General features: G+C 40.0%; 1 protein-coding gene across 1 annotated transcript; it reads left to right on the top strand.

Moving 5' to 3' along the window:
- Positions 1-15089: 15089 nt before the first annotated feature.
- On the top strand, positions 15090-99069 carry LOC138366193 (cytochrome P450 9e2-like). The gene is made up of 7 exons (XM_069326919.1): positions 15090-15244; positions 50780-50960; positions 51153-52032; positions 68767-68985; positions 83517-83577; positions 96656-96846; positions 97664-99069. The coding sequence occupies exons 2-7, from the start codon at positions 50781-50783 to the stop codon at positions 97843-97845; spliced, it is 1713 nt and encodes a 570-aa protein (XP_069183020.1). The 5' UTR covers positions 15090-15244; position 50780; the 3' UTR covers positions 97846-99069.
- The last annotated feature ends 14848 nt before the right edge of the window (positions 99070-113917 follow it).

The following is a 113917-nucleotide window of genomic DNA, read 5'->3' as shown; positions in this document are numbered from 1 at the left end:
ATGTTTTCAACGCTTGACTGCTGTAGAGGTTGCTTGACTGCTTATCAAAAAGAGCCCGAAGCCGACGGAGAACCCTCTACAGCAGTCAAGCGTTGTATACATGTACACTTGCCCCCACGAAGGATGTAACCTTCAATGTAAGTACATAGGTATGACGTCGACCAAGCTGACGAGGCGTTTGACATGCCATCTTCAATCTGGTGCCCCTAGGAATCACATGAGACAAGCCCATGACATTACTCTAACAAGAGAAATGTTGAACAAGAATACTTGCATAATAGACAAAACCCAAGATTCAAGAAGATTACAAATTCTTGAGGCAATTCACATAAGAATAGAGCGACCTACCATGAACACCCAAATCACGGAACTATTTACTCTACCCACCATGAGAGTAAGGACAAGACAAGAACATATCGATGCCAACACAGAAGACAATGTCCAACATAACAGGCCAATTACACTGGATTAATCTTTGTGTTTAGATAGGAGATGCCTCGTATGGGCCAATAAGCCTTCTGCAGCCTCTATGTTTCACCTCACATTTATCCCTTATGTATCCCCCCATGTTTTCACCTTCATTGTATTATCACCTGACCTAATGCGGGTATAAAATCAACTAGTATTGTAAGATATGTTCACTTGAGAATGAACCATGGAGGTTCGAAACGTTGTGCAAATTATACAAATAAGTGTAATACACTCTCTAGTAAATCACTTCTTTTCTTCACCTTAAAAGTACGAAAATGAGTTTTGGAGAACTCCTATTTCAATTAAGCCCTGATGCTAAGAAAATAGTTAGAGGGATATATATATATATATATGTATGTATATATATATATATATATATATATATATATATATATATATATATATATATATATATATATATATATATATATATATATATGTCGTACCTAGTAGCCAGAACGCACTTCTCGGCCTACTATGCAAGGCCCGATTTGCCTAATAAGCCAAGTTTTCCTGAATTAATATATTTTGTCAATTTTTTTTCTCATGAAATGATAAAGCTACCCATTTCATTATGTATGAGGTCAATATTTTTTTATTGGAGTTAAAATTAACGTAGATATATGACCGAACCTAACCAACCCTACCTAACCTAACCTAACCTATCTTTATAGATTAGGTTAGGTTAGGTAGCCGAAAAGGTTAGGTTAGGTTAGGTTAGGTAGGTTAGGTAGTCGAAAAACAATTAATTCATGAAAACTTGGCTTATTAGGCAAATCGGGCCTTGTATAGTAGGCAGAGAAGTATGTTCTGGCTACTAGGTACGACATATATATATATATATATATATATATATATATATATATAATATATATACTAGCAGTACCCGGCCATGCGTTGCTGTGGCTCAGCAACGCATGTGCATTGCTGAGCCACAGCAACCTTCCCTGGCTCCCAGTCCTCCCCACCATTCTCTCCTCATCCGTCTCCTCGTCCTCCCCACCATTCCCCACTCCACCATCCCCCTCTTCCTTCCTACCATGCCCCACTCCCCTGTCCCTTTGTCCTCCCCACCATTACCATTTCCCCATCCCCTCGTATCCACCGTCCAAAACTCCCCCGTCCCCTCATCCTTCCCCACTATTACCCCCTCCCGTGTCCCCTCGTCCTCTCCACCATCTCTCACTTCCGTCCCCTCGTCATCCCCACCATTCCCCACTCCCTCGTCCGATGCCTTCAGAAATGGTCTGATGTTCCCATCAGAAAATTGGCAACATCAAGTGATCTGATATTCTAACTTCACGAAGGTCACTCTAAGAGAGTGCTCTTCTCCCTATTCTCACTGAGGCCCACCCTACCTTCTCCTGAGCGTGTATTCAATACAAACTTGCGGAAGCCGTCATCAACCTGAAACACCGGGATCGTTTGTCTTTTCCTGAAGAGAGACGCCAAATCCGCCGTCTCCCCCCTTTCACTGGCGTATCTTATGCTTGCGTGTTGCGTTCTACCTCTCCTCATCCTTCCCACCATAATTATACATAGTCTCACAACCGTTTCCGGGCCTTAGACCCAGACACGCCCACCGCCTCTTTCCCTGTTCCTTTACGTTCTGTTCCAACGGGTTCCCCTCCTGGTTCTCCATCTGGTGTTTCCCCCCTTCCTACCCATTCTGCCATGTCCCCCATGTCTACTTTCCCATCTTCCCCCGATCCTCCATCCCAACCCCTCCCCCCAGTCTCTTGGCTCTCCACGCCACCTGTCTGTCCAGGCTGTTGTCCATCATCCTCCCAGCAATCTTCTTGTTCGCTCCCGTTCTTCTTCACCTGCTGAGACAATTGAGTCTGTCGCCCAGTACGTTGTTGCTGGAACGCCTGTCTCTTTGAGTCAGAAACGTAAGCCTGGCTCCGCCCTTTCCTCCTCCTCCCCGGCGGGTAAGAAGGCATCGCTTTCTTCCTCACCCCTCACCTCTGACTATCGGTTCGTCCCCTCCCGTTTCGGTGGTCGAGCCCCACCTGTCCCAGTTATGGAGGTTTCTTTCCCCCACAATTCCCTCTCGGTTGCTACCCTTTCTGATGCGCTCCCTGGATTTCTGCCCTCCCCCCCCCCTCCCTCCTCCTGCTTTCCTTGACTGCCCCTCTCGGTTGTCTCCTCCTCCTTCTCCAGACCCCGTCCATCTGCCTCTGGTCATCTGCCTCCATCACCATCTTCCTCTCACTCCCTTCACTCCATCCTTACTCAGTTTACCCATGCCCTCTAATCCTAATTTCGCTGACCCTGATCCTGAGCTTATTTAATATGCTGTGTTCTTCTTTACCTTTGTTTCTTCATTATTCTCTGTTGCTGTCCTTTCTCTTTTTGACAAAGTCTATTCTTCAGTGGAATATTCGTGGATTTTATGCCAACTTCCATGAACTCCTACTTCTGATTACATATTTTTCACACTTTGTGTATGGCTTCAGGAGCCATTGCTTGGTGCTCGTCCTGGTCGCTTTCGTGGTTATTCCTTTCTCTTTCCCCCCCCCCCCAGCTTTTGTTGGGGTCTATAACTTTGCTGCTTTCTTGATTCGTGCTGATATTCCCTTCGTACCCCTACTTTTTCAATCGCCTGTCCACTGTTTTGCAGCCCGTGTCTTTGCGAGTAAATGGTATATGGTCTGTTCCATTTCTCTCCTACCACATCCTGTCCGAAATTCGTTCTTTTGGCCTTTGTGGTAATCTCCCTCTCTTCCTCCAAAGCTTCCTCTCTCGTCGTTCGTTTAGAGGGAGGCTTGGTGCCACTCTCTCTCTGCCCCTTCTTGGCAATACGAAGGTGTACCCCAAGGCAGTGTTCTGAGCACCACTCTTTTTCTGGTTGCCCTCAATGGCCTTCTTTCCTCCCTTCTTTCTGGCATCTTCTCCGCTCTCTATGTCGAAGATCTTACCCTTTGCTGTCGAGGTAATGATTCGCCTCTCCTTCAACGGCGGCTTCAACTTCCGACTGATGCCGTGTCGTCTTGGGCCACTAATCATGGCTTCAAGTTTTGTGCTATGACTTTTACTAGGAAGCAAGTCGTTCTTCGTCCCTCTTTGTCGCTTTATGGTCATCCCCTTGTGTACAAAGATTCCGCTAAGCTTTCGGGGTTAATCTTTGACACTCGTTTGTCTTGGTCACCCCATATCTCTTACCTCCGCGTTGAATGCATCTAAGGCCCTTAACCTACTTATGGTCTTGTCCACCACTTCTTGGGGAGCGGATAGGTGCACTCTCCTCGCTTTACATTCCTGGGTTTTAGACTGGGTTTTATTAGATTCCAATATAGAATTCGTCCCCATGTGAGGTGTGGCAGCTGACGCAACAGCAACCATGAATAGTAGGAAACTTTGGCGTTCCCGCAGTAGGGATTTATAGTGTTGATAAATTTCATTTCATAATACAATACTTCTATTTTGCTGTGCTAGGGATTAGTATATGGGGTGTCGGAAATTTCCGACACCACCAAGCATATCTCCATCACACAGCAACACCAGCATAATATCTCCAACAGAAAGCAACACCACCTCATATATTTCTCTATTCCACACCATCACCACCAGCAATATATCTCCATTCCACAGCAACACCATCTGCTAATTATACCCATCCAACAGTAGAAACACCAACCATCACACAGCACACCGCCAGCCATATATATATATATATATATATATATATATATATATATATATATATATATATATATATATATATATATATATATGTATATATATATATATATATATATATATATATATATATATATATATATATATATATATACATATATATATATATATATATATATATATATATATATATATATATATATATATATATATATATATATATATATATATATATTTTGGGTACCACCTCTGGTGCAATTGCAGGAACCCACATCCTCGAAGAATAAAAACAAAGAACATTTAGAGAAGATCTTGTGGATTCTCACTGAATACTTTATTCTTTTCTTCTCCTACCACCCCTTTTATTTTTTTGTATGTTTTGTTTTATTTTGTTTTATTTTATTGCAATGCTACAGTTTACAGAGAACACACGCACACACACAAATATGTAACAATTAAACAATCAGCGTTCGAAGACCTCGTCCAGCTTCTCGGAGGTTGGGTGCGTACCCAGGATACAGCACGCATTTACCCTCTGAACTGCGACACTAAGGCACTGGAACAGAAAACTGGCTGCTCGTGGGTCTCTAGTTTTCCTAATGAGTTCCTCACCAATCTCCTTTAAAAACTTGAGTGCACATTTACCCCAGGCGCCCAGAGTCTCAGAGCTTATCGGCACGAACCTGTAACAACGTTCTAGGTCTCTGTACTTGTTGATTTTCTGGGTCTCCCTGAAGGTGGCTGCCCCACTTCTCTCCGCTGAGCTGTAACGTAAATAGGTATCAGCCAATGTAGATTCACAGGTGTAATCCCATACGACCTGTTTACCTTCCATCCATGGCTGCAGGGTGACTCCATCTGGGCGTTTTTGGCTGTTTTCAGGTCTGCACAACTGGGTTTCCCTTTGTGCTGGACACCCTGCTGTAGCCAAACTACTGTTGATGATGTCATTGACTGCTTCATGTCTGGCAATCTTTCCCTGTGTCTTACGACAGATGAGACCATGGCTGCCGTATTGGTCTGCCCGTGCATGGCCGCAAATACACCGGTGTTCGGTGGAGATAGGGGCGGCAAGTCGCAGAGCAACACCAATACGTAGGGCCCGATGATCCAGCCGGGTGCCCAAGGCGGAATTAGGGACTGCCAACAGGAAGTTCCCAGCATGGGGGGCTTGCACAGCTAGGAGACGCGCTCTGTCCTTCTGAGAAACTGCGTCCAGCAATACTTTGGCGATGTTCTCCACTATGGGGCTATCCCATTTGGCCTGTTTACCATCGTTTGGAAAAGTTGGTCGGGTGTGTGAATCGGCAAGAGTGTCCCACTGACCAGCTCCTTCCACAAATTTGAGATCACGAATCCCAATGGAGTTACTTAGGTATTCTGGTAGTATTTCATTCACTAATTCACTTAGTCGAGTATAAGAATGCCGGCAATGCTAACTGTGTCGCCTTGCAATTACCTATACCCCCGAGTCCAACTGGGAGCGTTGCTTGGTCCCACTGGTCATCTTGCAGGGAGAGGTTTAACACTTTCATAATTATTGTCGTTAGGAGTGAGTCGTATTCCGTTAATTTTGGGCTGTCAAAGAAAGGAGCACACCTGAGGAAATAGGTAAGTCTGGGCAAGGCCAGGCACCTCGTAAGAAGGTACAAAGCATCGTAAGCATCCTAAGCCCCTATTCTCGCCTCCATCCTCCTCAGGCCTTTAAGATTTTCTTCGAGGACTACATCAATGGCGTTCGAGCCCAGAGGTGCACCTAGCAGCACACTGTCGGTGGGAGCGATCACTTGGGCTCCTGGCAATAAGATTCGTGCTGCATCTATAATTGGTTGGCTGGATGAGATGATTTCATACTTTGATGGATTTAGTGTAAGGCCTAACTCCTCTCCCTTAGATTTCACTAGCTGAAGATCTCCTAGCAGGGATTCCTGTGTCCCTGCCAGGGTGCCATCGTCCAGGAACCAGATGTTGAATTCGCTGGACAACCTGCTTGTGACCTCCTTAGCTGCCATGCAGAAAAGAAAAGGGGCAAGTGGGTCTCCCTGCTGGACACCTTCTGCGGAAACAACTTCATGTTCCCCAAACAACAGCGTCGATTCCCTACTGTACCCTGCTGAAACGAAGGGAAGTGGACAAGGAAAGCTGGTTTGAACTGCTTCCAGTACCACATCCCTTTTTACATGGTTGAAGGCATTTTTAAAGTCTAATTTAATTAATGCCTTATTTTCTTGGAGGTCCTTGATATAGGCTCGTGCTGCATGAGCTGCTGCTTCACAGCCATGGGGGACACCAAAACGTAGTTGATAGGGTCGAAGCATCGTCGCAGCGTCTATGCTAATTTTTCTGACAGCTGCCCTAGCAACAAGGCGCCGAAGTGTGTTACCCGCGGCAATGGGTCTGACTCCACCATCCATCTTCTTAAGGGCACAAAGGGATGCTCTGAAGAAGAAGGGTTTAATTGTATCTGGGATCAACCCGGAGAGACAGTCGTTGACAAACTTCGTGATCTCTGACAGTAGTGTCTCGGCAACTTCGCCGAGAACTGGGTTTGTCATCTCCTTGAGGTGCTGAGGTCTTACTCCAGTGTATCCCCCTGCTGAGCCTGGTGGAAATGATATGATGGCTTTGTATACCTCTGACGCTTGGAGGAATAGAGGTCCCATGTCTGGGGCATTTGTGTCCCAAGTAGTGGGATCCCATGGTACTCTGGGAGGGTTCTTCTCTCTCAGTGAGTCGGCAATTGCAGTATTTCTAGGGGCGATTGTTTCTTCACTGGTAGGTAGCCTAATTACCCCTACTGTGTTGCCCTCTTCAATTTTCTTGGTCACTTGTGTTCCAAGCTCAAAATTGTCATTGGAACTCTTGGGTCTGCCACGACGGTTTTTGCGTTGAGGAGGGATGGGAATCAAGTTGTCAGCTCTGGGGAAATTATTTATTGCCCTAGTGACTGATGAGGCTAGTGACTTGCCTCCTCTTGCAGGCACGCCTAAGCAAATATTGCCAAACAGGAGCAAATTAAGCCATGCTTTGATGGTGGCCGCGGAATTAAGATTTTCAGTTCATTCACTTTCCTTAGAAGGTCTGTATATTTCCCTGCTGCAAATGGGCCCGCTGCTTTAGGAATGTGGGGAAGAGTTCTGGTGGTGGATGCTTTGATGGCCCCCAGGAGGTCATCTGATGACATTGTGAAATTCGGCTGATGAAGGCTGTGAGATTCGTCACAAACCCGACACGTTCCTCTGGGTCTGGGTCCCCCTGTGGGTGCGGCTCTAGGTGCATTGTTCCCTGGACCGTGTTCTTGGCTGAAGGGTTCCTGGTTAGTTGGGGGAGTCCCCTCCGTCCCCCTGGCGGGCTGTGACATCGGCGTGGCGTGGGAGGGTGGACACGAGTGGTGGCAGCAGGGGTGGTTAGCTGTCCCTTGCACTCACCACTCATGTGGGTACTTATGACTCCCTCCCTTTTGGGAGGAACCTGAATGCTTGCTGTGACCAGTGCCATATCTGGGTGCATGGAGGGTAACACATCTCTGCAACAAGCACTGTGTGGGCGGTGAATAGGTGGGTGGGGGACGCCCAGACGCAAGGTGGGTGGGGGACGCCCAGACGCAAGGTGGGTGGGGTGGGATGGTAGGAGGTACAGTGGTGCGGTGAGGCCGGCGGGCGTACACCGCTCGCCTTGAGGGGAGAGGGCGGGGGGGGGGGGGTTTGGGCGTCACTTAAGCACTGGTACAATATCCTTGTATATCACTGCACAATAGTGAATGAACCATACACTTGTAGTCTGACACACGGTGAGCTCCATTAACACTAAACAAGATTGCTAATTTCTGTTTTTCTTTTCCAAATATATTTCTATAATCACTGGGTGGCACATGGGTGACCCCCACTCGCCTGACCGCACAACAACACCCCCTTCCCCCACATCTTCACTATGGGAGGCCTACAGAGCGCCTGCGTGGCCCTCACTGCCCTTATGTTCCACATTGTAAATTCACCTGTTTGATCTGTTTTTGTTGAGATGGTCCACTTTGGTTACTTCCCGTCCACTCCTGCACCTTCCCAGGATATTCACACAGCATCTTGTGCAGGCTAGGCTCGGTGGCGCCAGGATGTCACTAGGTATGGCTCAGTAAGCAACAGAGCCTCCCTCCACGCGTCCGCCCGCCCCGACACCTCCACGATATATATATATGTATATATATATATATATACATATATATATATATATATATATATATATATATATATATATATATATATATATATATATATATATATATATATATATATTAGTATATTTTGGTAGCAGTCTTTCCTGTAGACATATATTATTAAATATGACCGAAAAAGTAAGATTAATAATTTTAACACGAATTTTCTCGATCTTTCGTACATTTCTTTTCACTGTTGGTGGTAATTCAAAATTCAATTCTCCAAAATTCATTTTTATTTCTAGTCTGACGCGACACTTGAGCTCGTTTCGTAAAACTTATTACATTTTCAAAGACTTTAGTTTACACATACACAACTGAATAGAACTTACACATCTCCGATTTGTTTATATCTACATTTGAGTGAGGTGGATGGGGTGAGGTGGTATTAATAGGGTATTAAATTCATCAACACAAGACAGAACACGAAACAATGGGTATTGAATAGAAGTGTTTGTAGAAAGCCTATTGGTCCATATTTCTTGATGCTTCTATATTGGAGCGGAGTCTTGAGGTGGGTAGAATATAGTTGTGCAATAATTGGCTGTTGATTGCTGGTGTTGACTTCTTGATGTGTAGTGCCTCGCAAACGTCAAGCTGCCTGCTATCGCTGTATCTATCGATGATTTCTGTGTTGTTTACTAGGATTTCTCTGGCGATGGTTTGGTTGTGGGAAGAGATTATATGTTCCTTAATGGAGCCCTGTTGCTTATGCATTGTTAAACGCCTAGAAAGAGATGTTGTTGTCTTGCCTATATACTGGGTTTTTTGGAGCTTACAGTCTCCAAGAGGGCATTTGAAGGCATAGACGACGTTAGTCTCTTTTAAAGCGATCTGTTTTGTGTCTGGAGAGTTTCTCATGAGTAGGCAGGCCGTTTTTCTGGTTTTATAGTAAATCGTCAGTTGTATCCTCTGATTTTTGTCTGTAGGGATAACGTTTCTATTAACAATATCTTTCAGGACCTTTTCCTCCGTTTTATGAGCTGTGGAAAAGAAGTTCCTGTAAAATAGTCTAATTGGGGGTATAGGTGTTGTGTTAGTTGTCTCTTCAGAGGTTGCATGGCTTTTCACTTTCCTTCTTATGATGTCTTCGACGAAACCATTGGAGAAGCCGTTATTGACTAGGACCTGCCTTACCCTACAGAGTTCTTCGTCGACTTGCTTCCATTCTGAGCTGTGGCTGAGAGCACGGTCGACATATGCGTTAACAACACTCCTCTTGTACCTGTCTGGGCTGTCGCTGTTGGCATTTAGGCACATTCCTATGTTTGTTTCCTTAGTGTAGACTGCAGTGTGGAAACCTCCGCCCTTTTCCATGACTGTTACATCTAGAAAGGGCAGCTTCCCATCCTTTTCCATCTCGTAAGTGAAACGCAGCACGGAACTCTGCTCAAATGCCTCCTTCAGCTCCTGCAGATGTCTGACATCAGGTACCTGTGTAAAAATGTCGTCAACATACCTGCAGTATATGGCCGGTTTCAAGTTCATGTCGACTAAGACTTTTTGCTCGATGGTATCCATGTAGAAGTTTGCAAACAGGACACCTAGGGGAGAACCCATGGCGACCCCATCTACTTGCTTATACATGTGCCCATCCGGGCTCAAGAAGGGTGCCTCTTTAGTACAAGCTTGGAGTAGTTTCCTCAGAATATTTTCTGGTATGTCAAGAGGAGTACAGGCTGGATCACGATACACTCTGTCGGCTATCATTCCGATTGTCTCGTCCACAGGTACGTTGGTAAACAGCGATTCTACGTCCAACGAGGCTCTTATCCCTGTGGCCCGTGTGCCTCGCAGTAAGTCAACAAATTCCTTTGGAGACTTCAGGCTGAAGGCGCAAGGAACATAAGGAGTCAGCACCTTGTTCCTTGCGCCTTCAGCCTGAAGTCTCCAAAGGAATTTGTTGACTTACTGCGGGGCACACGGGCCACAGGGATAAGAGCCTCGTTGGACGTAGAATCGCTGTTTACCAACGTACCTGTGGACGAGACAATCGGAATGATAGCCGACAGAGTGTATCGTGATCCAGCCTGTACTCCTCTTGACATACCAGAAAATATTCTGAGGAAACTACTCCAAGCTTGTACTAAAGAGGCACCCTTCTTGAGCCCGGATGGGCACATGTATAAGCAAGTAGATGGGGTCGCCATGGGTTCTCCCCTAGGTGTCCTGTTTGCAAACTTCTACATGGGTATCATCGAGCAAAAAGTCTTAGTCGACATGAACTTGAAACCGGCCATATACTGCAGGTATGTTGACGACATTTTTACACAGGTACCTGATGTCAGACATCTGCAGGAGCTGAAGGAGGCATTTGAGCAGAGTTCCGTGCTGCGTTTCACTTACGAGATGGAAAAGGATGGGAAGCTGCCCTTTCTAGATGTAACAGTCATGGAAAAGGGCGGAGGTTTCCACACTGCAGTCTACACTAAGGAAACAAACATAGGAATGTGCCTAAATGCCAACAGCGACAGCCCAGACAGGTACAAGAGGAGTGTTGTTAACGCATATGTCGACCGTGCTCTCAGCCACAGCTCAGAATGGAAGCAAGTCGACGAAGAACTCTGTAGGGTAAGGCAGGTCCTAGTCAATAACGGCTTCTCCAATGGTTTCGTCGAAGACATCATAAGAAGGAAAGTGAAAAGCCATGCAACCTCTGAAGAGACAACTAACACAACACCTATACCCCCTATTAGACTATTTTACAGGAACTTCTTTTCCACAGCTCATAAAACGGAGGAAAGGGTCCTGAAAGATATTGTTAATAGAAACGTTATCCCTACAGACAAAAATCAGAGGATACAACTGACGATTTACTATAAAACCAGAAAAACGGCCAGCCTACTCATGAGAAACTCTCCAGACACAAAACAGAACGCTTTAAAAGAAACTAACGTCGTCTATGCCTTCAAATGCCCTCTTGGAGACTGTAAGCTCCAAAAAACCCAGTATATAGGCAAGACAACAACATCTCTTTCTAGGCGTTTAACGATGCATAAGCAACAGGGCTCCATTAAGGAACATATAATCTCTTCCCACAACCAAACCATCGCCAGAGAAATCCTAGTAAACAACACAGAAATCATAGATAGATACAGCGATAGCAGGCGGCTTGACGTTTGCGAGGCACTACACATCAAGAAGTCAACACCAGCAATCAACAGCCAATTATTGCACAACTATATTCTACCCACCTCAAGACTCCGCTCCAATATAGAAGCATCAAGAAATATGGACCAATAGGCTTTCCACAAACACTTCTATTCAATATCCATTGTTTCGTGTTCTGTCTTGTGTTGATGAAATTAATACCCTATTAATACTCTTGTTCTGTCTTGTGTTGATGAAATTAATACCCTATTAATGCCACATCTTGTTCTGTCTTGTGTTAATGCCACATCACCCCTTCCACCTCACTCAAATGTAGATATAAAATCGGAGATGCGTAAGTTCTATTCAGTTGTGTATTTGTGAACTAAAGTCTTTGAAAATGTAATAAATTTTACGAAACGCGCTCGTGTCGCGTCAGACTAGAAATAAAAATGAATTTTGGAGAATTGATTTTTGATTTACCTCCAACAGTGAAAAGAAATGTACGAAAGATTGAGAAAATTCGTGTTAGAATTATTAATCTTACTTTTTCGGTCATATTTAATAATATATATATATATATATATATATATATATATATATATATATATATATATATATATATATATATATATATATATATATATATATATATATCCATCCCACAGCAACACCACCAGCCATATATCTCCATCCCCCAACCATATATTTCCATCCTACACCAACGCCACGGGCCATATATCTCCATCCCACAGCAACACACGACTAGCAACATCACTATCCTACAGCAACATTTTCAGATAAATATTTTCATCTCTCAGAAACACCACCAGCCATATTTCTAAATCCCACATCAACAATACCCGCCATGTTTATCCATCCCACAGCAAAAGCACCACCTGTATATCTCCATCTCACAGCAATTTTGTTCCCACTGCAACACCACCAGCCATATTTCTCCATCTCACAGCAACACTTTGAGCCTTCGTCTAATGGAACGGATAATAACATATTATTACACAGATAAAGATGCAGAACGGGTAAAAATTTGAATGTGGGGAGCAGTGGGTGAGTGTGCGTGAGATTAGGGCGAGGGGGCTGGGGGGGGGGGGGGTTGAGAGAGAGTAGATAAGGGTTTGAGGACTGGGGGTAAGATATGAGATGAGAGAGCAGACGGATGAGGGGGATATGAATGAGGGGGGGAGGCAGGTGTGGTGGGGGTTAGAGGGAAATGCAGGGAGAGGGAGAGAAATCATTATTAAATTGGCGAGTGATGACAATTATTTCAATGATTAGCTTGTTATGGTCAGTTATTCCCTACCTGTGTTTGTATTTACATATATAATAAACACGAGTGTTGAATGAAAGGTTATCAGTCATGTTTACCTAAAATGATATGTATGAACATTTAATCTGGAATGAATGTTTACTTTGATAAATATGAAGGTTGATCTAACTTACTTGTTCCGAAATAATTGTGTTGAACATTGAACTGATATGGGTCCATGAGCTAGAGCTTGGTAACCACTTCATTTGTTCTTAATATGTCCGAAATATCTAACTTTTAATACTTAAGGAAACTTAAACTGCTAATAGTGAAAACACGAGTGAACAAAGGCAGTGTTGAGGTGTTTCAGGAGCTGAAACTTGGTAGCACTGTTTTCTTATTTTTACTAAGTTTGAAATTCACTTGTTTTAAATTTCAGAGTTTGAACTATTAACAAAAAGTTAGAGAGCAAACTAAGACGGAGGACAGGAGTCAGAGCTCGTTACCTACCTTGATCTTATTTGTGACAGTTGAAATATGACTGTATATGATATACGAAATATGATTGATATAAAATTTTGGGGGAATTGGGTAGATAATAACGAAATTACATGAGTAAACTATTGCGGAAGACAGGAGCAGGACCTCGGTAACTAACTTTATCTTATTCTGCGTCCGAAATAATTTTGTTTTAAATCTCGAGAAAATTGATCTGTTAAAACCGAAACTTTTAGAGTAAATTAAGTCGAAGGACAGAGCTGGAGTTTGGTAACTGAATTGTTTCATTTAACTGCATTGTGGATAAATATATTAAACATCCCGAGGAAATTGAACTATTAATTGCGAAATTACATGAGTGAACTAAGGTGGTGGACAAAAGTTGGAGCATGGTAACTGCTTGTTCTATTTTACTAAGACATAGGTAACTATGTTTTAAATCTGGAGGAAATTGATTTTGTAAACAAAGGCAGGGGACAAGAGCCAGACCTCGGTAACTATTATTTAATTTCATACCACGTCTGGATTTTTTTTTTTAAATTTCAGGGAAATTGGGCTAATAATAGTATTCGGTGGACAAAAGGTGGAACTCAGTAGCTCTACTCCTTTCTTACTACATCTTAAATAGGATTATATAAAAATTACCAAAAACTGGACTATCATTAGCGAAGATATAAGAAACAATGTATAGAGCCAGGTCTAAGAACTAACATTCGACACCGTGAATTACTTAACACACTCCAAATGAATATATTCTCAGAAAATGGACTTCCTCCAACCTCTACTTTACTCTTGAACAGGTATATAATAGACTGTATATTTTTTATATAACAATTCAACAACCAGCCATATATCTCCATCCCACAGCAACACAACCAGCCATATATCTCCATCCCACAGCAACACAACCAGCCATATATCTCCATCCCACAGCAACACAACCAGCCATATATCTCCATCCCACAGCAACACAACCAGCCATATATCTCCATCCCACAGCAACACAACCAGCCATATATCTCCATCACACATCAACACAACCAGCCATATATCTCCATCACACAGCAACACAACCAGCCATATATCTCCATCACACAGCAACACCACCAACCATATATCTCCATCACACAGCAACACCACCAACCATATATCTCCATCCCACAGCAACACCACCAGCATATATTTCCATCCCACCACGACACCACCAGCAGATATTTCTATCCCACAGCAACACCACTAGACATATCTCCATCCCACAGAAACAACACCTGACATATATCTCCATCCCACAGAAACACCACCATCCAGATTTCATCTTCCAACAGCACCACCACCAGTAATATATCTCCATCCGATAGCAACACCAAGAGGCATATATCTCCATCCCACAGCAACACCACCAGCAACATCTCTCTCCCTCTACAACCCTACCAACTACACCCCAGTCCAACAACAACACCAGTTGCCACGTCAAACACTTTCACAAATACTCCACCAGGCTGTATCTCCTCTCCAGCAACACCACCGGACACATCCCTCGTCCCAAAACTATACCGGCAGCCACATACCGACAACAACAAGATCACGAGCCTCGTCACTTACTCTCACAGCAACAACCCTCCCTGCCAACCCCCCCCCCCCCACCCACCCCACAGTGGGCCGCACCCTAATATGAGCAATACTGCTGCAACATCGTGACTGGCACTCTAGCCGCCAGTTCTTCCTCAACGTCCTTGATATTTCCCAAGACTGTTAGCTGTCACGTGCCAAGATTTACATTGACACATGAATTATGTCCTTAGCATGCATATTTGTATATCTGTGTGTGTCAGAATGTGTTCCAGACGCCTCTCTTTTATACGGCATACAACATACTTATACATCGACAGACGACATACTTTTTAGAGTATATAGAGACTAATATGCGCCGTGCAGAAGTGCACACGGAGACACGTACAGTAAATGTGGTGCATGAGGAAGGAATGCATTAATTATCAGTTGGTGAAGAGCCCTGGCTGAGAGTGGACGCACGCGCAGTTGTCGAACTTGTGGTTGCACTTTACAAGGTAAAATTGACTTAGTAGGGATTACTGGAGTGCGTGAAAGACTTGTGATGCTGTCTACGAGACTAGCTTTAATCTCAAAGGGAAATTGGTGTGACTATTGGCGATCAACAGGCAATATAAAACATAGTTTTGAGTTTCATGAGAACCTTGGTTCTCTAGAGTCGGATTCGCTAGACTCACAGTCGTGAATTTCGGGTTCGTATCTCGTGCGGGAGAGACACGGTTATCTTGAGGTTAACTTGAGATGATTTCGGGGCTTTAGTGTCCCCGCGGCCCGGTCCTCGACCAGGCCTCCACCCCCAGGAAGCAGCCCGTGACAGCTGACTAACACCCAGGTACCTATTTTACTGCTAGGTAACAGGGGCATAGGGTGAAAGAAACTCTGCTCAATGTTTCTCGCCGGCGCCTGGGATCGATCCCAGGACCACAGGATCACAAGTCCAGCGTGCTGTCCGCTCGGCCGACCGGCTCCCGGTCCGGAGCCGGTCGGCCGGTTGGGCACATTTCCTATCACTTAATGATCCTGTTGACATAACAGTAAATATGTACCTAAGAGTTTGGCAGGTTGTTGCGGGGGTTGCATACTATGATGGGTCAGTCATTTGACCTTGGGTGGGATCTAGAAATGTTTGACATGTTTATATACCCTGGCTACCTCTCCCCGACACAATGAATTATTAGTTTTATGGACTAACGGCTAAAAGTCAAGGAATAATGGTTTATTTGTCCTCTTTCAAATTACGTCTGAATTTGGCCGTTTGCCCGTATGACCGAAAATGGACATAATATGAAAATGAAAAACAATTGAAAATAATTGTTGGATTTTTTTTCCATAACAGCATGGTAAGGGTCCTGTGGTAGGTTAGGAGGGCAGGAAGTTCTCTTAAGGTTTCGAAACGTCATGAAAACCGCTAATTGAATGTTTCCTCTCCTAACCTAACCAAGTAAACCGGAGAACTCAAAACAGAAAACGGGACAGTACATCACTTTCATGAGCCGATTTCATTTCAAATTACGTCAATTTTTGGCAAAGCGTGCATACGAGGGAAAGGCGACTTAATTTTAAGAGGACGGGTTGGATAATCAATACTAAATGATGAGACCAATAACTGAGGGAAGGAGTGATTTAGTGAGAGTGGGTGCTTGGTGTGTGGCAGAGAAGGGCTTACTGGGTGAAAGTCAAATATTAAATTGTTGTATATGAACGTGAGGTGTATATGAGGTGACATTCAAGGACGAAGTAGGTTAAATAAAGGATGAAGGACGTCAGTTATACGTGAGTCCCTATCCTCTTGCCCAGTCCCTTACCCTAGCCTATTCTTCAATTACTTCCCAATCCCTACACCGCCCCCCTTCCCCTGCCCCTTCAGCAACCTCTTCCCCAACACCTTACACCACACCTTCCCCCCACCCCTTGAAAATTCCCATTTCTCCTTTCACCAAGGGTGAAAGGAGAAATTTCTCATTTCTTCCCATTGCCACTGTCACCCCACCCCCCGCCCATTCCCCTAGCTCTTCCCCCCCCCTTCCCTCCGCCCTTTCCCTCTGCACCTTTCCCCTACCCTCACCATAGCCCTTAACCCCCAACTCTACCACAACGATTCCCTCTCCCCTTCCACAACCCCTTTCTTTAGCCCCTTTCCCCGTCCCTTTCCCTTGCCATTCACCCCACGACTTTTCCGCAGCCCCTTTCCCCGCAGTTTCAGTAGCCTATTCCCCAGACTCTTCTCAGTGCCCCTTCCACCCTCGCTCCTTTCCCGTCACATTCCCCCCCCCCTACCCCTGTGTGCATGATGTTGTTGGTATTGGTGGTGGGTGGAGGAGATGGTAGTGGTGGCGATGGTGAAGATGGTGGGTGGAGGCAGAAATGGTGGTGATTTGGGGCAGAAATGTTATATAGAGGTGGTGGTGGTTTGAGGTAGAGATTGTAGGGAGGGATATGAGGGAGGTCATGATGGGGGAGTATAACACAGCTGTATATGGACCACCTTAACACAGCTGTATATGACCACCATAACACAGCTGTATATGACCACCTTGACACAGCTGTATATGACCACTTTAACACAGCTGTATATGACCACTTTAACACAGCTGAATATGACCACCATAACACAGCTGTATATGACCAACATAACACAGCTGTATATGGCCACCTTAACACAGCTGTATATGACCACTTTAACACAGCTGTATATGACCACCTTAACACAGCTGTATATGACCACCTTAACACAGCTGAATATGACCACCTTAACACAGCTGAATATGACCACCTTAACACAGCTGTATATGACCACCTTAACACAGCTGAATATGACCACCTTAACACAGCTGAATATGACCACTTTAACACAGCTGTATATGACCACCATAACACAGCTGTATATGACCATCATAGCACAGCTGAATATGACCACCTTAACACAGCTGAATATGACCACCTTAACACAGCTGTATATGACCACCTTAACACAGCTGTATATGACCACCTTAACACAGCTGTATATGACCACCTTAACACAGCTGTATATGACCACCATAACACAGCTGTATATGACCAACATAACACAGCTGTATATGACCACCTTAACACAGCTGTATATGACCACCTTAACACAGCTGAACATGACCAACATAACACAGCTGTATATGACCACCATAACACAGCTGTATATGACCACCTTAACACAGCTGTATATGACCACCTTAACACAGCTGTATATGACCACCATAACACAGCTGTATATGACCACCATAACACAGCTGTATATGACCACCTTAACACAGCTGTATATGACCACCTTAACACAGCTGAATATGACCACCTTAACACAGCTGAATATGACCACTTTAACACAGCTGTATATGACCACCATAACACAGCTGTATATGACCACCTTAACACAGCTGTATATGACCACTTTAACACAGCTGAATATGACCACCATAACACAGCTGTATATGACCAACATAACACAGCTGTATATGACCACTTTAACACAGCTGTATATGACCACCTTGACACAGCTGTATATGACCACCATAACACAGCTGTATATGACAACCATAACACAGCTGTATATGACCACCTTGACACAGCTGTATATGACCACCTTAACACAGCTGTATATGACCACCATAACACAGCTGTATATGACCACCTTGACACAGCTGTATATGACCACCTTAACACAGCTGTATATGACCACCATAACACAGCTGTATATGACCACCATAACACAGCTGTATATGACCACCTTGACACAGCTGTATATGACCACTTTAACACAGCTGAAAATGACCACCATAACACAGCTGTATATGACCACCATAACACAGCTGTATATGACCAACATAACACAGCTGTATATGACCACCTTAACACAGCTGTATATGACCACCATAACACAGCTGTATATGACCACCATAACACAGCTGAATATGACCAACATAACACAGCTGTATATGACCACCTTAACACAGCTGTATATGACCACTTTAACACAGCTGTATATGACCACTTTAACACAGCTGTATATGACCACTTTAACACAGCTGTATATGACCACCTTGACACAGCTGTATATGACCATCATAACACAGCTGAATATGACCACCATAACACAGCTGTATATGACCAACATAACACAGCTGTATATGACCACTTTAACACAGCTGAATATGACCACCATAACACAGCTGTATATGACCAACATAACACAGCTGTATATGGCCACCTTAACACAGCTGTATATGGCCACCTTAACACAGCTGTATATGACCACCTTAACACAGCTGTATATGACCACCATAACACAGCTGTATATGACCACCATAACACAGCTGTATATGACCACCTTAACACAGCTGTATATGACCACCTTAACACAGCTGTATATGACCACCTTAACACAGCTGAATATGACCAACATAACACAGCTGTATATGACCACTTTAACACAGCTGAATATGACCACCTTAACACAGCTGTATATGACCACCATAACAGCTGTATATGACCACCTTAACACAGCTGTATATGACCACCTTAACACAGCTGTATATGACCACCATAACACAGCTGTATATGACCACCTTAACACAGCTGTATATGACCACCATAACACAGCTGTATATGACCACCATAACACAGCTGAATATGACCACCTTAACACAGCTGAATATGACCACCATAACACAGCTGTATATGACCAACATAACACAGCTGTATATGACCACTTTAACACAGCTGAATATGACCACCATAACACAGCTGTATATGACCAACATAACACAGCTGTATATGGCCACCTTAACACAGCTGTATATGACCACCATAACACAGCTGTATATGACCACCTTAACACAGCTGTATATGACCACCTTAACACAGCTGTATATGACCACCTTAACACAGCTGTATATGACCACCATAACACAGCTGTATATGACCATCATAGCACAGCTGAATATGACCACCTTAACACAGCTGAATATGACCACCTTAACACAGCTGTATATGACCACCATAACACAGCTGTATATGACCACCTTAACACAGCTGTATATGACCACCTTAACACAGCTGTATATGACCACCTTAACACAGCTGAATATGACCACCTTAACACAGCTGAATATGACCACCTTAACACAGCTGTATATGACCACCTTAACACAGCTGTATATGACTACCTTAACACAGCTGTATATGACCACCTTAACACAGCTGAATATGACCACCTTAACACAGCTGAATATGACCACCTTAACACAGCTGTATATGACCACCATAACACAGCTGTATATGACCATCATAGCACAGCTGAATATGACCACCTTAACACAGCTGAATATGACCACCTTAACACAGCTGTATATGACCACCTTAACACAGCTGAATATGACCACCTTAACACAGCTGTATATGACCACCTTAACACAGCTGTATATGACCATCATAGCACAGCTGAATATGACCACCTTAACACAGCTGAATATGACCACCTTAACACAGCTGTATATGACCACCTTAACACAGCTGAATATGACCACCTTAACACAGCTGTATATGACCACCTTAACACAGCTGTATATGACCATCATAGCACAGCTGTATATGACCATCATAGCACAGCTGTATATGACCACCTTAACACAGCTGTATATGACCATCATAGCACAGCTGTATATGACCACCATAACACAGCTGTATATATGACCATCATAGCACAGCTGTATTTGACCATCATAGCACAGCTGAATATGACCACCTTAACACAGCTGAATATGACCACCTTAACACAGCTGTATATGACCACCTAAACACAGCTGAATATGACCACCTTAACACAGCTGAATATGACCACTTTAACACAGCTGTATATGACCACCATAACACAGCTGTATATGACCATCATAGCACAGCTGAATATGACCACCTTAACACAGCTGAATATGACCACCTTAACACAGCTGTATATGACCACCTTAACACAGCTGAATATGACCACCTTAACACAGCTGTATATGACCACCTTAACACAGCTGTATATGACCACCATAACACAGCTGTATATGACCACCATAACACAGCTCTATATGACCACCATAACACAGCTGTATATGACCATCATAGCACAGCTGAATATGACCACCTTAACACAGCTGAATATGACCACCTTAACACAGCTGTATATGACCACCTTAACACAGCTGAATATGACCACCTTAACACAGCTGTATATGACCACCTTAACACAGCTCTATATGACCACCATAACACAGCTGTATATGACCACCATAACACAGCTGTATATGACCACCATAACACAGCTCTATATGACCACCATAACACAGCTGTATATGACTACCATAACACAGCTCTATATGACTACCATAACACAGCTGTATATGACCACCATAACACAGCTGTATATGACTACCATAACACAGCTGTATATGACCACCATAACACAGCTCTATATGACCACCATAACACAGCTGTATATGACCACCATAACACAGCTCTATATGACCACCATAACACAGCTGTATATGACCACCATAACACAGCTCTATATGACCACCATAACACAGCTGTATATGACTACCATAACACAGCTCTATATGACTACCATAACACAGCTGTATATGACCACCATAACACAGCTGTATATGACTACCATAACACAGCTGTATATGACCACCATAACACAGCTCTATATGACCACCATAACACAGCTGTATATGACCACCATAACACAACTGTATATGACCACCATAACACAGCTGTATATGACCACCATAACACAGCTCTATATGACCACCATAACACAGCTGTATATGACCACCATAACACAACTGTATATGACCACCATAACACAGCTGTATATGACCACCATAACACAGCTCTATATGACCACCATAACACAGCTGTATATGACCACCATAACACAACTGTATATGACCACCATAACACAGCTGTATATGACCACCATAACACAGCTGTATATGACCACCATAACACAGCTGTATATGACCACCATAACACAGCTGTATATGACCACCATAACACAACTGTATATGACCACCATAACACAGCTCTATATGACCACCTTAACACAGCTGTATATGACCACCATAACACAGCTGTATATGACCACCATAACACAGTTCTATATGACCACCATAACACAGCTCTATATGACCACCATAACACAGCTGTATATGACCACCATAACACAGCTGTATATGACCACCTTAACACAGCTGTATATGACCACCTTAACACAGCTGTATATGACCACCATAACACAGCTGTATATGACCACCTTAACACAGCTGTATATGACCACCATAACACAGCTGTATATGACCACCATAACACAGCTGTATATGACCACCATAACACAGCTGTATATGACCACTTTAACACAGCTGTATATGACCACCATAACACAGCTGTATATGACCACCATAACACAGCTGTATATGACCACCTTAACACAGCTGTATATGACCACCATAACACAGCTGTATATGACCACCTTAACACAGCTCTATATGACCACCTTAACACAGCTGTATATGACCACTTTAACACAGCTGAATATGACCACCTTAACACAGCTGTATATGACCATCATAACACAGCTGTATATGACCATCATAACACAGCTGTATATGACCACCATAACACAGCTGTATATGACCACCATAACACAGCTGTATATGACCACCTTAACACAGCTGTATATGACCACCTTAACACAGCTGTATATGACCACCATAACACAGCTGTATATGACCACCATAACACAGCTGTATATGACCACCTTAACACAGCTGTATATGACCACTTTAACACAGCTGAATATGACCACCTTAACACAGCTGTATATGACCACCATAACACAGCTGTATATGACCATCATAACACAGCTGTATATGACCACCATAACACAGCTGTATATGACCACCTTAACACAGCTGTATATGACCACCATAACACAGCTGTATATGACCACCATAACACAGCTGTATATGACCACCATAACACAGCTGTATATGACCACCTTAACACAGCTGTATATGACCACCTTAACACAGCTGTATATGACCACCTTAACACAGCTGTATATGACCACCTTAACACAGCTGTATATGACCACCATAACACAGCTGTATATGACCACCATAACACAGCTGTATATGACCACCTTAACACAGCTGTATATGACCACCTTAACACAGCTGTATATGACCACCATAACACAGCTGTATATGACCACCTTAACACAGCTGTATATGACCACCTTAACACAGCTGTATATGACCACCATAACACAGCTGTATATGACCACCATAACACAGCTGTATATGACCACCTTAACACAGCTGTATATGACCACCATAACACAGCTGTATATGACCACCATAACACAGCTGTATATGACCACCATAACACAGCTGTATATGACCACCTTAACACAGCTGTATATGACCACCATAACACAGCTGTATATGACCACCATAACACAGCTGTATATGACCACCATAACACAGCTGTATATGACCACCATAACACAGCTGTATATGACCACCATAACACAGCTGTATATGACCACCATAACACAGCTGAATATGACTACCATAACACAGCTGTATATGACCTCCATAACACAGCTGTATATGACTACCATAACACAGCTGTATATGACCACCATAACACAGCTGTATATGACCACCATAACACAGCTGAATATGACCACCATAACACAGCTGTATATGACCACCATAACACAGCTCTATATGACCACCATAACACAGCTGTATATGACCACCATAACACAGCTCTATATGACCACCATAACACAGCTGTATATGACCACCATAACACAGCTGTATATGACCACCATAACACAGCTGAATATGACCACCATAACACAGCTCTATATGACCACCATAACACAGCTCTATATGACCACCATAACACAGCTGTATATGACCACCTTAACACAGCTCTATATGATAAGAAGGTATTCTGATGCATCTTAATTTTATATTCCAATAAAATGTTAGATTAAATGTTGTGTGTGTACTTGATACAACTATGAAACAACACTGGCAATTTATGTTAATAAACTGTCAACATGAAAATATTATTTTGTATATAGGGAAATTGCAAAATTTGCACATTTGTCATGCAACTGTGACACAACATTAACAATGAATATTAATAGATGTTAATGAATAACATATAAATATAATATTTTTACTTGATAAATATATTCGCACTATGTAGGAGAGCATATAGTGTTATATAAGCCAATATTAGTGAAATCACAAAAAAAAATTAATCCGATCTCAAAGTAACTAAATGTTTAAAAAATATTTCGTACAGCTATCTCACAAAATTTATAATTTATATTTCATATGTTCATAAATTTCATATTTGAACATATTTTTTTTTAATACAAGGGAGAAAATAGTATTAGAAAATCTATCATTTACCAAATAAAATATGTAAATACATTTACCAATCATGGATTACACTTTGTTCATATGCCTGTTGAACCCTATTTAAAAGTTTTCAGTCGTACAACGCTCTGGAAACATTAGTGAAAGTTGCAACAGAGTTTTGTGTTTGGGGGGTAAACTTGCTCTTTCCCCTTGCCCGTTTCCCCATCCCTTCCTCTGCCTGTTCCCTTATCCTTTTCCCCGTCCTTCCCCTGCCCCTTCCATAACCTCTTACCTTACCCATTTCCTTAGCCCCGTATCCCCACACCTTACCTCGCCACTTCCCCCTTGCTCCTTCTCCTGCCCCTTTCACCTCCCTTCCCATCCCTTACTTGTACCCATTCCCAGCCCCTTCCTCGAACCATTACTGGTCCTCTTCTCCCTGTCCCTTTCCCCCGCCTCTTCTTCCCCTCTCACCCTCACCAAATCCCAGTCCCCCAACACTTTTCCTCCCGGGCGCCGGCGAGAAACAATGGGCAGAGTTTCTTTCACCCTATGCCCCTGGTACCTAGCAGTAAAATAGGTACCTGGGTGTTATTCAGCTGTCACGGGCTGCTTCCTGGGGGTGGAGGCCTGGTCGAGGACCGGGCCGCGGGGTCACTAAAGCCCCGAGATCATCTCAAGATAACCTCAAGATAACCCCTTTTAATCTTTCCACTACCCCTCATCGTGTTACTAACTAAAAAAAATTGTAATTTCTACAGGAGGTGCCATAAATATTTTAAATCATTCATTATCAATAACTAATTTATTTTTCCATATTTATGAGATAAACTCATACTGATTTTGATTGAATTACATTTGCTTCAAACCGGATTGATCCTGCACCTTCGACCATATCTAGTGCTAAAGTGTTTAGATTAAGGGGGTGACCTCTGGTGTGTTCGTCAACATGACGATAAGAACTTGCTTCTCTATCTACGCTTCGTGAAGCACACCAGCGTATGAGCACACTTCCCACAGTTAATGTATTTTACTCCAGTTGTGACTGTAGCAGTAACACACTTTCGTTTAGCAGTAACAGTAACACACTAGAGTGTGCCAGTAGCAGTAACACACTAGCATGTGACAATATCATTAACACACTACCTGGTAACCTTAGCAGTAACATACTTGCTGGTAACAATAGCAGTAACACGCTAGTTGGTGATTGAAGCATTAACACACTAGCATGTGACAGTAGCAGTAACATACTATTAGTTGAGAGTAGCAGTAACACACTAGTGGGTAACAGTAACACACTAGTGGGTAACAGTAACACACTAGTGGGTAACAGTAACACACTAGTGGGTAACAGTAACACACTAGTGGGTAACAGTAACACACTAGTGGGTAAAAGTAACAAACTAGTGGGTAACAGAAACACACTAGCGGGTGAGGGAAGCAGTAACAACTAGTGAGTGACAGTAGCAGTAACATATTAATAGGTGAGAGTAGCAGTAACATACTTGTGAGTAGCACACTAGCGGTTGACCGTAGCAACAACACACAAGTAGGTGAGAGTAACAGTAACACACTAGTGGGTGACAATAACACTATTGAATGTGACAGTAGCAGTAACGCACTTGCGGGTGTCAGTAGCTGTAAAACTATAGCATGTGACAGTAGCAGTAACATACTATAACATTTGAGAGTATTAGTAACATACAAGTGGGTAACAGTAGCAGTACCTCACTAGTGGTGTGACAGGTAACACTACCGGGTGACAGGAGCAGGAACTCATAATCAGGTGACAGTAGCAGTAACATACTTAGTAGTAGTGAGAGTAACAGTAACCCACTAGCAAGGGACAGTAGCAGGAACTCACTAGCAGGTAATAGTAGCAGTATCGGGTGACATAACAGTAACACACTAGCATGTAATAGTAGCAATGACATACTAGCTGGTGCCCATAGCAGTAACAAACTAGCATGTGACAGTAGCAATAAAATACTACTAGTTGAAAGTAGCCGAGACACGCTTGCACATGACAGTAGCACTAACACCTTAGCGGGTATCAGTAGCATTAACACATTAGTGGGAGTGAATAACAATAACACTAGCATGTGACAGTAGCAGTAAGATGCTACCGGGTGACAGTAGCAGCAACACACTTCAGGTAAGAATATCAGTATCACACTTGCGGGTGACAGTAGCAGTAACATACTAGTGGGTTTGAGTATCAATATTACACTAGCAAATGACAGTAGCAGTAACATACAGGCAGGTGACATTATCAGTAAAGCACTATAGCGGGTGACAATAGCATTAACACTTTAGTGGGTGACAGTATCAGGAACACACTAGCAGGTGACAGTAGCAGTAACACAATTGCATGTGATAGTAGCAGTAACTTTCTTGTCGGTGACAGTAACAGTACCTCACTACCATGTGACAGTAACAGTAACATACTGCGGTTAACAGTAGCAGTAACACACTACTGGGTTTGATTATCAATAACACACTAGGAAGTAACAGTAGCAGTAACACACTGGCAGTTGACAGTAGCAGTAGCACATTGGCAGTTGACAGTAGCAGTAGCACATTGGCAGTTGACAGTAGCAGTAACACATTGGCAGTTGACAGAAGCAGTAAGACATTGGCAGTTGACAGAAGCAGTAACCCACTAGCAGGTGACAGAAGCAGTAACACACAAGCGTGTGACAGTAGCAGTAAAAACACTCGTGGGTAACGGTAACATAAACACACTGGCGGGTGACAGTAGCAGAGTAATATTATATCATGTAACAGTGGCAGGAAAACACAATAGCATTTTACAGTATTAGTGTCAAACTAAAATACAGTATTATTAGTATGTTACTAGTAATATACTAGTAACTTACAGTAACATACATAACATACAGTATTAACACCATACATACAGTATTAACACCATACATACAGTATTAACACCATACATACAGTATTAACACCATACATACAGTATTAACACCATACATACAGTATTAACACCATACATACAGTATTAACACCATACATACAGTATTAACACCATACATACAGTATTAACACCATACATACAGTATTAACACCATACATACAGTATTAACACCATACATACAGTATTAACACCATACATACAGTATTAACACCATACATACAGTATTAACACCATACATACAGTATTAACACCATACATACAGTATTAACACCATACATACAGTATTAACACCATACATACAGTATTAACACCATACATACAGTATTAACACCATACATACAGTATTAACACCATACATACAGTATTAACACCATACATACAGTATTAACACCATACATACAGTATTAACACCATACATACAGTATTAACACCATACATACAGTATTAACACCATACATACAGTATTAACACCATACATACAGTATTAACACCATACATACAGTATTAACACCATACATACAGTATTAACACCATACATACAGTATTAACACCATACATACAGTATTAACACCATACATACAGTATTAACACCATACATACAGTATTAACACCATACATACAGTATTAACACCATACATACAGTATTAACACCATACATACAGTATTAACACCATACATACAGTATTAACACCATACATACAGTATTAACACCATACATACAGTATTAACACCATACATACAGTATTAACACCATACATACAGTATTAACACCATACATACAGTATTAACACCATACATACAGTATTAACACCATACATACAGTATTAACACCATACATACAGTATTAACACCATACATACAGTATTAACACCATACATACAGTATTAACACCATACATACAGTATTAACACCATACATACAGTATTAACACCATACATACAGTATTAACACCATACATACAGTATTAACACCATACATACAGTATTAACACCATACATACAGTATTAACACCATACATACAGTATTAACACCATACATACAGTATTAACACCATACATACAGTATTAACACCATACATACAGTATTAACACCATACATACAGTATTAACACCATACATACAGTATTAACACCATACATACAGTATTAACACCATACATACAGTATTAACACCATACATACAGTATTAACACCATACATACAGTATTAACACCATACATACAGTATTAACACCATACATACAGTATTAACACCATACATACAGTATTAACACCATACATACAGTATTAACACCATACATACAGTATTAACACCATACATACAGTATTAACACCATACATACAGTATTAACACCATACATACAGTATTAACACCATACATACAGTATTAACACCATACATACAGTATTAACACCATACATACAGTATTAACACCATACATACAGTATTAACACCATACATACAGTATTAACACCATACATACAGTATTAACACCATACATACAGTATTAACACCATACATACTATACTAACATACTGAGAGTAGCAATAACATCCCAGTGAGTGTTAGAAGCAGTAAAACACTACTGGGTGACAGTAGCAGTAACACACTAGTGGGTGACAGTAGCAGTAACACTATAACATGTGACAGTAGCAGTAACACACTAGTGGGTGACAGTAGCAGTAAAACACTACTGGGTGACAGTAGCAGTAACACACTAGTGGGTGACAGTAGCAGTAACACTATAACATGTGACAGTAGCAGTAACACACTAGTGGGTGACAGTAGCAGTAAAACACTACTGGGTGACAGTAGCAGTAACACTATAACATGTGACAGTAGCAGTAACACACTAGTGGGTGACAGTAGCAGTAACACACTACTGGGTGACAGTAGCAGTAACACTATAACATGTGACAGTAGCAGTAACACACTAGTGGGTGACATTAGCAGTAACACACTAGTGGGTTACAGTAGCAGTAACACTATAACATGTGACAGTAGCAGTAACACTATAACATGTGACAGTAGCAGTAACACTATAACATGTGACAGTAGCAGTAACACTATAACATGTGACAGTAGCAGTAACACACTAGTGGGTGACAGTAGCAGTAACACTATAACATGTGACAGTAACAATAACACACTAGTGGGTTACAGTAGCAGTAACACTATAACATGTGACAGTAACAATAACACACTAGTGGGTGACAGTAGCAGTAACACAGTAGTGGGTGACAATAGAAGTATTACTCTAATGGATGATTGTAGCAGAAACTCACAAGCGGGTGACAATAGCAGTAACACACTATCGTGTGACCGTAGCTGTAAAACACTAGCGGTTATTAGTAGCAGTGACACACTGGTGGGTTTAAGTATCAATAACACTAACAAGTGACAGTAGGAGTAACATACTAGCGGGTGACAGTAACAATAACACTATGGCAGGTGACAGTAGCAGTAGCACACTAGCGGGTGAGAGTAAAATAACACACAACCGAGTGACAGCTGCAGTAACTCACTAACGGGCGACAATAGCAGTATCACGCTAACGGGTGACTGTAGCAATAACACACTAGCGGTTAACAGTAGCAGTAACACACTAGCGGTTAACAGTAGCAGTAACACACTGTACAGCGCTTGGGACTCGTAATCCCAGTTTCCGAGTTCGATCCCAGCCGCCGGCAGAAACAGATGGGGCAGAGTTTCTTTCAACCTGAGGCCCTTGTTACCTAGCAATAAATAGAGCCGTTGTTACGGGCTGCTTCCTTTGTGTGTGTGTGTGTGTATTCACCTGGTTTTGATTGCGGGGGGTTGAGTTTTGCTCTTTTCGCACGCCTCTCAAATGAGAACCAACTTTTACTAGCTACTAACTAAAAACAAAATCCCCCTCCCCCCCAAAAAAAAAAATCACACAGCTCTGCTGATAAGAAAAGGCTGGAATTTTGAAGAGATGGTTATTCAGAGTTGTGAGGATTTCAGTGACTACAAAACAGGTACCATAGCAATTGGAGGACAGAAAATTATAGTTGTAGTCATGTATAACTCCCACCAAACGACAGAAGACCCTGTGAGATTTTTCTCTACGCCTACCTCCCTTAAGAGGTGGACTACAAGTCTAACGTCTGCTCACGGCAGTTAAGCATGAGTCCAGTAGAAAAAGGAAAAGCGGGAGCAAACCGCCAGGCCTCCACCACCAAGGGTGAAAACCTGTCCACAATAGGCCGCTGGCTCCTCCTAGTTAAACAGGACGTTAAAACTAATAAAGGGTAACCGACGGGTTCTCACAATCAAATATTTATATTTGATGTGGCGCTATGAATTGGAATTCGAATTCCCAAGAACAGCCGTCATATCAAGATCACATCAACATTTAATCGTAATATGCAGAAACATGAGTGGAAAAGGATGGTTGAAGGGTTGACATCAAAGACCGTTTTCTATAACATAACAATTTATTAATAGCAAGAGACTAACTACTACATTACTGAGTTTACGTTACGTTAATGTCCATCCAGTGGCACGATAACAAACAGCTAAATAGCAACCCTTGCTGTGAGGCTGCATACTGAACTAACCTGAACACAGGTGTGCCCACTGATGACGCAATATTGCAAATCAAAAAAAAAATATCACAGACTAAGTTACACCACAGCGAGTGGTTACGTTATTGTCCATCCAGTGGCAATTGCAACACAGCTATTCAACAGCCCCTCGAGAAATGACAGCAGGCTCCATCCTGCTGACACTTCGGGCTGACAAGTGAACTAACTGAACAATGATGCCCACTGAAGACACAAGCATGCAATCAATAGTGTCACGGCTTCCCTGACAGCTCACTCTAATCACAAGCTTAAGGGTCCTCCTTCCAAACAGGAGTGACCCCCGTAACTAGGCGGGTAGTCCAACAGTGACTCCCCCTATCACAACCCAGTGTGAACACTCTTTGCAACTCCCTACAAGAAGTTGCACTGTAAACAGTAAACAAAGACAGGCAAGGCGGGATTCTGGGACACAGCTCCACAAATCCCTAAATTACTCTACTCTCGTCACCAGACGACAACCAAAAGAAATTGCCTTAGTCAATTACTACATTGATTATGTGATTAATTACGTTAATTGACTGATCGCAGCAGTCAGGAACAAAGTACTATAGTAATCACAAACAATTGTCTCACACTAGACAACAACATGTTGGTACTCTACGGTAATCATCAACACTTGTGTCTCTCAATACAAGTCATCTTGTTAACAATAACTCAAACTCTTATATTACATCACACTTGACTCCTAGCAAGTATTCAGTGAGTAATTCTTAATTAAGGTCAAACGGACCACTAATTACATCCCCATTGAGTTACGTTAACTAAGCCTACCCTAACTTCGTAGCTTCTCAACAGTCGGTGTCAAAAATTACTAGTGAGTGTTAATTACCCTAATTAACTCCGAGCAATTAATTAACTGTCACCAGGACCGATAATTAATCATCCATAAATACGTCTCACTCCACACTGCCTAAGCAGGTCTCATCAAACACTGTGAATTCACGGGAAAGGAGTTAATTACCCCTAATTAACATGAGTGCAATTAATCCACTGTCCTCAAACAGGATATGATTAATATAACGATTTATGCTAGCTCCATGACCTCGCTTTACCGAGTCATCTGAGTCCTCAAGACTCCAGATGTTAATTACTCCACTAATTATCATGAGTCACTAATTGCTATACCCCCGAAAGGTAATTAGTCCCGAGCAAATTCCGTTAACACAAATACTGACAGACTCTGACGGATCCTCTCCCACTATGTGAATTCATGATGAGAAGGCTAATTACATAATTAGCTAGAGTGGTCAATTAGTTGTCACACAGACAATTAATTGCACCCAAGAAGTATCTCACTCGAGCTCAACACTGTTCTCCCATAACAGCCCTCACTCACTCAACAAAAAGTGTGCACCCCTTATCCCGTTAATTACCCCTTATCTAATTAACTCACTGGATCCTTAAGTCCTCAACACAACTTAAAGAAACAAAGTAACCCCAGTGTTACATAGGTCACACTACAATGGCATGCAACAACACAAATGCACTGCCCACATATGGTTGCGGCTACTGCAACTCGTTAATTACTGTGCCCACACAATAATGACACACGGTTGTGCAACAACAAGAGTATACCAATATTACTGCCCCCCTTATCTTGCAACCGGTGCAAAGGACTACTGGGAGCACACTCTTACCTCAGCAAGGCAATTAACCAATCAACTGCCTGCTCTCATTAAGTACTGTGAATAATCCTAGAGGTCCCTTAAACCCTCAACACAGCTCCCAGGGCAATAATATCGTATAAACTGATAACAACACTGCACAAACCTGCAACATAATGATGCCGTCAGCATACCCCACATGCTAACAACATCATTAGGCAATCAGTCAGCAATCACATCTACTGACTCACCACACAACACAGTACATAAAACATGCAAATGAACACATAGAAATGGCATTCACATAATCAATGAAAATTATATCACCAGGTAAATGTATCTCTAACTACACAGACCTCAGGGTACCCACTGACATCCCTGCAACATAATGATTATAATTTTACATGCTGGTACTCCATCGCACTAATCCAGTTTGACCGATTATATAGAATCGACAACTGGATTATTTATATGGTAAATCTCTACACTGACCGGTTACATACTCGAGTCAGTCTACACACTTATATACTTATAATAATTTATCTACAGTGTGATCCCGTGTACAACATCCATCTCCAGGTACCGCCCTACCAGTGATCTGGACGTGCCACTGACAGCTGTCACTCAGCTGCTTCCCTCACTTGTAACACTTTTATGGTACTCACGGCTCCCGGGTATTTTCCACAATCCTTTCCCTGGTCACTACTTCTCTGGCTGTAAACACCTAGCTCACTCCTCGCGCGAGGTGTGGCCCTCGAATGTCCAGGGAAGGTGGCCTAACCACGTGGCCCTAAGGGGTGGCCACGGGTAGCGCATAACGTCATAGCACCCCACCCGGCTCAGCTGGTGTGCGAGAGTGGGGTGGGGGTTTGGCTGCGCAGGGGACCTGGGTGGGTGGCCTTCCCCCCCCCGGCTGCTGGCCAAGGTGGGCAGCGCGGGTGACCGCGGGTGCCTGGAGTGGCCCCGCGGGCGGCCTGGGGCGCCTCACCAACATACACACGTGGATGGGAGATCACTTTACACCCCATCCTCAGCATGCTCGCTCGTACACTCGGGTGACAATGGCCGGCGGCGTCACCACTTGGCGGACCCAACACGGTGGAATACCAAGTCCAACAGGGGCCTGTAATGACACCTCACTTACACTGCCCTGATTCCACCAATTGTACATCAACACTAGACAGGTTATTCGAACCACCTGTTACACCATGAGGCTCTGCCAGCTGCTTCATGGGTGCCCACTGTCTCTGAGTCTATTTTACTGGTACTTCCGTACCTCATCGACCCCAAATTTCACGAAAATTGGGCCTAGACACAACCCGGGATGGCAGGAGTGCCATCCCCGCTGAAATAACAAGGTAACGACAGCGATTAACGGGGGTGGAGGTGGGAGACTCCCACCTCCACCCAGCTACGTCCTCCTCCACCTGCTACCCAGCTCAAACTAACGATTTTGCGGGCTAGGGAAACTCAAAATGCCCATATCTCCCCCCCTACTTTGTCTTGACCAATCAGCAGGAAGCCGGCACACCACCATGGTGCCGCTTCCAATAACAGCTGTTCGCGCCAAAATCAGCTCGGAGCAGAGGTGCCTAACCCAATCACAGGCCTCACTCACCCTCAGGCGTCCCGTGACGTCACAAGGAGGGGGAGGCCTAAAGACAGTGGCACAATGTCGCACATAGTGGGGGGGGGGGGCAACGTTCGTCCCACTTTCCCCCCACCTCTAACGGTTTGAGAGTCAAGTACCTCACATACCACTTCACTCTCACCTCTCATCCTATTTCACAGAACAGGAAAATTTCTGTAATTCTCTCTACAGAGCAAACACAGACCTCTAGCCAATCCCAAACGACAGTCCTTAACATAAGCTTTCATTCAACACCCCACAAGTATATGTAAGTTTGAAAGCTTCAGTTTCTAGAGTACCTAGAGCGACTAGCCTAATCTAGAAACTAGGAAAACTAGCTGAGGGAATCTTCATTCCCTCACAGACTCAGACAGAAATATGATAGAAACAATATGGCCACCATTAATATAATAGAGAGAGCAGCTTCTGTCGCTAGCTGGAACAGATCCAAACTACTAATCATGGAAGACTTCAACCACGGGAAGAGAGATTGGAAGAACAGAAACCCACATGAAGGACCAGACACATGGAGAACTAAGCTGCCTGACGTAGCAATAAGAAACTTTCAAAGCCAACACATCAAGGTACCGACAAAAAGGAGAGGAGAGGATGAACCAGCTATTCTTGTTCTGATATTTACCCTAAATGAGTCGGATATAGGGAAAGTTAAGTTGAAAGCGTCCTTGGGAATGAGTGATCACAGTGTATTTATCTTTGAGTATCTGGTAGATATAGGATTTATCTACCCCTAAAAAAGAAACAGGAAACAAAGGGGTGGCGTACCGAAAGGGAAATTATGAGGAGATGAGAAAATTCCTTAATGATATACCATAGGACACAGAACTCAGAACTAAGTCCATAAATGACATGATGGACTATGTCACCAAAAAGTGTCGGGAGGCAGTAAACAGGTTCATCCCAGGCCGAAAGAAAAAAACTGAGAAGCAAAACAAGAATCCGTGGTTTAATAGGGCATGTATAGAAGCAAAGGAACTGAACAAGAGAGCGTGGAGGAACTTTCGAAATAACAGATGTTACGGACCCGGATCCAGCGTCCGAGCACGGAGCAGTGACAACCGCGCCATCTGTGGGTCAGCTCCCGAAACCCCCTCTAAATGGACGAAGACACCTGGTGAGGACAAGGTGTACTGGCCATGAGGGCCAGTTTCCAGTCCTATTCAGCCCACAACACAGCCGCTGCTGACCTCTGGTGAGGTGGTGCGCAGACGACAATGCCATCTATGGAGTGGATAGGTGGGCGTTTGGGTCTGAGCCTGTAAGTGAGGTGCTTTAGTGTGTCTCTGTTATTGATGACGTGTCTGCTTACAGAGTCGACCTGGGACTGCTGTAAGGGAAGTTGAGTCAGTCTACCCAAGGCAGCCGTCCCCATACCAAGTGCTTTGCTGCAGCAGCTGTGAGTCGCCTCCCGGAGGAACACTGTGGTGTAGCCCTGCCAGTGAAGTGGCAGTTGAAGGATCGTCGTACCCGGGACCAACTGTTGGAGACGATTGACCACTGGGGTATTGTGGACAGGAGAGTGACCTGTGGTATCACACGAGGCTCCTGACTAGGGCGCTACCCTAGTACCGCTCGTGGAGTGGCCTGACCAGCGTTGCTGATCCGGAACCTGCCAGCAGTTTGCTGGACTTGTGGTTGATGGCCTCCACGGCGGTGCCCCAGTGGAACTGTGTTTTGGCTGGCCTGTGTACGGGGTAGACTCGGCTTGTCGAAGGATTCGTCGAGAGACCACGAGAGCACCGAGAACTTGGCACCGAGAGGATCCAGAGTCTTCAGGAGAAGACGACAGTGTAAATAATTCCCCTGTGCAGTGTTAATACCCCTCCCCCCTGTGTAATCTTTTTATATATTATTTATTGGTGATGGTAATAATTATAGTATTAAGTTCTTGACTTTATTTCCCTTCCCCTTTAAGTTACTTGCGTTACGGATCTCATCCCTTGAAAGCCACTACTGGCTTGGGGCCGGATACCCTTCCTCTAACAACATCAGAGCAAGAACCCAGTTGCGACCCGAGAGGGCCGTAACAACAGAACACTTGAGAGCAGAGAAAGATACCAGAGAACCAAGAATGAGTATATTAGCGTGAGAAGAGAAGCTGAGAAAAAGTATGAAAACGATATAGCTAATAAAACCTAGACCGAACCGTAGATACTCCACAGTCACATCAGGAGGAAAACAACAGTGAAGGGACAGGTGATGAAACTTAGAACGGGTGAGGACAGGTACACAGAGAATTACAGAGAGGTGTGTAAAGAACTCAACAAGAGGTTCCAGGAGATCTTCACAATAAAACTAGGTTAGGTCCCTGCAATAGGAGAGGTGGCAGTGAACCAGGCGGTCATGGAAGGGTTCGAAATTATAAGAGATGAGGTCAAGAGGCATCTGTTGGATCTGGACGTGAGAAAGACTGCTGGCCCAGACGGAATCTCACCATGGGTATTTAAAGAGAGCACAGAAGCAATTTACTTCCCACTCTCCATAGTGTATAGAAGGTCACTGGAGACGGGCGACTTACCCGAAATATAGAAGATGGCTAATGTGGTCCCAATGTACAAAAAGGGTGACAGAAAAGAGGCACTTCCCAGCAAACACAAATCATCTACACAACGTTTGCCTATCTCTTCCCATAGGTGTGGGAATGATTTGCATTTAGAATGGTGCAGGAGAGCCTTTGAGAAACTTTTACTCAAAAAATCCAAACACAAAGGGTTAATTATAAATTGTTTTTCTACAATTATTTTCTTCCAAATGAACAAATAGTTTTGTTGTTTAAAATAGTTTAGTTAATAGTTTAAAAACAAATAGTTTTTACATGTTTAAATATAAAATTTATGGTGTTTTTTTGTAAAATTCATTAATAAATTGTGAATGATATATATTGGCTGAGTGAAACCTTTAAAATCCATTTAGTTATAATATGAACAGAAAAAAGTAGTTTTCCAAATTTTCTAAAAATCGCTCTTTTTAACACAATTTGACTCCTTATGCATTCCACTAAACACTAATATCATGTTTAAATATATAATTTATGTATTATTCCCTAAGATAATTTATATAAATTATAAAAGTTGCTGGAAAGTGGTGAGAGAGAATCTGAAAACGTTTTGTTGTCTTATATTGGCGTGTTCTTATTAACTAGAGTGAGTAAGAGTGAGCGAGAGTGGGTAAGAGTGAGTAAGAGTGACTGAAGGTGAGTGAGAGTGCCAGAGAGTGTGTAAGTGTGAGTAAGAGTGAGTATAAGTAAGAGTGACTGAGAGTGAGTAAGAGTGACAGAGTGAGAGTAAGGGTGACAGAATGAGTAAGAGTGAGAGTAAAGTGATTGAGAGTAAGGGTGAGTATGAGAGTAAGAGTGATTGAGAGTTAGAGTGAGAGTAAGAGTGATTGAGAGTTAGTGAGAGTAAGAGTGATTGAGAGTAAGAGTGATTGAGAGTAAGAGTGATTGAGAGTAAGAGTGATTGGGAGTAAGAGTGATTGAGAGTAAGAGTGATTGGGAGTAAGAGTGATTGGGAGTAGGAGTTAGAGTGAGAGTAGGAGTAAGTGAGAATAAGAGTGATTGAGAGTAAGAGTGAGTAAGAGTAAGAATGAGAGTAAGAGTGATTGAGAGTAAGAGTGATTGCGAGTAAGAGTGATTGAGAGTAAGAGTGATTGGGAGTAAGAGTGATTGGGAGTAAGAGTAAGAGTGAGAGTAAGAGTAAGAATGAGAATAAGAGTGATTGAGAGTAAGAGTGATTGGGAGTAAGAGTAAGAATGAGAGTAGGAGTGATTGAGAGTAGGAGTGATTGGGAGTAGGAGTGATTGGGAGTAAGAGTGATTGAGAGTAAGAGTAATTGAGAGTAAGAGTATGAGAGTAAGAGTGAGAGAGTGAGTATGAATGGGTAAGGGTGACTGAGAGTGAGTAAGAGTGACAGAGTAAGAATGACAGAGTAAGAGTGATAGAGAGTAAGAGTGACAGAGAGTAAGAGTGACAGAGAGTAAGAGTGACAGAGAGTAAGAGTGACAGAGAGTAAGAGTGACAGAGTAAGAGTGACAGAGTAAGAGTGACAGAGTAAGACTGACAGAGAGTAAGAGTGACAGAGAGTAAGAGTGACAGAGAGTAAGAGTGACAGAGAGTAAGAGTGACAGAGAGTAAGAGTGACAGAGTAAGAATGACAGAGTAAGAGTGAGAGAGAGTAAGAGTGACAGAGAGTAAGAGTGACAGAGAGTAAGAGTGACAGAGTAAGAGTGACAGAGAGTAAGAGTGACAGAGAGTAAGAGTGACAGAGAGTAAGAGTGACAGAGAGTAAGAGTGACAGAGTAAGAGTGACAGAGAGTAAGAGTGACAGAGAGTAAGAGTGACAGAGTAAGAGTGACAGAGAGTAAGAGTGACAGAGTAAGAGTGACAGAGTAAGAGTGACAGAGTAAGAGTGACAGAGTAAGAGTGACAGAGAGTAAGAGTGACAGAGAGTAAGAGTGACAGAGTAAGAGTGACAGAGTAAGAGTGACAGAGTAAGACTGACAGAGAGTAAGAGTGACAGAGAGTAAGAGTGACAGAGTAAGAGTGACAGAGTAAGAGTGACAGAGAGTAAGAGTGACAGAGAGTAAGAGTGACAGAGAGTAAGAGTGACAGAGTAAGAGTTACAGAGTAAGAGTGACAGAGAGTAAAAGTGACAGAGTAAGAGAGTGAGAGTGATTATGAGAGAGTTAAGAGTGTGAGGTGTGAGAGGGTAGCAGGCCAGGGAGGCAGGATGTGTGGTCACAGGCAAGGCCTAGGCCTCGTGATCTCTAATGTTGGTTTTTATATATATGTTGGATTTTTTGTCCTGTTTCAAATTATAATTATTTAGCAGGAATGTAATAAGATATTGCACAGTATTAATGTGACAATAATATATGCATTATTTCCTTGATAATCAAACTTGTTGTTCAAAGATAATATACAATCTTTGAAGGAAACATTTTGAGAGCGCGAGCTGGCAACACTGGGCTGGTGGGTGAGAGAGACATATGGTTAGTTGTGCTCAGACCTTCAGTGGTGAAGGGTGTGTCCCAGCTGGCCGCCACCAGCCGCCACCCACCGCCACCCGCCGCCACCCACCACCAGCCGCCACCTGCCACCACCCACCACCAGCCACCCACCACCCACCACCACCAGCCGCCACCCACCACCAGCCGCCACCCGCCACCACCCACCACCAGCCACCACCAGCCACCACCAGCCGCCACCTGCCACCAGCCACCACCAGCCGCCACCTGCCACCAGCCACCACCAGCCACCACCTGCCACCACCCACCACCAGCCGCCACCCGCCGCCACCCGCCACCCGCCACCCACCACCCACCACCACCAGCCGCCACCCACCACCAGCCGCCACCCGCCACCACCCACCACCCACCACCAGCCGCCACCTGCCACCACCCACCACCAGCCGCCACCCGCCACCACCCACCACCAGCCGCCACCCGCCACCAGCCACCGCCACCCACCACCGCCACTCACCACCCGCCGCCACCACCCACCACCTGCCGCCACCCGCCACCAGCCACCGCCACCCACCACCGCCACCCGCCGCCACCACCCACCACCACCAGCCGCCACCGCCACCACCACCCACCACCACCGCCGCCACCACCCATCACCGCCGCCGCCACCACCACCCACCACCACCGCCGCCACCACCCATCACCGCCGCCGCCGCCACCACCCACCACAGCCGCCGCCGACACCACCGCCACCACCCACCACAGCCGCCACCACCACCCACCACCACCACCACCACCCACCACCGCCGCCACCACCAGCCGCCACAAGCCGCCACCAGCCGCCACCGCCCGCCACCAGCCGCCATCACCACCACCACCACCACCAGCCGCCACCACCACCACCACCAGCCGCCATCACCGCCACCAGCTGCCACCACCACCAGCCGCCATCACCGCCACCAGCTGCCACCACCACCAGCCGCCACCACCAGCCGCCACCACCGCCACCACCACCTGCCACCAGCCGCCACCACCGCCCGCTATCAGCCGTCACCGCCCGTTGACACAGTCGCCACCGCCAGCCGCCACGACCAGCCGCCACCACCCCCCCCCCACCGCCGATCGTCACCACCCATCACAGCCGCCGCCGCCCGCCACCGCCCGCCACCGCCCGCCACCACCCACCACCCGCCGCCACCACTCACCACCACCAGCCGCCGCCGCCACCCACCGCCACCCACCACCGCCGCCACCACCCACCACCACCAGCCGCCACCACCACCCACCGCCACCAGCCGCCGCCGCCACCACCACCCACCACCACCGCCGCCGCCACCACCCACCACCACCAGCCGCCGCCGCCACCACCACCGACCACCACCGCCGCCACCACCACCCACCACCACCGCCGCCACCACCCACCACCGCCAGCCGCCACCACTCATCACAGACGCCGCCACCCGCCACCGCCCGCCACCACCGCCAGACACAGCCGCCAGTGTCCGCCACCGCCGCCACTGTCCGCCAACGCCGCCACTGTCCGCCACCGCCGCCACTGTCCGCCACCGCCACCACTGTCTGCCACCGCCAGCACTGTCCGCCCGCCGCCACCACTGTCCGCCCGCCGCCACCACTGTCCGCCCGCCGCCACCACTGTCCGCCCGCCGCCTCCACTGTCCGCCCGCCGCCTCCACTGTCCGCCCGCCGCCTCCACTGTCCGCCCGCCGCCACCACTGTCCGCCCGCCGCCGCCACTGTTCGCCCGCCGCCGCCACTGTCCGCCCGCCGCCGCCACTGTCCGCCCGCCGCCGCCACTGTCCGCCCGCCGCCGCCACTGTCCGCCCGCCGCCACTGTCCACCACCGCCGCCAAAGCCGCCACGGTCCGCCCGCCGCCACTATCCGCCACAGCCGCCACTGTCCGCCCGCCGCCACTGTCCGCCCGCCGCCACTGTCCGCCCGCCGCCACTATCCGCCACCGCCGCCACTGTCCTCCCGCCGCCACTGTCCTCCCGCCGCCACTGTCCGCCCGCCGCCGCCCTGTCCGCCCGCCGCCACTGTCCGCCCGCCGCCACTATCCGCCACCGCCGCCACTGTCCGCCCGCCGCCACTGTCCGCCCGCCGCCACTATCCGCCACCGCCGCCACTGTCCGCCCGACGCCACTGTCCGCCCGCCGCCACTATCCGCCACCGCCGCCACTGTCCGCCCGCTGCCACTATCCGCCACCGCCACCACTGTCCGCCACCGCCACCACTGTCTGCCACCGCCACCACTGTCTGCCACCGCCACCACTGTCTGCCACCGCCACCACTGTCCGCCCGCCGCCACCACTGTCCGCCCGCCGCCACCACTGTCCGCCCGCCGCCTCCACTGTCCGCCCGCCGCCACCACTGTCCGCCCGCCGCCACCACTGTCCGCCCGCCGCCGCCACTGTTCGCCCGCCGCCGCCACTGTCCGCCCGCCGCCGCCACTGTCCACCACCGCCGCCAAAGCCGCCACGGTCCGCCCGCCGCCACTATCCGCCACAGCCGCCACTATCCGCCACCGCCGCCATTGTCCGCCCGCCGCCACTATCCGCCACCGCCGCCACTGTCCGCCCGCCGCCACTATCCGCCACCGCCGCCACTGTCCGCCCGCCGCCACTGTCCGCCCGCCGCCGCCACTGTCCGCCCGCCGCCACTGTCCGCCCGCCGCCACTATCCGCCACCGCCGCCACTGTCCGCCACCGCCGCCACTGTCCGCCCGCCGCCACTGTCCGCCCGCCGCCGCCACTGTCCGCCCGCCGCCACTGTCCGCCCGCCGCCACTATCCGCCACCGCCGCCACTGTCCGCCACAGCCGCCACTCTCCGCCGTACAGCCTCCCCTCTCTCCGTTAGTAAATAATTATAATTGTTAGTAAATAATAAAAGAATTATAAATTATTAGATTTTTTTTACCCTTAAATTGGTTTTAATATTTAAATTGAAAATAATAATATAATATAAAATATAATAAAAATAATATAATATAAAATATAATTTAATTTCAAGAAATTTAACTTTACACACAAAGATGTGAAAAGGGTTCAGATTATTGGCTCAAACCTTTCATAAGAGATTCATATTGGTATATGAATGGATTATGAATGACTCATGTTAGGAGTGTAAAGTTGCCACAACATCTCAAATTAGTGTTAGATACATATGTCTTGGTTATAAGTTTTGGAAACCTATTTAAGTCCACACACAATATCGTATCTGATACGATAAAACAAACGTTTCCAATACTTTCAAATACTTTCCAGATATGTTGTGGCAACCTAAAATTGTTTGCTGGGTTAACTACAGGCCAGTGTCCTTCACTTGTATACCATGCAAGGTGATGGAGAAGATCGTGAGAAAAAAAACAGTAACACATCTGGAGAAAGGGACTTCGTGACAACCCATCAACAAGGGATCTGGGAGAGTAAATCTTGCCTAACTGGCTTAATAGAATTCTACAATCTAGTGACAAAGATTAAGCAAGAAAGAAAAGGATGGGTAGACTGCCCGGTTGGCCAACATAAGAACAGCCTTTAGAAACTTGTGTAAGCAATCATTCAGAACTTTGTATACCACATATGTCGTACCAATCCTGGAGTATGCGGCTCCAGCATGGAGTCCATATCTAGTCAATCATAAGACTAAGCCAGAAAAGTTTCAAAGGTTTGCCACCAGACAAGTACCCGAACTGAGGGGTATGAGCAACGAGGAGAGATTACGGGAATTAAACCTCACGTTCTTAAAACCTCACGTCCCAGGAATTAAACCTGGGAGACAGAAGATTTGGGGGGGGGACATGATCACCACATACAAGATACTCAGTGAAATTGATAGGGTAGATAAAGCCAGACTATTTAACACCATGAGCACACACACTAGGGGACACAGGTGGAAACTGAGTGCCCAAATGAGCCATAGAGACATTAGATAGAAGTTTTCAACATCAGAGTAGTAAACAAATGGAATGCATTAGGAAGTGATGTGGAGGAGGCTGACTCCATGCATAGTTTCATGTGTAGATATGATAGAGCCAGTAGGCTCATGACCCTGTACACCAGTTAATTGACAATTGAGAGTCGGGACTAAAGAGCCAGAGCTCTTTACAGTAGCAGTAAAACACTAGCAGGTGACAGTAGCAGTAACTTTTTGCATTTGACAGTAGTAGTAACATACTTGCGAGTGACAGTAGCAGTATTACACTAGCGGGAGGCAGTAGCAGTAAAACACTGTAGCATGTGACAGTACCAGTAACACACAAGCGGGTGACAGTAGCAGTATCTCTCTAGCAGGTGACAGTATCAATAACACTATCGAGTGACAGTAGCAGTGTAATACTACAGGGCGACTATAGCAGTAGCACACTAGCTGGTGACAGTAGCACTAACGCACTAGCGGTTGACAGTAGCAGTAACGCACTAGCGGTTGACAGTAGCAGTAACGCACTAGCGGTTGACAGTAGCAGTAACGCACTAGCGGGTGACAATAGGAGTAAAACACTTGCGGGTGACCGCAGCAGTAACATACTTGCGGTTAATTGTTGCAGTAACATACACTGTTGGATTTGAGTAATAATAACACACTAGCAAGTGACAGTAGCTGTAATATACTAGCGGGTGACAGTAGCAGTAACTCTCTAGCAGGTGACAGTATCAGTAACACACTAGAGAGTGACAGTACAGTATAATACTACAGGGTGACTGTAGGAGTAAGTCACTATCTGGTGACAGTAGCAGTAAAACACTACCATGTGATAGTAGCAGTAACATACTAGTAGGTGAGATTATCAGTAACACACTAGCGGTTGGCAGTAGTAGTAATATACTTGTGGATGAAAGTAGCAGTATTACACGAGTGGGAGAAAGAAGCAGTATTTCTCTAGTGGGTGCCAGTAGCAGTAACACACGAGCACACGAGCAGTATCACACTAGCGGGTGACCGTAAAAGTAACCCATTAGTGGGTGACAGTAGCAGTAACACACTAGCATGTGACAGTAGCAGTAACACACTAGCATGTGACAGTATCAGTAACATACTAGCATGTGACAGTAGCAGTAACACACTAGCATGTGACAGTAGCAGTAACACACTAGCATGTGACAGTAGCAGTAACACACTAGTGGGGGACAGTATCCGTAACACACTAGCGGGTGACCGTAGCAATAACATACAAGTAGGTGACATTAACAGTAACACACTAGCGGGTGACAGTAGCAGTAACACTATTGTTTGTGACAGTAGCAGGAACACTATGTCACTTTACAGTATTAGTAACTTACTATTGGGTCATAGTTGCAGTAAGACACCAGCTGGTATCAGTAACACACTAGCGTGTGACAATAGCATTAACACGCTAGCGGGTGACAGTTGCAGTGACACACTAGTTGTTGAGAGTAACAGTAATATACTAGCAGGAGGCAGTAACAGTAACACACTAGCATATGATAGGAGCAGTAACACACTAACGGGTAACAGTTGTAGTAATACACTTGTGGTTGATAGCAGCAGTTACACAATAGTGGAGGACAGTATCAGTAACAAACCAGTGGGTGAGAGTAGCAGTAACACACTAGTGGGTGAGAGTAGCAGTAATACACTAGTGGGTGACTGTAGCAGTAACACACTAGTGGGTGACAGTAGCAGTAGCACATTAGTGGGTGACAGTAGCAGTAACTCACTAGTGAGTGACAGTAGCAATAACACACTTCTGGTTGATAGTAGCAGTATCAAAATAGTGGGTGACAGTAGTTATTGGGGACCTGTGTCATTTCACAAATTCAGTTAGAGATAAACAGAATATACTAAAGGGGCACACAAAGTAATATTTTGAAGAATCTCATAGTGCAAATAGTCTGAACCCCAGCCATAGAGCTGAGCGACCAACAAGGTGCTTTGAGTTTCGAAAAGTGTGAGTTCATAACAAGGGAGTTGAAGTCCAGCATGAAAGATCAATGTTTGAAGTTCAATAAAGGTATTAAAATTAAGGAAAGTAGTAGGACTATTAATACCGGAGATAATGTCTTGAGAGTGTTAACCCAGTTCATTCGCCACTAACACTGGATATGTAACAATGAAACTACAATGAAGGACTGCCGCAATATCTAGAAAAAATTACCTATAAACTTATGGTTTTCACATAGGCATGAGAAAGTTGGGTGTCAACAGTCATGGATAAAGATGTAGGACTTCTAACTCTCCCGTTCAGGTTTGTGGATGCCCACATGGGCCAACATACTCGCCTTTCATAACAGAATTCGTTGTTTGGGCGTTTCCTGCATTACTGACATCAGTGCGTTTCCAAAGCTGCACGCTTGCATTATAAAGCCCGAGTACAATCCGAATTCCATCACGGAACACACTTCCACATGCCACTGGAGGCATAGAGAGGGACAGACTGGAAGAAAGCGTTGAATAAGTTGTCTTGAAAGAGATGGAAGAAGAAGATCAGATTTGCAGGAAAGAACAGCATGCCCTGTGAAAAGATTTCAGTGCATTTAATCAAACCACAACTGCTGGAAAGAGAAAGGAGGGATACGAAGATTGGGAAATTGTCATTGATATAGAGGTCCTCAATATCTCACCACGTCTGATCAATAAAAATGGAAGTGAAGTAGAGCAGAGAAAACAATCAGTAAGATGGAACCTAAAGAACAATAATAACACTAACAGTATCAATAAAACAAAAATACAAAAGTTAGAACACAGAGCGATCCTTGGGGGATTAAAACAAATAAATAAACAATGTCAGTCATAAATAAAGTAAGTCACAATTTAAATTACTCAATTCAGAAAAGGAACAATCCAATTGCACAGTACAAGAGCATAACAGGTAAATTACATGTAAATCATAAACAAGCGACAAAATTCAAATAAATATGGAAATGAAGACAACAGAGGACATCTACGCATGAAATGATTCCTACGGCACACTCCTAAAAACAACTCCGACTCCTTAAGAAACCTTCCTCCGAAATGTGGCCTCGAATTCTTCTGGAGCGTTACCTTTAACGACCCAGGGCCGACAGTACTAGTTTCCCCATCCACCAGTGATGCGTGGATATGCATAACATTCGGGAAGACTTTCACCATCATACTCCCGAGCAATTGCAACCGGGGCATCACCAGACTCCTCCCCTACAACCACCTCAGTGGGAGGATGACATGACACAGTTAAGACCACAGCTCCATCTTCGCCACCCCCATCCACAGATGGAGCCGATTCAACACCAGGTAAATTTGTAGCCACCTCGTCGGTTGCGTCCTATATGACATCATCAGAACTCTCAGCGTCATACTTCACCCTCTGACGCTTTTTCACTCCCTGAGGCCTAGTTATCTGGGCGGGTTTGTTCTGGAACCGACACACACCCTCGCGTGCACGACTCTGACCCTAGCTTCCCCACGAAGGCTTGCGAAGGGCAACCACCTACCGTCCCACCCACCAGAGCCCGGAAATCTACATCCACCACCACTTGCTGCATTGTCACACACACAGCCGCCCTCGCATCTTGCACCGAGTACCACACCTACCGCAGCTGTTGCCATTCAGTCAGTCCCTGAATTGAAGCCAGCACCAACGTGAACTGCGACACCTCACCCGCAATGGAGGGAAGTCCGTGTCATGCAAGATATTCACCTGGTCAGCCAGGTCAACAGTCAGCCAGGTCAACAGTCAGCCAGGTCAACGTCCAGCGGCCAAATACCAGGACACCTACATTTATAACACGTTCTGGGCTGCCCTGTTTGGAAGAAATGCACTATATACCCCACAAGCATCACAGAGGGACGTCCTGTTTAATGAGCATTTTGACGGTCTGGGTGCTACTTAGTAGACCCATCGTCCTACCAAACGAATACTGGTTCTGACAAATACTTTACACTTTACTAAACCAATCCAAGACATGAAGGATGAGATCATACGACATTTCTAAAGGAGTATTCTTCACTTCTACATGCGAAACAGTCTTACTCATGTCAACCACACAGACTGTGTCACAGCCGTTCTTCAGTTGTGTCACCTTTCCCTCCTAACACACCATAAACTCCCGGAAGATCATAACACATGAAAACTTCATCACAGCACGGTCCTCTTGAAGTACTTGAAAACCAACAAGATTCTCACTATTTACTCCCAAACCTCGAAGACTGTAGCACTCAAGGTAGCAATATCCACCTTGCTCAAAAATCTCAAACCAGCCGACTCAGATCATAGCAGCGGGTCTATGTATGTGGGCGAGAACTACCCCATACTGACCCCAAAGTTATACTAGCAGTGGAGACAAACAACAGGCAGGAGGAATCAGGAGTCCACCAATTGTTGCTGATAGCACATTCACACACCTAAGGAAAATAATATTAATCTGGAAACAATATAAATCAGTCAAATTTTTAGTGTAGTATAGTATAAAAAAGACATCATGGAGACCAGTATCATAAGCAAAAGCGAAATTAACAACTTCCATAACATCCCCAACATGCGCCACCAATTTCTCTTCTAGTTTTATTTATTACCATCCATTGAGCACGAATATTAAATTTACAATTTATATACGATCTCTGTCATACAATAATATTACAAGAAAACGCTTATGTGTTAATTTAATAAAACATTCCCGTGCTCAAAGAAACCCCTAAAAAAAGTACAGTGCTAAAATACATAAATAAATTAACGATTCGGGTTAATTACACAAATTTAACACCATCCACCTGTTTTTCATATACAGAGTAAACATAATACAGCATTAGTACAACAATTGACTAGTACAATAATAAACAATAACAAATTACAAAATTATGTGATATACAATAATCAGAGGAGACACAATATCTCTTGAACAGTAATGAGATTAGCACAAGTGAGGACACAAAGACAATAGTTACAAACATAAAGAACATATCGTACACTTAACTACACATAAAACTTCTAACAATTACACATTTTATTGAGTGACACAATTTAAAGGTGAACAGTCAACACACGGCAACTACGATGTCTCAGACTAATAACGGAGAGCACTTCACGCTCCCAAGCAGTGAACAACATTAAACTGGAAACATTATTAAACACATAATCATTATTATAGTATAGCCGTATTGCCATAGCACTTTCTCCTGATATTTACCTAATATAGTACCGAAACTCATCACTAAAACCAGTATTGTAACCAGTGGCAAATTAACCAACAAAGCAAATAGGAACACACACACTCACCACCACTCGGTAAACTACACCGAATGCCAGTACTCAGTTCCCTTGGAAAAAAAAACACTCCTAATCCACCACAAGGTATAATAGACTCCCTTCCAAGAATCCTAACAGCCTCCGCAGTGGTATTTCTCTTAAGTCGACCTCTTAAGTCATTATGCATTAAAAAATGTGACAAAATTAAAATTAACGTATTCCGTGTTTTACAGTCTAAACCAAGGAAGGAAAACAATAAAATTTCAAATATTCAGTCGAATATCAACACCAGAAACGTCAACAATACGTATCCTTAACCAATCGACAAACATCACAGAATGATGAAAAAATCCAATACATGCATCTGTGATTTCACTTCTCCATAATGTTTCCATGCATCCAAATCTTCAGTCCACAAAAATGAAGGCAAGAATTCGTCGGGAGAGACTGAGGTAAATATCGAAACATAAATTTACACAAAGTAGACTGCAAATACCGAATATAAAGGCCTGGCCACACTGTACTCCAATCAAACACAGTGAGCAGCTCATCCACCCTGTGTACCACTCGACCCTTCAACACCCTACAAACAACTCTACTCGACATCGTATCAAAGCCAGCAACACTACACGTTTTGCGATGGATAGCAATTAGACTTCACAGAATCAACATCACGGAACCATATCGCCGGCCAAGAGTGACGTGTAGCCTAACACTAAATTCGATCAAACAGGTCTTCTCTTGACTTCACTATAGTACCAGTTGCATCCTCAATACCTTGCAATATCTCCTTAACACACGTACGCACACCCACACACAGGAGGAACACCAACTCTTCAAGAAATCGCGAAGAACTCTAATAATTTGATAAAACAATTTCTGGAAAACATGAACTCATCAAAAGGAGAACACTCTCTTGAACTTTTGCATTGGCAAAACCCGACCAAAAAGCTTTCCTTTACTCTATTTGCCCAAGCGCTACTTCTAGTCTCGGTACAATAAACGAATCCGATTCACAAAAACCCAATATCCTCCCTATCATAGTCACTGGAGATCCAATATCACACATCTTGTATGTATGTACTTTTACCGGAATAAACGTTTGATTTGAATTGATTTGAATTGATTTTACTTAATTTCCAAGTCCTATGTAATTCTTCTCATTCATATAATCATGGTATTTCCCCCACACACAGAGACAAATATTACTTTTCCAATTACTAAGCAATTTACACACATGATTGAATAGTAATATTATAACAAAAAATTAAAGGAAACTGCAGAAGAAATTTAGGTCCATACAAACCATCTCTTTATTATACTTGACGAAACTCATTCATATATGAACAAATCCACTATTATAATTTCTGTGTGTAATGAAGTAAGGGCGAAGAGGTAGAACGGCCTATTGACATAGCTCGAGTGCATGGGGGAATTGTGTAAAATCCTGGTTTGTGTCTCGGAAAGGCTGCAGGATCCAAGTAAATTCAGTAGAATTTCTGGTTGCAATTCTTATACCATGTCAATGCTCAGTCGATTAAGGCAGCGTCTGGGATGCTCTCGGACGTAGCTTCGAATCCTCATCACGGCCCTTGTGGATTTGTTCATTTGATACATCACGCTATTGAGATTTCTGTGTGTCATTCATATATGTCCGCCCTTTCCGTGAAGTAATCTGCAGTTCCAGTTTGTGTTTTACCCAGTAATTTATTCAACAAATAAATGCTCTTTTTCCAAAGCAAATTTTTACCCATGTAAATTTTTAATTTCAGCTAATATAGTTTGTATCCATTTTTGGTGTTCTAATTTCTTGTTTGTATCTGTAGAATCTTATTAATATTCCCCATTTTATTCCCTTTCACCTATTTGCATACTTCAATCATATTACCCCTTTCACTCTACCTTTCATTATGATATAATGGCTTCCTTAATCTCTCTTTATAGGAGATTCCTAGTTCATGTTACTAACTTGGTCATCTTTCTTTGTTGACGTTCAGAAGTACAACAATTCGACGTTCAGTATACTATAGTTCATTCTATAGTATAGCCATCAAGGCTAATCATCAGAATTTAAACGAAGCCTAAAATTTGTTAGATAATTCAGAAGGACAAAATTTACGTCTTCTCAAATTCCGATCTCTCAGTTTGAACTTTGTTCAGGTGATATGAGGAAAGTTCTATTTTCAAACGCATGGATATAACCATATTTCAACATTAGTCTACAACTGTCAGTCGTTAGTCCAGTTATAATGCCAATCTATATTGCCTTCAAGCAATTTTGTATCTTCTGAAAATATGTTTGGTCTCTCTAATTTTCATAATCGTACATTAAAGTTTTCTGCAGGGTTCGCTCGGATCTCATGTCTAGGTGAAATTTTAAATGCTCACATGATAACAATCATTTAGTCGCCTTTATCAGTTTATCAAGCTTTATTTAGTGTAAGTAAGACCTTATACATAGCATCAGATGCCATGAACTAATTGTAATTAGTGTTGTCTAACACATTTACCAGTGACAAGTGACCCCGTAAATCTGAGTGACCAACAAGAACATTTTTCATGATATTTATATGCACAACACGTTGTTCCTCACATAAAAAAATCTTTTCTTCAGGATGATTGTAGAGGTGTGGTTGTTTGTGGCGAGTGTGGTGTTGGCTGGGTGGGCGTCCTCCAGGTGGTGCCACAACTACTGGTCGTCCCGAGGAATCCCCACGCCTCCCTATCTTCCCTTCCTCGGCCACATGCACAGGCAGTTATCTTGGTCAGTGCCTCGATGGATATTTTTCGACGAGGTTAGTTCCCAATGTTAACCCTGTTATTAGATATTGTCAATTATTTTATGCTAGATCTAGTTGTGTTTTGTTTACATTTTACTGATATTGAATTGATAATCTACTATGTATATAGCAAGAAGAAAAACTTTGGGGGTGGTCCTAGCAAGGTTAAACAATTCTCACCTTATAACATGAAGTGTATGTTTACAGGTTTACTACAGGTATCGCAGTGCTAGAGTCTGCGGATTATACGAGTTTCATCGTCCAGTTCTGATGGTTACAGATCCTGACCTTCTCAAAAACATCCTCGTTAAGGACTTTGATCACTTCGTTAACCGAAGGCCTTTTCTGTCGGAAAAAGGAAGTATTGTGAACGATATGCTTGGTAACCAAGCTGGAGATGATTGGAAGTCCCTGCGGTCAGTTATGTCTCCTACATTCACGTCAGGCAAGATGCGGGGGATGTTCCCCATCATCTGTGACAAGGCTGATGCTCTCGTCTCGGTGTCTCTTAAAGAAGCTGTTAAGAAACCCAATGTTGATATGAAACATAATTTTGGACGCTTCACTATGGACGTTATAGCTGCCTGTGCTTTTGGTATTGAATGTAATTCTCTCGTGAATGAGGATGCAGAGTTTGCTAGAGTTGCAGACCAATTCTTTTCATTTTCATTTATAAGGGTTTTGAAATTTACCCTTTTGAACCTTTCTCCAAAGTTCTATAGCGCTCTGGGATTAAAGATAGACCCTCCCGCCGTGAAATTCTTCACAGGTGTGGCTGAGGAAACTATTAAAGGCAGGAAGGCTGGCCAGAGACGAGGGGACTTCCTTGATCTCCTTCTAGACGTAAGAGCTGGACAAGATCATTCCACACCTACTACCCACAAATCATCCACCGACCTCAACCAGTCAACCACCAGATCCCAAAATTTAACTGCAGCCAGCAATCGGACCACAATCCATGAGTCAGCACCCATCAATGATCACTCGTCAACTACATATTATTTGAATGCAACAGATAATGATTCAAGTGTTACCAACGGCTCGACAACAGCCAAGAACCACTCCACCGCAGCTTCATCTAAAAAAGGTCGGTGCAATTGCATTATTGACTCTTACTGCACAAACTCCCACTGGTATCTGATAATGACAAAAAATTTGTTTTTAGGAACATCAAAAAATGTTTCAGTTAAAGAAACTGCAGAAGGACTTTTGACCCATAAGAAGCGCTATCTATTCATCTCAACCCAAACTCATTCACATATAAACCTAATCTATACATTAAATGATTCCACTTCTACTTTGTTATCCGGTATATTGTTCTACAAACCACAAACCCTGTTTCTAAAACAGTGTTTTCCTAGGTTATTCTTATTCTTATTCCAGGTTATTTCCACACCAGTACGTTCCCAGGTCTTTCTTTAATCTAAACTTATTGAATTTATATTCAATGTTTCGTGTTCAATATTGCGCTGATATATTTACAACCATATAAATATTTCTTTGGTTATACTCATTTATCCGTTTGTATACTTGTATCATGTCACCACTAACTCTACACTTTTGTAGAGAATGAATATAAAAATTACTTCATTTATCTTCAAGTCAAAGATTTCAAATTTCTTTCTCCTTTGTTTCTGAACTCGTTCAAGTGAATCAGTATTCGTTCTTTAGTATTCTGACAAATATTTAGCTGCATAATCTAGATAGTCTTACAAGAGCATGATATAGCTGAAGAATATCATAATACACAGAGAGTAATCACACTAACGTGACTGTGCCAAAAAGAAAATCCGTAGGAGCAGTGATGAGGGTTTGAACTGGTGCGGTGGGTATTCCCACGCACACGCATCTAGCAACTAGACCATGAGATGGTTAAGGATTACAACCTGGAATTCTATTGAACACAAGGATTTCCTAAGGCTTCTACTGAAGCTAGTAAGGGATTTTCACGCAATCCCCTCCCCCCATACACTCTTGCTCTGTCATCTAGGACTTGTTCTACCTCTGACGCTCCTCTTTTAATTCACAGAGCGTATTGAAAGTCACACTAAAGTGACTGTCCGGATTTTCTCACGCTAGAAGTGTGTATATGTGGGAATATCCACCGCATAAGTTCGAACCCTCCTCACTGCTCCTACAGATTTTCTCATATCATGAGTGGTGTCGATGCTAACTCTTCTGGAACTAAATCCCTGAATCTTTTCTACCTTTTCTGAATATTTCTGCATTGATTATTGGGTTGTGGCGCTAAACTGTTCATGACTCCTAGATCTTTTTTTTGTATTCAGACCTGCCGTTTTAACGATATCAAGTGGATGCTGCTTAACTCATCTTTATCTGATGTTTATAAAAATGTCTTGCATGTGAGCGTAAAAGGTTCCCAACAAGTCTAGCCCCACGTTGGGCGCCAGATGTGAGATTATAACCCCCCCCCATCTTCACAGACTCTAGCAACCCGCTGAGTGACAGATGTGAAATTACTGGTTATTGGTATGTGGATTCGAATGTTTGCCTTTGACAAACAAATGAATACACTCTGAAAGTGTGAGCAAGATGCCTAAATCTAGGTATTTCAGGTGGAGATGAAGACCAGGGCAGTATTCTATTCCATAAGCATTACCAGACCTTCCACATACAGATCATTCGATCTGCCACTTGCTTGCAAGCAAATCTAACAGGCAGCGGATGGGTCCTCACACTGAATTTTGTATTCAGTGCTTCAGGCTCTGGGCTAGATCCCGAGCCAACTCAAATTAATGACAATGACAAATAGAAATTTGAATCAGTAATGGGGGCAGTACTTTAAAATGAGGAAAGACATCAAAGGCACGTGTAACAAAAAAATTAATTTATTCAATAACTCATATACTAATACACAGTGACCCACATTAGTTACGTTACTCAAGAGTGTCACCTCAACCACTGTTAAAACACCTCCTGGCAGCAGGAATCTGTACCTACTACTCTCACAGGTGTAACAGACACAACAGTCTCGATCCACTGGAAAGGTCATGAACAAACGTGAACTAACTGAACACTTCGTGAACACTCTTGGCACTTACTGTACTCGCCACTTACAGTATCAAATCCCTTCTCCAGTACAACAATTTTACACACGTAAAGAAATACAAAATAGCACTGTCACCAAGACATTCACAACAACAGGTAATAACTTTACTTTAACAATGTCACCAAAACATTAAATCACGTATTTATATTCCAAGGAATATGAATTGAATATGCTGATAATAATATTGGATTATATATAAGTATTTCTTTTACATTTATGTAGTAAACATTATGTTCCTCAATACTTCATGTTTACTAATAAACACTTCCGGAACAAGTGCTTCATTGCCGAATTTTGTTCGAACCACAACGCTGTAAATGCTTCACCTATGTACTACAAATGCAAATAATCGCCAACAGAACCTAAATAGCTAACCTAACCTAACCTATGCCTATGTATATGCACACTGTGCCAATATATCATAATATTAATTTATATTTGAGGAAAATCCCGTTTTTAATGTACAGCATGTAAAAATTTATGAATGCGTCAGTGGGGTCGACTGCTGAATGTAATGGACTTAAGTCGAGGATGGGTTGTCACGTCGATAGAGCTTCGGCCTCTCATGCGTGGGTTCTGCTGTTCGAGTTTCAGAGAGCCCAAGTGAATGAAATATTTATTTCCATGGAAGTGTGGAAGACAATTTAATCTCTATCATTATTATCAGTGTTTTCATAGGGACAGAGCAGAAATCAGGTCATTCACTAATTCATGATACATAATATAATAATAAATAATACATAATAAATCACGTATTTATATTCCATGGAATATGCATAGAATATACTGAGAATACTATTTGATTATAAATAAGTATTTCTATTACATTTATGTAGTAATCAAACCAAAAATCGATTTTTTTAATTTTAAAATTATAATTTAAAAGTTAAAAATATCACCAATTGTATTATTTGTCCTTATGGTCTGAGACTAGCATATGATTTTCATTTGCTATATTATAGAATTTAGTTTGCGAGTATAGATTGGTGCAAAAATAATTTGCATGTTGCCTTTCAAACGTGTCAAAATTAGAAGCAAATAATTTATAGCTCAATGTTTTTGCATTTATGGAAAAAACTTAGGATTTTTAGAACAAAGAACTATATATATATAATAATTACAAAATAGGGTAATCGATCAGATACTAAACTTAGAAGGATTTTTCAAAGTTGAAAATCATGTTCACCAAGAACACTGAAGGTGAAGTTTTTGACAATTAATAGGATCGTTCTACTTTATGGATTTTGATGTAGGCTTTAATATATTTTGCTGGGCATTCGTACTCTAAAATGTAAAAGTTTTAGGTCAGTATCTTGTGAAATTAAAGAAAAAAAATCACATATTTACTGTATATATATATATATATATTCACATAATTATTATTATTTTGCTGGCTCACTGACCGAGCCATGTGGCCACACTCACCACCTCCCAAACACACAGACTAGTTGCCAATACATAAACTTAATATTATAAATGCCTATTTTTCCTACTTTTCTGACATAAATCCGATTATTATCAAGCAATCATAACGACCGTTATGACCAGGTGCTCTCACTTCCCACTGTACGGGCGGGTTGGCACATCACCCGGATATATGAGTAAATATATTCGTAGAAAATATATTTATTAACATACTGGCAGTACCCGGCCACGCATTGTTGAGCCACAGTAACCTTCCCCTGTCTCCCAATCCTCCCCAGCATTCCGCCCGTCCCCCGTCTTCTCATCCTCCCCACCATTCCTCACTGCCCCGTCTCCTTGTCCTCCCCACCATCTCCCCCTCTCCCAAACACTGAGGTTACCTTGAGGTGCTTCCTGGGCTCAGCCTCCCCGCGGCTCGGTCGTCGACCAGGCCTCCTGGTTGCTGGACTGGTCAACCAGGCTATTGGACGCGGCTGCTCGTAGCCTGACCTATGAATCACAGCCTGGTTGAACAGGTATCCTTTGGAGGTGCTTATCCAGCTCTCTCTTGAACACTGCGAGAGGTGGGCCAGTTACGCCCCTTCTGTGTAGTGGAAGCATCCCCTCATCCTCCCAACCATTTCCCCCCCTCCCCTATCCCCCTGTCCTTCTCACCATTCTCCATTCCCCTGTCCCTTCGTCCTCATTATCCCCAACCCCTCCGTCCCCTCGTCCTCCCCAGCATTACCCCCTTCCCTGTCCCCTCGTCTTCCTCCACCATCCCCTACTCCCATCCCCTCGTCCTACCTACCATTCCACCCTCCCCTTTCTCCCTCTTCCTCCTTACCTTCCCCTACTCCCCTGTCCCATTGTCCTCCTCACCATTCACCGTTCTTCCGTCCCCACCATCCCCAACTGTGCAGTCTCTTCGTCCCCTCCCCATTACCCCCTCCCCGGGAGCCGGTCGGCCGAGCGGACAGCAAGCTAGGCTTGTGATCCTGTGGTCCTGGGTTCGATTCCAGGCGCCGGCGAGAAACAATGGGCAGAGTTTCTTTAACCCTATGCCCCTGTTACCTAGCAGTAAAATAGGTACCTGGGTGTTAGTCAGCTGTCACGGGCTGCTTCCTGGGGGTGGAGGCCTGGTCGAGGACCGGGCCGCGGGGGCACTAAAAAGCCACGAAATCATCTCAAGATAACCTCAAGAGATTCCCTGTCCACTCGTCCTTCCCACCATCCCCCACTCCTGTCCCCTCACCCTTCCCACCATTCCCCACTCCCTCGGCTGATGTATTCCCAAATGATCTGATGTTCCAATCAGAAAATTGGGAACATCAAATGATCTGATATTCCCATCAATTAAAAAATAGGAAAAACAGTTAAAAAACGAAATAAAAAAAATTGAAAAATAATCAAGTAAACTATACTCATGTAATGAACAGTATGGTAGACAACACAGCTCAATTTCAACGCAATGTCAAACAAAATAATTAAATCAAAATTAAAATAAATCGAAATCTATGAAAATTTCCTTAATTAATGCAATCGGAAACATTGAAATGCAATCGTAACATGTTAAGTATGACGTGTTTAGCCATTACATGCAACAGATGTCGCTGTTTTTTTTTAAAGCATGGTTTTTACCTGTCACAGACGTGACATGTATATAGTAGGTATATAAAAGCATGCATATATTCGAATGGAACGTTGTGTCAAAATTTCAAAGCAATCGGTGAAGAACTATCGAAGATTACAACATGTGTTGCTCTTACGTCCAACAGATGGCACTGTTTAATACAAAAATATGTATATAGTAGATATATAAAAATATGCGCCTATTCGAATGCAACGTTGTGTAAAAAATTAAAAGCAATCGGTAAAGTGGTTTTGAAGATTTCAAAGCAATCGGTGAAGAACTTTCGGAGATTAACGATTTTGAACAAACGAACATTTACATTTTTATTTATATAGATTTATATAGATTTGAGTGAATTTTTAACTACTGTAATGCCAAATAGCGTGAGATTTTGTTGGAATATATCAGAACTTTTATATTTTTAACGAATATTGTTCGTTCTCTGGCCTTAAAGTATTTCCATAGCAGAGGCTTAATAATATAAGTTTACGTATGCCATGTTTTGGTCCTGGGATTTAGTATTAGAACAGTTGTAACCAAGGTAAATTATTAGTACTGAATATGCAAAATCTACATGAATATACCTGATAGAGGTTACGTACCCTCTTCAGTATATATCTATATAAATAAAAATGGAAATGTTTGTTTGTTCAAAATCGCAAATCTCCGAAACTTCTTCCTCGATTGCTATTAATTTTTCACACAACGTTCCATTCGCATCCGAGCGGATTTTTATATACATACTATTTAGATGTCACGTCTGTGACGGGAAAAAAAATGTTTTTTTTATAAAAACTGTTTTTCATGTGAGGGAATTCTTCGAAACTTCTTTACCAATTACTTTGAAACTTTGACACAACGTTGCATTCGAATAGGCGCGTGTTTTTATATACCTACTATATACATGCATCACCTGTGACAAGAAAAACTATGCTTTTTCTGAAAGACAGCGTCATCTGTTGGACGTAAGAGCAACACACGCTTTAATATCCAAAAGTTCTTCACTGATTACTTTGAAATTTTGACACTATGTTACATTCGAAACGGCGAGTGTTTTTCTATACCTACTATATATATATACCACATCTGTACAGATAAAAACATTTTTTTTTTAATATTTTTTTCTATTTTTTAGAAATAAAAAATTATTTTTTTAAAACAGGTCCATCTATTACATGTAATAGCAACACGCTATATTAAATATGTTATGATTCCATTTCAAATTTCTGGTGGCATTGACAAATTAAATTTGCATAGATTTTGATTTATTTTCATTTTGATTTAATCATTTTGTGTGACTTTGCATTGGAATTGAACTGTGTTGTTTACCATGCCCTTCATTTTGTAAGTATAAGTATATATGCCACACAGGTAAAAATATTTTTTTTCTTAAAAAACAGCGCCGTCTGTTGCACATAAGAGCAACACACGCTATACTAAATATGTTACAATTTCATTTCAATGTTTACGATTTCATTGATAAATTGAATTTCCTTAATTTTTTTTTAATTATTTTGTGTGACATTGCTTTAGAATTGAGCAATTCAACACCAGCAATCAACAGCCAATTAATGCACAACTATATTCTACCCACCTCAAGACTCCGCTCCAATATAGAAGCATCAAGAAATATGGACCAATAGGCTTTCTACAATCACTTCCATTCAATACCCATTGTTTCGTGTTCTGTCTTGTGTTGATGAATTTAATACCCTATTAATACCACCTGACCCCATCCACCTCACTCAAATGTAGATATAAACAAATCGGAGATGTGTAAGTTCTATTCAGTTGTGCATGTGTAAACTAAAGTCTTTGAAAATGTAATAAGTTTTACGAAACGCGCTTAAGTGTCGCGTCAGACTAGAAGTAAAAAGGAATTTTGGAGAATTGATTTTTGAATTACCACCAACAGTGAAAAGAAATGTACGAAAGATTGAGAAAATTCGTGTCAGAATTATTAATCTTACTTTTTCGGTCATATTTAATAATAATAATATATATATATATATATATATATATATATATATATATATATATATATATATATATATATATATATATATATATATATATATTATATATAGGGGGGTACCACCTCTGACGATTTACTATAAAACCAGAAAAACGGCCAGCCTACTCATGAGAAACTCTCCAGACACAAAGCAGAACGCTTTAAAAGAGACCAACGTCGTCTATGCCTTCAAATGCCCTCTTGGGGACTGTAAGCCTAAAAAAAACTATATAGGCAAGACAACAACATCACGATGCATAAGCAACAGGGCTCCATTAAGGAACATATAATCTCTTCCCACAAACAAACCATCACTAGAGAAATCTTAGCAAACAACACAGAAATCATCGATAGATACAACGATAGCAGGCGGCTTGACGTCTGCGAGGCACTTCACATCAAGAAGTCAACATCAGCAATCAACAGCCAATTAATGCACAACTATATTCTACCCACTTCAAGACTCCGCTCCAATATAGAAGCATCAAGAAATATGGACCAATAGGCTTTCTACAATTACTTCCATTCAATACCCATTGTTTCGTGTTCTGTCTTGTGTTTGAATTTAATACCCATTCAATACCCATTGTTTCGTGTTCTGTCTTGTGTTGGAATTTAATACCCATTGAATACCCATTGTTGAAAGTTCGTTTTTCACCTCATCCACCTCACCCAAATGTAGATATAAACCTCGAAGATGTGTAAAGCTCTATTCAGTTTCAGATGTGTGTTTGTAAACTAAAGTCTTTGAAAATGTAATAAGGTTTACAAAACGCGCTCAAGTGTCGCGTCAGACTAGAAATAAAAATGAATTTTGGAGAATTGATCTTTGAATTACCATCAACAGTGAAAAGAAACATAAGATAGATAGAGAAAATTCGTGTTAGAATTATTAATCTTACTTTTTTGGTCATATTTAATAATATATGTCTACAGGAAAGACTGCTACCAAAATATACTAATATATATATATATATATATATATATATATATATATATATATATATATATATATATATATATATATATATATATATATATATATATATATATACATATGTCGTACCTAGTAGCCAGAACGCACTTCTCGGCCTATTATGCAAGGCCTGATTTGCCTAATAGGCCGAGTGATTTTCTTTATTCTCAATATATTGTTTCCTATTAGTTTATTTTAAATATTATTATATTATATTAAGAACATAAATTATTGATTTATTTATGTTAGTTTAGGTTATGTAAAGATAGGTTAGGTTAGGTTAGGTTAGGTAGGGTTGGTTAGGTTTGGTCATATATCTACGTTACTTTTAACTCAAATTTTAACACTTGAACGCGTTTTGTAATAACTTATTACATTTTCAAAGACTTTTAGTTTACACACACACAACTATAACCTGCAAACACTAAACATAGTTCTTACTATGCTATGATTTAAACAGCTGTTATTTTATACCCGCATTTTGGGTGAGGTGATACGTTACAACAATTTTGGATGAGGTGAACAAAACTTTCAACACCGGACAGAACATGAAACAATGGGTATTAATTGGGTAAATTGAAGGTAGGAATGGAAGTAACTGCAAAGGGCCTATTGGCCCATATTTCTTTATGCTTCTATACTGGAACGGAGTCTTGAAGTGGGTAGAATATAGTTGTGCATTAATTGGCTGTTGATTGCTGGTGTTGACTTCTTGATGTGTAGTGCCTCGCAGATGTCAACCCGCCAGCTATCGCTGTATCTATCGATGATTTCCGTGTTGTTTGCTAAAATTTCTCAGGTGATGATCTGGTTGTGGGAAGAGATTATATGTTCCTTAATCGAACAAGCAACAGGGCTACATTAAGGAATATATAATCTCTTCCCACAACCAGACCATCACCAGAGAAATCGGATGGTAATCCGAAATTACCATCTCTATTAAGGGTCTGAGCTGTGGTGCAGTGGGTTAAAGACATACCAGTTATGCCAGTTGCTGCAAGGCTTCTGTGCTGGCTAGAATTCGAATCTTCTGGTGGGAAAGTGTTCTAAGGTTGTATAATCTCTCTTGCGTGTTTAGGCAAGTTGTGCATTAAGCATAGACACAGAGTTCTTCCATATTAGCAGGAATATGATGAAAGAACGTGAGTAGCCCCTCACTATGTTCTAGATACCCTTGGAAGGTAGTGATCTTTGGAGGTGAAATACTCCGAAATTACCATCTCTTTTAAGGGTCTGAGCTGTGGTGCAGTGGGTTAAAGGCATACCAGTTATGCCAGTTGCTGTAAGGCTTCCGTGCTGGCTAGGGTTCGAATCTCCTGGTGGGAAAGTGTTCTAAGGGTGTATAATCTCTCTTGCGTGTTTAGGCAAGTTGTGCATTAAGCATAGACACAGAGTTCTCCCATATTAACAGAAATTTGATGAAAGAATGTGAGTAGCCCCTCACTATGCTCTAGTTGCCCTTGGGAGGTGGTGATCTTTGGAGGTGAAATACTCCAAAATTACAATCTCTTTTAAGGGTCTGAGCTGTGGTGCAGTGGGTTAAAGGCGTACCAGTTATGCCAGTTGCTGTAAGGCTTCTGTGCTGGCTAGGGTTCGAATCTCCTGGTGGGAAAGTGTTCTTAGGTTGTATATATATATATATATATATATATATATATATATATATATATATATATATATATATATATATATATATATATATATATATATATATATATATATATATATATATATATGTCGTACCTAATTGCCAGAACGCACTTCTCAGCCTACTATGCAAGGCCCGATTTGCCTAATAAGCCAAGTTTTCATGAATTAATTGTTTTTCGACTACCTAACCTACCTAACCTAACCTAACCTAACTTTTTAGGCTACCTAACTTAACCTAACCTATAAAGATAGGTTAGATTAGGTTAGGTAGGGTTGGTTAGGTTCGGTCATATATCTAAGTTAATTTTAACTATAATAAAAAAAATTGACCTCATACATAATGAAATGGGTAGCTTTATCATTTCATAAGAAAAAAATTAGAGAAAATATATTATTTCAGGAAAACTTGGCTTATTAGGCAAATCGGGCCTTGCATAGTAGGCCGAGAAGTGCGTTCTGGCTACTAGGTACGACATACACACATATATATATATATATATATATATATATATATATATATATATATATATATATATATATATATATATATATATATATATATGTATATACATATATACATATATATTGGTAGTAGTCTTTCTTGTAAACATATGTTGTTGAATATGCCCGAACAGGTAAGATTAATAATTCTAATGCAAATCTTCTGAATATTTCTTATGTTTTTCTTCACTGTCGGTGATAATATAAATAGCAATTCTCCAAAATTCATTTTTTAATTGTCTGACGCCTGAACGCATTTCGTAATTCGTAATCAATTTTCAAAGACTTAATTTACACACAAATTCTTCGTACTTATGCTCTACTGGATGAGGTGATATGGTTCAAAAGTTTTGGGTGAGGTGACTAACACAAGACAGAACACAAAACAATGGGTATAAATTGGATAAGTGAACATATGAATACAAGTAACTGCAGAAGGTCTATTGGCCCATACTTCCTCTTGCTGCTTCCTTATTGGTTCGGGGTCTTGAAGTAGGTAGAATATAGTTGTGCTTTAATTGGCTGTTGATTGCTGGTGTTGACTTTTTGATGTGTAGTGCCTCGCAGATGTCAAGCCGCCTGCTATCGCCGTACCTATCGATGATTTATGTGTTGTTTGTTAAGCATTCTCTGGTGATGGTCTGGTTGTGAGAAGAAATTATGTGTTCTTTGATGGCTCCCTGTTGCTTATGCATTGTTAGTCGCCTAGAAAGAGAGGTTGTTGTCTTGCCTATATACGGAGTTCTTTGGGGCTTACAGTCCCCAAGTGAGCATTTAAAGGCATAGACGACGTTTGTCGGTCAAAGCGTTCTGCTTGGTGTCTGGCGAGTTTTTCATGAGTAGATTGGCTGTTTTTTTGGTTTTATAATAAATTATCAATTGTATTTTCTGTTTTTTGTCTGTAGGGATGACGTTCCTATCAACAGTATCTTTCAGGACCCTTTCCTCCGTTTTATGAGCCGTCGAAAAGAAGTTCCTGAAAAATAGTCTAATTGGGGGTACAGGTGTTGTGTTGGTTGACTCTTCAAAAGTTGCATGGCGTTTTTCCTTTCTTTTTATGATGTCTTCAACGAAACAGTTAGAGAAGCCGTTGTTGACTAGGACTTGCCTTAGCCTACAGAGTTCTTCATCGACTTCTTTCCATCCTGAGCCGTGGCTTAGAGCATGGTCGACGTAAGCATTGGCAACACTCCTCTTGTACCTATCTGGGCAGTCACTATTGGCACTGAGGCACATTCCTGTTTGTTTCTTTTGTGTAGGGGAGCCGGTCGACCGAGCGGACAGCAGGCTGAACTTGTGATCCTGTGGTCCTGGGTTCGATCCCAGGCGCCAGCGACAAACAATGGGCAGAGTTTCTTTCACCCTATGCCCCTGATACCTAGCAGTAAATAGGTACCTGGGAGTTAGTCATCTGTCACAGGCTGCTTCCTGGGGGTGGAGGCCTGGTCGAGGACCGGGCCGCGGGGACACTAAAGCCCCGAAATCATCTCAAGATAACCTCAAGATAGACTGCAGTATGGAAGCCTCCGCTTTTTTCCGTGACTGTTACATCCAGAAAGGGCAGCTTCCCATTGTTCTCCATCTCGTACGTGAAACTCAACACAGAATTCTGCTCAAATGCTTCCTTCAGCTGCTGTAGACATTTGGCATCAGGTACCTGTGTAAAAATGTCGTCAACATACCTGCAGTATGTGGAAGGTTTCAAGCCCATGTCAACTAAGACCCTCTGCTCGATGGTGCCCATGTAGAAGTTCGCAAACAGGACATCCATGGCGACCCCATCTACTTGCTTATACATGTGCCAATCTGGGCTCACGAAGGGTGCCTCTTTAGTGCAGGCTTGGAGTAGTTTCCTCAGTATGCTTTCTGGCATGTCAGGAGGAGCGCAAGCCGGGTCACGATACACTCTGTCTGCTATCATCTCGATTGTTTCGTCCACAGGTACGTTGGTAAATAGTGACTCCACATCCAACAAGTCTCTTATCCCCGCACAGTAAGTCGACAAATTCCTTGGGAGACTTCAAGCTGAAAGCACAGGGTACGTAAGGAGGCAGAAACCCGTTGAGTCGCTTAGCCAGTCTGTATGTGGGTGTGGGTATCTGGCTAATGATTGGCCGAAGAGGGTTTCCTTTCTTGTGGGTCTTGACATTTCCATAGGCATACCCAGATTTGTATTCCCCAACAACTTTTGGCAGGTGGAGTCCGGATTTCCTGGCGTTCACAGTTTCGATCAATCTGTTTACCTTCGTTTTCAATTCGGCTGTAGTGTCCTTCGTTACCCTTTGGAATTTAGTTTGGTCAGAGAGTATGAGGTTCATTTTTGCCAGATATTTGTCTTTTTTAAGAATTACGTATATTGGCGACTTGTCACCTCTCCTAATGACTATCTCCTTGTTCTCACGAAGGCTCTTAGCTGCTGCTTTGAGCTCGGGGGACAGTATGGTGGTTTTGTATTTACCTCGAAACTTTCCTCCTTCTGCAATAAGTTCTGCTTGCAAAGTGTCTTTAGTGGTAACCTTCTTTTGCTTCTCGAGGTCGAATATATCGTCCAATAGGATTTCCAACTCCACTTTCCGGGCCATCTCACTCGGTCTGGACATAACGTGACAGGTTATACCCAGATTCAAGAGAGTAATTTGGTCCTCATTGAGGTTGATTCCAGCAAGGTTTAAGAAGCCATCTCTGGGTCGTGGAATCGCAATAGGTCCTCCAAATAATGTTGTCAGTTTCTTGACTATCCTGATTTCAGTGCTGTAGTGATGTCGATCTGTGAGGATGCCGAGGTGTTGGTCGATGCGAGTATGCCAAGATTTGATTCGACATCAGATACTTAAGGCAGAAAATGATATCGAAGACAGCAAAACGCAACTACTCCACGCTGCAAACCAATGGAGGAACAGCAACATCGACGAAGACCTCCGTACTCGCATGGACCAACACCTCGACATCCTCACAGATTGACATCACCACACCACCGAAACCAGGATCATCAAGAAACTGACAACACTCCACTCCTGCGAGAGACTTGAACCTGTGTTCGCGCACTTCTCCGGCTCTGTCTTTGACTTGACCAATCAGAGAGCAAGGTGGGAAGCAGCCAATGGTACCTGCACCACTTACAGAGCTTCCTCTCGTCACATGACCTTGGGCTGGCATCATGGCCTCCCAGTAGGAGCCAGACCGTGAGGACCATTGGTCCTCCCCTCTTGACCCTCTAAAGCTTCACCCTGCACCTTACTGTACACACTTTAATGTAAAACATGATAATGTTTTATCATTAACAATGTACCTTTACTCATAGTGTGGCTACGACGGCCATCGTAGCCTCACTGGAAACCTAAGAGCCTACGCCACACATAAACTCTAAACACGAGATGTTTCTTGAAATAATTACGGATTCTAGAACCAATGCAGCCTGGTGCACTCCTGTCCTAATGTGCACTCTAGCACATAGTTTAAAAGTTAGCTAGGAAAACTGTTCTCCCAAATGCATACTTTTGAGTTGGCCACGTGAGCTGTCATCAACCATCTGAATTCTTGTATTATGGGGTTGGGGTGCTGGGCTGCTAGGGAGTAATGGGAGTTATCATGGCTGAAGGTGGTGTGGTCTGTTCACATAATTGGAAGGGAGGGCGGTCTCTCGTTCAGTGGAGGCGGCAGTGGAGATGCTGTCCAAGAGGATCGTGACGATTTAAAGCGGGCACTTATTGTGAATTGTCGGGTTCTTTCTAAGGTCTGGTATTTAGCTTATTTTATCCCTTTGAGCAGGGAACATCCGCTGGATTTGGGGAGGATTGTGTATCGTTGTGTGGTGAGGCTGCTACCACCCGGTTTGGTAGTCCTCCTTGTGTCAGGGTCTGGAGGAGGGTGGGATTGGTCTGGTAAATGCGTGTATATGAAGTCGATGGATGATATTTTTGGGTGACCTTTCGTAGGAGGCTCGCGTTGGAGGATGGTCTCATTTCCTTGTCTATGTTTTTCAGTTCAATTCGGGTGCATTATCTTATGGGGGTACAGTCTGTCGGGACGGGATCTTACAGTCTTTCGTCACCACACCGGTGTACTTCTATATGGTACTCATTCTTCGGTCACTGAATGACCGAAGGTCTCAGGTCTCCTGAGTACATGTCAGGAGGTGTATCGGGTGTTTTTAGGTCGTGTGGCTCACACAGTGGAAGGGTTGTACCCGTTATTTGACTGGGGGGAGGTGTGGGGTGCTCTGAGGGACCTGTTCCTCGCCCCTAAACAAAGGGAGTTGATGTATTGATTTCTTCATGAGACTCTAGCTATCAATGCGCGGTTGTTTATGATAGGTATTGTGGGCTCGGATTGTTGTGCCTATTGTGGTGAGAGTGAGTTCGAACTTCATGAGTTTTAGTTTTCTCAGCGGGTTTCATGTTTGGTGGACTGGCTTCGGGGTACCTTATGTGGGTCTGATTTGCAGGGAGATTTGCTGAAGTTTTCTTATTGTCGTTTCCGAGGGAAATTTATGGAATTCTAAACACTTGAAGAGTGTTGGTGTCAGATTACATTATTTGTTTGGGGGTTAGTAGGTTAGAAGGGTATGGTGTGGTGTGGCTCAGCTATTGGGGTTCTTGAAAGGTAGGCTGCAAAACACGATGCGGTGGATGCTGCGGTAGTTTCTGAGGATACTTGCTCGATGGTTCACGGCAGATTATATTGCTGCTGCTCAAGTGTTGTAGGGTTTAGCTGGCGGCGACGTTAGTCGTTGTTCTGTAATCTCGGGCGTGAGTTGGGGGCTGCATCTCAACCTTTGATTGATTGTGTGTGTGTTCTAATCTTCTGTTGATTTGTTTGGATGTTTGAGTGAGTTGGCTGAGTGTGGTTTTTATTATACTGGTCTGTTTTTTTGGCCCGTGAGTTGGACGACCAGCCTTCCTTGTCCTGCTGTTAGGCGGTGTCCAACGTTGCCTTCAGTATTGCCATGAATTTTTCTTTTCCAATGTGCTGTCTTTTTCCTTGGTATATGGGGCCTTTAGTGTGAGTGCGTTTTTTTTGCAAGGTTCGGAGGTGTCTACCCCTCCTTGCTAACTGCGACTGAGCTGGGTATGTTTTGTATGAATTGTACAGTTCTTACCTTGGAATATGTTCATTCCGGTCGTGTGTATGCGTGTGCCTCTTCCCTCTGACCGTGGTCAGTTGTATTGTTGTTTTCATATGATTAAGTTATACTTCTTTTGAAGTTTCACTTTTCGTGCTTTGTGCACTCGTGAATACTCCTTGAACAGTTGCTTGGAGCCTTCGACCTTGATTTATATTAGCTGGTGTCCACCTCCATGAACTGGACTGCTGCTTCTTGCTGGAGAGACAAGTGATGCGTCCTTCTCCGACGAGCACGAGGAGGGCAGTTACGTTTACCGACTCTCACGCTCACGACGCGGGCGGTGGTGTCATATCACGCGATGGAGTGTTCTAATGAGCCGCGCTGCTGGTGGCTACCCAATCACAACTCCAAGTTTCTTGGAGACTCAGTGCTCCTGCTTCCGGTTTGCTTAGGATGGCTCACATACTCCTACCTGGGTGTGTCAGCCATCTTGCCTTCCCGGTTGGGCATTTAATTCACCTTCACCCAACATGTAACCAACATAACATAAAATTTGGGTTCATTCTTTTCTTTATACGTAACGAAATTAGATTATTATTCCCTTTTCCAAATTCCCATATTAAGGGGCTTGTGGATTATTTATAGGGGAGAAAGATTTTATTGACAAGAGAAGAGTATATCACTTGCTGTAACACATACCAGTATAGAACAACATTTACCCTTTTATTATAGCATGGTGCAGATGTGACAACATTACCAATTACATCACAGTAAGATGCACATGTGACAACATTACAACTTACATCATAGAACGCTGCACATGTGACAACATTACAACTAACATCATAGAACGCTGCACATGTGACAACATTACAACTAACATCATAGTAGAGTGCATATGTGACAATAATCGCCACCGTTGCTATTTTAATTTTGATTTTCACACAAAAATTCATTGACCTTCACTATGAGACATCTTTCATTGCGCTTCACCATTTTTCATTAACAAGAATTCTCATTTATTTATTTAACGTCTTATCATTCTGGTTGTTTCAACATTAACTCCATTCCAATCTTCATTATAATTTTAATTTATAACTATCAAGCATTAACCTATTGCATCACTTTTATCTTCCATTATTTTGAACTTTCGCCGTTGCAGACTTCTTCTGTTCTTGATTCATCTCACAGTTCACACACCTGCATGAATCTGTCCTAATTTAATGGGCCAAGGCAGGTATGGACCCCAGATCCACGTCGTCTTTTACCTGAATTTCGATTAATTTTTGGGAGAAGTGTTCTCCGCCTTTCCTCCCCACGTTCCTCCCATCAATAATAACCCAGGAGAGTCAGAACTAGTTGCATCACTGGAGTTTAATTCATCGATTGAAGGACGTCTGTTGAACCCTGGCCACTAATCGAGTGTCATTCATTGCTTCATGCTTCATTCATATTAATCCATAACGAAATTAACCATAATTAGCCATGATTTATATATTATATTCCAGTGCTGACGGACAGATTAATTGTGGCCCAGAGTGTGTTGTTCCTGGTCGCCGGCTACGACACAACAGCCTCCACTCTGGCCATGACGTCCTTTCTGCTGGCTAAGAACCCCATACACCAGCAACGTCTCCGCCAGGAGATGCAGCAGATAGTTGAGGAACATGGCAACATTACCTACCACAGCATCATGGAAGCCAAGTTTCTCGACGCTTGTCTCATGGGTGAGCTGAAGCTTCTTTTGAATGTTGTTGGAGTCAGTCCATCCTCTTGTTTTGATAATATTTATAGTAACCATTTGGATCATCGTACCTACGTTTGCATAACGGAGAATTAGAAAGTAGAACGTGGTATTATTTTATTTGAAAAAACAGGAAAAGGTTTTGTATTTATGTTGCTAATAAAACGTAACCTTATCTAAACATCACAGGCCTAATACACGCTATCAGAGGCCTAATATAGTACATATATAGCATATGATATATTCCTAAGCCTAGGAATATTTACTTTTTTTAACTTAATTTTTTCCAGACTCAATAAAAGGAATAGAACCAAATTATACTCACTAATTGTACATTCTATCAATATATATATATATATATATATATATATATATATATATATATATATATATATATATATATATATATATATATATATATATATATATATATATATATATATATATATATATATATATATTGTGACGATAATCTCTTTCAAGAGAGATTGAGCCTGCTCTTCCCTACATAATTCACGTCATTCAAGTACAAGATATTATATTGAAGATACGTCCACCAGTATCGCCAAACGTTTTGCCCAGGAAGCAAAGCGTACCTTGCACCACCAGACACACTGGCTCCCGCCCTCCATCAACGAGCAAACTATCCATCCTCCGCCTGCTTGCTCCTGATTGGCTGGTGTGTCACCGCACCTGCACTCACGCCACTACCTGAGTCGACGTCTGGGCCAGCACACGCCGTACTCCTCAGTATATCTCTGTGCTCTTTGGAGTTGACATCTCTCGCTGGTAGACAAAGCTCTCGCTGTCGTGTACTAAGGGAGGTGGCAGCTGAAGCCAGTATTCTCAGCACCTGATTAATATTACTATTATTCTGCACTTCATTTTATTTCAGAGTAAATTTTACATGCATTAATTATTCATGTTGTTTTGTTTGTTGACTTGTTTTGAATTTTATGTAAGCCAAGGGATTGTCTTTATTCATATCTTGTTTTCTAGAGTAATTAAAATTTCATTGTTTATACTTTGTGTTTTGTGTGTCTTCCCATTACCTTACCACAGACAAACAGGCAAGCTGTTTTTTTTCTGTAAATGTGAAGAGGCATTGCCCCCTGCTATTGAAAACAGCCAAACATCAACACTCCAACACTTTACCGTCACAATATATATATATATATATATATATATATATATATATATATATATATATATATATATATATATATATATATATATATATATATATATATATATGTGTGTATGTGTGTGTGTGTGTGTGTGAGAAAGCTGCATGAATGCACAAGCCATAGATCACTAAGAACTCTTTGACCCGGTCATGATTCAAACCTCTGCCGTCCAGTATCACCCCTAAATGTACACAGTACCGTGATCACAGCACCAATGATCGTCTGTCAGTAGTAGGGATGACGGCGTAAAGACGATATTTTGTCGCGGGGAAATATCGTGTTTATGGCAGAGGGTTTTCAGGTAAATTTAGAAATATCGTGTTTAAGGTGTCAGGGGTTTCAGGTTAATTTGGGCAGTTACTGATTTGGAATTAAGGAATTCTTATGAGAATAATAATTTCTGAGATTTTAGAAGTTTGTTAAGAGTTCTTATGGGAGAAAATAAGTAAGAAAATTTTATAGAAAAATTTAGAAATATCGTGTTTGTGTCACAGGGGTTCCAGGTAAACTCTTTGGACAAACTGTGTCTGATTTCAAAATCGCACATTTTTTCAAAGACCATTTTTAGAGAATATGTTAATAGAAGTTTGTTAAGGATTTCTTATGAGAAAAATAATTTCCGAGATCCAAGAAGTTTGTTAAGAGTTCTTATGGGAAAAGTAATTTCCGAGATCTTAGAAGTTTGTTAAGAGTTTTTATGAGAAAAATAATTTCTGAGATCTTAGAAGTTTGTTAAGAGTTCTTATGAGAAAATAATTTCATAGAAGTTTGTTATAAAAGTCAGGGTAAAGTTAGCTTTCGTATTACTGAGAATAAGGAAAACGGACATCTTAACAGTAAGTTTTAGTTTTTATATGCTTTTACAGCTGTTTCTCCTGTAAAGACAGAAAATTAGTCAGAGACCAGTTTAAAGCTCAAATTTCATCAAAGGCCAGTAAAGACCAAAAATTCGTCAAGAGTCCAGTTTTATCCTGAAAAATTAACAGGAGTCCAGTTGTTGACCTAAATTATTCAGAGTCCACTTTGTGAGCAAAATTCGTCAGAGTCCATTTTCAGACAGAAATTCATCAGAGCCCAGTTTTTACCGAAATTGAACAGAGTCCAGTTGTAGTCAGAAATTCAGAGTCCAGTTTAAGCTCAAATTTCATCTGAGTCCAGCTATAGACAGAAATTATTCAGAGTCAAATTTATGCCCAAAAATATTCAGATTCCAGTTTGAACCCGAAAATATTCAGAGTCCAGTAATGACCGAAAATTATGCAGAGTCCATAGAAGACCAAATTTTAACGGAGTCCCTTAAAGACCGAAAAGTAGTCAGAGTCCACTTGGAGACCAAAATATTTCAGTTTTACTCACACCTGTGTTCTTAAAGAGTTCTTATTTAGGAAATTCAAATATTGTCAGAATCCAGTAATGATCGAAAATTAGGCAGAGTCCAGTTTAAGGCCAGAAATATTCAGAGACCAATTTTCATCAGAGACCGTTTCCAGACCAAAATTTGTTAAGAGTCCACATTTATAAGAGTAGTCTCAATATTAATCTATCAATTTTCCTGAAATTTTAAACAGTCATATATCAGATGTAGTAAATCAAACCGAGACAGTAAGCGAGCTCTAGCTTCTGTTCCTGCCTTAACCCACTCTCATAACATTTTTACTAACAGTCCAATCCCCCTTAAATTTTTAACAGTTTTATTTCAGATGTAGTAAATAAGATCCGAATAATTACCGAGTTCTAGCTCCTGTCCTCAGCCTTCGTTCCCTCCCGCATCTTCGTTAATACCTAATTAATTTCCCTGAAACTTATACCCTCTGTATTTTATACACAGTAAATAAGATCAAGTTAGTCACTGAGCTCCAGCTCTTGTCCTCAGCCTTAGTTTATCCCCTTACCTTCTTTAATAACAGCCTAATTTTCCTAAAAATAATACCCGCTATATTTCAAACATAGTACAATACGACAATTTAGTTACCGAGCTCCAGCTCTCGTCCCCCACCTTAATTCCCTCTCGTATCTTCGTTATTATTCCACTAATTTTCCTGAAATTTAAACCCATCATACTTCTAACTAAGTAAATAAAGAAAAATAGTGTTACCGAACTCTAGCTATTGTCCTCTGTCCATGTTCACTCCTGTAAATTCACTACTAGCAGTCCAAATCCCCAGAGATTTAAACACTCAACTACATTTTCAGATCCCCTTGCAAATAAATCAAACAGAAATTACCGAGTTCCAACTCATGTTCTTCACTTAGTTCAATGTTCATCAAAATTATTTCAGATCAATTCCCTCGCCAGTCTATCAGAAGTAAACATTATGGCCTTTAATACCCTTTTTGTACTCAGCTATGTAATATTCACACGGTCATATAACACCTTACCTTCAATACCTTTTGTTTAGCCAAGTAAGCAATAATCACACGGTCAAAAATCTCACCTTACCCTTTCCCTCCCTTACCTTCTCATCCCCAACTTATCCAAACCTTCAATAATCGTACTGTATTTCCATATTTTCTCTATATTCACTGTGTTCTTCGTATTCTCATCCATGTTTTCCATGTTCACTCCATGTTCTTCAAATGTTCACAGCCCATTCAGTTCATATTTTCACAAGTATCTCCATTTTTTCTGTGATCTTTCTCTTAGTCTCATGATGTTCTCTACAAATTCTAGTCATATTTACTATGTTTTCATGTTCATCGCATGTTCTCTTTACAACTTTTATATTCAATATTCATGCTTCTTCCATATTTTTTGTGTTTTTTGTCAATATTCATGTTCCTCTACAAGTTCATGTTCCTTACAAGATCACTTCGTTTATCACCTTCACTTACGTGTTTTCTACATTCTTTGTCATACTCTCTTTGTTCTTCAAAAGTTCATTGTTCTTTCTTTGTATTCCCTATTCTCCTTATCATGTTTTCAAGTTCTCTTTAAGTTCTTATTTCCCTTATGTTCACTGTGTTCATCAGCTTTTCTTATATGTTTTCTGTGTTCCCCATATGTTCACTATGTTCTTCGCATTCTTTTACATGTTCTTTGTCATGTTCTCAATATGTTCAACACATTCTCTTACATGATCTTTTAAATAAAATATTCCATTGTTTCTTCTGTTCAGTAGCTAGTTCTTTGCCAAGTATTATCAACAGCAATACAGTTCCCTCAACAAATTTAGTCACGCAGTTTTATTCGCAAACCTACATCAAAGTAATTCTCGTAGTCAACCTAATATTTCTTACCAACACTGTTCATAACTAACTTTATCCATAATCTATCAACTGAAAAATAGACTTGTTCATCATTTCTTAACAGCCATTATGTTTCGTCATGTAAGAAAAAATTGCCAACGATATCTTTCATCGCTGTTCTTAACTGACATTATACTTTGTGGAGCACAAAAAATAGTCTCCGTCATCATATTTTCTTGTCTTTTCTCAACTAAAAAATAGTCAAATGGAACATCGTTCTACACTTTTGTAACTAACAGTATACTTCAATGAGTAAGAAAAAAGTCAAAGGTACTCTTCGAGACGCCAAAGACACTCTCAGAGACACCAAAGCTAATCTTCGAGAAATCAAAGACACACAAAAAGTTATTCTCAGAGCTATGAAAAGTTAATCTCAGGCATCTTCATCCGTAAAAGGTATTCTCAGACACATCAAAGTTATTCTCAGAGACATCCGGATCTTCAAATATTATTCTCAGAGCTACCAAAAGTTATTCTCAAACATAATGGCTGTTAAGAAATGATGAACAAGACCATTTTTCAGTTGATAGATGATGGATAAAGTTAGTTATGAACAGTGTTGGTAAGAAATATTAGGTTGATTACGAGAATTACTTTGATGAAGGTTTCCAAATAAAACTGGGTGAATAAATTTCCTGGGGGAACTGTATTGCTGTTGATAATATTTGACAAAAAAATAGTTACTGAACAAAAGAAACAATGGAACATTTTATTTAAAAGATCATGTAAGATCATGTATTTAAAAGATCATGTAAGATTCATCATGTATGTGCGTTGAACATATTATGAACATGACAAAGAACACGTAAGAGAATGCAAAGAACATAGTGAACATATGGGGAACACAGAAAACATGTAAGAAAAGCTGATGAACACAGTGAACATAAGGGGAATAAGAACTTAAAGAGAACATGAAAACATGATAAGGAGAATAGGGAATACAAAGAAAGAACAATGAACTTGTGAAGAACATAGAGAATATGACAAAGAATGTAGAAAACACGTAAGTGAAGGTGATAAACGAAGTGATCTTGTAAGGAACATGAACTTGTAGAGGAACATGAATATTGACAAAAAACACAAAAAATATGGAAGAAGCATGAATATTGAATATAAAAGTTGTAAAGAGAACATGCGATGAACATGAAAAAATAGAAAATATGACTAGAATTTGTAGAGAACATCATGAGACTAAGAGAAAGATCGCAGAAAAAATGGAGATACTTGTGAAAATATGAACTGAATGGGCTGTGAACATTTGAAGAACATGGAGTGAACACGGAAAATATGGATGAGAATACTAAGAACACAGTGAATATAGAGAAAATATGGAAATACAGTACGATTATTGAAGGTTTGGATAAGTTGGGGATGAGAAGGAAAGGGTAAGGTGAGATTTTTGACCGTGTGATTTTTGCTTACTTGGGTAAACAAATGGTATTGAAGGTAAGGTGTTATATGACCGTGTGAATATTACATAGCTGAGTAAAAAAAGGGTATTAAAGGTCATAATGTTTACTTCTGATAGACTGGAGAGGGACTTTATCTGAAATAATTTTGATGAACATTGAACTAAGTGAAGAACATGAGTTGGAACTCGGTAATTTTCGTTTGATTTATTTGCAGGGGGATCTGAAAATGTAGTTGGGTATTTAAATCTCTAGGGATTCGGACTGCTAATATTGAATTTACAGGAGTGAACTTGGACAGAGGACAAGAGCTAGAGTTCGGTAACACTATTTTTCTTTATTTACTTAGTTAGAAGTACTATGATGTAGAACTCGGTAATTGTTCGGATCTTATTTACAACGTCTGAAATAAGACTGTTAAAAGTTTAAGGGGGATTGGACTGTTAGTAAAGATGTTATGAGAGTGGGATAAGGCAGGAACAGGAGCTGGAGCTCGCTTACTGTCTCGGTTTGATTTACTGCGTCTGAAATATGACTTTAAATTTCAGGAAAATTGATAGGTTAATATTGAGACTACTCTTATAAATGTGGACTCTAACAAATTTTGGTCTGGAAATGGTCTCCGATAAAAATTGGTCTCTGAATATTTCTGGTCTTAAACTGGACTCTGCCTAATTTTCGGTCATTACTGGACTCTGACAATATTTGAATTTCCTAAATACGAACTCTTTAAGAATGCAGGTGTGAGTAAAACTGATAATATTTTGGTCTCCAAGTGGACTCTGACTATTTTTCGGTCTTTAAGGGACTCTGTTAAAATTTGGTCTTCTATGGACTCTGCATAATTTTCGGTCATTACTGGACTCTGAATATTTTCGGGTTCAAACTGGAATCTGAATATTTTTGGGCATAAATTTGACTCTGAATAATTTCTGTCTATAACTGGACTCTGATGAAATTTGAGCTTAAACTGGACTCTGATGAATTTCTGACTACAATTGGACTCTGTTCAATTTCGGTAAAAACTGGGCTCTGATGAATTTCTGTCTAAAAATGGACTATATATGTATAAAAATATATATATACATATATATATATATATATATATATATATATATATATATATATATATATATAAATATATATATATATATATATATATATATATATATAAATATATAAACTGGGCTCTGATGAATTTCTGTCTAAAAATGGACTATATATGTATAAAAATATATATATACATATATATATATATATATATATATATATATATATATATATATAAATATATATATATATATATATAAAATATATAAATAAATATAAATTTATAAATATATATAAATATATAAATATATATAAATATATATATGTCGTACCTAGTAGCCAGAACGCTCTTCTCAGCCTACTATGCAAGGCCTGATTTGCCTAATAAGCCAAGTTTTCCTTAATTAATATATTTTCTCTAATTTTTTTCTTATGAAATGATAAAGCTACCCATTTCATTATGTATGAGGTAATTTTTTTTTATTGGAGTTAAAATTAACGTAGATATATGACCGAACCTAACCAACCCTACCTAACCTAACCTAACCTATCTTTATAGGTTAGGTTAGGTTAGGTAGCGGAAAAAGTTAGGTTAGGTTAGGTTAGGTAGGTTAGGTAGTCGAGAAACAATTAATTCATGAAAACTTGGCTTATTAGGCAAATCGGGCCTTGCATAGTAGGCTGAGAAGTGCGTTCTGGCTACTAGGTACGACATATATATATATATATATATATATATATATATATATAATATATATATATATATATATATATATATATATATATATATATATATATATATATATATATATATATATATATATATATATATATATATATATATATATATATATATTATTAAATATGACCGAAAAAGTAAGATTAATAATTCTAACACGAATTTTCTCAATCTTTCGTACATTTCGCTTCACTGCTGGAGGTAAATAAAAAATCAATTCTCCAAAATTCATTTTTATTTCTAGTCTGACGCGACACGAGCGCGTTTCGTAAAACTTATTACATTTTCAAAGACTTTAGTTCACAAATACACAACTGAATAGAACTTACGCATCTCCGATTTTATATCTACATTTGAGTGAGGTGGAAGGGGTGATGTGGCATTAACACAAGACAGAACAAAATGTGGTATTAATAGGGTATTAATTTCATCAACACAAGACAGAACAAGAGTATTAATAGGGTATTAATTTCATCAACACAAGACAGAACATGAAACAATGGATATTGAATAGAAGTGTTTGTAGAAAGCCTATTGGTCCATATTTCTTGATGCTTCTATATTGGAGCGGAGTCTTGAGGTGGGTAGAATATAGTTGTTCAATAATTGGCTGTTGATTGCTGGTGTTGACTTCTTGATGTGTAGTGCCTCGCAAACGTCAAGCCGCCTGCTATCGCTGTATCTATCGATGATTTCTGTGTTGTTTACTAGGATTTCTCTGGCGATGGTTTGGTTGTGGGAAGAGATTATATGTTCCTTAATGGAGCCCTGTTGCTTATGATACAGCGATAGCAGGCGGTTTGACGTTTGCGAGGCACTACACATCAAGAAGTCAACACCAGCAATCAACAGCCAATTATTGCACAACTATATTCTACCCACCTCAAGACTCCGCTCCAATATAGAAGCATCAAGAAATATGGACCAATAGGCTTTCTACAAACACTTCTATTCAATATCCATTGTTTCGTGTTCTGTCTTGTGTTGATGAAATTAACACCCTATTAATACTCTTGTTCTGTCTTGTGTTGATGAAATTAATACCCTATTAATACCACATTTTGTTCTGTCTTGTGTTAATGCCACATCACCCCTTCCACCTCACTCAAATGTAGATATAAAATCGGAGATGAGTAAGTTCTATTCAGTTGTGTATTTGTGAACTAAAGTCTTTGAAAATGTAATAAGTTTTACGAAACGCGCTCGTGTCGCGTCGGACTAGAAATAAAAATGAATTTTGGAGAATTGATTTTTGATTTACCTCCAGCAGTGAAGCGAAATGTGCGAAAGATTGAGAAAATTCGTGTTAGAATTATTAATCTTACTTTTTCGGTCATATTTAATAATATATGTCTACAGGAAAGACTGCTACCAAAATATACATATATATATATATATATATATATATATATATATATATATATATATATATATATATATATATATATATATATATATATATATATATATATATATATATATGTCGTACCTAGTAGCCAGAACGCACTTCTCAGCCTACTATGCAAGGCCCAATTTGCCTAATAAGCCAAGTTTTCATGAATTAATGTTTTTTCGACGACCTAACCTACCTAACCTAACCTAACCTACCTTTTTCGGTTACCTAACCCAACCTAACCAATAAAGATAGGTTAGGTTAGGTTAGGTAGGGTTGGTTAGGTTCGGTCATATATCTACGTTAATTTTAACTAAAATAAAATAAAATTGACCTCATACATAATGAAATGGGTAGCTTTATCATTTCATAAGAAAAAAATTAGAGAAAATATATCAATTTAGGAAAACTTGGCTTATTAGGCAAATCGGGCCTTGAATATTAGGCTGAGAAGTGCATTCTGGCTACTAGGTACGACATATATATATATATATATATATATATATATATATATATATATATATATATATATATATATATGTCGTACCTAGTAGCCAGAACTCACTTTTTGGCCTACTATGCAAGGCCCGATTTGCCTAATAAGCCGAGTTTTCATGAATTAATTGTTTTTCATCAACCTAACCTACCTAACCTAACCTAACCTAACTTTTTTGGCTACCTAACCTAACCTAACCTATAAAGATAGGTTAGGTTAGGTTAGGTAGGGTTGGTTAGGTTCGGTCATATATCTACGTTAATTTTAACTCCAATAAAAAAAATTGACCTCATACATAATGAAATGGGTAGCTTTATCATTTCATAAGAAAAAAATTAGAGAAAATATATTAATTCAGGAAAATTTGGCTTATTAGGCAAATCGGGCCTTGCATAGTAGGCCAAAAAGTGCGTTCTGGCTACTAGGTACGACATATATATATATATATATGTATATATATATATATATATATATATATATATATATATATATATATATATATATATATATATATATATATATATATATATATATATATATATATATATATATATATATATATGTCGTACCTAATAGCCAGAACGCACTTCTCAGCCTACTATTCAAGGCCTGATTTGCCTAATAAGCCAAGTTTTCACGAATTAATGTTTTTTCGTCTACCTAACCTACCTAACCTAACCTAACCTAGCTTTTTTTGGCTACCTAACCTAACCTTACCTATAAATATAGGTTAGGTTAGGTTAGGTAGGGTTGGTTAGGTTCGGTCATATATCTACGTTAATTTTAACTCCAATAAAAAAATATTGACCTCATACATAATGAAATGGGTAGCTTTATCATCTCATAAGAAAAAAAATTGAGAAAATATAATAATTCAGGAAAACTTGGCTTATTAGGCAAATCAGGCCTTGCATAGTAGGCCGAGAAGTGCGTTCTGGCTACTAGGTACGACATATATATATATATATATATATATATATATATATATATATATATATATATATATATATATATATATATATGTATGTCGTACCTAGTAGCCAGAACGCACTTCTCTGCCTACTATGCAAGGCCCGATTTGCCTAATAGGCTAAGTTTTCATGAATTAATGGTTTTTCAACTACCTAACCTACCTAACCTAACCTAACCTAACTTTTTCGGCTACCTAACCTAACCTAACCTATAAAGATAGGTTAGGTTTGGTAGGGTTGGTTAGGTTCGGTCATATATCTACATTAATTTTAACTCAAATAAAAAAAAATTGACCTCATACATAATGAAATGGGTAGCTTTAACATGTCATAAGAAAAAAAATAGAGAAAATATATTAATTCTGGAAAACTTGGCTTATTAGGCAAATCGGGCCTTGCATAGTAGGCCGAGAAGTGCGTTCTGGCTACTAGGTACGACATATATATATATATATATATATATATATATATATATATATATATATATATATATATATATATATATATATATATATATATATATATATATATATATATATATATATGTCGTACCTAGTAGCCAGAACGCACTTCTCAGCCTACTATGCAAGGCCAAATTTGCCTAATAAGCCAAGTTTTCATGAATTAATTGTTTTTCGACTACCTAACCCACCTAACCTAACCTAACCTAACTTTTTCGGCTACCTAACCTAACCTAACCTATAAAGATAGGTTAGGTTAGGTTAGGTAGAATTGGTTAGGTTTGGTCATATATCTACGTTAATTTTAACTCCAATAAAAATAAATTGACCTCATACATCATGAAATGGGTAGCTTTATCATTTCATAAGAAAAAAATTTGAGAAAATATATTAATTCAGGAAAACTTGGCTTATTAGGCAAATCGGGCCTTGCATAGTAGGCTGAAAAGTGCGTTCTGGCTACTAGGTACGACATATATATATATATATATATATATATATATATATGTATATGTCGTACCTAAAAGCCAGAACGCACTTCTCAGCCTACTATGCAAGGCCCGATTTGCCTAATAAGCCAAGTTTTCATGAATTAATATATTTTCTCTAATTTTTTGCTTACGAAATGATAAAGCTACCCATTCCATTATGTGTGAGGTCAATTTTTTTTATTGGAGGTAAAATTGACGTAGATATATGACCGAACCTAACCAACCCTACCTAACCTAACCTAACCTATCTTTATAGGTTAGGTTAGGTTAGGTAGCCGAAAAAGTTAGGTTTGGTTCGGTTAGGTAGGTTAGGTAGTCGAAAAACAATTAATTCATGAACAAACTTGGCTTATTAGGCAAATTGGGCCTTGCATAGTAGGCTGACAAGTGCGTTCTGGCTACTAGGTACGACATATATATATATAGTAGCCAGAACGCACTTCTCAGCCTACTATGCAAGGCCCGATTTGCCTATTAAGCCAAGTTTTCCTGAATTAATATATTTTCTCTAATTTTTTTCTTATGAAATGATAAAGCTACTCATTTCATTATGTATGAGGTCAATTTTATTTTATTGGAGTTAAAATTAACGTAGATATATGACCGAACCTAACCAACCCTACCTAACCTAACCTAATCTATCTTTATAGGTTAGGTTATGTTAGGTAGCCGAAAAAGTTAGGTTAGGTTAGGTTAGGTAGGTTAGGTAGTCGAAAAACAATTAATTCATGAAAACTTGGCTTATTAGGCAAATCGGGCCTTGCATAGTAGGCCTAGAAGTGCATTCTGGCTACTAGGTACGACATATATATATATATATATATATATATATATATATATATATATATATATATATATATATATATATATATATATATATATATATATATATATATATATATATATTGTGACGGTAATCTCTTTCAATAGAGATTGAGCCTGCTCTTCCCTACATAATTACGTCAAAATACAAGATACTATATACAAGATACGTTCACCAAGTATCGCCAATCGTTTTGCCCAGAGAGCAAATCGTACCCAGCACACCTGGCCACCGCCGTAACCAGCTAACTGCTCATCCTTTGCCTGCCTGGTGCTGATTGGCTGGTGTCTCGTCGCCCCTGCCCTCCGCCACTACCACAAGTCGACGTCTGGGCTGCAATGCGCCAGTCTCGTCAGAATATCTCAGTGCTCCATGCAGTTGACATCTCTCACTGGTAGACTAAACCTTGGCTTACGTGTACTAAGGGAGGTGGCAGCTCGAAGCCAGTATTCCAGCAATCATATTTTATTTTGCTATCACTGTATCTTATTTGTCTTAGCGTAACTTTTCATTTGCCAGTGATTATTCATGTTATTTTGTTTGTTGACTTGTCCTGCATATTTTATGAGATTGCCTTTATTCATGTCTTGTTTTCTAAAGTAATTAAAATTTCATTGTTTATATACTTGTGTTTTGTGTGTCTTCCCATTACCTTACCACAGACGAAAGGACCAACTTTTCTCTTTTTTTTTTTTTGTTTATGTGATGAGGTCCTGCCCCTAGCTTTTGAAACAGCCGAACACCAACGCTTTACCGTCACAATATATATATATATATTTATATATATATATATATATATATATATATATATATATATATATATATATATATATATATAATATATATATATATATATATATATATATATATATATATATATATATATATATATATATATAATATATATATATATATATAATGGTTCGCATATTTACAAAAGTACTTTCTAAAGAGGAGGGTGTGTTGCTGGAGTTCGGATGCTAAGTTACACTTGTTTGAGCGAGGATGGATGCTTGTTTTGTTAGTTTATAGTTCTTTTAGAATTATTTTTATTTCCATGTCTTTTACCATCCAAAATTATTGAGGTTGCGTAATTTCATATTTCTCTTTTATGTTTATCAGCTTTAGTTAGTTTTTCGGTTATATTTTTAACTATTGATTTGAACGAAGTTGTTTCCCATATGGAACTTTTTAAATTAAGCAATACTAAATGTTTGCATGGTAGCAACAGCTATCGAGTTTTGTATCAACCGTTCTTGGATATATTGACAACAAATATTGGGCCACATCTGCATCGGACACCTTAATAGAAACAGCCAAGGAGCTCAATGACCTCGATCTATATGTCCATTAATTTATACAATAATATGAGATGTTTAATAGTGGAATCATTAACTGAAATAACGTCTTTAACATCATGATTTTGTTTAAATTATATATTTGCAATATTCACTATATTTAGAGCCAAGTATGCAGGTTTAGAAAGAACTGTGAGATTTCCCTTGGTGATTTGTTATAAAGTGAGCCGGCTGTCTTGCTTCATCTGGTCATGGTGCCTTTTGCAGGATTTAGTTTTGTTTTTATATATAGAATATCGGGATTTTGAGTTCAAAATAGTATGGGAACTCAAACATGGAAGTTTTAGTAGGATAAAACCTACCAATCACAACCTAAAATACTGTCACAGTTAAAATATCTATAATAATTTTTTTTATCTGCCATCGCAATATTAGAGTCTAAACGAAATAGAGCAGTTCATGAATTACCAAAAGGAGAGCGTTCACTAATACATTACAATAATCTACGGATGCTGAAAAGGTCAATTATCCAAGAATGGTTAAAATTCCTTACTAAGAATTACCGGAACCTATTAAAAGATTTAAAAGAAAACTCCTGTGTTATGAATTGAGAAGTAAGAAAAATTAAATTCTGGTTGCATGAGTGGGAATAAATCTGAACATTGTGTATGCAGAAAGCCAGAATTACATTCGAGTGAAGAATTTTCAACCATCCTGTGGTGATTGTCTTTGGATCTTTTGTGTTTTAATTAAATGATCGAGAAAATTTTCTTCAGAATTTCTCATAAATGACTGTAAAACACGACTCATCTGCCTTAAAAAGGAGATTTTACTAAGTTTACATGGATTTTTTTTCTTAATATGTGAGTTATTAAGGAGCTGAAAGAGGTTGCTATTGATATGAACGAATACGAATCATATTCATCAACTATTAATTATATTTATTTCAGAATCGTTGAGAATGTACCCTTCTGCAACTTTTATAGAACGGCAGTGCACCAAAACCTACAAGTATGTGTTACTTTAGTTATAATATAATATAAATACACAAAAAAATTAATATGAAATTAAATTCATTCTTTCATTACTTTTAGACCCAGAAAAGTATTATGTCAGAGCCTATAAACTTTTGTGATAATTCTTTTTGCTGTTTGATTCTAAACATATTAATATGTGACCTTCCATTGCTTCTTAAATTTGCTCCACAAATTACAAAGTTTTTAAATCATTATTGAGCTAAAAATAAATTGAAGACTTTAGTACGATATTATATGATTCCTCGTAGACATACAGAAGTAAACCTACAAAAATAGTAGCAAATATTCTCATATCATACAAGGCCCTTGCAGCATGGCAAAATAAATCATATATATATATATATATATATATATATGTCGTACCTAGTAGCCAGAACGCACTTCTGAGCCTACTATGCAAGGCCCGATTTGCCTAGTATGCCCAGTTTTCATGAATTAATTGTTTTTCGACTACCTAACCTACCTAACCTAACCTAACCTAACTTTTTAAGCTACCTAACCTAACCTAACCTATAAAGATAGGTTAGGTTTGGTTAGGTAGGGTTGGTTAGGTTCGGTCATATATCTACGTTAATTTTAACTCCAATAAAAATTTTTTTACCTCATACATAATGAAATGGGTAGCTTTATCATTTCATAAGAAAAAATTTAGAGAAAAAATATTAATTCAGGAAAACTTGGCTTATTAGGCAAATCGGGCCTTGCATAGTAGGCTCAGAAGTGCGTTCTGGCTATTAGGTACGACATATATATATATATATATATATATATATATATATATATATATATATATATATAACTGAAAACTCACACCCCAGAAGTGACTCGAACCCATACTCCCACAACTGGTATGTACAGGGACGCCTTAATCCGCTTGACCATCACGACCGGACATAAGGAAGTGATAGCCGAGGCTATATGAACCACTTCCCCGCCGGCACTCGGATGGTAATCTTGGGCATAGCATTTTATCAAATCACCTCATTCTTTGGGGCACACGTGAGGAACACAAATGCAAACAAGCCTGAATGGTCCCCAGGACTATATACAACTGAAAACTCACACCCCAGAAGTGACTCGAACCCATACTCCCACAACTGGTATGTACAGGGACGCCTTAATCCGCTTGACCATCACGACCGGACATAAGGAAGTGATAGCCGAGGCTATATGAACCACTTCCCCGCCGGCACTCGGATGGTAATCTTGGGCATAGCATTTTATCAAATCACCTCATTCTTTGGGGCACACGTGAGGAACACAAATGCAAACAAGCCTGAATGGTCCCCAGGACTATATACAACTGAAAACTCACACCCCAGAAGTGACTCGAACCCATACTCCCACAACTGGTATGTACAGGGACGCCTTAATCCGCTTGACCATCACGACCGGACATAAGGAAGTGATAGCCGAGGCTATATGAACCACTTCCCCGCCGGCACTCGGATGGTAATCTTGGGCATAGCATTTTATCAAATCACCTCATTCTTTGGGGCACACGTGAGGAACACAAATGCAAACAAGCCTGAATGGTCCCCAGGACTATATACAACTGAAAACTCACACCCCAGAAGTGACTCGAACCCATACTCCCACAACTGGTATGTACAGGGACGCCTTAATCCGCTTGACCATCACGACCGGACATAAGGAAGTGATAGCCGAGGCTATATGAACCACTTCCCCGCCGGCACTCGGATGGTAATCTTGGGCATAGCATTTTATCAAATCACCTCATTCTTTGGGGCACACGTGAGGAACACAAATGCAAACAAGCCTGAATGGTCCCCAGGACTATATACAACTGAAAACTCACACCCCAGAAGTGACTCGAACCCATACTCCCACAACTGGTATGTACAGGGACGCCTTAATCCGCTTGACCATCACGACCGGACATAAGGAAGTGATAGCCGAGGCTATATGAACCACTTCCCCGCCGGCACTCGGATGGTAATCTTGGGCATAGCATTTTATCAAATCACCTCATTCTTTGGGGCACACGTGAGGAACACAAATGCAAACAAGCCTGAATGGTCCCCAGGACTATATACAACTGAAAACTCACACCCCAGAAGTGACTCGAACCCATACTCCCACAACTGGTATGTACAGGGACGCCTTAATCCGCTTGACCATCACGACCGGACATAAGGAAGTGATAGCCGAGGCTATATGAACCACTTCCCCGCCGGCACTCGGATGGTAATCTTGGGCATAGCATTTTATCAAATCACCTCATTCTTTGGGGCACACGTGAGGAACACAAATGCAAACAAGCCTGAATGGTCCCCAGGACTATATACAACTGAAAACTCACACCCCAGAAGTGACTCGAACCCATACTCCCACAACTGGTATGTACAGGGACGCCTTAATCCGCTTGACCATCACGACCGGACATAAGGAAGTGATAGCCGAGGCTATATGAACCACTTCCCCGCCGGCACTCGGATGGTAATCTTGGGCATAGCATTTTATCAAATCACCTCATTCTTTGGGGCACACGTGAGGAACACAAATGCAAACAGGCTTGTTTGCATTTGTGTTCCTCACGTGTGCCCCAAAGAATGAGGTGATTTGATAAAATGCTATGCCCAAGATTACCATCCGAGTGCCGGCGGGGAAGTGGTTCATATAGCCTCGGCTATCACTTCCTTATGTCCGGTCGTGATGGTCAAGCGGATTAAGGCGTCCCTGTACATACCAGTTGTGGGAGTATGGGTTCGAGTCACTTCTGGGGTGTGAGTTTTCAGTTGTATATAGTCCTGGGGACCATTCAGGCTTGTTTGCATTTGTGTTCCTCACGTGTGCCCCAAAGAATGAGGTGATTTGATAAAATGCTATGCCCAAGATTACCATCCGAGTGCCGGCGGGGAAGTGGTTCATATAGCCTCGGCTATCACTTCCTTATGTCCGGTCGTGATGGTCAAGCGGATTAAGGCGTCCCTGTACATACCAGTTGTGGGAGTATGGGTTCGAGTCACTTCTGGGGTGTGAGTTTTCAGTTGTATATAGTCCTGGGGACCATTCAGGCTTGTTTGCATTTGTGTTCCTCACGTGTGCCCCAAAGAATGAGGTGATTTGATAAAATGCTATGCCCAAGATTACCATCCGAGTGCCGGCGGGGAAGTGGTTCATATAGCCTCGGCTATCACTTCCTTATGTCCGGTCGTGATGGTCAAGCGGATTAAGGCGTCCCTGTACATACCAGTTGTGGGAGTATGGGTTCGAGTCACTTCTGGGGTGTGAGTTTTCAGTTGTATATAGTCCTGGGGACCATTCAGGCTTGTTTGCATTTGTGTTCCTCACGTGTGCCCCAAAGAATGAGGTGATTTGATAAAATGCTATGCCCAAGATTACCATCCGAGTGCCGGCGGGGAAGTGGTTCATATAGCCTCGGCTATCACTTCCTTATGTCCGGTCGTGATGGTCAAGCGGATTAAGGCGTCCCTGTACATACCAGTTGTGGGAGTATGGGTTCGAGTCACTTCTGGGGTGTGAGTTTTCAGTTGTATATAGTCCTGGGGACCATTCAGGCTTGTTTGCATATATATATATATATATATATATATATATATATATATATATATATATATATATATATATATATGTCGTACCTAATAGCCAGAACGCACTTCTCAGCCTACTATTCAAGGCCCGATTTGCCTAATAAGCCAAGTTTTCATGAATTAATGTTTTTTCGTCTACCTAACCTACCTAACCTAACCTAACCTAGCTTTTTTTGGCTACCTAACCTAACCTTACCTATAAATATAGGTTAGGTTAGGTTAGGTAGGGTTGGTTAGGTTCGGTCATATATCTATGTTAATTTTAACTCCAATAAAAAAAAATTGACCTCATACATAGAGAAAAGGGTTGCTTTATCATTTCATAAGAAAAAAATTATAGTAAATATATTAATTCAGGAAAACTTGGCTTATTAGGCAAATCGGGCCTTGAATAGTAGGCTGAGAAGTGAGTTCTGGCTACTAGGTACGACATATATATATATATATATATTTATATATATATATATATATATATATATATATATATATATGAATATGTCGTACCTAATAGCCAGAACGCACTTGTCAGCCTACTATGCAAGGCCCGATTTGCCTAATAAGCCAAGTTTCCTGAATTAATATATTTTCTCTAATTTTTTTCTTATGAAATGATAAATCTACCCATTTCATCATGTATGAGGTCATTTTTTTTAATTGGAGTTTAAATTAACGTAGATATATGACCAAACCTAACCAACCCTACCTAACCTAACCTAACCTATCGTTATAGGTTAGGTTAGGTTAGGTAGCCGAAAAAGTTAGGTTAGGTTAGGTTAGGTAGGTTAGGTACTCGAAAAACAATTAATTCCTGAAAACCTGGCTTATTAGTCAAATTGGGCCTTGCATAGTAGGCTGATAAGTGAGTTCTGGCTACTAGGTACGACAAATATATATATATGAATATATATATATATGTCGTACCTAGTAGCCAGAACTCACTTCTATGCCTACTATGCAAGGCCCGATTTGCCTAATAAGCCAAGTTTTCATGAATTAATTGTTTTTCGTCTACCTAACCTACCTAACCTAACCTAACCTAACTTTTTCCCCTACCTAACCTAACCTAACCTATAAAGATAGGTTAGGTTAGGTTAGGTAGGGTTGGTTAGGTTCTGTCATATATCTACGTTAATTTTAACTCCAATAAAAAAAAATTGACCTCATACATAATGAAATGGGTAGCTTCATCATTTCATAAGAAAAAAATTAGAGAAAATATATTAATTCAGGAAAACTTGGCTTATTAGGCAAATCGGGCCTTGCATAGTAGGCTGAGAAGTGCGTTCTGGCTACTAGGTACAACATATATATATATATATATATATATATATATGTCGTACCTAGTAGCCAGAACTCACTTTTTGGCCTACTATTCAAGGCCCGATTTGCCTAATAAGCCAAGTTTTCCTGAATTAATATATTTTTTCTAATTTTTTTCTTATGAAATGATAAAGCTACCCATTTCATTATGTATGAGGTCAATTTTTTTTTATTGGAGTTAAAATTAACGTAGATATATGACCGAACCTAACCAACCCTACCTAACCTAACCTAACCTATCTTTATAGGTTAGGTTTGGTTAGGTAGCCGAAAAAGTTAGGTTAGGTTAGGTTAGGTAGGTTAGGTAGTCGAAAAGCAATTAATTCATGAAAACTTGGCTTACTAGGCAAATTTGGCCTTGCATAGTAGGCTGAGAAGTGAGTTCTGGCTACTAGGTACGACATATATATATATATATATATATATATATATATATATATATATATATATATATATATATATATATTATATATATATATATATTATATATATATATATATTATATATATATATATATATATATATATATATATATATATATATATATATATTATATATATATATATATATCCCACTGACGACTCTCAGTGGGAGCAAGCAACCCTTCCTGTAAGACTCGGCGGCCTTGGTGTCCGCACAGCCTCCCAAATTGCTCTACCAGCCTTCCTTTCCTCCTCTCATGCATCGCACGACCTCGTCAGAGATATTTTACCTGCAACCCTGAGAGATTCAGCAGGAATACACGATCCTGCTTTCACTGAATGTTCAAATCAGTGGAATGTTCTTGCAGCCCCAGCACCCATTATAGAGCCAACAAAACAATACAAACAGTCCGGCTGGGACCACCCTCTAGTGGAAAAAGTAGCTGATGCCATGCTAAGCGTCGCAACATCAGACAAGGAGAAAGCCCGCCTCAGAGCAGTGCGTGCCCCCCATGCAGGAGACTTCCTCCTGGCAGTACCCATGTCTGCAATGGGCACGCGCCTAGATCCAGAATCCCTTCGTGTAGCAGTGGCCCTCCGCCTTGGTGCCCCAATTCACACTGAATACAAGTGTATTTGCAACAGGGTGGAAGCAGACCAATACGGACTGCATGGGTTGCATTGCGGAAGCACAAAGGGCTGGCATGCAAGACACAACGAGGTCAATGACATCATCAAGAGAAGCCTCGTCTCAGCTGGGTGCCCAGCGGAGAGAGAACCTCGCATCCTAGGGGTCCAAAACCCGGATTTCCCAGCACTTCGCCCTGATGGCATCACCATATACTCATGGAAGGAGGGTAGACAGTTGGTGTGGGACTACACATGTGTATCCACCCTGGCTGACACCTATGTACACTTCGGAGCTGATCAAGCAGGTGGGGCGGCCAACCACAGGGAAACAGCAAAATCACTCAAGTACAGGCGACTGGAAGGTCAATACCTCTTTGTTCCCATAGCGTCTGAGACGCATGGCCCCTGGGGCAAGAGTGCCTTGGGATTTCTCAAGGAATTGGGGTCCAAGCTCATTGACGTCACCAGAGACCCAAGGGCTTCCAGTTTTTTATTTCAGCGTCTCAGTGTGGCGATCAAGAGGGGAAATGCTTGCTGCGTCCTCGGTTCCTGTCCAGAAGCGGAGGAGCTTCAAGAGATCCATAACCTTTAGGCATTTGTCTTGTATGTTTTGTAACCTTTAAATACACAATAAAGGAAAAAAAAAAAAAGGGAAGGGGGTGGTAGGAGAAAAGCACACAGAAACTGTATTGGAGGGGACCCACATTCCCTCCAATGCGTTATGTGTGGTTTCCTCCGAGGCTCTGGGTCCCCCTTCTTCCAGCCAGAGGTGGTACTCTTATATCATATCTTGTAAAAAAAAAAAAAAAAAAATATATATATATATATATATATATATATATATATATATATATATATATATATATATATATATATATATATATATATATTTTTCGTGAATTAATATATTTTCTCTAATTTTTTTCTTATGATATGATAAAGCTACCCATTTCATTATGTATGAGGTCAATATTTTTTATTGAAGTTAAAATTAACGTAGATATATGCCCGAACCTAACCAACCCTACCTAACCTATCTTTATAGGTTAGGTTAGGTTAGGTTAGTGATATATATATCACTAAGTTATTATTTTAAGTTAGGATTAATTATTTAAGTTAGGAATAAATATCTTGGCGCTTATTAACTAAGAGTTCCTAGTGATATATGGCTTGCGCGTTCATGCAGTTTTCTCACACATGTTAGACTCAGTGCGGCCCGTGCATGCGCCAGAATTTGATGAAAAACTGTACCCAAATGGATCCATGAGTGTCGTCGGGGGTTTGTCAATCAGGGAGCTTAGTTAATAAGCGCCAAGACTGACCAATCCTTATAGACGATCATTGGTGCGGTGGTCACAGGCTGTGTACGTTTAGGGGTGATCCTGGACGGCATGGGTTCGAATCCTGCCCGGGTCAAAGAGTTCCTAGTGATATATGGCTTGCGCGTTCATACAACTTTCTTACACATGGTAGACTCAGTGCGGCCCGTGCATGTGCCAGAATTTGATGAAAAACTGTACCCAAATGAATCCATGAGTGTCGTCGGGGGTTTGTCAGTCAGGAAGCTTAGTTAATAAGCGCCAAGACTGATCAAACCTTATAGACGATCATTGGTGCGGTGGTGATTTTACTGTGTACGTTTAGGGGTGATCCTGGAGGGCATGGGTTCGAATCCTGGCCGGATGAAAGAGTTCTTAGTGATATATGGCTTGCGCGTTCATGCAGCTTTCTCACACACACACACACACATATACACATACATATATATATATATATATATATATATATATATATATATATATATATATATATATATATATATATATATATATATATATGTATATATATATATATATATATATATATATATATATATATATATACATATATACATATATACATATATATATATATATATATATATATATATATATATATATATATATATATATATATATATATATATATATATATATATGTCGTACCTAGTAGAAAGAACGCACTTCTCAGCCTACTATGCAAGGCCCGATTTGCCTAATAAGCCAAGTTTTCCTGAATTAATATATTTTCTCTAATTTTTTTCTTATGATATGATAAAGCTACCCATTTCATTATGTATGAGGTCAATTTTTTTTATTGGAGTTAAATTTAACGTAGTTATATGACCGAACCTAACCAACCCTACCTAACCTAACCTAGTAGTCGAAAAACAATTAATTCATGAAAACTTGGCTTATTAGGCAAATTGGGCCTTGCATAGTAGGCTGAGAAGTGCGTTCTGGCTACTAGGTACGACATATATATATATATATATATATATATATATATATATATATATATATATATATATATATATATATATATATATATATATATATATATATATATATATATATATATATATATATATTATTAAATATGACCGAAAAAGTAAGATTAATAATTCTAACACGAATTTTCTCAATCTTTCGTACATTACGCTTCACTGTTGGAGGTAAATCAAAAATCAATTCTCCAAAATTCATTTTTATTTCTAGTCTGACGCGACACGGGCGCGTTTCGTAAAACTTATTACATTTTCAAAGACTTTAGTTCACAAATACACAACTGATTAGAACTTACGTATCTCCGATTTTATATCTACATTTGAGTGAGGTGGGAGGGGTGATGTGGCATTAACACAAGACAGAACAAGAGGGGATATTAATAGGGTATTAAAAGTATCAACACAAGACAGAACACAAACAATGGGTATTGAATAGAAGTGTTTGTAGAAAGCCTATTGGTCCATATTTCTTGATGCTTCTATATTGGAGCGGAGTCTTGAGGTGGGTAGAATATAGTTGTGCAATAATTGGCTGTTGATTGCTGGTGTTGACTTCTTGATGTGTAGTGCCTCGCAAACGTCAAGCCGCCTGCTATCGCTGTATCTATCGATGATTTCTGTGTTGTTTACTAGGATTTCTCTGGCGATGGTTTGGTTGTGGGAAGAGATTATATGTTCCTTAATGGAGCCCTGTTGCTTATGCATCGTTAAACGCCTAGAAAGAGATGTTGTTGTCTTGCCTATATACTGGGTTTTTTGGAGCTTACAGTCCCCAAGTGGGCATTTGAAGGCATAGACGACGTTGGTCTCTTTTAAAGCGTTCTGTTTTGTGTCTGGAGAGTTTCTCATGAGAAGGCTGGCCGTTTTTCTGGTTTTTTAGTAAATCGTCAGTTGTATCCTTACTTTACTATAACTGACGATATAAAGTAAGTAAATATACTTACTTTACTTACTTTACTAGATTTACTATAAAACCAGAAAAACGGCCAGCCTTCTCATGAGAAACTCTCCAGACACAAAACAGAACGCTTTAAAAGAGACTAACGTCGTCTATGCCTTCAAATGCCCACTTGGGGACTGTAAGCTCCAAAAAACCCAGTATATAGGCAAGACAACAACATCTCTTTCTAGGCGTTTAACGATGCATAAGCAACAGGGCTCCATTAAGGAACATATAATCTCTTCCCACAACCAAACCATCGCCAGAGAAATCCTAGTAAACAACACAGAAATCATCGATAGATACAGCGATAGCAGGCGGCTTGACGTTTGCGAGGCACTACACATCAAGAAGTCAACACCAGCAATCAACAGCCAATTATTGCACAACTATATTCTACCCACCTCAAGACTCCGCTCCAATATAGAAGCATCAAGAAATATGGACCAATAGGCTTTCTACAAACACTTCTATTCAATACCCATTGTTTGTGTTCTGTCTTGTGTTGATACTTTTAATACCCTATTAATATCCCCTCTTGTTCTGTCTTGTGTTAATGCCACATCACCCCTCCCACCTCACTCAAATGTAGATATAAAATCGGAGATACGTAAGTTCTAATCATTTGTGTATTTGTGAACTAAAGTCTTTGAAAATGTAATAAGTTTTACGAAACGCGCCCGTGTCGCGTCAGACTAGAAATAAAAATGAATTTTGGAGAATTGATTTTTGATTTACCTCCAACAGTGAAGCGTAATGTACGAAAGATTGAGAAAATTCGTGTTAGAATTATTAATCTTACTTTTTCGGTCATATTTAATAATATATGTCTACAGGAAAGACTGCTACCAAAATATACTAATATATATATATATATATATATATATATATATATATATATATATATATATATATATATATATATATATATGCGAACAAGCCTGAATGGTCCCCAGGACAATATACAACTGAAAACTCACACCCCAGAAGTGACTCGAACCCATACTCCCAGGAGCAACGCAACTGGTATGTACAAGACGCCTTAATCCACTTGACCATCACGATAGCTTAGGCTATCACCTCATTTTGTCCGGTCGTGATGGTCAAGTGGATTAAGGCGTCTTGTACATACCAGTTGCGTTGCTCCTGGGAGTATGGGTTCGAGTCACTTCTGGGGTGTGAGTTTTCAGTTATATATATATATATATATATATATATATATATATATATATATATATATATATATATATATATATATATATATATATATATATATATATGTCGTACCTAGTAGCCAGAACGCACTTCTCAGCCTACTATGCAAGGCCCAATTTGCCTAATAAGCCAAGTTTTCATGAATTAATTGTTTTTCGACAACCTAACCTACCTAACCTAACCTAACTTAACTTTTTCGGCTACGTAACCTAACCTAACCTATAAAGATAGGTTAGGTTAGGTTAGGTAGGGTTGGTTAGGTTCGGTCATATATCTACGTTAATTTTAACTCTAATAAAAAAAATTTGACCTCATACATAATGAAATGGGTAGCTTTATCATTTCATAAGAAAAAAATTAGAGAAAGTATGTTAATTCAGGAAAACTTGGCATATTAGGCAAATCGGGCCTTGTATAGTAGGCCGAGAAGTGCGTTCTGGCTACTAGGTACGACATATATATATATATATATATATATATATATATATATATATATATATATATATATATATATATATATATATATATATATATATGTCGTACCTAGTAGCCAGAACGCACTTCTCAGCCTAAAATGCAAGGCCCGATTTGCCTAATAAGCCAAGTTTTCCTGAAATAATATATTTTCTCAAATTTTTTTCTTATGAAATGATAAAGCTACCCATTTCATTATGTATGAGGTCAATTTTTTTTTATTGCCGTTAAAATTAACGTAGATATATGACCGAACCTAACCAACCCTACCTAACCTAACCTAACCTATCTTTATAGGTTAGGTTCGGTTAGGTAGCCGAAAAAGTTAGGTTAGGTTAGGTTAGGTAGGTTAGGTAGTCGAAAAAACATTAATTCATGAAAACTTGGCTTATTAGGCAAATCGGGCCTTGCATAGTAGGCTGAGAAGTGCGTTCTGGCTATTAGGTACGACATATATATATATATATATATATATATATATATATATATATATGTCGTACCTAGTAGCCAGAACTCACTTCTCAGCCTACTATTCAAGGCCCGATTTGCCTAATAAGCCAAGTTTTCCTGAATTAATATATTTACTATAATTTTTTTCTTATGAAATGATAAAGCAACCCTTTTCTCTATGTATGAGGTCAATTTTTTTTTATTGGAGTTAAAATTAACGTAGATATATGACCGAACCTAACCAACCCTACCTAACCTAACCTAACCTATATTTATAGGTAAGGTTAGGTTAGGTAGCCAAAAAAAGCTAGGTTAGGTTAGGTTAGGTAGGTTAGGTAGACGAAAAAACATTAATTCATGAAAACTTGGCTTATTAGGCAAATCGGGCCTTGAATAGTAGGCTGAGAAGTGCGTTCTGGCTATTAGGTACGACATATATATATATATATATATATATATATATATATATATATATATATATATATGTCGTACCTAGTAGCCAGAACTCACTTCTCAGCCTACTATGCAAGGCCCGATTTGCCTAATAAGCCAAGTTTTCATGAATTAATGTTTTTTCGTCTACCTAACCTACCTAACCTAACCTAACCTAGCTTTTTTTGGCTACCTAACCTAACCTTACCTATATATATAGGTTAGGTTAGGTTAGGTAGGGTTGGTTAGGTTCGGTCATATATCTACGTTAATTTTAACTCCAATAAAAAAAAAATTGACCTCATACATAGTGAAAAGGGTAGCTTTATCATTTCATAAGAAAAAAATTATAGTAAATAAATTAATTCAGGAAAACTTGGCTTATTAGGCAAATCGGGCCTTGAATAGTAGGCTGAGAAGTGAGTTCTGGCTACTAGGTACGACATATATATATATATATATATATATATATATATATATATATATATATATATATATATATATATATATATATATATATATATATATTTATATATATATATATATATATATATATATATATATATATATATATATATATATATATATATATATATATATATATATATATATATATATATATATATATATATATGTTTTCAAGTTATCAAGTGCAGTAGCTACTCTGCTTCTCGAAGATGTGTTGAGTCGCGAGAGCTCACTTAACACATTAAGTCATGTTAGGTGTTATTCCTTCTACCTGGATAAACACACACAAACTCTTATTGCCCTCCGTTCCTCAACTTCCTTTTTTCTGTAAATAGGTTTCTATTGTATAATTTTTCCGTACGACCATCTTTATTGACACAATATCCAATATGAATTCTCTCCAGCCAAGTGTTAAATCTTTCTGAATGCTCGGGAATCACTTTTTTCAACGTCTCGAAAACCAATTGCAACCACTCATTCTACTTTCTCTTCTTGGGAGCCTTGCTCCTGGTGTTATCATTGATATTCTGTGCAGTATGAGAAAAGTATAAGATATACTTCAAAACATATCCAGTTATACTAAAAAATGGATTGGTGGTTTAGCATTAATAATCTTCTGTTTTACAGATGAAAGTGCACCTCTTCAAAAAGTTTGCCAAAAGGTAATCTACAAGAACAAATTTAGTTTTAACTCCAACTAGTTGCTATTCACCTTCGAGTTTCACGAAAAGCCTTTTCAGGTGTTTTCTATGCATTTTATCAAACTATTGTACAAATAGTACAAATATATTTCATTGCAGGTTGCCTGGGACTAAAATAACTTTACATCCTGGTGACCAGGTGACCGTCCCCTGCTGGAGTCTGCATCGGGACCCACGCTACTGGCCCGAACCAGAAACCTTCCGGCCTGACCGCTTCCTGCCAGAAAACAAGGCCAACATTGTCAACTTCACTCACATGCCCTTTGGAATAGGGCCCAGAAAGTGCATAGGTAAGACGTAAAACATTTATTTGTTTCTTATGAAATTATACGATTTTTTTCATCTGATAGTTATCCTATACCTCTGAAAATACCTAAGGAATCCCATCAGACAAAACAGTTAAAAAATGTGAAATTATTAAAGATCTGCATTTAAATTCAAATATTCTAATTTAATTTTGTATCAACTGGAAATGACAGCAAATTTCATTAAAAAACTGAAACGAGCATAAAGAGCAAAAAAATACAATTAATAATTAGATTTTAATATATCTTTCTACAGCTAAAATTTTACAAAATTATTAGTTCATAAAAAAATTCTGAATTCTTTTAAAATTATGCATTGCGTCTATGAACTTTAAGAAAAACTGAACTTTCACCTCAATTATCATAATACTATTTAGAAAATGCAGTGTGATAATTTTTATTGAAATTTGGAGGAAACTTGCCTAAGTAATGCATTTTAAAAATCTAAGAATAGCATTAAGTTATTTGAATTTTCTAGCCAAAGAGTTAGCAGCAATGATCAACAATTTAATTTTTCTAACAAAATAACTTAGTAAATAATGTTCCTATTACTTTTACTTTACTTTTTTATTACTTTTACTTTACTTTTTTATTTAATTTTAAGTTTTCTTAGAAAAAAATAGCTTGCAACTTTACAATATGGCCTAAAGTTGTTTCACTTGCAGTAATATATGCAAAAATGTCAATAACACACTTATGATTAATTTGATCTCTTTTTTACATCACAAAAATGCCAAGTTGACAACATTTTGGAAGCCCCTTTTAAGTTGCTAGTGGTTAAAGCCCTTTTATTGATATTCAGCCATGAGGTTCGCCCTGATGGAGGCCAAGGTGGCCCTTGCCAAGCTAATATTGGCAGCAGAATTAAGTCTTCAGAATGAACACGAGGAACTGAAGCTAGCCGTGTCTCCTATCATTTTAAGACCAGCAAAAGGAAGCGTCAATCTTGTCATCAGGCCCGTAGCTGCCAGCCCAAAGAATTAAAGAAACTACAATCTGCCACATGAATCCCACAATTTGAACACATTACAGCGTATGCTAAGTGACTCTCCTTAACAAAAATAACATTTATGTAAACCACGGGGAGAAGTCGTCTCGTGGCTGAAGATAACATGATTCAGATAATCAACTGTTGAGAGAGAGCTCGGCAAACATGCTTTCTCTTCACAAGGGCTGAATTGTTTCATTTATAAATGACAAAATTTTCTTTGTCTTTTCGTATTCATAAATCTAAATTATCTAAGATTTGTCTTTTAGTTTTCTTACTTCTTTTGGACATCTCTTGCTACTTTGATGAATTTCCATTTTGGGAACTCTTTCAAATTTCTAATAAGCATGTTAACATCTTTATTTTTCTCTTAAGGTTTTTTTAGTGCTATTATAATTTATTTTATAGCAAAAAATTCCCATTTAATTAAATAGTATGGGACACTTATTCTATTGGTCTCGAATTTGTAATTGAGATATAATACTATATCATAATCTAATGTCAGGTCACGATATAATGGAGTCATGTCACATGTCTTGGACAGTCCACTTCTTAGGGTCCAGTCTGCCTTATCAATACTTCTCATGTAATTCAATAACCAATTGTGATCTTTTGAAAACTTGGTGTAATAATATAATTTTATGTTGTTTAACTTTTCCAAGCAATGTTAAAAAAAAACTTTCGTTATGAAGAGTTTCCTAACTTATTCCTATTCCAATATTATTTATTTGTGTCTACCTGTTGATCAGCACCTTGCATTACAAATTGATTTACTTGGGCAAACTGCCTTTACCTGTTCTAGGCACAGTGAAATCTGCTGTAATTAAAGTCATCTTTAACATAAACATTTTAGGAAAAGGATGCAGCTCATCTTTTTCCTAATATGCTGTCCAATCCTTGTGCAGAGATTATTATTATTTTCATTCAGATCAACCCAATTTATTCTGTGAGTTTAGTTCATTTCATTCTTGATTCCCTGTGTGGCCCCGAGTAATATTTTTTTTTACAAATACTGCTACTTTCCCTCGTCATCAAATTTGTTTATGTGTGGAACAGTTTCCTTTAATTAAAATGCTTAATTAAAACAGAGTCCTTTAATTAAATATTATTATTTTTTTTCAATAAAGTCTATTGTTTTTGTTCTGAGAGCTGTCAAAAAAAATCTGTATTTTGAAAAAAATAACAAGAAACAGTGGAAGGGCAATGAACTTTGTGTGGTATTTCCTTTTTTTATATCCAACACAACCACTCATGCGATTGCTGAGCCTTGTATAAACCAACCCACTAAGCCAGAGTCTCTTACGTTGACCTACATGACCTATAATACCCTTCACCCTTTTTAAAAAATATAATTATGCTTTATGAAATCTTTCTTTTAATAGAAGGTTAAAAACCCCCACAACTGACTTTGAAACTATTTTCTATACAGTTTCAAAGAAAACTGAACATTCTTTACTATGGTGCCTATGACTGACCTACACACATTAAGCTCAGCCTGCGAGGAGCAAGATTAAGCTGAAGAATTACATCATTTGTCAATAAATAATACCTCTTGCCTGTAAGCTTTATAACATATTATTTAACTATTTATTCAAACATATATACACTGAAATTTTTATCTAATATTCCTTCTAATCATGATGCCCAAGGCTCAGTTTCAGGAACTAGTTACGGAAGAACGCAGGAAAGTTTTCGTTATTACCATTGTCGTTACAGCTACGTCGGGATTCAGAAAGGCATTTAAGAACACTGATCCTGTTAAGAACACCGCCTCAAGCTACGACACCTCCAGACCAGTCATAGCTTTACTTAAACTATATATAATATGTTTGACTCTACTACACAAACCCGAGGATCAAAATTTAGTAATAAACAAAATATTTCTGCTGGTGCGTCCCATCAAGAAGAAGTCCTTCATATTAGCTATGTATATGCGTTCTTTGCTTATACTTGTAATAAATATGTCTTTTTATTAAATTATAATTATATATATCATATCAAGATATTATTCCTGTAGTTATTCAGTAAATAAACACTGGTGAACTTGATATATGAGAGAAGGTGATGATTCCGATTGGAACAGGATTACTTGAAAGCATTTACTATCACCTAATGATTCAGTTCACATAGCAGTAAGTATAGCAACCCAGGAGTTAATCAGTTTATTGTGAGGCTGCATCCTGTTTGGGCGGGGAGGAACCTCAATACAGCTCAAACATGTATATAATTATTAATAATAATTCATTATTTTAGGGACAAGCAGCCAGAGTGTATACATATACATTTTAGGCTTATATCAAGGCTCAGCAAAACATGTGTGTTGCTGAGCCACAGCAACCTTCCCCTGTCTCCCAGTCCTCCCCACCATTTCCCCCCCTCCCTTTTTCGAAGCATTCTCAAATGATCTGATGTTCCCATAAAAAAAATTGGGAACATCAAATGATCTGATGTTCCCACCACTGAAATGTAAGAAAAACTGTTAAAAACGAAATGAAAAATATGAGAAAAAAAATTATTATAATATATTTATTTTATATATAATTTATTTTTATATATATTATATAATATATTTTTATATATAATATATAATTTATTTTATTATATTACTCATGAAATGAACGGTATTATAAACTACACAGTTAAATTCCAATGCAATGTCATACAAAATAATTAAATCAAAATAAAAATCAATCGAAATCTATAAAAATTCAATTTATCAATGAAATCGGAAAGATTGAAATGGAATCGTAACATCAGACACAGAAATCACAATAGCGATATGCACCAAATGAACAAATCCGCAAGGGCCATGATGAGGATTCGAACCTACATCCGAGATTAAGGCAGCGTCTGGGATGCTCTCAGATGTAGGTTTGAAACCTCGTCACGGCCCTTATGGATTTGTTAATTGAATCGTATGATATTTAGTATAGCGTGTGTTGCTCCTACGTGCAACAGATGGCGCTGATTTAAAAAATAATAATGTTTTTACCTGTCATGGGTGTGGCATCTATATAGTAGATATACAAAAACACCCACGAATTCGAATGCCACGTTATGACAGCATTTCAAAGCATTTGGTGAAGAACTTTCGGAGATTACAGCGAGTGTTGCTCTTATATCCAAAACATGGCGCTATTTAAAAAAAAAAAATGTTTTTTCCTGTCACACGTGAAGCATGTATATAAAAGGTACATTAAAAAAGTGCCTATTCGAATGCAACATTGTATCAATATTTTATATATATATAACATATATATATATATATATATATATATATAACTGAAAACTCACACCCCAGAAGTGACTCGAACCCATACTCCCACAACTGGTATGTACAGGGACGCCTTAATCCGCTTGACCATCACGACCGGACATAAGGAAGTGATAGCCGAGGCTATATGAACCACTTCCCCGCCGGCACTCGGATGGTAATCTTGGGCATAGCATTTTATCAAATCACCTCATTCTTTGGGGCACACGTGAGGAACACAAATGCAAACAAGCCTGAATGGTCCCCAGGACTATATACAACTGAAAACTCACACCCCAGTTGTATTCAGTTGTATATAGTCCTGGGGACCATTCAGGCTTGTTTGCATTTGTGTTCCTCACGTGTGCCCCAAAGAATGAGGTGATTTGATAAAATGCTATGCCCAAGATTACCATCCGAGTGCCGGCGGGGAAGTGGTTCATATAGCCTCGGCTATCACTTCCTTATGTCCGGTCGTGATGGTCAAGCGGATTAAGGCGTCCCTGTACATACCAGTTGTGGGAGTATGGGTTCGAGTCACTTCTGGGGTGTGAGTTTTCAGTTGTATATAGTCCTGGGGACCATTCAGGCTTGGTTGCATTTGTGTTCCTCACGTGTGCCCCAAAGAATGAGGTGATTTGATAAAATGCTATGCCCAAGATTACCATCCGAGTGCCGGCGGGGAAGTGGTTCATATAGCCTCGGCTATCACTTCCTTATGTCCGGTCGTGATGGTCAAGCGGATTAAGGCGTCCCTGTACATACCAGTTGTGGGAGTATGGGTTCGAGTCACTTCTGGGGTGTGAGTTTTCAGTTGTATATAGTCCTGGGGACCATTCAGGCTTGTTTGCATATATATATATATATATATATATATATATATATATATATATATATATATATATATGTCGTACCTAGTAGCCAGAACTCACTTCTCAGCCTACTATTCAAGGCCCGATTTGCCTAATAAGCCAAGTTTTCATGAATTAATTGTTTTTCGACTACCTAACCTACCTAACCTAACCTAACCTAACTTTTTTGGCTACCTAACCTAACATAACCTATAAAGATAGGTTAGGTTAGGTTAGGTAGGGTTGGTTAGGTTCGGTCATATATCTACGTTAATTTTAACTCCAATAAAAAAAAATTGACCTCATACATAATGAAATGGGTATCTTTATCATTTCATAAGAAAAAAAATTGAGAAAATATATTAATTCTGGAAAACTTGGCTTATTAGGCAAATCGGGCCTTGAATAGTAGGCTGAGAAGTGAGTTCTGGCTACTAGGTACGACATATATATATATATATAAATATAAATATATATATATATATATATATATATATATATATATATATATATATATATATATATATATATATATATATATTATTAAATATGACCGAAAAAGTAAGATTAATAATTCTAACACGAATTTTCTCAATCTTTCGTACATTTCTTTTCACTGATGGAGGTAAATCAAAAATCAATTCTCCAAAATTCATTTTTATTTCTAGTCTGACGCGACACGAGCGCGTTTCGTAAAACTTATTACATTTTCAAAGACTTTAGTTCACAAATACACAACTGAATAGAACTTACGCATCTCCGATTTTACATCTACATTTGAGTGAGGTGGAAGGGGTGATGTGGCATTAACACAAGGCAGAACAGGAGGTGGCATTAATAGGGTATTAATTTCATCAACACAAGACAGAACAGGAGGTGGTATTAATAGGGTATTAATTTCATCAACACAAGACAGAACACGAAACAATGGGTATTGAATAAAAGTGTTTGTAGAAAGCCTATTGGTCCATATTTCTTGATGCTTCTATATTGGAGCGGAGTCTTGAGGTGGGTAGAATATAGTTGTGCATTAATTGGCTGTTGATTGCTGGTGTTGACTTCTTGATGTGTAGTGCCTCGCAAACGTCAAGCCGCCTGCTATCGCTGTATCTATCGATGATTTCTGTGTTGTTTACTAGGATTTCTCTGGCGATGGTTTGGTTGTGGGAAGAGATTATATGTTCTTTAATGGAGATTATATGCTCCATTAAGGAACAACATTTTCGGTCATATTTAATAATATATGTCTACAGGAAAGACTGCTACCAAAATATACTAATATATATATATATATATATATATATATATATATATATATATATATATATATATATATATATATATATATATATATATATATATATATATATATATATATATATATATATATATATATATATATATATATATATATATATATATATATATATATATATATATATATATATATATGTCGTACCTAGTAGCCAGAACCCATTTCTCAGGATACTATGCAAGACCCGATTAGCCTAATGAGCCAAGTTTTCATGAAATAATTGTTTTTTCGACTACCTAACCTAACCTAACTTTTTCTGCTACCTAACCTAACCGAACCTATAAACATAGGGGCCACGAAAGCCTGGTGGATAGCGCGCAGGACTCGTAATTCTGTGGCTCGGGTTCGATTCCCGCACGAGGCAGAAACAAATGGGCAAAGTTTCTTTCACCCTGAATGCCCCTGTTACCTAGCAGTAAATAGGTACTCGGGAGTTAGTCAGCTGTCACGGGCTGCTTCCTGGGGGTGGAGGCCTGGTCGAGGACCGGGCCGCGGGGACATTAAAAAGCCCCGAAATCATCTCAAGATAACATCAAGAAGATAGGTAAGGTTAGGTTAGGTAGGGTTGGTTAGGTTCGGTCATATATCTACGTTAATTTTAACTCAAATAAAAAAAATTGACCTCATACATAATGAAATGGGTAGCTTTATCATTTCATCAGAGAAAAAATATAGAAAATATATTAATCCAGGAAAACTTGGCTTATTAGGCAAATCGGGCCTTGCATAGCAGGCCGAGTACGACGTTCTGGCTACTAGGTACAACATATATATATATATATATATATATATATATATATATATATATATATATATATATATATATATATATATATATATATATATATATATATATATATATATATATATATATATATATATGTCGTACCTAATAGCCAGAACGCACTTCTCGGCCTACTGTCCAAGGCCCGATTTGCCTAATAAGCCAAGTTTTCCTGAATTAATATATTTTCTCTAACTTTTTTCTTATGAAATGATAAAGCTACCCATTACATTACGAATGAGGTCAATTTTTTTTTATTGGAGTTAAAATTAACGTAGATATATGACCGAACCTAACCAACCCTACCTAACCTAACCTAACCTATCTTTATAGGTTAGGTTAGGTTAGGTAGCCGAAAATGTTAGGTTAGGTTAGGTTAGGTAGGTTAGGTAGACGAAAAACAATTAATTCATGAAAACTTGGCTTATTAGGCAAATCGGGCCTTGAATAGTAGGCATAGAAGTGAGTTCTGGCTACTAGGTACGACATATATATATATATATATATATATATATATATATATATATATATATATATATATATATATATATATATATATATATATATATATATATATAAATATATATATGTTATTAAATGTGACCGAAAAAGTAAGATTAATAATTCTAACACGAATTTTCTCAATCTTTCTTATGTTTCTTTTCACTGTTGATGGTAATTGAAAAATCAATTCTCCAAAATTAATTTTTATTTCTAGTCTGACGCGACACATGAACGCGTTTCGTAATAACTTATTACATTTTCAAAGACTTTTAGTTAACACAAACACAACAATTACCTGAAAACACTAAACAGAGTTCTTACTTATGCTATGATTTAAACAGCTTTCATTTTTCATTTTATACCTACATTTTGGGTGAGGTGATATGTTACAACAGTTTTGGATGAGGTGAACAAAACTTTCAACATAGGATAGAACACGAAACAATGGGTATTGAAGGTAAGAATGGAAGTAATTGCAGAGGGCCTATTGGCGCATATTTCTTGATGCTTCAATATTGGAGCGGAGTCTTGAGGTGGGTAGAATATAGTTGTGCATTAATTGGCTGTTGATTGCTGGTGTTGACTTCTTGATGTGTAGTGCCTCGCAATGACCTCATACATTTCATTATGTATTAGGTCAATTTTTTTTATTGGAGTTAAAAATAACGTAGATATATGACCGAACCTAACCAACCCTACCTAACCTAACCTAACCTATCTTTATAGGTTAGGTTAGGTTAGGTAGCCGAAAAAGTTAGGTTAGGTTAGGTTAGGTAGGTTAGGTAGTCGAGAAACAATTAATTCATGAAAACTTGGCTTATTAGGCAAATCGGGCCTTGTATAGTAGGCTGAGAAGTGCGTTCTGGCTATTAGGTACGACATATATATATATATATATATATATATATATATATATATATATATATATATATATATATATATATATATATATATATATATAACTGAAAACTCACACCCCAGAAGTGACTCGAACCCATACTCCCAGAAGCAACGCAACTGGTATGTACAAGACGCCTTAATCCACTTGACCATCACGACCGGACATAATGAGGTGATAGCCGGGGCTATTTGAACCACCCCACCGCCGGCACTCGGATAGTAATCTTGGGCATAGCATTTTACCAAATCACCTCATTCTTTGGGGCACACGTGAGGAACACAAATGCGAACAAGCCTGAATGGTCCCCAGGACAATATGCAACTGAAAAGGCTATCACCTCATTTTGTCCGGTCGTGATGGTCAAGTGGATTAAGGCGTCTTGTACATACCAGTTGCGTTGCTTCTGGGAGTATGGGTTCGAGTCACTTCTGGGGTGTGAGTTTTCAGTTGCCTATTGTCCTGGGGACCATTCAGGCTTGTTCGCATATGTGTTCCTCACGTGTGCCCCAAAGAATGAGGTGATTTGGTAAAATGCTATGCCCAAGATTACTATCCGAGTGCCGGCGGTGGGGTGGTTCAAATAGCCCCGGCTATCACCTCATTATGTCCGGTCGTGATGGTCAAGTGGATTAAGGCGTCTTGTACATACCAGTTGCGTTGCTTCTGGGAGTATGGGTTCGAGTCACTTCTGGGGTGTGAGTTTTCAGTTGCATATTGTCCTGGGGACCATTCAGGCTTGTTCGCATATATATATATATATATATATATATATATATATATATATATATATATATATATATATATATATATATATATATATGTGTGTGTGTGTGTGTGTGTGTGTGTGTGTGTGTGTATGTCGTACCTAGTAGCCAGAACGCACATCTCAGCCTACTATGCAAGGCCCGATTTGCCTAATAAGCCAAGTTTTCATTTTCTTCTAAAAACATTAATTCATGAAAACTTGGCTTATTAGGGAAATCGGGCCTTGCATAGTAGGCTGAGAAGTGCGTTCTGGCTATTAGGTACGACATATATATATATGTCGTACCTTGTAGCCAGAACGCACTTCTCAGCCTACTATGCAAGGCCCGATTTGCCTAATAAGCCAGGTTTTCATAAATTATTGTTTTTTCGATTACCTAACCTACCTAACCCAACCTAACCTAACTTTTTCGGCTACCTAACCTAACCTAACTTATAAAGATAGGTTAGGTTAGGTTAGGTTAGGTTCGGTCATATATCTACGTTAATTTTAACTCCAATAAAATAACATTGACCTCATACATAATGAAATAGGTAGCTTTATCATTTCATAAGAAAAAAAAAGAAAATATATTAATTCAGGAAAACTTGGCTTATTAGGCAAATCGGGCCTTGCATAGTAGGCTGAGAAGTGCGTTCTGGCTACTAGGTACGACATATATATATATATATATATATATATATATATATATATATATATATATATATATATATATATATGTCGTACCTAATAGCCAGAACGCACTTCTCAGCCTACTATTCAAGGCCCGATTTGCCTAATAAGCCAAGTTTTCATGAATTAATGTTTTTTCGTCTACCTAACCTACCTAACCTAACCTAACCTAGCTTTTTTTGGCTACCTAACCTAACCTTACCTATAAATATAGGATAGGTTAGGTTAGGTAGGGTTGGTTAGGTTCGGTCATATATCTACGTTAATTTTAACTCCAATAAAAAAAATTGACCTCATACATAGAGAAAAGGGTTGCTTTATCATTTCATAAGAAAAAAATTATAGTAAATATATTAATTCAGGAAAACTTGGCTTATTAGGCAAATCGGGCCTTGAATAGTAGGCTGAGAAGTGAGTTCCCAGGACTATATGCAACTAAAACTCACACCCCAGAAGTGACTCGAACCCATACTGCCAGGAGCAACACAACTGGTATGTACAGGACGCCTTAATCCGCTTGACCATCACAACCGGACATAAGGAAGTGATAGGAAAAGCTATTTGAACCACTTCCCCGCCGGCACTCGGATGGTAATCTTGGGCATAGCATTTTATCAAATCACCTCATTCTTTGGGGCACACGTGAGGAACACAAATGCGAACAAGCCTGAATGGTCCCCAGGACTATATGCAACTAAAAACTCACACCCTTGAAGTGACTCGAACCCATACTGCCAGGAGGAACACAACTGGTATGTACAGGACGCCTTAATCCGCTTGACCATCACGACCGGACATAACGAAGTGATAGCCAAAGCTATTTGAACCACTTCCCCGCCGGCACTCGGATTTTAATCTTGGGCATAGCATTTTATCAAATCACCTCATTCTTTGGGGCACATGTGAGGAACACAAAATGCGAACAAGCCTGAATGGAACCCAGGACTATATGCAACTAAAAACTCACACCCCAGAAGACATTCGAACCCATACTGCCAGGGGCAACGCAACTGGTATGTACAGGATGCCTTAATCCGCTTGACCATGACAACCGGACATAAGGAAGTGATAGCCAAAGCTATTTGAACCACATCTCTGCCGGCACTCGGATGGTAATCTTGGGCATAGCATTTTATCAAATCACCTCATTCTTTGGGGCACACGTGAGGAACACAAATGCAAACAAGCCTGAATGGTCCCCAGGACAATTTGAAACTGAAAACTCACACCCCAGAAGTGAATCGAACCCATACTGCCAGGAACAACGCAACTAGTATGTACAGGACGCCTAAATCCGCTTGACCATCACGACCGGACATAAGGAAGTGATAGCCAAAGCTATTTGAACCACTTCCCCGCCGGCACTCGGATGGTAATCTTGGGCATAGCATTTTATCAAATCACCCCATTCTTTAGGGCACACGTGAGGAACACAAATGCGAACAAGCCTGAATGGTCCCCAGGACTATATGCAACTGAAAACTCACACCCCTGAAGTGACTCGAACCCATACTGCCAGGAGCAACACAACTGGTATGTACAGGACACCTTAATCCGCTTGACAATCACGACGGGACATAAGGAAGTGATAGCCAAAGCTATTTGAACCACTTCCCCGCCGGCACTCGGATGGTAATCTTGGGCATAGCATTTTATCAAATCACCTCTTTTTTGGGGGCACACGTGAGGAACAGAAATGCGAACAAGCCTGAATGGTTCCCAGGACTATATGCAACTGAAAATTCACACCCCAGAAGTGAATCGAACCCATACTGCCAGGAGCAACGCAACTGGTATGTACAGGACGCCTTAATCCGCTTGACCATCACAACCGGACATAAGAAAGTGATAGGAAAAGCTATTTGAACCACTTCCCCGCCGGCACTCGGATGGTAATTTTGGGCATAGCATTTTATCAAATCACCTCATTCTTTGTGGCACACGTGAGGAACACAAATACGAACAAGCCTGAATGGTCCCCAGGACTATATGTAACAGAAAACTCACACCCCAGAAGTGACTCGAACCCATACTGCCAGGAGCAATGCAACTGGTATGTACAGGACGCCTTAATCTACTTGACCATCACAACCGGACATAAGGAAGTGATAGCCAAAGCTATTTGAACCACTTCCCCGCCGGCACTCGCATGGTAATCTTGGGCATAGCATTTTATCAAATCACCTCATTCTTTGGGGCACACATGAGGAACACAAATGCAAACAAGCCTGAATGGTCCCCAGGACAATTTGAAACTGAAAACTCAAACCCCAGAAGTGAATCGAACCCATACTGCCAGGAACAACGCAACTAATATGTACAGGACGCCTAAATCCGCTTGACCATCACGACCGGACATAAGGAAGTGATAGCCAAAGCTATTTGAACCACTTCCCCGCCGGCACTCGGATGGTAATCTTGGGCATAGCATTTTATCAAATCACCCCATTCTTTAGGGCACACGTGAGGAACACAAATGCGAACAAGCCTGAATGGTCCCCAGGACTATATGCAACTGAAAACTCACACCCCTGAAGTGACTCGAACCCATACTGCCAGGAGCAACACAACTGGTATGTACAGGACACCTTAATCCGCTTGACAATCACGACGGGACATAAGGAAGTGATAGCCAAAGCTATTTGAACCACTTCCCCGCCGGCACTCGGATGGTAATCTTGGGCATAGCATTTTATCAAATTACCTCATTCTTTGGGGCACACGTGAGGAACACAAATGCTAACAAGCCTGAATGGTCCCCAGGACTATATGCAACTGAAAACTCACACCCCAGAAGTGACTCGAACGCACACTGCCAGGAGCAACGCAACTGGTATGTACCGGACGCCTTAATCCGCTTGACCATCACGACCGAACATAAGGAAGTGATAGCCAAAGCTATCATCGAGTCACACCCCAGAAGTGACTCGAACGCACACTGCCAGGAGCAACGCAACTGGTATGTACTGGACGCCTTAATCCGCTTGACCATCACGACCGAACATAAGGAAGTGATAGCCAAAGCTATCATCGAGTCACACCCCAGAAGTGACTCGAACGCACACTGCCAGGAGCAACGCAACTGGTATGTACTGGATGCCTTAATCCGCTTGACCATCACGACCGAACATAAGGAAGTGATAGCCAAAGCTATTTGAACCACTTCCCCACCAGCACTCGGATAGTAATGTTGGGCATAACATTTTATCAAATCACCTCATTCATTGGGGAACACGTGAGGAACACAAATGCTAACAAGCCTGAATGGTCCCCAGGACTATATGCAACTGAAAACTCACACCCCAGAAGTGACTCGAACCCATACTGCCAGGAGCATTGTAACTGGTATGTACAGGACGCCTTAATCCGCTTGACCATCACGACCGGACATAAGGAAGTGATAGCCAAAGCTATTTAAATTACTTCCCTGCCAGCACTCGGATGTTAATCTTGGGCATAGCATTTTATCAAATCACCTCATTCATTGGGGCACACGTGAGGAACATAAATGCGAAGAAGCCTGAATGGTCCCCAGGACTATATGCAACTGATAATTCACACCCTAGAAGTGACTCGAACCCATACTGCCAGGAGCAACACAACTGGTATGTAGAGGACGCCTTAATCCGCTTGACCATCACGACCGGACATAAGGAAGTGATAGCCAAAGCTATTTAAATTACTTCCCTGCCAGCACTCGGATGTTAATCTTGGGCATAGCATTTTATCAAATCACCTCATTCATTGGGGAACACGTGAGGAACACAAATGCTAACAAGCCTGAATGGTCCCCAGTACTATATACAACTGAAAACTCACACCCCAGAAGTGACTCGAACCCATACTGCCAGGAGCATTGCAACTGGTATGTACAGGATACCTTAATCCACTTGACCATCATGACCGGACATACGGAAGTGATAGCCAAAGTTATTTGAACCACTTCCCTGCCGGCACTCGGATGGTAATCTTGGGCATAGCATTTTATCAAATCATCTCATTCTTTGGGGCTCACGTGTGCCCCAAAGAATGAGGTGATTTGATAAAATGTTATATATATGATATATGATAAAATATGAAATGTTATATATATGATAAAATATATATATATATATATATATATATATATATATATATATATATATATATATATATATATATATATGTATATATATATGTATATATATATATAAATATATATATATATATATATAAATAAATATAAATATATATATATATATATATATATATATATATATATATATATTTATATTTATATATATATATATATATATATATATATATATATATATATATATATATATATTTTATCATATATATAACATTTCATATTTTATCATATATCATATATATAACATTTTATCAAATCACCTCATTCTTTGGGGCACACGTGAGCCCCAAAGAATGAGATGATTTGATAAAATGCTATGCCCAAGATTACCATCCGAGTGCCGGCAGGGAAGTGGTTCAAATAACTTTGGCTATCACTTCTGTATGTCCGGTCATGATGGTCAAGTGGATTAAGGAAACCTGTACATACCAGTTGCAATGCTCCTGGCAGTATGGGTTCGAGTCACTTCTGGGGTGTGAGTTTTATATATATATATATATATATATATATATATATGTCGTACCTAGTAGCCAGAACTCACTTCTCAGCCTACTATTCAAGGCCCGATTTGCCTAATAAGCCAAGTTTTCCTGAATTAATATATTTACTATAATTTTTTTCTGATGAAATGATAAAGCAACCCTTTTCTCTATGTATGAGGTCAATTTGTTTTTATTGGAGTTAAAATTAACGTAGATATATGACCGAACCTAACCAACCCTACCTAACCTAACCTAACCTATATTTATAGGTAAGGTTAGGATAGGTAGCCAAAAAAAGCTAGGTTAGGTTAGGTTAGGTAGGTTAGGTAGACGAAAAAACATTAATTCATGAAAACTTGGCTTATTAGGCAAATCGGGCCTTGAATAGTAGGCTGAGAAGTGCGTTCTGGCTATTAGGTACGACATATATATATATATATATATATATATATATATATATATATATATATATATATATATATATATATATATATATATATATAAATATATATATATATATATATATCGGTCCCCACATTGGCACCAGAGGTGGTACCCTCACTAACTTTTATATATATATATATATATATATATATATATATATATATATATATATATATATATATATATATATATATATATATATATATATATATATATGTCGTACCTAGTAGCCAGAACACACTTCTCAGCCTACTATGCAAGGCCCAATTTGCCTAATAAGCCAAGTTTTCATGAAATAATGCTTTTTCGGCTACCTAACCTACCTAACCTAACCTAACCTAACTTTTTCGGCTACCTAACCTAACCTAATCTATAAAGATAGGTTAGGTTAGGTTAGGTTGGGTTGGTTAGGTTCGGTCATATATCTACGTTAATTTTAACTCCAATAAAATAAAATTTACCTCATACATAATGAAATGGGTAGCTTTATCATTTCATAAGAAAAAAATTAGAGAAAATATATTAATTCAGGAAAACTTGGCTTATTAGGCAAATTGAGCCTTGCATAGTAGGCTGAGAAGTGCGTTCTGGCTACTAGGTACGACATATATATATATATATATATATATATATATATATATATATATATATATATATATATATATATGTCGTACCTAGTAGCCAGAACGCACTTATCAGCCTACTATTCAAGGCCCGATTTGCCTAATAAGCCAAGTTTTCATGAATTAATTGTTTTTCGAGTACCTAACCTACCTAACCTAACCTAACCTAACTTTTTCGGCTACCTAACCTAACCTCACCTATAAAGATAGGTTAGGTTAGGTTAGGTAGGGTTGGTTAGGTTCGGTCATATATCTACGTTAATTTTAACTCCAATAAAAAAAAAATGACCTCATACATAATGAAATGGGTAGCTTTATCATTTCATAAGAACAAAATTAGAGAAAATATATTAATTCAGGAAAACTTGGCTTATTAGGCAAATTTGGCCTTGCATAGTAGGCTGAGAAGTGCGTTCTGGCTACTAGGTACGACATATATATATATATATATATATATATATATATATATGTCTCATTGATTATGACCGCATATTCTGTATTTACAAACTTATGGTTTAGGGCTTCTATACCTCTAACTATTTTCTTAGCATCAGGACTTAGCTGAAAGGGGAGTTCTCCAAAACTCATTTTCGTAATTTCAAAGTGAAAAAAAGAAGTGAATTACTATAGAATGTATTACAACTATTTATACAATTTTCACAACGTTTCAAACCTCCATGGTTCATTCTCAAGTGAAAGGAATTTTCAGGACTGGTTGATTAATACCCGCACTGGGTCAGGTGATAAGACAATAAAGGGGAAAACATGGGGGGATCCATAAGAGATAAATGGGGGGGTGAAACATGAGAACATAAGAAGCAACCCATCAACAGTGAACTATTTAACCTGAAACAACAACATAAAACTCATGTAGAAACAAAGACACTCCGTAAGTTAATAGCCCTAAACGGTGGACAGTTAAAGATCCCTCGTTCTAAAGATGGCTACATTAACCTGACTTCTTATGATCTTACCCAGGACCAACGAGACCTCTTAAATCTTGGTCTAAATTGTCAATTCATATCTAAACCAAAGATGCATCAAAAACGTCTGTAAATCGAAATGCTTCTGGACGACATCCATAAGCTAGAAGACAACAAAAAAGTCATCACCACTGACACACTTCAGGCTGAACTACTAGCAGAAGCGGGGAAAAAAGAGGAACATATTCATCTACAATCTTAACCCCACGACTCAAAGAATCAGCAAAAAACTAAAAAATCTGAAAGACGTAACAATAAGAAAAGCCGACAAGACAGCATCACATGTATTGATTCCTACCCAAGAATACATGAACAAAATTAGCGACATCCTTAGTGATGACATCAAATTTCAACGAAT

This window comes from Procambarus clarkii, chromosome 19, assembly GCF_040958095.1.
Source record: "Procambarus clarkii isolate CNS0578487 chromosome 19, FALCON_Pclarkii_2.0, whole genome shotgun sequence".
In the NCBI taxonomy this organism is placed as follows: Eukaryota; Metazoa; Arthropoda; class Malacostraca; order Decapoda; family Cambaridae; genus Procambarus; species Procambarus clarkii.
Note: the sequence above shows the minus strand (reverse complement) of the source record. Positions and strands in the feature narration are given on the sequence as shown.

Coding starts and splice junctions, on each gene's coding strand:
- LOC138366193 (XM_069326919.1), top strand. CDS start 50,781: ATGATTGTAGAGGTGTGGTTGTTTGTGGCGAGTGTGGTGTTGGCTGGG. Junction 52,033..68,766: donor CGCAGCTTCATCTAAAAAAG/GTCGGTGCAATT, acceptor ATTATATTCCAG/TGCTGACGGACAGATTAATT. Junction 96,847..97,663: donor AGGGCCCAGAAAGTGCATAG/GTAAGACGTAAA, acceptor ATTGATATTCAG/CCATGAGGTTCGCCCTGATG.